Source organism: Dryobates pubescens, chromosome Z, assembly GCF_014839835.1.
Source record: "Dryobates pubescens isolate bDryPub1 chromosome Z, bDryPub1.pri, whole genome shotgun sequence".
Classification (NCBI taxonomy): domain Eukaryota; kingdom Metazoa; phylum Chordata; class Aves; order Piciformes; family Picidae; genus Dryobates; species Dryobates pubescens.
The window spans coordinates 11,033,237-11,177,415 of record NC_071657.1 but is presented as its reverse complement, the minus strand read 5'-3'; the positions used below and the strand labels follow the sequence as shown (position 1 = coordinate 11,177,415).

Sequence of the window (144,179 nt, the reverse complement as noted above, 5' to 3'; positions counted from 1 at the left end):
CCTTGCACCACTATCAATTTTGCGGTGGGGTCTGGCACTCCCTCTTTCCTTCCCCCTCCGAGACTTGGTAACTGGGGGAGAGATCTCCCGGCCATGGGCCTGATTGGGCCCAAGGCCACTGGGGCATGGGCAGTCTCAGATCTGGCCAGCTGAGACCAGCCTAATAGTAGGGGGGGAAGGAGGAGCCCTGGGGGTTTTGGATGCACCCTCAGGTGGGGTTTGGGGTCTTTCTGGGTTCACTTTGGTTTCTTTCTTGTCACTATGTTTCCTTTTGTGCACACTCACTGTTCTCTATTTAAACTCTCCACTACTTTTGCAATCAGTTTGTCTGAGTCGTTATTTCTGCGCGTGGTGGGGAGGGGGTTTGCCCCAACCCATTACATTTTGGCGCCCAACGTGGGGCCATTAATTGAGGCCTGCAAGGGACATGGTGATAGAGGATACAAAGAAGGTGAGGTTACTGAATGCCTTCTTTGCTTCTGTTTTTACTTGGAAGGCCAGCTCACAGATGGGGGATGGGGGTAAGAGAGAATGTCTGGAGAAAGGAGGACTTTCCTTTGGTTGAGATTGGTCAGTTTAGAGATGAATTACATAAGCTATTTATCTACAAGTCCATTCGTCCTGATGGGATGCACCTACAAGTGCTGAGGGAGCTGACAGAAGTTGTTGCTGGGCTGTACTCAATGCTCTTTGAAAGGTCCTGGAGAACAGAGGAGGTGCTTCAAGACTGGGGTAAGACATTGTCACTCCAGTCTTCAAAAAGGTCAAGAAGGAAGACCCAGGAAACTGCAGGCCATCCCTGGAAAGATGATGGAACATCTCTTCTGGGCATCATGTCAAAGCACAGAGAAAGTGAAGGTTATCAGAAGCAGTCAACATGGATTCAACAAGGAGAAGCCATGTCTGACTAATCTGATAGCATTCTACAAGGGCATGACTAGATAGATAGATGAGGGGAGGGCAGTGGACGTTGTGTACATTGACTTCAGTAAGGCTTTCCACCCTATCTCCCACAGCATCCTCACTGTCAAGGTTAGGAAGTGTGGGTTAGATGGACAGTGGGGTGGATTGGGAACTGGGCAAATGACAGAGCACAGAGAGAGGGATGTGGTCAGTGAGGCAGAGTCTAGTTGGAGGTCTCTAACTAGTGGTGTTCCCCAGGAGTCGGTACTGTGTGCAGTCCTGTTCAGTATCTTCAACAACCTGAATGAAGGGACAGAGTGTAGTCTCCACAAGGTTGCTGATGATACAAAACTCTGAGGGCTGGCTGACACCATAAGGCTCTGTTCCCATTCAGTGGGACCTGGACAGGCTGGAAACTTGGGCTGAGACTGTAGTGGTTTGAGCCTTAACTGGGAGTTAAGAGCTCAGATAGGGGCAAGGCTGAGAATCTCTCCCCTGTTCCTCCATCCTCCCTCCCAACAGAGAGGGGAAAAAAAAGGAAAGGGAAGGAGCAAATCCACCAAGCAATAATTTGGAGTCAGCTTGGAAGCAGAGAGATAAAGAGTTTTCTTTAAACAATATATATATATATAAAAAACAGTAACAGGTAAGGTTCACAAGGGCAAGGAACAGGGAGAAGGATCAGGCCCAACCACATGGCAGAAGAGCAGGAAGGCAGCTGCTGTAGCTCTTGTCCAGGAGAGGCAGGAGCCAAAAAGGAGACCTAATGACTGCAATGCCCTCCCTTTTATACCCTGGGTGGGCAGGGAGGGGGGAGTGGAACAGACTCAGTTTCCTGCAGGGGGCAAAGCACTCGCAAGCCCTCCCCCGTTTTTCAGAATGGGCCTTAACCCACCTCAGAGATGAATCTCATGAAATTCACCAAGGGCAAGTGTATAGAGTCCTGCACCTACAGAGGAATAACTTCCTGCACCAGTACAAGGTAGGTGCTGACGTGCTGGAGAGCAGTTCTGCAGAGATGGACCTGGTAGTGCTGGTAGACAAGTTCACCATAAGCCAGCAGTGTACCCTTGTTACCAAGGCAGCCAGTGGCATCTTGGGGTGCAACGATAAGAGCATGGCCAGCAGGTCAAGGGAGGTTCTTCTTCCTCTCTTCTCTGCCCTGGTGAGGCCTTATCTGGAGTACTGTGTCCAGTTCTAGGCTCCCCAGTTCAAGAACAGAGAACCTCTTGAGAGGGTACAGCAAAGGGCTGACCTTAGAACCTCTGATAAGGCAGCATGGCTTTACCTAAGGGCAAGTCCGGCCTTGCCCAACCTAGTGGCTTTCCATAACTGAGTGACTACCTCAGTGACCAAGGGAGGGGCAGTGGATGCCTTTTCTCTGGACTTCTCCAAGGCCTTTGACACAGCCCCTCATAACATCCTTCTCTCTGAGTTGGAGTTGGATGGGTGGATGGTTTGGTGGATAATCAATTGGCTGGAGGGTCACATCCAGAGGATAGTGATGTCATGTCCCAGTCAGTGGACAAGGAGCTGAGGTTGTTCAGCCTGAAGCGAAGACTGTGTCTTTGTTTCTCATCATCCTACTCAGTTTTTAACTGTCAATAAATTTATCTCAATATGCTTGATCTGTGACAGTAACTGTTAAGTGATCACCCTCTCCTCATCTTAACCCACAAGCTTTCCCACCTTACTTTCTCCTGCATCATATGGAAGAGGGGGACAGACCGGCTGGTGGGTATCTGGCAGGCAACCAGCCAAGGTCAAACAGAGGTAGAGGAGAGACAGAAGGCAACTTCCTGGTTCAGCCCCAAGAACAGTGCATAGAGAGGCCCCTAACCGTAAGAACAAGACTCTGTCTGAGCCCTGCATATTGCAAATACACGCAGGAGGACATCTAGGGTGAGCTAACCTGGGTGAATGTTGCCTAATGCAAGGAGGTCAGGAGAAGCGGCTCTGGGGCAGCTACAGACAAGACAGATGTCTTTTTAAGTATGTAGTGGTAGACCAAAATTGCTGCTGCTTTCAGTAAAGTCTGGGCCTGGAGGACCTGCAAAGATCCCTTCCAACCTGGAGTACTCCTAACAGCACCAATGTCAAGGGTAGGAATGAATAAACGATAGCTGAAAGGCCACAGATCTTACAAGTGAATGAGTAACTGCTGAAAGTCTGCAAGTCTAGAGGAACCAGGAGATATGAAAAGCCTCAGAAGAGGTCTATCCATCTTGCTACTCCAGCCGTATAAATGTGGCAAAGTGGTTACGGGCCAACGATAGACGAGCTTTGTGCAAACTATGCTCATTATAATGTGATTAACATCTAAATGACACATCTCCTCGCTTGAGACACCCACCTCCTTGAAAAGACTGCCCCTCCACAGCACGTGCCCCGATTTCTTTGAACGCTGTGTCCTTGAATCGAGGCAAGGAATGGACCGACCAATAAAAGAAATAGACTATTAATATGTATTAAATTATATGGATTTACTGACCCAACACATATGAGTGATGACAGATGTGTGTGATTTGGTGCTCGATCAGGTGAATATCCCCTTGCTTGCCCATATTTTGCAACACAAGGTAATAAAACCGCAGTACCTTGGCTCTGTGCGTACATTGGTGTTACGCACACTGGGCAAACCACCCCACCTGAGGGACAACACCAACATCCAGTAGTCTGTACTGGGAAGACACACAAAAACCTAAAGACAAAATGTTCTGTTAGCAAAGTCTACAGTCCACTCATTTAATCTAAAAAAAGCAAAAAGGCGACTTATTGCTTTATTCAGGTTATGGCAGAGCTCACTTTACGCTGCTGAAGTCCTGAATTTCTTACGAGCTGAGCAATTGTTTCTCTAAGAGCAATCCTCATAAAATGCATTCTCTGGCTTTTGCTCTGGGCTGGTTTTGCTGTTTGTTTTAAACAAAAGTTTAAAATACTCTGTTCACGTATTACAAGAATGGAGGATGGCTTTATGGAATTATAACTTGATAACAGTCTTCTGACAAAGTGACGTACTAGCAATAGTCTTTGACTGAACACTGCTGTACACATTCAAAGGTTTGACACATTTCCAGACATCTTTAACATACACGAATCACATCAGGTGGTTTTATTGTCAAGGGCAAAAACACTGTTAAATTCATAACTGTAAGGAGTTCTCCGTGGAACATGTGCTACATTTTTTCTTCTGGGAAATCAAACCAAGAAGATCCGTTGACAAGTCTTTTTGGCAGTCGCAGGATCAGTGGTTGTCTCTCTGGACATTCTACTAAAGGAGTCTTGGGGGAAGGCAGTGGACTGGAAGGCGTTGCTGGTGCTTCTTGCATACAGCTGGTCACAATTTCTGTGTGAGGGGTGCTACTGCTGGTATTGGCTGTGATGGGGCTTTGATCAGTCGCTGTTTCTTGAATTTTGACATCAGCACTTTTGTTGTCACCATCTGAATCCCCTGTTGTTGGAATGCTGTACTTTTTGGCTGCTCCTCCGGCTTCCTCACCAGCTTTGTGAAAATCTTCACTTTCTGTCCTTCCCTGACAAAAAGACAGAGAGTCATTTTCCTTCTCATTTATCTGAGTTGTGCCTGTCCAGGTAACACTGCTGTCGCATTCCATACTTTCTGGCTCCTTGCTACTATCGCTATCAATTGTAATCACCACTGGGGAAGAATGTGCCGAGTTACTCATGCGGTGTTTCCGGTGCTTCTTCTTATGCTTTTTCTTTTTCTTTTTCAGATGCCTTGTTGTGTCTGTGGCTTTTCCTTCATAGACTATCTCCACACTTGGGCTCCTCACTCTTTTCTTCTTTTTCTTTCGCTTTGTCTCGCTGCTCGCTCGATTGTCTGAAAGGCTGTCTTCGTTTTTGTAGCAGTCACTAGACTTTGAGAAACTTCTCTTGGGGTCATTTGGTCGTTCTAGACTTGTGGTCTCTGTTAATGTGTTCTCCAAGTGTCGAGTTTTGTACTTCCTTTTTCCACCAGGCTTTTCACTTTTTGTTCTGTCAGTTCCTCCAGAAGGGGTCCTTGACCTGTTGCTTGATCGACTCCTTGACCTGCATCTTTCATAACAGTAGTAATGTCTCTCATGGAGTCCCCTCTGGCTATGCGGATCTGTCCTTTCAATAAATGATCGTATCCTGTATTCTGGACTAGCAGATTGCCTTGAGTACAGAGCTTCAGAATGAGTCCTTCTCCTGCTGGAGGATTCATAACTCTCTCTGTACACCTTTCTACTGCAGAAAGCATATCCCCACTGGTATCTGCTTTGATAATGGTCTCTTACATAATAGCGATCGCTGTCTCTGCTTCTTGATCTCCTTTTGCCGTGGCCTTTGCTACGTGATCGCGATCTGCTTACTTCTCCGGATGGAGTGCTCTCATGACTTAGAGAGCCTCTCTGGCTTTTTAGGGAGGCTCTGGTGTCATGAGCTCTTGACTTCTTGCTGCTTCTTTTGCTTCTATGTTTGCTGCTATCTCTGCTTCTTGATCGTCTCCTTTTAGGTTGGCTTTTGCTACGATGCTCCCTCCTAGCCCGATGGCCATGACTGTCTCGACTGTTCCGTGAACAGGACTGTGGGCTCCTGGACTTCACTTTTCTAGATAACCTGTGAGTCCAAGGGGAGCATGCTGTGTCACTCCCTGGGGAGGGGCTCCAGCTCAAATCCTGTGGAGACAGGTCTTTTACCTTACATTTATTTTTTTCATCATCTTTTAGCTCTGCCTTCTCAACTGCAGGAGATAAGCAGCTCCTACAACTGCCTACATCCTCCTTATACATGGGGGAATGTGGTGAGAAGCTTCGGCTTCGTTCACTGTCACTCCAGCTGCGACACTGGATTGGCTCTTGTTTCTTCATGTCTTCTGTTTCCTCTTCTCTGGCGGACTCCTCAGAATCAGAGGACAGCTCAACCACTTCTGGTGTCCTTTCAGCTAAGGGCTTAACATACCCAACAATAACACAATTGTCAGAGGAAGACTCACTGTCATTTGAGTCAGCATTAGCCTGTAACTGAGTTTGCAGTTTGGCTCTTCCACTCTTTGTAGCAGAGTCTTCATCAGAACTTTCTGATGTCTCCAGAGGAGAAGCTATGGTTGTATGAACCTCTTCTGAAATGAAATAGGAAGGCCCTGGAGTTTCATCATCCCAGGGGGCCTGACCAAGACCAGTCACAGACAAACTGTTATCTGGCCCTTGAGAATATGCCGTATCTGGAGATATTGTAATAATTGATGAGTCTGAGTGGCTTCCTTCATCATACGATGGAGCAGGACAGTCGTAATTGGCGTGTTGATCATACGCTTCTAAGTTAAAAGGACAACGAGCAAAACTGATGAATTCGTGTAAGAAATGTTCAGTCCGGTTCAGCAGAAATGGCTTTAAATCGTCGGCAAAGGCCTGACTTTCCAGGTCATACCGAGTCACGTTACTCATGATTAGGTGCTGTACAATATTGACCAAAGATCCGTGGGCACCAAACAAGACCGTAAGTTCTCGCTTCAGCCATGGAACCAACCTGTGAAGGCAGGCAGGGTTGCGGCGGAAGAACTCTGCTGAGATGTCTCGATAGCGGCCGCCATCCTGAATGCTACGGATGCGCACACCGGTCCGGTACAGAGCTCTGCGGAAGTTGATCATGTCCTCCTCCTGGATCTGCCGCATGGCTCTGCCCTCTGCACTGGCCCTTCTCCTGGAGGCCAGCCTCCTGATCATCTTCTGAATCTCTCCCTCTCGCTGCCGCACTGGTTCGCTTGACAGCCCTTCAAACAGTATCCCATTATCTGGGGGGGACAGCGTCCTTCGGGATGGGGAACGGGCCATGCGGCGTTCCCTCGTGAGGGTGGTACGGTAGCGAAACCTCTGGCCGTCAGGGCTGGCAAAGGATCTGTTCTCTGAAGGGCTGAGTATGTATTCCTTAAAGTCATCTTCAGCACGAATTGTATGGAAAATGGAAAAAAAAGGTTGCTTGCAGAGAGGGCATTCTGCTTTGTTTTTGGACCACTCCTGGACACAGCGGAAACAGAAGCGATGCAGACAGCGATCCAGATACGCAACATTGTCAAATCTATCCAAGCAGATGGGGCATTTAGAGTCTGGCGATGCATCCGTTGGCAGCTTGCTGGTGCTGGCTTTTGGTGAGAAGTTGCTACTTTCTGAAAATTCCTTATCTGCCGAAGTCATGTTCTAGAGAAGAAAGAGAGAAAAGACCATTGCTGTCTCAGAAAGCCAAAAAGGTTGAAGTTGAGCCACAGAAACCTGTAGCAGTCACCTTTAAGGTTGTAAATCCCAGCACTAGCACCGAGACAACACCAAACCAAGAGGAAGCACAACCTAATGACTCTGCTTGGCCTCTTCACAGTGAGACCTGGCTCAGTGGTCCAAGTTTGTTTTAACAGTTTGTTTCCATCATGCTGGCCTGAATAAAAGTAACAGGCAGGACTCCCTCTTCTTCCCCACTCAGAAATATAACGGCTTTGATATGGTAAGTGCATGGTGTGACCGTTTGAGGCTGTGCCTTTAAGAGAGAGACAGTGTTGGGAGCACTCTGGCTGAATGTTTTTGTGTAAAAAGGAAAACATGATATTCTAAACAAATTTCATTGGTAGATGGGCAGAATGCAACTTTAAGTTGTAGGGCAGTTGGAATTTTTCTCAGTTTCAGTCTGTTCTGCTTCTCTGCCTGCCTGCTTCTCAGCAAACTAAGCGGAGCAGACCTTGAGATAAGCAAAACTAATGCCTGCATGTGCTTTTGAAGCCTAATAACATTTCTTTCCCTTAATAACTGCCTTTCTTTCTCTCTCTAACCCCTTTCTGGGAAAAAAGGGAGGTAGTGGGGGGAGAGAGGGGGTTACAGGGAGGGAAACCCTCCCCGAGGAGGGAATTTTGTTATGTTATTTTTCTTTGCTGTATATTTCTGTATATATTTTGTAAACACTGTATAAATTGTGTTATATATAACCTGCATTCCATATAGATGCTTGTAAATATAGCTTGCTTCTCTGACTGAGTTTAGCTGTGGTTTCTTTCTCTGTGGAGGAGGGAGAGCTAGGCCCTCTCTCAACCTACCACACATGGTTACCATGGTATCCTCTGCACACACACTCCAGAACAGACCAGCATTTACCTATGAAAAATAAGAGAACACTTATTTCTGTCCCTTTAGATAAAAAAGTCAGAACAAGTAATTGCACTCAAATTAAACTGCTAGTTTCCAAGTTCTGCTGGACCTGTCCTGCTTCTGCACCCTCTGCCCGTGTTTTGCTGGGCACTTCCTGCTAGACCACATACAGTTTGTTGGACTACACAACCTCCATGGAGGTTTTAATCTTTGTTTTTATAACTGAAGCAGAAATATCCAGGTGGCATGCCTACACCTGCCCTCAGGCACATGCTGCCTTTGTATCCAATAATGGCTTGCAGTAAGTCCACCTATATTGACGTTATTTTGGGTATCAGCATTCACCTAAGGCAGGAATGGTGGGAATAAGTTACTGTGCTGCTTCAAAACTCCCCAGCCACCCTTTGCAGGAAGCACAGGAGCTGGTTGCAAGGGCCTGCGTGCCACCGGGCAGGACGGGTACTCTGCAGACTACCGAGACACACAGAGGCGAGGACGCACGCCCCGAGAGGCCCCAGTGCAGTGCGGCCGCCGGGGGCACAAGCACGTACGCGGCGTCACAAATGCACACAGGGCGTGTCACAAGCGAGGAGGGGGGAGGGGGAGGGAAGCGGATCACGTCGTCCCCCCACCGATGCCACACCACCCGCTGAGAGACGCCTCCCGCCCACCTCGTTTCGGGACGCCGGCCAGGCAGCCGCCGCCATCCGCAAGAGAGGCCCGGCCCCGCTCTCGGCCTCAACGCCCTCACTTACCGCTGCCGGGCTCTCGCCTCCCGTGCGGGCTGAGGCCGCGGCCGCCTTCAGCCTATGGCGCGTCCAGCAGCGCCCAGAGCCGGCAGCCTCTCGCCGCTCCTCCCCCGGCGGGCGGCGGCGGCGGCGGCGGCCGGCGCCTTCCGCCAGGCGCCGTAACGGCTCTGCCATGGGCGGCGGCGGCAGCGGCGTTGCTACGGGAACGGACGCCCCCGACCTCCAGCGGCCAGCGCCGGGCCGCCGCGCTGCCTGTCGGGAGCGGAACGTGGGCACCGTTGGATCGTCACTTCCGCCCTGGGTGGCGACATCTTTCCGGCAGGCGGAAGCGCGGCTGAGGGGGCGAGGCCGGCATGGATCCGCCAAGGAGGCGGAACCCGCGCCCGCTCTGCGGCTTGGTGCGTGCCGAGGCCGGGTGCGCGGCCTGGGGCGGGGCTGGCGGAGCCGGGTTTGGGCGTGCTGCCGGGGGGAGGGCTGGTGAAGCCGCGGCGCGGGGCAGGCACGGAGCGGCGGAGTCGGGTCTGGGTATGCCGCTGAGGGTGGGGCTGGGTTCGGGGTCGCTTGGCCCGGAAGGCAGGTTTACCGCCCGGGTACGGTGGTGATCTGGGATTGGCATACCGTTTGGGGGAGGTAGTAGGCACCGAGACCCGGGGGGTAACGGGGGTCTGGGTGCCGCTGGTGCCAGTGCGCTATGTTTTGTCCCGCAGGTCGTAGCGGTCGTGGTGGTGCTTTCCTGGGGGTTCGTCCTCTACGGGGCACGGGTGACTGCCCAGAGGCAGCTCGAGAGCGGCCTCTTCGCTCAGGGGCTGCCCTAGGCAATGCAGAGTCTGTGCGCTACCACCTGGAGCTTGGCGTTGCCTCTGAGAGTGTGGAGGGGTCCAGGTGCTGGAACCCCTCTGATCAGCTGGGCAAATAAATCATAAATAACTCGTCATAGTGAGAAGGTAAATAAAGCAGAAACAGTTTTGAGGAATGAAAAAGGGGTCTTTCCTTCCTAGTTTGTACTAGTGCGAGAGGCACAATAGCCGTACATGCGGAAAGAAGAGGCCGACCCAGCCAGCTATGCAGCCTGCCACCGGCGTGGTGCTGCCTTCCACAGCGCCTGCATGTGGTACTGATAGGATTCACACAAAACAGGAGCACAGCCAGTCCTGTCCCTTTTCTGCTTCTACAGCCTGTGAGCGTCGTAGTTCACTACTGAAAGCACACATGGATTTACAGGTACCCTGAGTGGAGAAGAAGGGCACAGCTGCTCTCGCCCATCTCATAACCTTGCCCCATATTCTGAGCCCTCTTACTCCCTTCTATGCATCAGCTGGTCCAGGTTCCCACACTTGCAAATGCTCGTGCACATGCGCTGCCCCTCACCAGGCACTCTGCTCTGACAGATAACTGGATGAGCCAGTGTTGCAGTTTGAGCTGGGTGCCCCCCTGGTGTGTTCACTTCCTGTGTCCAGAAGTCCAGCCCAGAGGGATGGACACAGGAAATTGTGTGTATTTCCTACCATAATTCCTTGCACCACTATAAGATCCAGTGTGGGGTCTAGGACTTTCTCTTTTCTTCCTCCTCCGCCAGCCGGTAACTGGGGGAGATGTCTGCTGGCTTTGGGCCTGGCTAGGCCCAAGGCCACGGGGGGATGGGCAGTCTCAGGCCTGGCCAGCTGAGACTAGCCCAGCAGAGGGAGGGGGAAGAAGGAGCCCTGAGGGTCTCGGGTATACCCTCAGGTGGGGATGGGATGCCTCTGGGTTTGCTTCGGGATCTTTCTTTGTCACTGTGCTTTGGGTTCTCTGTAACATTCACTGCTTTCTATTTAAACTTTCATCACTTTTGCAATCCGTTTGTCTGAGTGTTTTATTCCTGCCTGTGGTGGGGAGAGGGGGCTGCCTCTACCCAGCACAGCCAGTGCCAGGCAGGCCCGGACTTAGGGTCTCCTACTTGCCAGCTAATCCATCTTGAAGTTTGTTAAGAGGTTACATCCTGTTCAGAAAATCATTATGTCAGGGGTCAGTGTTCACAAAGGAAACAGAGGAGTCCTATAAAGAAATCAGCTTCATTTGAATAAAGGGAGAGTTCACCAGGCATATTCCTGTGGAGTCTCTCAAAATGTTGCTGGAGGATGCAGCTTCCTTTTATCCTAATTTCCTGACCACATAACCCTCTTTTGCCTGTTGGCTGAGGTACTAGGAAGGCACAGACTTTCTCATCTGCTCTCCATTTCTCCAGGACCTGACTGGTTCTCTCGGGTTAGCTAGCCACATACTCTCTGTGCACAGACACACCTGCATTACTGCAAACTTGTAAAGACATGACTTCTGCATTTATATTGATTCTATATTGGTATTTTATAGATCAATCCCCACCCCCAGAACTTTTCCCTGGTGTTTGTGGGACGTGTAATCACAGTATCACAGTATCACAGTAACTAAGGTTGGAAGAGACCTCAAGGATCATCAAGTCCAACCTGTTCCAACAGACCTCACAACTAGATCATAGCACCAAGCGCCACGTCCAATCTCCCCTTGAACCCCTCCAGGGACGGCGACTCCACCACCTCCCTGGGCAGCCCATTCCAATGACAAATGACTCGCTCAGTGAAGAACTTTTTCCTCACCTCGAGTCTAAACCTCCCCTGGCACAGCTTGAGACTGTGTCCCCTTGTTCTGGTGCTGGTTGCCTGGGAGAAGAGACCAACCCCCTCCTGTCTACAACCACCTTTCAGGTAGTTGTAGAGGGCAATGAGGTCACCCCTGATCCTTCTCTTCTCCAGGCTAAACAATCCCAGCTCCCTCAGCCTCTCCTCATAGGGAGTGTGCTCAAGGCCTCTCCCCAGCCTTGTTGCCCTTCTCTGGACACGTTCAAGTGTCTCAATGTCCTTCCTAAACTGAGCGGCCCAGAACTGGACACAGGACTCAAGGTGTGGCCTAACCAATGCAGAGTACAGGGGCACAATGACCTCCCTGCTCCTGCTGGCCACACTATTCTTGATGCAGGCCAGGATGCCATTGGCCCTCTTGGCCACCTGGGCACGCTGCTGGCTCATGTTTAGGTGGGTGTCAATCAGCACCCCCAGGTCCCTCTCTGTTTGGCAGCTCTCCAGCCACTCTGACCCCAGCCTGTAGTTCTGCATGGGGTTGCCGTGGCCAAAGTGCAGCACCTGGCACTTGGACTTGTTAAATGCCATCCCATTGGACTCTGCCCATCTGTCCAGTCGGTCAGGGTCCCTCTGCAGAGCCTTTCTACCCTCTAACTGACTAACATCTGTTCCTAACTTGGTGTCATCTGCAAACTTGCTGATGACTGACTCAACCCCCTCATCCATATCATCAATGAAGATGTTAAAGAGGATGGGGCCCAGCACTGATCCCTGGGGGACGCCGCTGGTGACTGGCCGCCAGCTGGCTGTGGTACCATTCACCACCACTCTCTGGGCTCAGCCTCCAGCCAGTTCCTAACCCAGCACAGAGTGTTGCTGTCCAAGCCACGAGCTGACAGCTTAGCCAGCAGTTTGCTGTGGGGGATGGTGTCAAAGGCCTTGCTGAAGTCCAGGTAGACCACATCCACAGGCCTCCCCACATCCACCAGACGGGTCACCTGATCATAGGAGATCAGGTTGGAGAGGCAGGACCTGCCCTTCCTAAATCCATGTTGGCTGGACCTGAGCCCTTGGCCATCCTTCAGGTGCACAGTTATTGCCTCCAGGATAATCTGTTCCATCACTTTCCCTGGCACTGAGGTCAGGCTGACTGGCCTGGAGTTTCCAGGTTCCTCCTTCTCCCCTGCAGGCAGCACCAGGCATGGGGGCTGTCACTGGCAGTCCTGTTCCATGTGCTGGATCCAAGCGTTGTTTGATTCACTCGCCTTGGTTTCCCCAGAACCTGCACCTGGAGCACCTGATGCCAGTTCTGTCCCCACTGGCTGGAGCTGTCACCTCTGCCACCTCTGCCTTTTGCTGGCACTGGAAACCCTTACACACTCTGATTGCTGGCATGATGTGAAAGATCTGTGTTCAGAATTGTCCTACTCTGTTGACTTCCTAAATGCTATGTGCATGTCCGGTAAAGAGGGAGCCCCCATCACTGGAGCCCCCTGAGTCACCAAAATGGGAAGTGGAAGATGGAAGGTTCTTCACATAGGGAAAGAAGCAGTTCTGGAAGTGTGATGGAGACACCAATGAAACAGCAACAGCCACCTGAAGATGGGCTGTTGCAATTCCTTGGTGCGCCTTCCAACACAAATTCCGGGGTCGGATGTCAGTTGGGTGTGTGCTGCTGCACAACCAGTTAAGCTGTCTGGAGGGAGGAACCAAGCTCTGCACTCACTCACTCACTCACAAAGGGAAGATCTCCCTATGGGTACCCAAATACACCAAAGGTGGGGTGAAGACTCCTCAGATGAGGTTCTAGTCTAAGGGGAGAGAATCTGACTGCCAGACCACTTGCTGCATTGAGACAGCTTTTCTGTCTTCATAGCAGGACTCCATTTATACCATGTTGTGGCTGCACTGTGGTCATTTTCTTGATTAGTTGGAGGATTGAGTCCTCCAAACACACAAAGCAGAGTCATAGCTTCTAGGCCCAGAGGCCCAGTCAGTGTTTTCAAGGTGTCAAGCAGAAATCAGCTCCTAGCAAGCCTTTGCCTTTTGCGTGCTGTCTGTCAGGCTGTTGTGTTTTAGTCAGGGCAGTTGTACCTGCCACAGGAAGTTAAATTGATCTGTTTTGCAGTGCTGGTTTTCTACACAACTGGGAAGAGCAGAAGCTGCCTGTCTCCTTTCCCATAGCCTGCACAGACTGGCAGCACCTCAGCCCACCCTCGGGTCTCTAGAAGCCAAGTAAAAGCCTTGCCCTGGTGAGGCCTTAAGGGACCTCTGGGGTTACTTAATCAGCAGTGGGATTTTTTCCACCTGCATCTTTATGGGAATGAGAACATGGAGAGGCCTCAGACTCGTGTCCTGAACAGCAGCCACAGCACCAACAGTGCCCAAGCTGCTGACAGTGGGACCCACAGTCCCCCGAGGGGTACAACCCTTAGCCCTTTCTCTGGCTCACCCTGACACCAGGAATGATGTCTTCTTTTGCAGGGCATAAACAGTTCCTCTGAGGAAGGTCAGCAGGAAGCTCAGACTGTGCAATTCCTGGGTTTTATCAGCATCTCCCATGTTATCTGGGTCACCCCACAAATACATAAATACTGTCACAGACCCCAGCAGTGACCCTGCAGAAGTTTCTGTGTTGACAAGCTCTCTGCCTCTACACTGACTTTTTCTCTGAGCCAAAGCTGAGTGGCTGGCCACACAGTAAGAGCTCAGCTTCAGTGCACTGTTGTCCACACGGTGGTGTTCAAGCAGTCACCAGGCACCATGATGTTCTTCCCCTGGTCACCTTAGGCACATTCAGCAGCAGAGTAGCAAAAGCAGGAGTGATGGGCATGAGGCTGGCCAGCCATGTTAGAAGTTGCCTTTGACCACCATCCTCCCTCAGGCTGTAGCCTTGCACCATCAGATTCCCCACCCTCCTTTCAGGTGCCACCACTGGCATGCACCTATAGCCGCAGGTGGGTAGGGATCGGTCACTGCAGGGTTTTGAATTTCTCTGCTCCGCTGCAGACCTTCTAAGTGCCGTTTCGTAGCCGAGGCAACCGAAACCATCCACTCTGGCTTTGTTCCTTCTGGGGAGGCAGCGTTGGGCATCACACAGAGCTGGTTTAGCTGCGAGCTGCCACCAGATGGCAGCATACTCCCCAGCACCGCTCCCAAGCCTGCCTGCCCTCACCGCAGGCTGCAGTCCTGCAGGGGAGCTGCAGCAGCAGCCGCCCCAGGGCTCTTCCCTCGGGGTAGGTGCTGCGCGGCGTGCTCAGGAGTGGCCCTCCAGCAGCCCCTTGAAGTCCAAGGCAGAGCCCGTGTCTCGATTTTCAGACCAGCTCAGTTGGAAGCAAATGGAGCTATTATTTACAAGCAACCTAAAATCTAGAGATACGAAATGCAATGAATATGTACAAAATATACAATATTTGCATATATTTAGAATTTATAAACAACACAAGAGCCCCCCCTGGGCAAAACCAGGGGGTTACCAATAGGTTCCCTCTCTCTGCTCCCTTCCCCCCTATACAAGGGAGAAGAGAAAAGAGAAGAGAAAAGCAGAGCATAGCTTGTTAGTATTTAGCCATGACAAAGAAATGCTGCCATGGTCAGCAAGCCAGCAGAAGCAGCCAGCTAGTATCTGCTAGAGCACAGTGCTGAGAAGAAGTTAGCTTATACAATTTAGTTATCAGGCCAATGGGATTACTTAGACCTTATCATTAATTTTCCTTTGCAGCCAATGGTAATCTATTTACATTCTACCACTTCCTACTCAATCTGTGGAAAATTTCCTAGGCATCAGCCTAAAGCTGCCACAGTAGTTAAACTCTACACAGGACTGGATAGAATTGCAAAGTTTAAATGGAAATGCTTTTCATAAACTACATGCTGCAGTGCAAAGCATATAAAAGACACAAAATCCATAGGCCACAGTTATCTAAGAACATCCTTAGGCCAAAGTTACCCCAACTGCCACCAAACCAGGCCAAAATCCAGGCCTCAAATACCACACATCTCCCCCCTTCTTCACCTCCCCCTCCCTGCTACTGCCCTCCACGCCAGGCCCGAAATGAGACAGGTAGAAATTCAGCTTTGCCCAGGCCATTGGCAGGCTGCTCAAGGCTGAAACCCTCCCCGATACCAAACAGGAGATAAGGGCACCATGTTGGGAAGAGAGAAGGGAGAGGAGAAAGGGAAGAGGCAGCTTGTGCTGTCCCCTTATGGATGCTGGATGCAGGCATCCTGGGAATAAAATAACAAAAATTACACTTTCTGGTCCACCCCTGGACCTCTCCAGTCATCTTGCAAGATTTCTCTTAAAGGCACCCAGCCTCAAACCATGACAGCCTGCAACTGCTCACAACAGTGATGAAATGCACAAAAATGTCCCTGACTAGGACCATGCACAGTAACAGCAAGGAGGCAAAAGATAACTTAGTGTTGTTTTATGGCATGGTCCTTAGCTAACTGAGAAAACTATGTGATGTTAGTACATAAAGTAAGAGAAAGGAAAGTCTCAAAAAGTTTTTTTTGCTCTGCCTTGACTTGAGGGTTCTAATCAACAAGCAACTGAAAATCAGCACCAAAACAAGAGGACGCAGTCTCAAGCTGTGCCAGGGAAGGTTTAGACTGGATGTTAGGAAGAAATTCTTCATAGAGGGAGTGATTTCCCATTGGAATGGGCTGCCTGGGGAGGTGGTGGAGTCACCATCACTGGAGGTGTTTAGAAGACTTAATGGGGTGCTTGGTGCCAAGGTTTAGTTGATTAGATAGTGTTGGATGATAGGTTGGATGTGATGATCTCAAAGGTCTCTTCCAACCTGGTCTGGTCCTATTCTATTCTATTCTATTCTATTCTATTCTATTCTATTCTATTCTATTCTATTCTATTCTATTCTATTCTATTCTATTCTATTCTATTCTAAATATGAGCCAGCAGTTTGCCCAGGTGGCCAAGAAAGCTACTGGCACCCTGGCTTGTATTAGAAATGCTGTGTCCAGCAGGAGTAGTGAGGTGTGTCTGTCCCCTTGTACTCCCCGCTGGTGAGGTCACACCTCAAGTATTGTGTTCAGTTTTGGGCACCTCAATACAAGAGAGATGTGGAGGTGCTGGAGTAAGTGCAGAGGAGGGCAACAAAGCTGGTGAAGGGCCTGGAGAATAAATCTTATGAAGAGCAACTGAAGGAGCTGTTTAGTTTGAAAAAGAGGAAGGTGAGAGGAGAACTCATTGTTCTCTACAACTATCTGAAAGGATATTGTGGAGAGACTGGTGCTGGTCTCTGCTCACAGGTAATTAGTGATACAAGGGAGAATGGCCTCAAGCTGCAACTGGGTAGGTTTAGACTGGACATTAGGAAAACAAAATTCATAGGAAGAGTGGTCAGGCATTGGAATGTGCTGCTCAGGGAGGTGGTTGAGTCCCAACCCTGGATGTGTTTAAAGGTGGTTTGGATGTGGTGCTTGGGGATATGTTTTAGGGATGAACCTTGTAGAGCAGGGTTATTGGTGGGACTTGGTGATCCCAAGGTTCTTTGCCAACCTGAACATTTCTGTGACTCTGTGACTTTCTTCTCTCTTGTGCTGCTATCACAAGACCATGCCAGAGATGATGTCAAGGGTCTGTCCCTTCTGCTTTCCTCTACTACTTGCCCAGTAATACTAGCTCTTGTAGGAAAGCAAAAATTAAAATGAAATGCATGCCAAGGATTTGAAAATGCCACCTCTGCAAGAAAATAAAATCTCTGTTTTGTGCCACTAAAATCATGACAAAACTGGAGAGGTAACCAGGGATATTGCTGAGTATTGGATTCATCTCAATTTCCCACATTGGTGTAAATCTTTGCTCATAATTCATCTGCCTGGAAGTTAGGGATTGAGTTGAAGATGAGGCTATGGGGATCATTGTCCAGGATCAAGCTCCTAAGAAATGGATAGAAAGGAATTCAAGAGCTCTAGTAGATGCCTAGTCATTAGAAATAAGATAATGTAGATAATTAGAAATAAGATAATATATAAGCTCAATGAATTGACAATAGCAGTATTAAAAATGTACCTCACGTGCAGCTTTGATGCCAGTTGTCTCATTTCTTAAGGCACTGAGCTACCTCTCCCTGAAGAAGCCGTCTCTGAAGCTGCTTACTTACATTGTGGTCACCTATATGCCCCAACCCCTCTTCCCTCTCAAAATCTCTTCAGCTTGAGCTGATGCACTTGCTCACAGAAGCCGACACACACATGCAAGCCCACTCAGCTTGCTTCTGGGATGTCACAAGAAGGGCTTGGACCCAAGGCTCATTATCCTCTACTTGCCCATGAAGATGCAGTGCAGAGCAGAATACTTGTGTTCCCTGTCACAATCAAAATGGTGCAACAAATAACTATGTTTAGGCAGCACTAGCCACTGAGATGAGGTCACCAGAGATGGCTGTTTTGCCAATATTATCGTCCCTAAAGGGATATATTCATAACGCTGATGAAACCCCCCTCAGATCTTCTTTTTATTCCTTTTTAATAAAGCACAGCTTATGTATCACAGCAAGGCTGGTTTATTAGTTTTGAAGTGTTTTGTTTGCTTGTTTAGGTTTCAGGGGGTTGTTTGGAAAAAATTGTGATCAGCATGCGTCTGATTAGCATAGCTCAGAGGACTTTTGTTTAATGAAATGATTAATTGATTCAGCCAGGTATGCAGCCACATGAACAGCTGCTTCAACAGATACAAAAGATTTTCCTTCAAATAAGACCTTGCCTCACTAACATGAGGCAGTACCCATGGATACAGGTTAATAATAAGGTTGATAAGAATATGTTAGGGTAGCTGATGTTGTAGCTGAGTTGTTTAATGAAGGCTATTGAAAACAGTCAAGAACAGAAACAAAATAATTAGCCAGGCAACTGTGGGCTAAATTCAGCTTTAAATCACTTCAAAATACTGATAATAATCAATTTCTCCCAAATTACCCCAGTAAGAAAACTAGAACATAATTGCTGCATTCCTGCATTACACAGTGTTTGAAAAGGGAGGAATCACACAACTACAGAACAGAGATTAGTAGAGCCCTCTGCCTACTTAATAATAATTACATGGTTTCATTAGCTTCAGCATAATTTACACAATACCTCCTGTGACCTAAAGCTGTATAAATACAGATTTTGAAAAATGCACAGAAGTTCTTGGTAAATGGAAACCTTTTACACCCTTAAAATCCCACTGGTGACCAGATGTGAAATTCATATAAATCTAAAGACAGTACTGCAGACTACAAACAGCTCCCAGGTCACCACAGACCAAGAAGCAAAAGTTACAAATGTTGTGTTGAAAGAAGAAGAAGGATGAGACACAGAAGGGTAAGGTACGAGATGCAAGAAAACAAAGACAACACAGCCCAAAGGAGGGTGACATGTCAGAGGATCCCGTTCAAGGACATTTCCAGTGCTTTGTGATTAGAAACACACATCAGACCTTGGGCCAGTTTGTCTGAGATGTGGTGCTGCCAAAAGTCCTGTAAGAGTTTAGACAGATGGGTTTCAATACCCTATCTGCAAACACAGGCTGGGAGTTTTGTTGCTGCCTTGCCACTTCTGGTCTCCCCTGTTAATTACTGCAGCCATCTGCCATTACTCATCCTGTGCTGTGGCCAATTCAAACGTTTCTGTAGAAAGGAACACCTGTATCTGAACAAAAATCAATGCTACAGGACCTTGACACACCATTGGAGACTTAGCAAAGCTGTGCAACACATGAACGCGAGCAACTGAAGTGAAGCAAAAGCACACAAAGCCTTTGCAGAAGCTAGACGGCAGTGTTGGCACATGCTCTAAGGCACAAGCAGGCTACTAGCTTTTATTTTGCACAGTGGGCTCTAACTGTGGGTCCTCAGGAATCAGTTTTGGACCTCTTTATAATCACCCGAGGAAAAATAATGGTTTAGTACCTTTGAAACTTCAGCTTCAAGACCAACAATCACAAAAGAGGCACTCATTGCTCATGGGGGGGAAAGCAACAGACAGAAAGCCTCAAGCAGAGTTGCCAAAGCAGAAAGAACACAGCATTTTCTGTCACAGTAAAAAGGCATTTTTGGACCCACACTAACTCACATTTATGCATGTCAGAAGGTTGGTTGATTTAACAGTGACAGGGTACCAAATCAGCTTGCCACTTCAAGGAAGCCGGAGTTTTTGAAATGGCTGCTTACATTCAAATGAGATAAAAGGAGAGTTGGAGAACTCTGCCACAGATACTGGAAGGGACGAATGGTTAAAAAGATAAAGACCTTCAAAGACCATATGTTGCCCCAAGCAGCCTTTAATGAATTTTTTTGTGGTTCACTGAGTCTGGTGTGCTTTTAACGGTTCGTTTGGCAAGCTGTTGCTGCGGCGATTCTTCTAATAATAATGTCACAATCATCTTTGAACGGGGTGCAGCTTTATGACCAGACAGGATTGCTCTGAAAGTGATTTCTGGATTTGGTAAGATGGAAAGAATAAATGCAGTAAAGTTCCTTTAGTTCCTTCCTCTGTGGCATGCATCATGCTGAAGAACAGGAGGAAAAGCAAAGGAATGCTCTTCCCCTCAGATGAGGATTATTTTGAAGCTGAGAGCACAATATTGGCAGCAGACTGGGACAGCATTTGCATCCTTCACACTTTGGGTGTTACTGATTACAGTCAATATGACAATATATATTTTAGCCAACATACTATTTTTTGTTTGCTAATTTTCCTAGTCCTCTATTCCCAATGGCATTTTCACAGAATCACAAAATACATCCATTTGTAAGAAACCTCAAAGATCATTTGGTCCAACCCTCAACCCAGCACTGAAGGGACAACCCTAAACCATGTTCCCAAGCCAGGTCCACTCACTGCTTAAACACCTCCAGGGATGGTGACCCCACCTGGGCAGAGCATTCCAGTGTTTGAGAACCCTTTCAGTGAAGAAATATTTCCTAGCATCCAGCCTGGACCTCCCCCGGTGCAGTTTGAAACCGTTTCCTCTGGTCTAGTCACTTGACACCAAGAAGAAGAGGCTGCCCCCTCTTTGCACCAATCTCCCTTCAGGTAGCTGTAGAGAGTGATGAAGTCTCTCCTCAGCCTTTTCTTCTCCAGACTGAACAACCTCATCGCCCCCAGATGCTCCTTGTAAGCCATGTGCTCCAGGCCCTTCACCAGGTTCATTGCCCTTCTCTGGACATGCTCCGGAATCTCAATGTCCCTCTTGTAGTGAGGGCCCCAGAACTAACACAGTACTCAAGGTGTGACCTCACCAGTGCTGAGTACAGAGGGATGATCACTTCCCTGTTCCTGCTGTCCACAGCATTTCTAATACAAGCCAGGATGCCATTGGGTTTCTTGCCCACCTGGGCACTGCTGACTCATGTTCAGTTGATTGTCAACCAATACCCCAGGTCCCTCTCGGAGTCACAGCTTTCCGGCCACTCTATCCTTGTGTTGATCCAAGTAGCAAAGGAATCAAAATTACTAAAGTAATGAAATACTGAACTGCAATTAAGACCAAATACATATTGTTTTTCATTGCTAATCAAAAGCTCATTGCCAGCAATACAGCCTGAAAAGCAAAAAGATTTAAACTCAAACTATTGAAATAATTTGCTAGCTATGCTGCTAGATAACAATACCTTATCTTTTTTTCATCAGCTGCAGTCACCCTGCTGTCACTGCACATTTCTACAGAGGCTCTCAAGCAGAGGATAACATACTCTGTCTTCTTTATTGTGAATTTTCAGATGTAACTGTGGGTGGACAATACTTTTCACAGAGGGAGAAATGCCTAATGAAAGAAGGAGAAATTTGTAGTGCAGGAAAAGGGGCAGAATGAAAAATGGAGTCTTCCCTTAGGAGATCAAATCCCAGCTCCACACAAACACGACTTGGGGCAAATAATCCTACCAAAGTCAGTGAATTAAAAGTAATCATACTCTGTGTAACCATCTGCAGATCAGTGTCAGTCTATGACCTTGACAGTTGTTCCCAGTAATTTCAAGGGGACTATTTACATAGAAAAGTGCATACTGAGCTTACAGAACTGGGACAGAAAGCCAGTTAATTCAGTCCATCTACAAAAAAGCTCCAGACTGAAGTTCTTGCAGGGCTGCTATTTATTAATAGCTTATAGTACCTTCTGATCTGGATATCTTAAATGCACATACAATACTCTGCTTGTAGGACCAGACCACAGGGATGATTTTTACCCAAGTACTGTATCTCTCCAAGAAGGGCAAGTGCTCTACCACACAGCACTGCACATAGCAGTGGCCCTGAGGTCAGCCTGCAGAGTTCAGCTGGTCACTATTTGCAACAAACCTGCTTCAAACTGGATTTTTACAGTATTTGTATTTCAGAAGCTTGTGGGCCACATATTGTGTGAAATTTGCAGCTGAATGCATTCCTCCATTATCATCCCATCACTGTCTGAGAGAAGAAAGTCCATGACTTCAAATCAAAAGTCTCTGCCTTGGTAATACTGAGAAGAGAAGCTGTTTGGGTATCTCACCTTGACAGAACTACAATAAGCAATGCCATGTTTTAGTCCTTGTTTCCATTTCTGTGCTGACAAATGGCACCTGTCAGGAGTTTAGATAGCAATTCAAAAGGTGGTCAGTTACAGAATCACAGAATCAACCAGGGTGGAAGAAACCTCCAAGATCATCAAGACCAACTGATCACCCAACCCTGGCTAATCAGCTAGACCATAGCACAAAGAGCCTCATCCAGACTCTTCTTAAACACCGCCAGGGACATTGACCCCACCACCTCCCTGGACAGCCCATTCCAATGAGCAGTTTCTCTTTCTGTGAAGGATCTTTCTAAGATCCTTGAGCCTAAACTTCCCCCTGCCCAGCTTGAGACTGTGTCCTCTTGTTCTGTTGCTGGTTAGGCCTGTGGATGTGGTCTACCTGGACTTCAGCAAGGCCTTTGACACTGTCCCCCCACAGCAAACCACTGGCTGAGCTGTCAGCTCGTGGCTTGGACTGCAACACTCTGTGCTGGGTTAGGAACTGGCTGGAGGGCCGAGCCCAGAGAGTGGTGGTGAATGGTGCCACAGCCAGCTGGAGGCCAGACAGCAGTGGTGTCCCCCAGGGATCAGTGCTGGGCCCCATCCTCTTTAATATCTTCATTGATGATCTGGATGAGGGGGTTGGGTCAGTCATCAGCAAATTTGCAGATGACACCAAGTTGGGAGCAGATGTTGGTCAGTTAGAGGATGGAAGGGCTCTGCAGAGGGACCTCGACAGGCTGGGCAGATGGGCAGAGTCCAACGGCATGAGATTTAACACATCCAAGTGCCGGGTTCTGCACATTGGCCACAACAACCCCATGCAGTGCTACAGGCTGGGGTCAGAGTGGCTGGAGAGCGGCCAGGCAGGGAGGGACCTGGGGGTGCTGGTCGAGGGTAGGCTGAACATGAGCCTGCAGTGTGCCCAGGCAGCCAGGAGGGCCAATGGCATCCTGGCCTGCATCAGGAACAGTGTGGCCAGCAGGAGCAGGGAGGTCATTCTGCCCCTGTACACTGCACTGGTTAGGCCACACCTTGAGTACTGTGTCCAGTTCTGGGCCCCTCAGTTTAGGAAGGAGGTTGACTTGCTGGAATGGGTCCAGAGAAGGGCAACAAGGTTGGTGAGGGGTTTGGAACACAAGCCCTATGAGGAGAGGCTGAGGGAGCTGGGGTTGCTTAGCCTGGAGAAGAGGAGACTCAGGGGTGACCTTATTGCTCTCTACAACTACCTGAACGGAGGTTGTAGACAGGCGGAGGTTGGTCTCTTCTCCCAGGCAGCCAGTACCAGGACACAGTCTGAGGCTGCGCCAGGGGAGGTTTAGGTTGGATGTGTTGTAGTTTGAGCTGGGTGCCCCCCTGGTGCATTCACTTCCTGTGTCCAGACGTCCAGCCCAGAGGGATGGACACAGGAAATTGTGTATTTCCTACCATAATTCTTTGCACCACTATAAGATCCAGTGCGGAGTCTGGCACTTCCTCTTTCCTTCCCTCTCCGAGACTTGGTAACTGGGGGAGAGATCTCCCGGCCATGGGCCTGATTAGGCCCAAGGCCACAGGGGGATGGGCAGTCTCAGGCCTGGCCAGCTGAGACTAGCCCAGCAGAGGGAGGGGGAAGAAGGAGCCCTGGGGGTTTTGCATGCACCCTCAGGTGGGGATGGGATCTTTCTTTGTCACTGCGCTTTGGGTTCTCTGTAACATTCACTGCTTTCTATTTAAACTTTCATCACTTTTGCAATCCGTTTGCCTGAGTCGTTATTTCTGCCTGTGGTGGGGAGGGGATCTGCCCCAACCCATTACATTTTTGGCGCGCCAACGTGGGGCCAACTGCAGCTCGGATTGCAAAAGATGGAGAGTTTAAATTTAGTTCTTCTTAGGAATTTAGTTCTTCTTTAGTTCTTCTTAGGAAGAAGTTCTACACAGAGAGAGTTATTGCCCATTGGAATGGGCTGCCTGGGAGGTGGTGGAGTCACCATCACTGGAGGTGTTCAGGAGGAGACTTGATGGGGTGCTTGGTGCCATGGTTTAATTGATTAGGTGGTGTTGGATTGGTTGATGGGTTGGACGAAATGATCTTGAAGGTCTCTTTCAACATGGTCTATTCTATTCTATTCTATCCTGTGCTGTCTACAACTACCTGAAGGGTGGTTGTAGCCAGGAGGGAGTTGGTCTTTTCTCTCTAGCAAGCAGGACCAGAAAAAGAGGACACAGTCTCAAGCTGCGCCAGGGGATGTTTAGGCTGGAGGTGAGGACAAAGCTCTTCACTGAGACAGTCCTTTGTCATTGGAATGTGCTGCCCAGGGAGGTGGTGGAGTCACTGTCCCTGGAGGTGTTCGAGAGGAGATTGGACGTGGCACTTGGTGCCATGGTCTAGTCATGAGGTCTGTGGTGACAGGTTGGACTTGATGATCTTTGAGGTCTCTTCCAACCTTGGTGATACTGTGGTTGCCTGGGAGAAGAGACCAACCCGCACCTGTCTACAGCCTCCCTTCAGGTAGTTGTAGAGAGCAATAAGGTCTTCCCTTCGCCCCCTCTTCTCCAGGCTAAGGAACCCCAGCTCCCTCAGGCTCTCCTCATAGGGCTGAGCTCCAGACCCCTCCCCAGCTTTGTTGCTCTTCTCTGGACACATTTGAGCATCTCAACATCTTTCTTGAATTGAGGGGCCCAGAACTGGACACAGTACTTGAAGTGTGACCTAACCAGTGCTGGGTACAGGGGCACAATGACTTCCCTGTTCCTGCTGGTGACACTATTCCTGATACAGGCCAGGATGCCATTGGCCTTCTTGGCCACCTGGGCACACTGCTGGCTCATGTTCATTAAAGTTCTGTGCTTTGCTTCAGATATGTAGCATCCAGCCACATCATGCAGATTTTATTAACTGCAACCAGGAGGTTTTTACCTCAGTAAAGATTCAAGGTATTTGGTCTAGGGATAAAGGTGTCAGCTCAATAATAAATCCCTCCCCAAATAACTGCAGCTCATTAAAAAGCATGGTGCAAGGTATGATTTCAAGGTGATCTGTCAGCAGTGTTTTGATTGAGGCACATGTAATCATAACACTGAGACAGCCAATTTTTGTGGAAGTGTAAAAGATAGCATACATTGCATGGAGGTTACAGACTTAGGTAGAACTGCTGCAGAAAGAATGAGTGAATGGAAATGCAGTTGTTCTGTTTCCCTGAGTAGAAGCAGAGGAGAGAAGAGGTGGTAAGAAAGCTGGCTGTGCTCACAAGCAAACTGAGACCTGGCAACTGACTGCAGTCCTCCTGAAGGCCCCATGCCTGACCATCTTTCCAGGCCAGACAGGGTTTTAAGAAGCCTTTAAGAAATCCAGCTAACACTTACTTCATACGAATGCCTTCTGAAGCTTGTACTAAAATAGCCACAGCTGTGATGGGAATCATGAGCTACAAATGAGTGACAATGGAGGAACGTGGAGATTAACAGGAAAAAACATGCTGCAGTGCTACAGTGGACTGCCCTGGATTGAAAGGCGATGAGTCTGATGTTCAAAAACCTGAGGCAATTGCTATTTGATGGATGGCTACTACTGCAATAAACTGGAAGAGCACAGAAATAAATTTGTTCCCTTGAAATCTACTGTCATCTGCCTGTTTCTGCAGAAAAACCTCTTTGCATTGCGTGTGTCCAGGAGACAAATGCTCATGATTGTGTCATCCAGTTCTCACAGGAGTGGGTTCAACAGACGTGGAGTAGATTCAGCTTATGAAATCCTACAAAGGTTTTGCTCCTGCACCAGCAGCCTGTAGCAGGAGAGTCATCCCACTGTCCTAAGGCCAGTCTAACCATTTTCTCAACTCACTGACAAGTTTTTCCTCTTCCTCAGTAACTTTTGCAGATTCTTTTTTTTTCTTTTTTAAACTGGCACTTCACAGGGAAAAGAGCAATGTAACCTTTTGCAAATAATGGCTCTCTATTCCTTTTAAGTAGTCTGTGAATCCTAAGTGGTTATTACAGCCACTGATATTTCTGTCAGTCCTTGGTTTCTCCAGGTGCTCTCTCTATCCTTAGTGAGTCTTTTCTGCTTAACATTTGCTTTGCCTTTCATTAACCTGGAAACTCCAGGCCTGTCAGCCTGACCTCAGTGCCAGGGAAAATGATGGAGCAGATTATCCTGGCGGCAATAACTGTGCACCTGAAGGATGGCCAAGGGCTCAGGTCCAGCCAACATGGATTTAGGAAGGGCAGGTCCTGCCTCTCCAACCTGATCTCCTTCTATGATCAGGTGACTCACATGTGGGTGTGGGGAGGCCTGTGGATGTAGTCTATCTGGACTTCAGCAAGGCCTTTGACACTGTCCCCCACAGGAAACTGCTGGCCAAGCTGTCAGCTTGTGGCTTGGACAGCAACACTCTGTGCTGGGTTAGGAACTGGCTGGAGGGCCGAGCCCAGAGAGTGGTGGTGAATGGTGCCACAGCCAGCTGGCAGCCAGTCACCAGTGGCGTCCCCCAGGGATCAGTGCTGGGCCCCATCCTCTTTAACATCTTCATTGATGATACAGATGAGGGGATTGAGTCAGTCATCAGCAAATTTGCAGATGACACCAAGTTGGGAGCAGATGTTGGTGAGTTAGAGGATGGAAGGGCTCTGCAGAGGGACCTCGACTGACTGGACAGATGGGTGGAGTCCAACAGGATGGCATTCAAGAAGTCCAAGTGCCAGGTGCTGCACTTTGGCCACAGCAACCCTATGCAGAACTACAGGCTGGGGTCAGAGTGGCTGGAGAGCTGCCAAACAGAAAGGGACCTGGGGGTACTGATTGACAGCTGGCTGAACATGAGCCTGCAGTGTGCCCAATGGCATCCTGGCCTGCATTAGGAATAGTGTGGCCAGCAGGAGCAGGGAAGGCATTGTGCCCCTGTACTCAGCACTGGTTAGGCCACACCTTGAATCATATGTCCACTTCTGGGCCCCTCAGTTTAAGAAGGATATTGAGATGCTTGAGTGTGTCCAGAGAAGGGCAACGACGCTGGTGAGAGGTCTTGAGCACAAGCCCTATGAGGAGAGGCTGAGGGAGCTGGGGTTGCTTAGCCTGGAGAAGAGGAGGCTCAGGGGAGACCTCATTGCTCTCTACAACTACCTGAAGGGTGGTTGTAGCCAGGAAGGGGTTGGTCTCTTCTCCCAGGCAACCAGCACCAGAAGAAGAGGACACAGTCTCAAGCTGCGCCAGGGGAAGTTTAGGCTCGAGGTGAGGAGAAAGTTCTTCACTGAGAGAGTCATTCACCATTGGAATGTGCTGCCCAGGGAGGTGGTGGAGTCACCGTCCCTGGAGGTGCTCGAGAGGGGATTGGACGTGGCACTTGGTGCCATGGTTTAGTCATGAGGTCTTGGGTGACAGGTTGGACTTGATGATCTTTGAGGTCTCTTCCAACCTTGGTGATATTGTGATACTGTGATTCTGAGCTTGGAGTATTCTGGACAGCAAGACAGGCAGAGGGATAATCCTCGTCTCAGGGGTGAAGGGGAGACAACTTCACCTGGCAAGCAATGGCAAACTGCCTGAAGCAGGTAGGCTGAGAGGGACGTTCTTCCATCCACTGCAGGCAGCACAAGTGACTGCATGGGGACATCAGCCACTCACAGATGATTGATTTGCATCACTCTCTGCAGAGATTGTTTCTCTCTGAATGGTCCATTAATTCTTCCTTCCAGGGGAGAAGAAAAAAAAAAAGTAAAGTAAAAAAAGACAACAACTACAAAACTAAAACCACCACCAACAAAACAACAACAAACCTGCACAAGGAATTTCATTTCTGGATTAAAAACAAAGAGTTTTACAACAAATGTTACTACACAGCCAATAATTCAAACACAACTATTATGTTTCCTAGGTTATATCACATATTGGCATGAAGTTTACATACAGTAATTTAGTATGTTCTATAAAGTAGTTGCACCTTGGATAACTACCTCTTCACTTGAATGGATAGTAAGTACAATTTTCAAGTTTATCAAAATAGTAAAAGCAGAAATTCATAGATTCATAGGTTGTTTTGGGTTGGAAGGGACCTTAAAGATCATCCAGTTCCAACCCCACTGACATGGGCACAGACACCTTCCACTAGACCAGGTGGTTCAAGACGTCATCCAGCCTGGTCCTGAATGCTTCCAGGGAGGGGCTATGCATGTCCTCCCCGGGCAATTTGCTCTGGTGTCTCTCCACCACTACTGTAAAGAATTTCTTCCTAATGTCTAATTTTTCTATCAAATTACAAAGTGATGTGACTTTAGCAAAAAGCACAAGAAACAGAAATGAAACAAACATCCTGAAAACACACAAATTCTCCAGCGTCTCTCTTTCCTGTCAGCAGTGAGTCAATCTGTTTCCTGTAGGGAGCCACACTCTACTCATGTACTTTGAAATAACCCTATCTGAGAGTCAAGAATCCAGTAATCTTCTGGGCTCCCAGACTGTTAAAATCTGCTGCCTGGGCCTCATTCAGATAAGGTGTTCTTGGGGGGGTCTTTAACACAGATCTCAGAAGACTTTGGTATAGTTGTGTTTTCTGTCCAAGATTCACTCATATTTAGTGTGTGAATAAGTATTCTTATTGCTCTGTCAATTGTTTATTTTTTTTTAAATATAGATTCAGATTAGGAAGTCTTTATCCAACAGTAAGAGAGATACATAACCACATCTCTAAACTACATTGCACATACTGTATCATCTATCATCGGTGTCTCTCAGTCACGTTAATATAGGTAATAAATACTAACTGGCTCCTCCTGGGAAAAGAGTACTCAGTAATCATTTGAAGAATGATTTCTAGTTTAGAAATAGCTTAGTAGAGTCCTTCCTCTATTCCTCCTTAATAAGCAGATGTTCTTTTATTGCTTCTTTTCAGTTAAAAATATCTCACCTGTGTTGGCTTTTTTTTTCTGTTGAAACTGTAAGTGATGGTTTAGAAGCCTGTATAAAACTTCAGTGCTGAACTAAATGGGCGATTTTGAGTGCTAACTAAAAGCCAGTAACAATTAGTTTTAGAAGAGAGCAAGCTATGCCTGCAGCCTGCATTTTCACAATCACATTTTTCACTAAAAGGAATGCTTCCTGCTACTGCTGTGTAAAAGGCCCAAGAAAGATGTTTCACATGTGAATGTAGAGAATTGTCAGCATTAAATCAGGCACATGTCCTCCTCCCTGCCAGGGGACAAAGTGCACCAGTAAAGACTTCTGAAACCACTTGAGAAAAGGAGGTCACCTCCACCTTTCCTTACACGATCCACTCAGCACACACAAAGTTGTGCCTTTTGAAAGAATTAGAATAAACCCTGCTCCTTACTTTGCTGCCTTTATAGCAAGTTTAAATACCTCTTGCCACAAGTTTAAATTCAAAAACCCAAACTGAAGTAATTTTTCTGCTTCTGCTAAGTTCACAAAATGTTCCTTTTAAAATAGTGAAGTAAAAGTTTTGAAGTGCAAGTAAGAAGGACAGAGGCCACAGATTCTTACTCTACAGTGTAGCAGTCACCATATTTAGCCTCACTTAAAAGAGGTGATGATGTTTTCTGCTGCTGTTAAAAGCTTTGAATAAAGAATTGAAGCAGCAGACAGCGCTAACATGGCAATTAAAAGACACAAGATAGCACCTATTTTACACTCAACGTTTACAAATCTTTAACTGTTTAAAGACCTCATTGTCCTCTCAATACCTGCTCTGTTATGAGACTGATTGGACCAACATATGTGAAGCAAGACAGGCATCAAGTCTCACAGTATAACCCATTCAACAGTAAGGTATCTAGCTTAAATTAGCCACCTAGGTGTCCCACCACATCACAGGCTAATTTTTTTACTGGGTGATCTGCTGTCCTGGTTTTCAGCATGTGCAGGAAGTTCAATGAATTATTGTTTTCTCCTCTGATCTCTTGAGAGTGCCTTAGAAATGTGAATCAGAAACAAATCCTCAGTGAATTTATGCCTGCAAGAGAATACAGGCATTCAAGGGCAAAAGCTGCAACAGGATCTTGCTACAGCAGAGCAATGACAACTTCAAAATCTGTCAATGATTTCAGTTTAAACAGCAATGGGAAAATATGTGTTAAACACTCTCTGAGTTGGAGACATCAGCTGTAATTGTTCTCTCTGAACTGCCCAGCACTGCACATATAAATGCTGCAAGGCAAAAACTGTGCCAGGCAAAGATCATGGACTTCTCCTTGCACAGGCTTAAGTGCAGAGGTTTTATGACTTCTGAAATAAAGGCTTTTACCAAAATAGTGATCTGATGAATTTTGTAGAAGGAGCATAAAGCACAGAGATGCCACTAGGATGAGACAACCTCAAAGCCCTGCCCCATCTATCTGCTGCTCTTCTTCTTTCAAAGGGTTCCAAGATGCATGAAACCAAACTAATTCACATTAAACCAGGACCTGTATTAAATAGAATATGTGAAGAGGAAGAGACCAACACAGAATTTAGCTGCTGCATGGTAAGAGAGTACAGATGTTTCTCCTGTCCATGTCTGCCTTTTGTTTTTGGGAACACTTGCTCGACACATGAACAATCATCTGCAGTTGAGCTTACCAGTGTGGCTTCTTGACTTGCTTCTGCTGCCTCACCCTAGGAGTTATGCATCAGTCAAGGTATTTTATATCCTACTGACCTTGAGAAAAGGCAACTAGTAATAAAGCTGTCTAAATGCTATAAAATCACATAGCGAGCTCTGTTGTTGAATTAGTTTATAATGAGAACAAAGGTAGTCAAAGAATCAGGAAGGCATTTGTTTTAGCACTAACCAAGCCAAAAGTATTCCAACATGCTTAAAGGCCTGCACAGGAATATTTTACAAAATATCTTCTTCCATTTCCTAAACACAGTCTGAACTGACAGTGCAAAAATCAGCCCACTTGCTTTTAAAATCTTTGTATCAGGGGTCTGTTGATGCTGCGGTAGGACTGCAGGTTGAACAAAAAGGAGTCTTTCCAGTTTCTTGGTCTCATCTCACCTCTCCTTTCCAACACTGACCACAGAACCCTCCACTCCCAAATCCCCCTCAGCACACAGAAGGCACCATGTTTGGCTCTTCCTGTGTGAAGACAGAGCTAGCACAAGAAGGAAGTATCAGGAGCACTTATCTGGGGTGCATTGCATTTGCCACTAACCATTTGCAAGGGACAGCTGGCATGTGAATTGTGTATCTCTAAATAAAACTTGTGAGGACACAGGAGTGAGGAGATGGGCAAACTCCACATGAAGTGGTTTCTTCTGCTCTGGTTTTCCATCCAGAAGAGACCAACACTGATTTTGTTTGTTTCTGAGACTGGGCATCATCTCCATACACTCTCATGAATTAAAGAAAGAATGAATAGATTAACATTTAAGCAGCAGGCAGAACTACATCTCTGCCTAAGAAAAGGTGCTTTCCAATGGCTTAACCTTGCTTGCTGAGCTTCCAGGCTGTGTCTTCTGCCAAACCAAGCGATGTGACTTCTAACAATGAGATCCAGGCATGCAGTGAAGAGATTAATTCACATCAGTTATAATACTTTCTGTAGCAACTCATTAAATCAGCCAGGTTGTGCCATCCAGCACACCTGATGGGCTTAATCTAGTGTTTTACCCTGGCCCTGGGGTTATCAGTGGGCAGCTGTAACTATAAATGATTGAAAAGACATTTTCCCAGACAAGTTTCTGTTTCTTGGAACTCAAGGCATTGTTGATTTCCCCTGTGTTACCCATTCCAATCTTTCCTTTCTAATCTTCTTACCTCCTGGAGGTTCTATGCAGCTTTTTAGCAACTTGAAATTAAGGTATGAAGCCTGACTACAGGCAAGCTCTGAAGGCCACGTGTGCATTTATAATGGCACTGTGGTAGCACTGTAGTCTATACATCTGGTAGTTTCTCTGCAAATGGAGGAGCTGACTCGTCTAAGAGGTGAAACTTTGCTTTCTTATTCCTGCAAAGCCTTGAAGTGTGGTTACACTTGGAAGATGTAAGGAAGTTTCCAGAATGTCAAAGTAACTGCATATATTTTTGCTGAAATTAGAGACTTACCTTTTCAAAGAAAACTGAGCCACCAGGTACAGATCTCTTAGCCAACATAAAGCACCTGAGGCAATTTAAGATTACCATTTGGCTAGTTGGGTCATCCCTACTGAGATGCACCTTGGAAGGTGAGTCACTGAGACAAAGAGGCTTTGCAGGCAGAGAGCACCACAGGTGCATCTCCCATCTCTGTTCTTAGCACTCAGCCAAGGTGCCCAAGGAGTTCCAACCTGCAGGAGAAATTAGAGGGGCTTATTTTTTTTGCCTTTCCTTTCCTTTGATTTTCCTTCAGCCTCAAGGACTGGACTTGAACCACAATCTCATTTTGATGTAAGCTTCAGGCAGATGTCAACATTGCTCACTAATATGTGAATGCCAATTGAGTCCAGCTTCTTGGAAAGTAAAGGTTTTGCTTCCACAACTGCTCCTTAAAGCTGCCCAGTCCATAGAATCTGGTGAGCTATTTTACATTTGAAAAGAGTTATATTCTGGAGGGGAGAAGGATCAAAATAAATAGAATTGAATTATTCTTTAATTATAGAATAAATAGATAATTAATAAATAAATAAATAGAATTGAATTATTCTTTAACTTAAAAAATTATTAGTCACTAAGCAAAACCACACAGATTCAGTCTCCTGGACACGAAAGGACATATACAGTCTAAACCACCATCGCAATCAAAAAGACAAGATCTGTATAGCATCCAGTTACTTGAAGAAGAAAGGGATTGGATGTTTGCAAAATTGCATGCTGGCCTGCTGGCCTTGAGGAGTTCTCTGGGTAAGAACTGGGAGGAAGATACAGACAGATACCTTTCAGCACAATAGCATCTGCAGAGTTTTATTTCTGGACTTGGAGTAGTATTTAATATTTCCTGGCACAGGCTCTCCTGTGAAAAGCCTTCAGGCTCTCTGAGATCAGCCACCTTCTACCAGCAAGCTGTACATCCCCTTGTCCCTTATGCTGCTGCAGGGATGCACATGCACTGGCTGAATGCTGCCTGCATTAGCAACCTGCTGCCTTTAACACATTCGGCACCTGCTCTTGACTGGAAAGGTCAAGTGGAAATCATGGAACAGAGCGAGCCATATAGCAGACAGCAAGTAAAGGCAGCAGTGAGTTCTCAAGCCTTGGCAAAACTGGGTCAAAAGGGTCTAAACCAGAAGCTGTTAAGCAAAGTGAGGAACCAAAGTTGTTATTTCCAAACTGTTTCATGAGGCAATGTTGCTCTGTGGTCCATGATGTGCTTTGCTTGGGGCTGTGCTCTGCTCAAGACTGAGGGCTGTTTTGAATTACAAGACAACAGGAGTTTTATAAAGTAGACACAAGCTGCATTTGGAGCAACAGCTATACACAAAAGCAGGAAGGAGAGGAGGAAAAAATGAGAGCAACTATCCTGATTAGGGAAAGATTGAATCACATGCTTTCAGAGATAGGCAAGGACAGCGCTGGAAACTTCCCACATTCACTAATAGGTAAACCCACGCATACAGAACTTTTCACCTTCCAAGACTTTCATGCAGACTGTCTTTTTTAGGTCACAACATCTCATCTTCCAGCCTACCCACACAATGACTGTGCCTAATGCCTCAAAAGGAGAGGAATAAAATCAGTGATTCCATCCTGCTCACAGAGGAATGCTAGCAGGATGGTACTTAGAAGGCTCCTTGCAACATCCTTTGGGAGGGCTTTTCAGAACTTACAAGGCATCATTTTGTTTGATCCTGGGTGGTGTCACGTGCTTGAGTGCAACATGTTCAGAGTGCACAGCCCCAAGCTCTTGGAAGAGGAGCTGCATGGCAGGCATGAACACTGCTGAGACACCCATGCTTTCCCTGGTGGGGTGAAGTCAGAAAAAGCATCCCATCCCAGCAAGATCCTGAGGCAAGAGTAGAACACTGCATTGAAGAATTTACCTGGAAATTGTGTACAGAAATACACAGGGCACACTGGTTTTACCAGAAGCCTTAGCCAGAGTCATTCTAAAGCTATCTGTTCTTATGTCTTGATTATCTCATGGAGAAAAAAACCCAGGCAACAACTGTGAATTAACAGCCTGTGAACAGAGATTGAAGTGACATCCTTCTGTAATAGCAGTTCCTTTTAAAAGAAGAGCTGCCAGGTCCAGCAGAGACCACATGAATAACAAAGGTCGGTGGTCACTCACACTCTGCTTTGCTTCTACAACAGCTGAGCCTGCTGTACATCAAGGCTTTTGGGGCTCCCTCCCTGCCCCTTGTATGCCCTGGAAATACAGGTTTTGATGCATGCCACCTCATTGTGTTGCAGCTGGAAATGGGCTTCTTTTTCTTACCCATCTGTCAACAGTTAGGCCATGACAGAAATAAATCACAGTAAATTATGAGGTCCCACTCCAAAAGGAGCTATCAGCACAGAGTATTTCCTGGTAAGCAGCAGAGATCTACCACCTGTCCAATTAATTACTGGGTTTTTTTCGGGGGGATGTGTGTCTGTGTCTTGTGTTGTTGCCTTTTTTTCCCTTTTCCCCCCCTTTTCTTTTTTTTAGAAGGAAATATACTTCAGACATCTAAACAGCCAACTTGGAACAGCCCAGTTTTAAGAGCCAGCTGTAGCCATGGTGAGCTCTCAGAGTTGAGCTGATGCTGCAAGGCATGAACTGTGTGGATTATATACACTTAAGTTATGTAAGTGTTTTTTCACCAGAGAATATATTAAATGCCCAAATCTGGTTCTATGCCTTATGTTCCTCTGCTTCAGAGTTTGAACACTCAAATGAAAAACTGCTGTCAAGTGTGTTTTTCAGTCAGACCAGTACAATCCACACACTTAAAGCTTTAGACATTGCAGAAGTTAAGAAGGGCCTTCCAAGGTGAAACTTGGGAACTTATGAGTGGTTCAAAGGATTTGTTGTTGGTTATTTTTTGTTGTTTTTGTGTGTGTGTTTGTTTTGTTTTGTTTTAATTTCATTTCAATTTTAGAAACTTTTGTAGTTTGGAAAGCCAGGTGGAACCCACATTGTTAGAATTTCCCTTTTGATGATCAGGCAAGATAGCTTCTTTTGATATTTGCAAACAATGAAGCCTAGAAATTACTTTGAAGCCCCATGTGCTTCCTGCTGGAGGTGCTGGACTGTCAGTGCCTATGAAGGATTAAACTGGCTGCCAGCAGAATGCCTGGTAAATGCTGTGAACACTTGCCTGTAAGGTAATACAAACTACACACTCCTCCCCGGTTTATATACCAAGCTACTATATGCATGGGTACCACTGAGCAGAAGAGAAACCACGTGAAATAACTGCAGTAAATACTTGCTTGCCCAGCCATTAAATAAGGAAGATATGACTTGTGTAGAGTGAGGCAAAAATGGAGAGCTCTTCTTTTTTCATTTTCTTATGACACAAACTATTGTCACACTCTGGGTTAAGAAAACCCACGTGAAGACAAAACTTACAAGGCACTGGGAGGGGAGCACGAACATGCTCATGTTGTGGCATGTCAGATCCATAGTGTCATAAGGCAAGTGATCTCAATTCTTGCAGCACTTGTGAAAGCAGAAGGAGAAAAAAATAGATGAAGGTGCAAGGAGAGTTTGAAACTCAAAACCAGAACAAAAATCCATACTCTTCTTTGAACTCCCCAGCATCCTCACTTGCATACACATATCTGAAAAAGAAAGTTTCTCCTCCTCCCCTCTTTAGATGTGGCATTGTTACAAATTGGTAATATGGCCACAGTCTGAACCTAGAGTGCAAATCATCTCTGCAACACGAGCTGGATAAAACTTGTGCAGGGCGCCAGCAGTCAAGATGGTCACATCAGACCTGCAGGTCAGACATCCTCAGCTTTGGTAGAGAGGGTAAAAATAGACAGTGGCATGTTTTTAAGAAAGCATCAGCCTTCTGGAGTGCTGCAGGTTAATGATACTCTGTTTAAGCTATAGGGACCTCTGTCAGGCAGATGCTAGGGAGAAAGGAGAAGAAGACAGAGGGATGAAAAGGACTGAATCAACGCAATAGGAAATCTGTGGAAGAGGATGACATGAGCTGCATCTTCTGACTATTGCACTGAGGCAGAAGGTCATCCTGAAAATGTCAGTCTACTAATCCCCATTCCCTTGGCCTAGGAAAAAAGACTGGTTTCAATGCCTGCTCCCCACAGGGATTCCCTATCTGGCACAAGGTAAAGAGAAAATTAAGCTCTGGCTGAGCAGCCTGTAACCCAGACCTAAGCTCTCAGCAGCTTCTCTGGGCACCAGCCACCTTCTGAGGCCTGAGAGCTGCCATCCTCTGGCATCAATCCCAAGCACTGGGGTACTGCAGCATCAGCTCCTTATGCTCCTTCTCTTTTGCAGAGGAAGACCTTGTCTGCTGTGCCTGCTGGGGTGGGTGCTGGTGTGGGGAGGACTGCAGAGCTTTGCAGCCCTCCTTTAGCAAGATGCACACCCATATGGAGATATTAGATAAGACCAGCACCTTGACTCAGGTGAGGTACCCTCTCTAAAAAGGTTTGAATTTATGTGCAAAACTTTGTCATCATTTATGCAGTCATCTAACAGCTACGTGGAGAAGACAGCCTGTGTGCTGGTTCTGCCTGAGACAGAGTTAATTTTCTTCATAGTAGTTAATATGGTGCTATTAGTACTGAAAACAGTGTTGATAATTCAGGGATCTTTTAGTTCTTGCTGAGCAGAGCTTACACTGAGTCAAGGCCTTTTCTGCTCCTCACAGCAAGTATGCTGTGGATGCACAAGAAGTTGGGAGGTAACCAGCTGGGACAGCTGACTCCAGCTGACCAAAGGGATATCCCATACCATATGACATCAAGTTCAGCACATAAAGCTGTGGAAGAAGAAAGAAGGGGGGATGTTCAGACTTATGGTGTTTGTCTTCCTAAGTAATCATTTGTGTGAAGAAGCCCTGCTTTCCTGGAGATGGCTGAACAGGTGCTCCCTGGTGATGGGAAGTGCTGAATGAATTCTTTTGCTTCGCTTGCCTGTACAGCTTTTGCTTTAACTATTAAACTGTCTGTATCTCAACTCACAAGTTTTCTTACTTTTACTCTTCTGATTCTCTTCCTCATCCTCCCAGAGATGTGTGATTGAGCAGCTAATGTGTGGCTTGGTTGCTGCCTGGGGTTAAACCAAGATGGCCTGATACAGAAGGAGACTGGTAGAAGTCCCAGGATGCTGAAGGATCACCACATTTCTCCCATGAGGACAGACTTCCATGAGGTTCTGAGTCTCCATGGAGAAAAACCATGGTGAGAAGCAGTAAGGCCCATACTCTCTACAAAGTGAATGAGCAGGGGGTGGTGGCAGGGCAGGTGCAAGCAGGGGTCTTGCTAGCAGGTCTTGGGATGCAGAGCAGCAAGTGTGGGTCAGGGCAGAGGCTGGGGTCCGAACTGGGATCAAGGAGGCATGAGACTGGGCACAGATATATCTGCCTATAGCTGTGATACAGTGTGGTGGGGGGACTGCAATAGAGCTGAGCTTCAACCCGTCTCCCCAGGGCAAGGAGGGGGAGATCCTTGCTTCCATCTTCCTTCAAAACCACTGTTATCAGCAAAAGAGCTGACCAGGACCTGACCATGGGTGCACCCAGCCAAACTTCAATTTGGCTAACTTGCCTCCTGGCAAGGAATGCACCCCTGGCTTTCAGAAGTGCTCTTCTCACACCACATGGGTGCTGAGCCAAAGCTCTCTAAGAGCAAAGAAATCACATCTCTACCACTAAAAAATCAGAAAAAGGTGGACTTTGAAACATCATGCTATCCAAACACCATGCAGGTGTGTTTTTATGAAGACAAGTGGATGAAGAAAGAGATGGTATGATTCTACTTTTATGCATAAGGAACTCTGGAGTCACTTTGCCTAATTTCACATGTAAAAATGAAACCTGCTTTCCTGATGGCTTTAACTAGCTCCCTATTCTTGGGTCAGCTGCTGAACACAATCATGCCTTGAAATTCAATGGGCTTGAAGGAAGCAGAGTGTCAGGGCTGACAGGCTTTTGCAGGAAGAAGGTGTGCTGAATGTGTCCACCTCCAGATCGAGCTCAGCTGAAACGTGAGCTGGCTGCTGCCAGCAGCACACAGGGCAGCACATGCAGGGAAGGCAGGCTCTCACGTGGCTGGACACATGCCACCTCTGGGGCTGCTGCACAGGATGTTGGTGTCAGTCTCAGAAGAGGTGTCTGGTAGGATGACACCTGCTCCTGCCAGCTGTGCAGGAAGGAAGCTGTAAATGGGCACTGAGTGGGACCCTGATGGACATCAGAAACAGACTGATGCAGGGTGCCCTGCACTGAACCATCTCCCTTCCAGAGCTGCTCCACCTGCTGAAGTCAGCCTGACCTAGAAGCTGCCTGTTCAAACTCCACCCTTCACGCAATGTGAGGTGAAATGAGCCCCTTGTAGGCTGAAAGATAAATGCATCCACAGGTGCAGAGGGGACAGAAGTATGGATTATCCTGGCCTCATGCAGCTCCAGTACAAATTGTTCTTGCTGTCATCTTGCAGATCTGGATGTAGATGCCGGGGGCTGACACACTCCACCGGAAATCCTACAGCATGTTGAACAGAATCCCCACCTTGAAGGTCAAATAGCAAAGCACATGGTAGAGAAACTTTCCTGCTCTTATCCTTCTCATAACCACCTTTATTTTCCTGAGACCCTGTCTCACCTCAGCTCTTCTGCCATGAGGATGGGGTACTGCCCCAGCAGTGCACAGGTCCTACCATGCAGCTGAAGTAGCTTGGGGCTTGCTTTTTGGGCAACACACTGTTTTTCAGCTGTGCAGACTACAAAGGCAAGAAGGTCAGCCTTTCATCCCTGATGTGGGAACAGCCCTGCTATCATAGTGGTTATGATGGAGACAAACTTTTCAAAGCTGGGCAAACCCTCCCTTCACAGCCTCTGAGCTGAGGGACTGTTTGCCAGCGATGTTCAAGCGTGAGCACTGCAGCCTGTTTTATAACCACGGGAGTCACACCAAATCATCAGAGTTGGGAACTGGTGGGGATCAAAGCAGTGTGCTCCTGCTGCAATGACTGCACCAAGATCTGGGTGGGAAAAAAAAGAAAAACAAGAAGAAACCCAAAGAAAAACAGCAACAAAACTAACCCAGAGGTAAAAAGACTTTCCAAAGAAGAAAGCAGAACAGGCAGTACTGCAGCTGTAGGCTTCTCATCTCCACTAACTCTCTGGGTTTTTAAAACCCTCTTTCACTACAGATGGACAACAGATGACATGTTGGTGTCACAGGTCTGTTGAGCAACCTGCATCTAACTAATTACTTCAGTAGCAGGTAGCCTCTCAGCTATACAGAGCAACATGTGCCGTGTGAGTAAAGCCTCCCACTGCACCCAGCAACCCTGGCAACTCTTTAGAATAGAATAGAATAGAATAGACCAGGTTGGAAAAGACCTTCAAGATCATCGTGTCCAACCTATCATCCAACACCACCTAATCAACTAAACCATGCAGCCAAGCACCCTATCAAGTCTCCTCCCAAATACCCCCAGCGACAGTGACTCCACCACCTCCCAGGCAGCCCATTCCAATGGGCAATCACTCTCTCTGTGTAAAACTTCCTCCTAACCTCAAGCCTAAACCTCCCCTGGTGCAGCCTGAGACTGTGTCCTCTTGTTCTGGTACTGGTTGCCTGGGAGAAGAGACCAACATCCGCCTGTCTACAACCTCCCTTCAGGTAGTTGTAGAGAGCAATAAGGTCACCCCTGAGTCTCCTCTTCTCCAGGCTAAGCAACCCCAGCTCCCTCAGCCTCTCCTCATAGGGCTTGTGTTCCAAATCCCTCACCAACTTCATTGCCCTTCTCTGGACATGCTCCAGCAAGTCAACATCCTTCCTAAACTGAGGAGCCCAGAACTGGACACAGGACTCAAGATGTGGCCTAACCAGTGCAGTGTACAGGGGCAGAATGACCTCCCTGCTCCTGCTGGCCACACTGTTCCTGATGCAGGCCAGGATGCCATTGGCCCTCCTGGCTGCCTGGGCACACTGCAGGCTCATGTTCAGCCTACCATCAACCAGCACCCCCAGGTCCCTCTCTGCCTGGCTGCTCTCCAGCCACTCTGACCCCAGCCTGTAGCTCTGCATGGGGTTGCTGTGGCCAATGTGCAGAACCCAGCACTTGGATGTGTTCAGTCTCATGCCGTTGGATTCTGCCCATCTGCCCAGCCTGTCGAGGTCCCTCTGCAGAGCCTCTCTACCCTCCAGCAGATCAACTCCTGCCCCCAGCTTGGTGTCGTCAGCAAATCTACTGATGATGGACTCAATGCCCTCGTCCAGATCATCAATAAAGATGTTAAAGAGCATGGGGCCCAACACTGATCCCTGGGGGATGCCACTGGTGACTGGCTGCCAGCTGGATGTGGCACCATTCACCACCACTCTCTGGGCTCGGCCCTCCAGCCAGTTCCTAACCCAGCACAGAGCGCTGCTGTCCAAGCCATGGGCTGACAGCTTGGCCAGGAGTTTGCTATGGGGGATGGTGTCAAAGGCCTTGCTGAGGTCCAGGTAGACTACATCCACAGGCCTCCTCACATCCACCAGGCAGGTCACCTGATCATAGAAGGAGATCAGGTTGGTCAGGCAGGACCTGCCCTTCCTAAACCCATGCTGGCTGGGCCTGATCCCTTGGCCATCCTGTAGGTGCTGTATGATTGCTCTGAGACCTTCCCCATCTATGGTGGTTCCAGATCCTGAAGCAAGTTTAACCACCCTCTTCCCATCTTCTCTTCTGAGTAAGAAAGCTAGTGAAAAAGGAACAGGAAGACTAGTAGAAGTAGGAAGATCATGATTAAAATAAGCCTAACCAGTGTGCTCCTTTCTTAGAGGACTGGGAGCAATGAACTCATTCGGGCACAGCACAGCAGAGGCAATCAGTTCACACACCACTGAGATGTATTCGTTGTTGGGGGGAAAGTACAACAGCTGTTTAGCTATGTAGAGTAGCAGCATCTAACAATTTCATGCTAAGCATGCCTGAATTAATTGCACCTTTGGGGGAACTGAGGAAGACAAAGTGTAATTACTTCAGCTGGAATTCATCCAGCATTAAAAAAAAAAAGCTTATTCCTGAAAAAAAAAATTATTTCCATAATTAAATCCATTGTCCAAAAGCACCCAGAATGCTGGCTTAGCATTTCCTGTTAGAAGCAGTCCAGTGCTGCAAAGAAAAAAGGTCAAATTCACTTCTCAGGGGCAGTTTCAAGGGGTTGATCTCATGCAGGCAGGTCTGATCAAATGCAAATCATCTGACTTTATCAGAAGAGCAAAGATGCTTATACTGCTTGACTGGCTAAGGTATGTTTATTAGTTTGCTTACAACATGGGATGGTTATTTGAATAGTAAGTATGATTTTTTTTGTTTTCATTCCTCTGGCTACCCTGAAGCCCTGAAGGCAGCTGTCATCTTGTGGATGCTCACAAGCCTACTGAGATGTGACCTAAAGCTAATGTCAGACCACTGAACAGGCCCACATCACTCAGCAAACTTTGCACTGGATGTGGTGGTTGGTTTCTTATGTGAACTGAGTCAGATAAAGGTATTACTAAGGTAATGGGTGGACTTACACCACTGTTAGGATGGAAGAATACTCCTCCAGTGAAGCAAGCTGAACTGATCATGCTTTTTTTGTTCAGACAAAGTGAAATATGCCCAAACCCACACAATCACAGAATCACAGAATCAACCAGCTTGGAAGAGACCTCCAAGATCATCAAGTTCAACCAATCACCCAACCCTACCTAATCAACTAGACCATGGCACTAAGTGCCTCATCCAGTCTCTTCTTAAACACCTCCAGGGATGCTGACCTCACCACCAGCTGTGAGTCTGCCTTTTAAATACCAGGGTCTCTGCAGAAGGCTCATCTGAAGCACGGAGTGTGTCACTTATCTAGCTGTCCATGCAAACCTATGAAAATCATGAGCTGTCTGAGCGCCACATACTGGTCAGCAGCCCATCAGCCACCTTGCATGTTCAGACAGGACAGGCTGATGCTGATCCTTCCAGCAGAAGCCACCTGAGATGTGATGCATCCTGTGTGATGCTGACCTACCAACCCTGGGGTTTTGTCTTGTTTGGAAATGAATTCAATTGCGAGCAACAATTTAGGCCATGCCCTCACTGGAGGAGGCTCTGCTGATAGGGAACAAGAGGCCATCTTCCAGGACACAGTGTCCCACATCCAAGATGAGCAAGACATTTTTAGTATTAGAAAGCTACGATCTATCTTGGCAAGCTTCCACCAGGCCTTCTTACACTTGCTGTGTCAAACTAAAATGCTGGTATTTTTCATACTGGCCTTTTGGTGATGTGCTCTTCACAATCACAAGCTGGACAATTGCAAGCTCTATTTAAAAAAAAAAAGGGCAAATTTTGCAAAAAACAATACTAAAATTTTTCTTTCTCATTCTGACACATTAATTTTAAGGGCCAAAAGGAGGACCCAGGGAACTACAGGCCTGCCAGTCTGACCTTGGTGCCAGGGAAGGTGATGGAGCAGATCACCTTGAGTGTCATTATGCAGGACAACCAGGTGATCACACCCAGCCAGCATGGGTGGGTCCTGCTTGATGAACACGATCTCCTTCTATGACAAGGTGGTTGACCCACTTAGTGGATGAAGGAAAGGCTGTGGATGTTGTTTACCTGGACTTTAGCAAGGCATTTGACACTGTCTCTCACAGCATCCTCCTGGAGAAACTGCTTGCATGTTGCTTTGATAGGTGGACACTTCTCTGGGTTAAAAACTGACTGGCTAGGCCCAAAGATTAGTGGTGAATGGAGTTAAATCCAGTGGGTGGCTGGTCACAAGTGGTGTTCCCCAGGTACTGGGGCCAGGTGTCTTTTAATGTCTATTAATGATCTGGAAGAGGACATTTAGTGCACCCTCACTATGCTTACAGATGACAGCAAATTGGATGGGAGTGATGATCTGCTCAAAGGTAGGAAGGTTCTGCAAAGGAGTCTGGACAAGCTGGATCAATGGGCCAAGGTCAGCTGTATGAGGTTTAACAATGTGAAGTGCAGGATCCTGCATTTGGGTCACAACAACCGCATGCAGGCTTGGGGCAGAGTGGCTGGAAAGCTTCCCAGAAGAGAAAGGACCTGGGGATGCTGGCTGAGAGCCAGCTAAACATAAGCCAGCAGTGTGCTCAGGTGGCCAAGAAGGCCAATAGCATCCTGGCCTGCATAAGAAGTATTGTGGCCAGTAGGAGTAGGGAAGTGATAGTGGCCCCTCAGCACTGGTATGGCTGCACTTTCAATACTGTGTACAGTTTTGGAGCCTTCATTACAAGAAGGACATTGAGGTGCTGAAGCATGTCCAGAGAAGGGCAATGAAGCTGGTGAAGGGCTTGCAGAAGAAATCTAAAGAGGAGTGTCCAAGGGAACTGGGATTGTTTAGTCTGGAGAAGAGGTGGCCAAGGAAAGACCTTTTTGCTCACTACAGCTACCTGAAAGGAGGTTGTACTGAGGTGGGTGTTGGTCTCTTGTCCTTAGTATCAAGTGATAGAACAAGAGAAAATGGCCCTAAGTTGTGCCAGGTGAGGTTTAGATTGGATATCAGGAAAAATCTATTCACTGAAAGAGTGGCCAGGCATTGGAACAGGCTGCCCAGGGAGGTGATGGAGTCACTGTCCCTGGAGGTGATCAAAACCCATGTAGGCATGGCACTTCGTTTAATGCCATGGTGGTGTTAGGGTGATGGCTGGACTAGATAATCTTAGAAGTCTTTTCCACTCAAAGCAATTCTATAGTTCTATAAATAGACTGAGGGGAGCATGGGACAATCTTTCAGAGAGCATGTGCCTATGAATAGCTGAAATTCATGGGAACTTTCAGCTTACATCAATGAATGCAGTTTTATTTGGTTAATGAAAGTTGAGAGTCCCATTTGTCACTTCAAATCTCAGATATATATTTAAGAATTTGATCCAGTAAATTCTCCCTGGAACATATGGATTGACAAAGCTGATGACACTCTCCCAAAATTGGCTCTGTAGTGACAGTGGGCAGCTGTTACACAACTCAACACTGAAAGCTGATCTCATTTCATCTGCAAGCAGCCAGGGAATTGCCTGCCCTCCAAACATTTCGGCAGAAAGAGTGAGAGCTCCCAGCCAAAGGAAATGAGAAGGTGATAGGCATAGAAAGAGGAATCATCTCAAATGCCACAGAGGGTGATGGAATGTCTCTAAACAGGCACAGCTTTACTCTCATAAGAGGATTAGTGCTTTCTTCCCAAAGCTAACTTTCACACAAGGCACCATCTTGGCTCACTATAAAGAAGAAATGAAGTGTTTAAAGGCATTTCAGGAATACCAGAACAAATTCAGTGCTGACATGAAGGGGAAAAGAGCTACCGCCAGCAAAACATTTGCTCTGCTAGCACAGTCAGACTGCTGAATATCATTCCTTTTCCTAAGTATATTTGAGACATATTGCAGACAGACAAATCTCAGAGAAGACAGAAATCATCTCAACATCCTTTTCTCTACCAAGTCTGCTAGAAAAGAACAAAAGGAATGGAAGTTCAAAGCCCTGTTCTTCACCACCAGTGGCTGCATGAACTACAAACGCATGACATACAAATCACAGGGGCAACCTTAGCTCAGCTCTGTCTAGCTGGAGCCATCTTCCAGACTCAGGGCTAAATACATGATGATGAGGGAAAGTGCCACAGCATACTCCTCTGCCACATGCTACTCTAGTCAGTCATGTGTCATCTGCCACAAAGTAAGCGTGACACTTGCCTTCTGTCCCCACCCAAAGAGTAAAGGAAACGATAGGAAGGGATTTAATTTCTCCCAAAGCTACAACAGACTCCTCAAATCAGGGAGAATCAGATCCTGGTTTTGTGAGGTCATGAGCAAGACATCCATTAAATTCAATGGGATCAGGACAGGGCCTTTGATCACAGTGGATGAACCTGTCAAATAGATACTGCTGACAACTTTTTCCATCCACTCTTTGTCCTGCTGCCTGAATAAATGTGTTGCAGCTACTGCCTGGGCAGGAACTCTGGAGAAGGCCCTGCCAGGGACACAGGGCCTGAAGGAATGCTAAAATACCATTAGAAACTTGCCTTGCAACAAGTCATGGGATAACATGGCAGCTGGTGGCTTCCCTTACGCAGAATAGGGTGGGATTTAGGACAAGCAATTTACAATAACAACCTGTGCCCTTACTAGAGAAACAGGATCATACTTTCCAGTTCAAGCCCAAGGGCTACACACCTCATGTCCCCAAGTTTAGCAGCAGACTACTCTCCCTGAAACAGCATTGCCCCTGAAAGGAGCCAGGAGTATGGAACAAACTGACTGCAACTGTCTGGGAGCTGGAGTTGAGATAATACCTAGCAATCAAAGATAAACACATAGGGAGAGTCTGAAAAGGACAAGATTAGGTGTAATGCACTGTTTAATGTTTCTGCTGGAGCTGAGCGTGCCTGCACAGAGATATACGTAGCACACTGGGTTGTGATCATAACCTTTCCTGTACTCATGGTCTAATGAAAAGTTTCTGCTCTGGAAAATCAGCAGGTCAGCTTGAGAGGGCTCACAGACCCTCAGGCACCACAACCTGCCTAAGTACTCCTTCCTTAACACACTAAAGCACAAAGGACATGTGAGTTTGCAACCCAGAGGCATCCTAAGCCTACAGCAACCTCAGAAACCATCCAGTATTTTTTGAAACAGTTACTTAAAGTTGAAAAAAGAAAACCAAGTAGCAGATGATTTTGAAAGTAGTGAAGACTGCAGCTCTGCTAGCTGCACCTAGCAGGTGACATACTTTGCATTCTAAAAGGCTGAGCTCAGCTCAGGGAGCAGAGCACCAGCTAGGAGTTGGCAGAGCAGTGCCAGTGACCTCAGAGGCCACGATGGAATGCCCAAAGGATATGCTAGAAAAGGACAATGGTACAAATTGCATAAATGCTGCAAGGCAGCTTATATAAAGCTACCTCTCAGAAAAAAATGTCTAGACACCCCCTGCTTAATAGTGTCCTCTGAGGCTTTTGGCAGAGAGCGCAGGGACAGCTCCTTGGCTGGAAGAAATCAAAGCTGGCAGCACTGAACCAGTTTACACCTGAAAGGAGTCTGGCCTTGTGAGTCGAGAGCACATTTTGTCACACAGCTATGGCAGAAGCATCTGCTGGGGAGAAGTGCTCAGTGTGCATTTCAGAAGCGATTGTGTTCAACCCTTGCTGCCTCCTGGCTGTCAGCACTCAGCTTTGACAGAGCTGCTGGGTGCTGCAGCTACCCTGTGCTCCACAATGCCTTTTAGACTCGGGAAGTGGGTCACCAGCATCTCAGCGGCCAGCCACACAGGAAATCAGCCTTAAGGAGCAGGAGGGGGAGGGCAGATAGCTACGGCAATCAGAGTCACGTTTGATGTTTGCTGTAGCTGCTCACAATCCAAAAAGAGTCTGAGAGGACTGGGAAGGGAAAACTTACACACTGCCAGTAAGCAACAGGAGATAAACATCATAAAGCATGTGGCTTTGTGGAGCTACTACAGTGTAGCTCTGTTGCCATGAGACAGGAAACCTTCCTGGTCCTCCTCACGCATCATTGGTGGGGCAGTGAGACAAAATTTACATGCCATTAGGTGCTGAGAAATACAAACTGATAATCACACTAATGTCTTGAGTATTAACTTTGTATGAGTTATCCCAGGCAAGAATCTAGGGATACTAGTTTGGGACACTGTTTTAGGAAGAAAAGGATGAAAAAGCAATCAAGGATGCTCTGTGGCCCTCTCAAGAAGGGGCTCTAAGCAGATGACTGAGTGAGGCATCCCTAACATTACCCATGAAATTGTTCTGTATGCTGAATTTCAACCAGACATGGAAGAAAAATTAATCTCTGAAGCTTTAACCTAAGTTTCTGCCAGAGTCTGAAAACAAGAAACTGGCTAGTATCCCCATGGAGGAAATCCTAAAGATACTAAGATGCTCAAACACTCATTTCAAAGAGACCTTCCCAAGTAATCCTAGTGCTGATGGAAATACCTGATCTCAGTTGCCTGAAGAACTGTGCCTCGCTGAATACCAGACAGAGGATTTAGTTGCTGCAGTGCTGCCTTATTCCCACAGCAAGACTTTGTAGCTCATGTGTCCAGTTCTGGGCCCCTCAATTTAAGAAGGACATTGAGACTCTTGAACGTGTCCAGAGAAGGGCAATGAGGCTGGGGAGAGGCCTCGAGCACAAGCCCTATGAGGAGAGGCTGAGGGAGCTGGGGTGGTTTAGCCTGGAGAAGAGGAGGCTCAGGGGAGACCTTATTGCTCTCTACAACTACCTGAAAGGAGGTTGTAGCTGGAGGGAATTGGTCTCTTGTCCCAGGCAACCAGCACCAGAACAAGAGGACACAGTCTCAAGCTGCGCCAGGGGAAGTTTAGGCTCGAGGTAAAGAGAAAGTTCTTCACAGAGAGAGTTGTTAGCCATGGGAATGGGCTGCCTGCGAGGTGGTGGAGTCACTGTCCCTGGAGGTGCTCAAGAGAGGATTGGATGTGGCATTTGGTGCCATGGTTTAGTAGTCATGAGGTCTTGGGTGACAGGTTGGACTTGGTGATCTTTGAGGTCTCTTCCAACCTTACTGATTCTATGATTCTATGTTCTTCATTTTCCTCTCCTGCCTGAAGCCCCAGTTCTCTTCCCGAGCTGAATGATCTCTTGCGACATCAGGTCCAGTCTGCTGTCTTTGCTGTCATCCACTCATTCTTGATTTTGAGTCAGACTTAAGTATTTCACTCTCACAGATATACTTTGTAAATGTGAGGCAGAGTAGAGACAGTAAGATAAGGCAAAACGCTCCTACATGTGTTCTTCTGTGTGGACAGGTCCTGGACTAGAGATCACAGCATTACAGAACATTAGAGGTTGGAAAGGACCTCCAGAGATCATCAGGTCCAACCCTCATGCCAAAGCAGGACCACCTAGGGCAGTCCACACAGGAATGCATCCATGTGGGATTTGAAAGTCTCCTGAGAAGCAGACTCTCAGCCTCTCTGGTCAGCCTGTTCCAGTGCGCCATCACCCTCACCGTAAAGAAGTTTCTCTTCATGCTGAGGTGAAATCTTCTGTGTTGAAGCTTGTACCTGTTGTTTCTTGTGTTATTATTGCACACCACTGAAAAGAGATTGGCCCCCTCCACTTGACACCCACCCCTCAGATTGATGAGGTTCACAGTGAGGAGATCCCCTCTCAGCCTTCTCTTCTCATGACTAAACAGCCCCAGGTCTCTCAGTCTCTCTTCCTAGGGGAGGTGCTCAAGCCCCCTAACCATCCTCATGGCTCTCTGTTGGACTCTCTCCATCAGGTCTCTGTCTCTTGAACTGGGGAGCCCAAAACTGGACACAGTATTCCAAGTGTGGTCTCACCAGGGAGCAGTAGAACCTCCCTAGACCTGCTGGACACATGTTTCTTGATGCACCCCAGGATACCATTGGCTCTCTTGGCCACAAGGGCACATTGCTGTCCCCTGGAGAACTTGCTGTCCACGAGGACTCCAAGGTCTTTCTTCATGGAGCTGCTTTCCAGCAGAGCAGCCCCTAACCTGTACTGGTGCCTGCTGTTACTCCTTCCCAGATAGCTATGTTGTTTCTGGGTTCACTGTCAACCCATGCACCTACTCGGATCCTAATTACACCTGAGACTTCTGCAGCATCCTACAGAAAAAAAGTGCTTGTGCAGCTGTTAGGCAAGGTCAAGCTTAACATTTGAAAGCTAATGGGGAAAGGAAGGAGACTGCTGCCTGCCATTGAGGGACATAGGACTCTTTTATGGCCTGCCGTTGAGGGACATAGGACTCTTTTATGGCCTGCCATTGAGGGACATAGGACTCTTTTATGATTCTCATGGGTGATCCTGAAAACCTCTTGGATCTGAGTATGGTCACAGTTGCAGGGATCACAGGGGTAGCATGATGTTTGGCTCCTCAACCTGCTGATAATCTGAAACAGATGACACTGGTAACAGGGTGTACTCAGCACTCACTGTGCTCGGTCTGCAAGCACCTCAAAGGACTCTGATGGCCAGCTCATGGACAAGGGTGTGGGGACATGAATATTTTCCTAAGAATCATCATTTACAAGGTCACCTTCAAAGATTCTGGACTCGGCTTAAGGTAGTGTCTGAGAACAAAAGACATGACACAAAAAAGTCAGAAGGAAGCAAGTGTTTTGCCTTGATAAATTTAGAGCACTCTTCAGCAAAACTGTTTGGGCTTTTGGTGGCTGGGAATTCAAAATGTCTATTCAAGTTCCTGCTATTTGCCCCATAAATTACTCTAATGAGTTGCCTGTGAAATAAATCATTAGAAAAGCCTTTGTTAATTTGTACCAAAGTAAATGGTTATTTAAAAGAGACACCACAGGGAGGTTCTTAATTAGTCTGTTGTCAGCTGGGACTGGAAATGCTTGTGGCAGCAGGAGGCTAATTAATTACTCATCTTGCCACATTGTAGCTTCCTGTCAAAGCACAAGGTACTTCTCAGCATACATCAATGGCTGGCTGCTCCTTTTAGTGACCATGAGAGCAGCAGATGAGGGTCCTTGACCGACCTGCACTCACTCTCCTTAAGGTAGTGAACTGAGGGGGCGTCCAAGCCAAGTGCCTGTGCCTGGGATGAGCCACCTGTCTAAACAAAGAGTCTTTGCTACCCACATCCCACAGCTTCAACTGAAGGTTGCTTTCTGAACGGAAAGTGAAAATTAATCTTGGGAAGTAGACATTTGGGATCAGCTGGAAGCCCAAGGATGTGATTACCTAAAGGTCCTTACCCAGGGTCAGAGTGACACTGCATGAGCTGTGCCTGTCTGCCTGTCTGCTTGTGAAAGTCAGGAAAGCAGAAAGCACATCGGCTTCTCCTTCAGCAGCATCTTCACTTGCAGGTCTTGCAGCTGGACCTCTGATAGCTGTCCTGCTGTAACAGGCCTTTTAGGAATGGAGATGTGAAAACCCAGATCAAGAGACAGTGCCCACAGATGCAGCATGCTGGGGACCTAAAATGCTGCCAGGGTCTGCAGAAAAGCCTGTTCAGGAAGAAGGAAAAAAGCCTGTTATAAAGCTTCAGTTACTGTCCTCTCCCTGCCACTCTGCCAGTGAAAGCTGTATTCTTTTGCAGAAGTGATTTAATACATTTTACACACGTGCATAGCACAATACCTGTAAAAGTGACCCTGTCACGTGGCCTAAGCATCTCCTTTGTAGGCTGGAGATCCCTTGATGGAGGACATAGGGCACCTCACACCTGATGCTGGATGTAGAGATGGGGCCTCAGCAGTGAGTGAATGACTTGTGATGAGCTGGGAAAGAACAACAATAGTAAACAGACTGAGTAACTATCCAATGGTGCCCTCTAAACCCAGCAGGAAGGTTAAGCCTATCTGTGGGAGAGAGTATACAACACCCTTGTCTGTAGGGTGCTGCCCTGGGTGGTCTGGGCTGCCTCCAGGCAGAGAGCAGGAGAGGTGAGGGTGGACAGGGGGTCAGGTTCAGCTGTTTTCAGCCGGTGCTCAAAGGCTTGGTTTGCACTAACCCCTCACTCCTGAAGGGCTGGTTGGAGACCTTCCTGTGCTCTGCTCCTCCTCCACAACATATGTAGATGTTTTTACAGCATCCTTCCCTGTTTCTTCAGAGACACAGGTCTGTTCTACAGAAAGGCAGTGAATTAGCAGTGTATTTACACCCACGCCTGCAATCAGGAGCCATTTAATATCCCCTGATATTACCATCCAAGGTTTTTACCAGCTCTAAGTGCTGCAAACAGTTAAAGGGCAAAGAAATAAAAACTTTAGCCCCACTCCCCCAACTCCTCCAACCTTGCACTGAATGCCTTTGAAATGCAAGAAAAGCCTACTTCATTGAAAGGTGTGTAGCACTGGCACCACCCTCCCCTGTCACCATCATTCACCTTTTGTGGTTACACATCACTTCATCTAGTAAACACTATAATATACTGTATGCCTCCAGCATTCATGCAGCTGCACTTCCAGCACAACGAACACATAACCCTGTGTTTAAATACTGCTCTCTGACACAGGGCAGTGCTGTGACTGGCTCACAGTCATCATCATCTCACCGTTTCTGACAGCTTAGTTAGTTAATGGATACTGTGGGTGTAGCTTTAAGAGAAGCAGTGAGGCCACAGAAACAAAATATTACAATGTGTGAAGCTGCTCCCATAATTGCCCAATTACTCAGTAGGGTACTAAGGTCAATCAGGTCTACACTTAAACACTCTGGAGGCAGACAGGAACTCTTAGGAGCGGTGCCTGCACAAGCCAGCTCTCGCTATTTAGACAGTCAGTGGCATACAAGAGCCATGGTGATGAACAGGCATTTTCCTTTGGACAACCAAACATCTTCTGATTTTACCCCACTCCATCACAGGGAACTTACAGCTACTATCCCTTCCCACCCCACTGATGCAGTATCCATGGAGGAAAATGGCAACATCCCCCTAACAACTATTTCCTTCCCTCCTCCCCCCCAGACTCCTCATGGTTGGTACCTGTGGGTACAAACACAGTGCCTCCTCTGCAGTCAGTCTTCAGCAGCTCACAGTGTAGGAGTGAAGCCTTAAAAGACTTCTGTCACTGCCTGATCTTGGTCTCTGGTGCACCTGAAGGCCAAATACAAGGAGAATTGCACCACATATACACACAATGCTGGTTTGAATCTTGGGTGTCCTGACAGCTCAAGGTATCACTCACTGTGACAGTGCAGCTGATGGATATCTATCGTGATGGATACTGGTGTTCTGGCACATCTCCCCCTAGTCTCCCCTAGAACTTCAGAGAAGGCCTGAAAGCTCTTCACAGTGGCCACCACCAGCAGCTAGCTAAGCTGAGGTGAGTTGTGCCTTTTAACTAACCTCTGCCTTGCAGCTGCTGGAGGGCATTGCTGGGGGAAATCCTTGTGAGATATCAGTGGTGCTGGGGTGGGTGAAGCAGCAGGCATCCACCAAAGGCAAAGGGAACAGGAGCTGCTGTGGAAGCATCTGAGAACTGGGGAGCCACCATGAGACTGCCTCAAGCAACTCCAGTGCTTCCAGTCACCTGAAAACAGACAGCCCTGATGGAGCTGTCAGTATTTGGTAGGGATCAGACAGGCTGCCTCCTGAAAACAACAGACTTCTTGCTATTCAGAGTCAGGTTTGCCCCGTGCCTTGTGTCATATTGCACTCCTCCCCCCAGGAAACTCCTGGTGCACTGAGCAGGTTTCAATCCTTCAAAGAGCGCTGTTTGCATCCCTTTCTCCAGTAAAACATGCCAAGCCCTTCTCCTCCATCCAGTGTCCAGCCATGAGGGGCCACTCATTCCAAGCATGTACACAGCTTCATATTTCATCTTCCCTACCATTACAGAATGACTGTGGTGCATGTTGGAAAGGAGCTCTGGAAGTTGTCTGGTCCAACTCCCTTGATCAAGAAAGGTCACCTACTGCAGGTTGCTCAGGACCATGTGTAGAGACTCCACAACCTCTCTTGGCAACCTGTGTCAGTACTTGATCACCCTCATAGTAAAAAAACGTATGCTTAAGTTTAGAGGGAACCTCCTGTGTCTCAGGTTGTCCTCACCACCTCTGATCCTGTCTCTGGGAACCAGTGGAAAGAGCTTTGCTCTGTCCTCCTTGCACACTGTGAGTAGTTGTGTATACATTGATGAGACCCCCTGATCCTTCTCTTCTGCCACCTGCAGTCCCAGCTCTCTCAGCCTTTTCTCATAGGCAGAGGTGCTCCTCAGCAGTCCTCTCAAAGGACTCTCTCCAGCATGCCTATGTCTCTACTATGCTAAGCAGCCCAGACCTGGACTCAATACTCCAAGAGTGGCCTCCCCAGCTCTAAGCAGAGGGGAAGGATCATCTTCTTCATCTGGCTGGCAACACTGCTCCTAATGCAGCCCAGGATACCATTCAGCTTCTTTTCCACAAGGGCACACTGCTGGTTCATGTTCAACTTGGTGTGCACCAGAACCCCCAGATCCTTCTTCACCAAGCTAATTTCCAGCTGGGTAGTCTCCAGCATATATAATATATCGGTGTCCAAGGTTGTTCCTTCTCAGATGCAAGAATTTAATCAGGTTTCTGTCAGCCTATTTCTCTACCCTGTCAAGGTCCCTCTGAATGGCACCATGACCCTCTGTGAGCAGTTGTTCCTCCCAGTTTCGTGTCATCTGCAAAATTCCTGAAGGTGTGCTCTGCCACATCATCCAGAGCATTAATGAATACAATGAAGGACTCTGCATTGACCCCTGGGGTACACTGCTAGTCACTGGCATCCAATTAGATGTTGTGCCACTGACCACCACCCTCGGTGTCTGCCCATTCAGATAGTTTCCAGTCCACCTCACTGTGCATCCAACCCATATATCAAGACCTTGTCTATGAGCATCTTATGGGAGACAGTCAAAGGCCTTACTGAAGTCCAGGTAGACAGCATCCAGTCCTCTACCCTCATCTGCCTACCCTGTCATTTCATTGTAGAAGTTTACCAGACTGCTCAAGCACAGCTTCTCCTTTGTGAATCCATACTGACTCCTCCTGGCTATCTTCTTGTCATTCACATGGCTGGACATGTTTCCCAGGATTAGCTACACCTTGGCAAAGATGCAGATGTGGGACAAAGTAATTAGAGGGCAGGCAATCAGGAGTGTTATGAGAAAGTTTTCACTCTTTCTTTCAAATCCACAGCAGGGGATGATTTTGGAATAAGATGTATTTTCATTGTTTAAATGAGCTAAAGACTAAGGATTTGATTATATCCATCCTCATTTTCACTTGCTTCCAATTTAGGTGGCTTAGGAAATTCCAGTCTTCCAGAGCCTGCAAATAACATGGATCACTAAGTGCCCTTTTGGTCAGTTAGTTTTTTTATTAACTTTTCCTAATCAGACAGGAAGGGTGTCACCATGCTTCCCAGAGAAAATGACTCATTTTAAGTGCACTAATATGTGGTCATTTCTACATGATTATGCTTAAAACTGTTTTTAAAGGTGTTTCAGCACATCCAAAATCATTAGCTTCCTACTGTAGAGTTAGGTCAAGGCAACCTGACATGGGTTATTTTCCCTCCCTCTCTCTCCACAGAGAAGAGACTCCAATTAGAGACCCCTTTTAAGATGTGTGGGCTTCAGTTTGCTGTGCTTTTTGGGAAAAGGCAAGATGCCTATTATTGACCATTATGCATAACACACAGTACTTGTGGGTAACTCCCTTGATATTACTGCATCTTTTGTCTGAGTACTTCAAGACTGAAGAGTTAAGGTATATTTAATCAGAAGTAACCTAAAGGGAACCAGCACACCAGGCAGAGTGATGCAGATAGACAAAGATCCCATTGAATTATATGGGCAGGGTTTTGCTCCTATGGTGCAAATTTACTGTCTGATACTATGACTCATACCACAGCTTGTACTTCTTCCACAGCAACCCTGCTGAAGTCCCTGAGGTCACCTTAAGACTGATGCATGACTCATTACCAGGGTTTCTGAATCCCACTGATGGCTCAGTGGCAAAGCACAACCCCTTCAGGCATCTGCTACTACCCTTTTGCCACTTGTTTCTTGATCAGACTCTCTTATCAGCAGAGTCCTTCCACATCTGACCTGCAGCAAATCGGCCAGCAAGCAGCAGTCAAGCACACATGATGGTTTTCAAAGATCGAGACCTGGAGGCATTAGTGAACAGCCAGAGACCAACAATCCTCCCTCAGATGAATTTTGTGTGCTTGAGGATTTGAAGACACTGGGAACTGCCTGGGGCTTTGAGACTGGTTAGAAAGGATGTAAGAGCCATAGGGTGTCCTTAGACAGACCCTCTAAGAAATCTAAATATGGCAGTGCTGGTATGTGAAGCTGTGTGAGCAACAAGGTTCTTCAAATGGGAAAAATACTCTGCAAATTGAGGCACATGAGAAACAGAGCACACATGTGCACAGCACAAAGAAAATAGCAAATATTTCCTTTTGTGGATGTGGCCAAGAAAACACAGCACTAAAGGCTTGGAGATGGATGTAGCATTCAGCACCCACCTTCAGCAAGAAGTACTTGCTACAGATAGCGAACTACAGGAAGGGCTATGTGAAGCAGCTCTTGAGCAGGTTTGAAGTGCCAGTGACCTTTGCAGAATGACTTCACCTGCTCAAGCTCCATTGCTCAAATGTGTGCACAAGACCATTGCTGCAAAATGGGGAAGGCTGTGGATGTAATCTACCTGGACTTCAGCAAGGCCTTTGACACCATCCCCCATAGCAAACTGCTGGCCAAGCTGTCAGCCCATGGCTTGGACAGCAGCACTCTGTGATGGGTTAGGAACTAGCTGGAGGGCTGAGCCCAGAGAGTGGTAGTGAATGGTGCCACATCCGGCTGGCAGCCAGTCACTAGTGGTGTGCCCCAGGGATCAGTGCTGGGCCCCATGCTCTTTAACATCTTTATTGATGATCTGGATGTGGGCATCGAGTCCATCATCAGTAAATTTGCTGACGACACCAAGCTGGGGGCAGGAGTTGATCTGCTGGAGGGTAGAGAGGCTCTGCAGAGGGACCTGGACAGGCTGGGCAGATGGGCAGAGTCCAACGGCATGAGATTGAACACATCCAAGTGCCGGGTTCTGCACATTGGCCACAGCAACCCCATGCAGAGCTACAGGCTGGGGTCAGAGTGGCTGGAGAGCAGTCAGGCTGAGAGGGACCTGGGGGTGCTGGTTGATGGTAGGCTGAACATGAGCCTGCAGTGTGCCCAGGTGGCCAAGAGGGCCAATGGCATCCTGGCCTGCATCAGGAACAGTGTGGCCATCAGGAGCAGGGAGGTCATTCTGCCCCTGTACACTGCACTGGTTAGGCCACACCTTGAGTACTGTGTCCAGTTCTGGGCTCCTCAGTTTAGGAAGGATGTTGACTTGCCGGAATGAGTCCAGAGAAGGGCAACAAAGTTGGTGAGGGGTTTGGAACATAAGCCCTACGAGGAGAGGCTGAGGGAGCTGGGGTTGCTTAGCCTGGAGAAGAGGAGACTCAGGGGTGACCTTATTGCTGTCCACAACTACCTGAAGGGAGGTTGTAGACAGGCAGAGGTTGGTCTCTTCTCCCAGGCAACGAGCACTAGAACAAGAGGACACAGTCTGAAGCTGTGCCAGGGGAGGTTTAGGATGGATGTTAGGAAGAAATTCTACACAGAGAGAGTAATTGCCCATTGGAATGGGCTGCCTGGGAGGGTGGTGGAGTCACCATCATTGGAGGTGTTTAGGAGGAGACTCGATAGGGTGCTTGGTTGCATGGTTTAGTTGATTAGGTGGTGTTGGATGATAGGTTGGATGCGATGATCTTGAAGGTCTCTTCCAACCTGGTCTATTCTGTTCTATTCTATTCTATATTTGTTCTAAAAGCTTGAAACTTGAGCATCCCAATCCACAGAAAACTTGCCAGCACAACAAGTCTTGTGTTTCATATCCAAACTATAGGTAGGACTTACACTTGAAAGCGGTATCCACTTGTGTTTAAGTTTTAGCACTGCTATAGAGCTTGGAAGGTGGAAAGTAGAGTCTAATTACATCTGTGATGTTACTATGGACTTGTGGAGTCTTTGTGTGGTATAGCTGGGGTGTTACAAAGAGGCCAGGTATCAGTTGTAGTATTTTAGCCTGGAGAAGAGAAGGCTCAGGGGTGACCTCATTGCCCTCTACAACTACCTGAAAGGTGGTTGTAGCCAGGAAGGGGTTGGTCTCTTCTCCAGGCAACCAGCACCAGAACAAGGGGACACAGTCTCAAGCTGCGCCAGGGGAGGTTTAGACTCGAGGTGAGGAGAAAGTTCTTCACCGAGCGAGTCATTCGTCATTGGAATGTGCTGCCCAGGGAGGTGGTGGAGTCACCGTCCCTGGAGGTGTTCAAGAGGGGATTGGACGTGGCACTTGGTGCCATGGTCTAGTCATGAGGTCTGTGGAGACAGGTTGGACTCGATGATCCTTGGAGTCTCTTCCAACCTTAGTTATACTGTGATACTGTGATTTTAATTTGAAACTCCATCTCCCAAATCTATTTCCCCTTAGGATCCTAACAAACACATTTCACTCAGTTTTCTGTGAGTTCTACAGTACTGCAGGGTCAGAGAAAAGTTCTCCTTTTACACAAAGCCATTGACTCAAGTGGACAGTCAGGTCTGCAAAACAAAAGTTTCAGAGGAGGACAGTAGTGGTGTGATGCTTTAGCCCACATGCACCAACAACAAAAGCACAGCTAACCCACTTGGAGAATGAATGCTGTATTTTACAAGCAATAATGAAATGCTGTGTGAATATATACAAAACACACAGCATTTACAACATCATACAAGAATTTACAGGAAATAACACAAACACCGATCCTCCCGAGGAGAATCCCCCCTTGGGTTCCCCCTAAACCTCTCTCCCCCTCCTCCCCTTTCCCCTAGTAGTTAATTAGGTGAAAAAGGAGAAAGAGAGAAAAAGGGATATTAAGGTAAATTCGTTAGCTCAAAGCAGTTAGTTATTCTTATCTTATCAGTTTGCAGTGCAGGGTCAACATGCATGCAGTCTGGCCAAGAAGGAAAGTCAGAACAGACTGAAGCTGAAGTGAGTGAAAGAAAGAATGCTAGTGATATTTGCTATGGTACATCTCACATCTGACCAATGAAATTAATTTAGAATTAATCTATGTTTTCCTTTTTACACCTAAACATTCAGCTAGAGAATTCTACAGCTGCCTTTTCATAAAGGCACAGCCTAAACTGTCACAAGGACTTAAGAAAGAAATGCCAGAAGAATGTATCTAAGTGTCATTCAGCTGGTGCCCTTTTCACCACATCTATCTTGGTCCATCCCTTTTTGATCTGTACCAGCAAACCCACATAAACCCAGCAATGATGTAGCATGTCTAAGGTTGTTTATCTGGACAGCTATTTTGGTTACTCCATGGTAATCAAGAAAGACCCTTCTTTGATGAACGTGACTGGCAAACTGGCAACAACAAACAAGAAGGACAAGGTACTCAACTTTTTTTCCTCAGTCTTCACTGGCAGCTTCTCTTTTCACACCTTTGCAGTGGATGGACCACAAGACAGGGACTGGAGGAGCAAAGTCCTTCCCACTGTAAGAGAAGTTTGGAACCACCTGAGGAACCTGAACATACATAAGTCTATAGGGGCGTGATCAGATGACTCTGAGAGTCCTGAGGGAACTGGCTGATGTAGTTGCCAGGCCACTCTTCATGATATGTGAAAACTTGTGGCAGTCAGTTGAAACCCACTTGTGGCAGTCAGTTGAAATCCCTGGAGACTGCAAAAAGGGAAAAACTGCCCCCATTTAAAAGAAGGGTAGAAAGGATGGGCCTGGGAACTACTGACCTCACCCCTGTGTGTGGGATGATTATGGAACACATCCTCTTAGAAGCTATGCCTTACATTGAAGACAGCAAAATGGTTTGAGACAGCCAGCATGGCTTTGTCAAGCACTCTCGGCAAGTTTGCCAGTGACACCAAGATCAGGTGTTTTCAGATGACACACTGGAGGGAACAGATGCCATCCAGAGGGTTCTGGACAAGCTTGAGAAGTGGGCCTGTGTGATCCTCTTGAGGTTCAACAAGACCAGGCACAAGGTCCTGCACCTGGATCAGGGTGAGCCCTCGTATCTATAGAGGCTGAGGTGTGAGGGATTGAGAGCAGCCTTGTAGAGAAAGACTTGGGGGTACTGGTGGATGAGACATGGGACACCAGCCTGCAGGTCAATTGTACCCTGAGTTGCATCAGAAGAAGCATGGCCAGCTGGTCAAGGGAGGTGATTCTCTCCCTCTGCTTTGGTGAGACCCAAGATGGAGTACTGCATTCAGCTCTGGAGTCTTCAGCACAAGAAGGATATGAACCTCTTGTAACAGGTCCAGAAGAGGGCCACAAAAATGATCAAAGGGCTGAAGCACCTCATCTTTGAAGAAGGCTGAGACTGTTGGGGTTGTTCAGCCTGGAGAAGGGGAAAGCTTATTGGAGTTTTCAATACTTAAAGGGGGCTTATAAGACTTTCCTACAAGGAGACTGACTTTTTAGGAGAGTCCCTTGCAACAGGACAAGGGGTGATACTTTCAAACTAAAAGAAGGTAGAGTGAGACTAGATATAGGGAAGAAATTTTTCATGATTACTATGGCAGAGTTGCCCAGAGGGCAACAGGTCCAAGTACCGGGTGCTGCACTTTGGCCACAGCAACCCCATGCAGAGCAACAGGCTGGGGTCAGAGTGGCTGGAGAGCTGCCAGAGAGGGACCTGGGGTGCTGATTGACAGCTGCCTAAACAGGAGCCAGCAGTGTGCCCAAGTGGCCAAGACGGCCAATGGCATCCTGGCCTGCATTAGGAATAGTGTGGCCAGCAGGAGCAGGGAGGTCATTGTACCACTGTACTCTGCATTGGTTAGGCCACACCTTGAGTACTGTGTCCAGTTCTGGGCCCCTCAATTTAAGAAGGACATCGAGACACTTGAACGTGTCCAGAGAAGGGCAACAAGGCTGGGGAGAGGCCTTGAGCACAAGCCCTGTGAGGAGAGGCTGAGGGAGCTGGGATTGTCTAGCCTGGAGAAGAGGAGGCTCAGGGGTGACCTCATTGCCCTCTACGACTACCTGAAGGGAGGTTGTAGCCAGGAGGGGGTTGGTCTCTTCTCCCAGGCAACCAGCACCAGAACAAGGGGACACAGTCTCAAGCTGCGCCAGGGGAGGTTTAGACTCGAGGTGAGGAGAAAGTTCTTCACTGAGAGAGTCATTTGCCATTGGAATGAGCTGCCCAGGGAGGTGGTGGAGTCACCATCCCTGGAGGTGTCCAAGAGGGGATTGGACGTGGCACTTGGTGCCATGATCTAGTCATGAGGTCTGTGGTGACAGGCTGGACTCGATGATCCTCAAGGTCTCTTCCAACCTTGGTGATACTGTGTGATGCTGTGTGATAGATGCCCCATCCCTGGAAACATTCAAAGTCAGGTTGGACAGGGCTCTGAACACTTTTTGCAGTTGGTGTTGGACCAGAAGACCACTACAAGTCCCTTTCCAACTCAAACTATTCTATCATTCTAGAGTTCTATGAAATCGCCTGCCGTGGAGTCAACACATTACTTGAAGTTCAAACAGTAACAACCTGACAGGCTGATTTTTCATATTTTAACACCAGTACAACTGGTAAGCAAACAGAGGCCACGTGACAGTTGCATGTTGAGGTGGCAAGTGATAAAAGTAGTGGAGATAAAAAGTAATATGGGGTCATCACTATTTAAGAAGGCATCTAATCTATTTGGAAGGACAAATTATTCCTATATAGATACGCTGAGCTCAGGCCAGTGCACAAGACCAGGTCTGCTGAAGGCTCTAAGATCTTTGACAAACTAAAGTTCTCACCTTCCCAGCTAATGCTCAACAGTGTTTGTGTTCATTTGGGGCCACTGAAGCTTACATATATTACACTAAATGGATCAAGATGACAATAAAGAGGGTTGAGCACTTCTGGGCACCCACAATACTTAATATGATTACCACTACAATAGTCACTGTACTCTGCATTAGCTCTTTATTTTAATCTTTATTTTTAACATGAAGTCAGCTCTAATTTGCAGTTTTCCATCTTCCACACCACAGCCATAAGGAGCTGGGGTAGGTGACATCTCTGTAGCCCTTTCAACCGGAGTGATGCTCTCCTGGTTTGAGGCCAGGCAAATCTTCTCTTGCCCCAGGGAAGGGGCAAAAGAATGGCACTCACACAAATGGACTGCAGAAGTGATGGAAAGTTTAAATGGAAAACCAGCAAGTGTTTTACAGAAGCTACAAGAACAGTGACAAAAGAATCCCAAAGCATACAGGGTCCCCTATAGCACACCCAGAAGCCTCCCAACACTTTCCATCTCCCCACCTGAGGGTATACCCAAAACCCCCAGAGCTCCTTCTTCCCCCCACACTGCTAGGCTAGTCTCAGGCTGGCCAGGTCTGAGACTGCCTTCTCCCTTCTCCTGGCATTAAGCCTAGCCAGGCCTAAGAGGCCTTAAGATAACTCCCCCACCATTACCCGATAGGGAGCATCTCCCACAGGAGCAGAGAGGGAAGAAAGAGGAAGAGAATGACTTTGCAGATGGATTTACAGGGCACAAGATATTATGGGTATGAAATACACTATTTCCTGTGTCCACCTACTGGGTTGGACACTCAGGACACTGGAGGTGTAGCTTGTATGGCAGTAACAGGAGGCACCCAGCCTAAACTGCCACAGATGCTTATACAGTTTGCCAACAGTGGCCACTACTTTCAGTTAGGAATTTCAAACACTGAGAGGATGATAGCCATTACCTGATTATCAGTTACACTAAGCTATTATGTGGGACAGGAAGAGGATTTTGGATCAAACTGAGTATATAGGGAGCAACCTGAAATCAGTGTCCCGGTCCAGAACATGCCAGCTTACCATTTACACAGATACATGACCCATATCCAGTATCAGCATTCTGCCTGCCCTGGTAAGGGAGGTCAGTTCACAGCCTTCTCTTAATGATCTTCCCAAAAGTCTCGTCCAGAGATTAATCCAATTAAGACTAGCCCTAAAAGAGCTGACACAATCACAGTGTAGAACGAGAATACCATTTCCCTCCCCACCCCCTAAATTCAGCTCCTCTTTTGCTTTGAGTGAACAATCTAAGTTATGGGTAACAGCAATAAAAGATCATTATTCACCATCATCATCTGTTCAATTAATACTTTGGATTTTCAGTCATTGCTCTAGCTAATCCAAACCCTTGTGTAAGGCACCACCAGAGAGACATTCCTGATCCCAAAGGAGCAATTTCCCCCCACCCCTCACCTGCTAGTTATGAAAAGGACAAAAAATTCAGCCACTTTCACTGTTGCTCAGTTGTGCTGATCTCTTGATTTCTAGCTTGGAAAGACAATTCTAACCATCTAGGAAGCATGCTTTCTTGGATCAGGGTGGTTGCTTTCCCTTTTACAGCTTCCCTAGGAAGCATACAATGCTCATACTGCTAGTTTTGGAAACCACTTGCAAAGGGACAAATCAGAGGCATTTAGTTCCACCTTTGAATCCCAACATTTCGTGTAAGAATTTCTCTGCCTGCTAACAGCTTTCTGTTCCGAAGTAGACGCTTCCTCTTCCACCTCAGTAACCCTGTCATTTCAGTAACGCTGTCATTTAGATTTGAAGGGCCATTTTTATTTCTTTTGGATCCTCTGACACGTACTGCAGTTCTCACAGTACTTTTCCCCCCTTCATTGATGCAACTAAAGATACTGAAATTTGTGTGTCATCTACTGGTGCAGCCTTCCTTTCTCTGAAGGGCTGTTGATGAATATAGCTACAGCTAATTGCTATTCTTGAGCAATATAGTGTGCTTTTCAGCAACAGACTGATTTCCAACACAAAAGGAAATCTTAAAGACCATTCTTATGTATGAGAGGAGGTGAAGAAAGGTCAAGGAGTCAGAAAGGTGAGCTTCACAGCACTAGTTGCCAATGTAACCCTGCTCATGACATAACCTTTACAACATTTTAGCAATGTGGGACAGACTGGCTGGAGGTTAATCACTCCCCTTCAACTAGAATTTAGCAGACGGGTAAAAAAGGCATTATTCATTCTAATGTGAGGACACAAAAGCTGCATATCTGAATAACAGCAGATGGAAATAAGCAGCAAATTCTGACTCCAGAAAAGATGAGCCAAGATGCCAAAGTGGTTTCTCACCCTGCTAAATCCTGCAGAGTGACAAAAAGCAGAAGTTAACTTGTGCTGAGAGCTACCTGGAAGGTTTTTGAGCCTTTCAGTCAAGGTGGAGGGTATTCCTAACAAAGCCCAAATTATTCTTATTTTAGCCCACTCAGCAACAGGTGAGAGGCTCAGTGTAGACTTTACTGGACAACTTTCTGGAGGACAAGTTCAGGCATTGGTCATTGTCCACTACAGACTTTTAATTTTACTGGACAATTTTCTGGAGGGCAAGTTCAGACAATGATCATTATCCGTTACAGACTTTTAATTTCACTGGACAACTTTCTGGAGGGCAAGTTCATTGTCCATTACAGGCTTTGAATCTCAAAACCAGGTCATTGCCACTACTTAAACACTTCTCCCCAGAATGTACACTCCTGCTCCCACACGTTTCCTTCACAAGACGACAAATGCTGTCACCTGACACCTTGTTTATGAAAAAAGCATCCTTTAAAGCCTGAGTTGTGACCATTAACAAGATATTCTTGGGCTTGCACTTTGCAAGGCAGCTTGGAAATCCTCAACATAGACTTGCTTTGTTCGTGATGTATTGTAGGGAAGATAAATGAAAGCCAGGTCTTTTCACATCTGAAAGCTGAGGTGTGTTTGGGTGTTTTCTAAAATGGCTTCTCTGAGCTTTCCAAATTTCTAGTGTGAGGGAAGGAATCATGTTAAATGGGCAAAACTATGGAAACTACAATTTCACTGGTTAGCTCACAGTGCACTTTCTTATTCTTTTAATTCCCTTGGACACTTTCTGGCATCACTCCTTTTTTACCTCCCACAATCTTTGCCCCAGGTGAAAGCATTTACTCCTTTATGTCACTGGCACATTAGATGCTGAAGCAACTTGACTGAAAATGTTCATGAGGTTCCTCCTGACAGTCCCACACATTACAGATTCTTTTCTATAGTCCTCCATATGGTGGGGCTTGCTTTGAATTCCCATCAACCATGTGCACCAAACACAGAGATTGAAAAATCACCATCACAACCAATCCATGGCAGGCCTTGGACACAAACAGAAACCCTATGAGGTGCATCCAAACAGCTCAGGTTTATTCTTGGGGTCTTGGAGAGAGAACCCCAGAGGCGGCTTTATCTTGAAGGGCCTCCTCCAGGATGAAATTCAGCATCAGCACAGCATCTCTGAATGAGTTGTCCTCTGACTGAACATAACTCCCTAACTCGGGAGAGTTTAAGGCACAATTGCTGACCGCTCTCTCTCCAGAGGAGATTTTAGTCCACAAATCCCAGACCCACAAAGGCAGGGGCTTCGAGGGCAAGGGCTTTGAGAGCAGGGGCTCTTGAGGTCAGGGTGACTTGTGGGTACGGGCTTTAAGGGCAGGTTTGAGGGCAGTGACTTTGAGGGTATCACAGTATCACAGTAACTAAGGTTGGAAGAGACCCCAAGGATCATCAAGTCCAACCTGTTCCAACAGACCTCACAACTAGACCATGGCACCAAGCGCCACGTCCAATCTCCCCTTGAACACCTCCAGGGACGGCGACTCCACCACCTCCCTGGGCAGCCCATTCCAATGACGAATGACTCGCTCAGTGAAGAACTTCTTCCTCACCTCGAGTCTAAACCTCCCCTGGCACAGCTTGAGACTGTGTCCCCTTGTTCTGGTGCTGGTTGCCTGGGAGAAGAGACCAACCCCCTCCTGTCTACAACCACCTTTCAGGTAGTTGTAGAGGGCAATGAGGTCACCTCTGATCCTTCTCTTCTCCAGGCTAAACAATCCCAGCTCCCTCAGCCTCTCCTCGTAGGGCTTGTGCTCAAGGCCTCTCCCCAGCCTTGTTGCCCTTCTCTGGACACGTTCAAGTGTCTCGATGTCCTTCCTAAACTGAGGGGCCCGGAACTGAACACAGTACTCAAGGTGTGGCCTAACCAATGCAGAGTACAGGGATGGGAGGCTTGTGGGTGAGGACTTTGTGAACAGGGGCTCTGAGGGCGGGAGGTTTGAGGGTAAGTGCTTTGAATGCAGAGGCTTCGAGGGGGGAGGCCCTGCAGACACGGCACAGTCCCGGCCTGCCTAAGAGGTGGGTGGTGACGCCGGCCGAGCGCCTCCCAGACCCAGTTTCCTCGCCGGGGAGGTAAAAGGGGCCACCGTGGCGGCTGCTATCAGCGAAACCCCAGCGGTCATCACATGAGGGCAACCCCCTCGAACCTTGCCGGGCTGCCCTCCTAAAAGCCCACCTTCCCTCTCCTCGACCCTGCAGCCCCCTGCTCTGCGGCACCCGTGGGCGGTGCACGTACTCACGACTGCTGCAGGGCTTCGGCGGGGGTGGGCGAGAAGGAGGAGAAGAAGGAGGAGGCGGAGGAAGGGCAGGTGTCCCTTGCGGCCGCTCGCTCCCTTCTCGCCGGTTGCTCGAACTGCCTGTCTCTCTCTTCCCCGTCTCCCCTCACAGCTCTTTATCAGGGTTTGAGCCCCGAGCCCGCGGCTGCACGCCGTGCCCACACGTCCCCATCGTCACGCCTGAGAGGGCGCGGCGGGGCTGCCGGCGGGGGTGGGCGCTCCCACTTCAGCGGAGCGTTCGGCGGAGCGCGGCTTAGAGCGGCTGCGGGCAGGGAGGAGGCAGGACGCCTCCCGTCCGCCCGCTGGCCCGTCCCGGCTCCGGCTCCGGCTCCGTTCCGCCCTCCGGCTGCTGTTCTGCCGAGGGGAAGGCGAGCGGTGCTGGCCGTCGGGGGCCGCCGCTCTTCGCTCCCCGGGAAACTTCAGTCAGTTGCCGGGGAGCGTCCACTAGCCGCCCCGAGGGGTCGCTTCGGTGTAGGATAGCGGTCACTTGTACGCCAGCGAGATGGGGAGGACCCTGAGACCCGATGACATCAACCCCCGGACGGGGCTGGTGGTGGCTTTGGTCAGCGTCTTCCTGGTGTTCGGCTTCATGTTCACTGTGTCCGGCATCAAGGGAGAGACACTGGGGGACATCCCTCTGTTGGCCATAGGCCCGGCCATCTGCCTGCCGGGCATCGCCGCCATCGCCCTCACCAGGAAGACCGACGGCTGCACCAAATGGCCTAAGAACTTCAAGTGTCCATGCTGCAAGGAAGTCAAGGACCGAGATGTCATGGAGCTGCTGAGGACCCCCTCAGACCTGGAGTCTGGCAAAGGGAGTTGTGATGAGCTGGCCAAGAAAGCTTACCAGAAGGACAGGAGAGTGCTGCGGGGAGAGGACTCTGTGTCTGTCTGCACTACCACCACCACCACCACCATGGGAGAGTGCAAGAGCCTCATCAGAAAGGTGGAGCAGGAGGAGATGCTGAAATACCTGGAGACCTGTTATCCAGAGATGCCGGGGAATGTGTTCGTGGGAGATGGCTCCACATACAGTGCCTTGGAGAAGAAGAGCTCTTCTCCAACCACGAACAGTGCTACTTGCCCTGACATTGAAGACAACATTTTTGTTGCTCCTAAAGACAGTATTATTGTCTGCTCTTACAAGGACAACAGCCCTTATGACAGATACTGTTGTTACATAAACCCTACTGGAGTCAACTCAGACCAGGAGACCATAGTGTGAAAGATGCAAACTTTATGTATGTGTATGTGTACAAAAACTACAACTTCGACTTCTTGATAGGGGATAATATAGCTGACTGCACTGCATGGGACAATCCTGATACTATTACAGTTTAACCTGGTATGTGACTGATACTCAAACCTTTTGTGCCTGAAATACTCTTTCTGTAAGTAAACAAGCATGTTCAAAGGTTAAAGAATTCAATTCTTCATTTTGGGGAAAAAGAAATGACATTTTAATTCTATTTTCTCCCTTTCCTTCTCTCTTGTTTTCCTGCTGCCTATTGTAACCAAGCCCATAGACACACTGGCAGGAAGGCAGCAGTGGCTATCAGCTGAAATCAGGAGTTGAATCAAAACTCTGGAGCTGTCTGCAGGACAGAATGTGTTGCTCTGTGGCTGAGTGGGTCTCAGCAATAGTGTCGCTTTGCTTTAGGAGGGACTGAGAGAAGTCAGCATGCACTCCAATAGCTGGTAGATGTTAGGGAGTGTAGAAGTGGTTTGCCTCTCTCCCTTCATTTTTGTGGCATGATTTTATTTTCCTCTGCTTCAAGGAAATGATGTGCTGACCCTGTGGGCTCTTCTGAAAGTCTCCTAGGAGCCAAATAGGCTCAGGGGGGATTTAAAAGACTAATCCATCAATAGCATGCAAGGTACAGGTTTTATAGCCTCATTCCGTGCTGATACTGAGTTCACTGGAATGTTTCAAACGCTGAGGTTTTACAGGCAGACCTGACAAGTAGATTACATGATCATGACAGTTCTTGCAGAGACTAGGAGCAGATGTCAGTGGACTCAGGGTCTTAAAGGTACAGTTAAGTACTTCTAAAGTTGCTTAGGGAATAGACTTCCATGGGTTTTATTGGGAGCTGGATCTGACTCTTCTGAAAATGCCATTTTCATGTGCCTTTGATAAAATACCAGATGTTTCTCTGTGAGTGATGAATGGTTACAGTCCACTCAGGGGTCTCAAAGGCATGCTTTACTGTGGGACAGAACAGAGGACCTGGCTAGCAGATGTTTTTGTTCACATTTTATGGTGAAACAGTTGGAGAAGTATCAACTGAGTAATGAGTAACCATTCAAATTCTGAGCCTACAGCTTATGTACAGGGACACAAATCCTGACTGTTCTGTCAAACAGTAAATTGCACGTTCCATGCTGTGTGTGAACAACTTATGTGGCCTCTACTGTGTAGGTTACAGACATGTGGTATAATGTGGTGTACATGCTAGGCAGCTACTTCAAGGGTAAAGGTCTTAGTGAAATGTTTGCTAAATCATGGAGTAATTTGCTACCATTTCACAAAGTCCCAGTTCCTAAAACTAACTCTTACAAATCCAAAAAATCCCCTGTGATGGGAGTCTTAGTGACTGCTATTACTTACTGGTTTATGTAGACCATACGTTGTACCAGACAAATGTATTCAATTACCAGGGTAGGAAAGAAGAAAAATAGCCTTTCTTTTGTAGCAGCCTGAGATGCTGTGTAGAAAGTAGCAAGAAATGCTCCACTGAAATAAGGCATTCTTCACTCCCCATGGAATTCTTTGGAAAGTGAATGGAAACTTTATGAATCTGCTAGTTTGCTTGTTTGGAAACTTCTGTCAAATCCTTACAGACAGTCAGTCTCTGAAGAGGCTTCCAGAAGGAGGAAATACATTTTTTTTCACATAAGATAGGTTGGTTCCTTTCAGAACAAACAAGATGTTAACATTTTGGCCAGGCTTTGGTTGGTGTGGTGGGTTGAAAATTTCCCCCCAACATTAAATTTGCCAGAACAGCTCAGCTGGAAGCAAATGAAAGCTGCATTTACAAGGAAAACTGCAATCTACAACGAATATGTACGAAATGTACAGAATTTGCAGGTATTTACAGTATTTACAGGTATTTGCAATTAGTAAACAGCACAAGGGCCCCCCTGGTCAAAGACTAGGGGAACTGCAACGGCTTCTTCCTTCCCTCTGCTCCTGCTCCCTTGCACACAAAAGGGGCAAGAGAAAGAAGCAAGAGAGCTGTTTTGTTAAGACTTAGCCAAAACAATGCAGCCAAGGTCAAGCAGAGGCCAGCAGAAGCACAAAGTTAGTATCTCCCAGAGTGAAGAAGCCAGAAGAGAGATAGATTGTTTTGCACAACTAGTTTAAGTTCTTTATCTCTTCCAATGGGGTTGTTTAGAACTGTCATTATTTTACTTCTTACACCCAGTAATGATTTCTTTACATTTTACCACTTTCTGTTCAAGATCTGTGAAAAAATTTTAAAGGCATAGCCTAAAACTACCACAGTTGGGCATCAAAATGTTATTAGGATAAAATAGTTAGATAAAACCCCCAAACACCCCTCCCCTCCCCCCAAACACTCCAAAACCAAACCAAAGAAAGCCCAGCAAGTCTGAGTCAGGTAAAATCTCTCAATAGGTAGTTACAGGCAGCTTTGCTGTTCTGGTGTGCCACAGTAGTACTCCGGGAATAAAAACCCATTTATGCTCTGTACACCCTGTGTTTTGTCCCCAGAGTAATGGAATTCCACAGAAACAGACCCTCTCCCTGACATATTCAGCTCCCAATTCCACATAAAAGCACTCTTGTTGTCAGGCAGATTGTCTCCTGCAGGCTTAGTCACTGCAGGACCTTATTCTGTAATGCACAGAGCAGGTTTTTGATGGCACTGGGAAGACTTGTTTCATGACCTCTGAAAGCAACAGTTAAAATACTGCTGATGAACATAATGAGGAATAGAATCTTTCATCGCTTCTGTTCCTAAGGGAAGCAGGTGAGGGGCTCAGCATGTGCCCGTGGGTGGTCAGTATCCTTGAAGACCAGACCCCCAACTAGAAAACAGGCTACCAGGTAGCTGCATGCTGTCTTTTCCAGGGTTGTGAACAATCACTTGCCTTGCATAAGCGAGCAGAGCGTCAGCCCGCTGGGAACCTAGATTTGTATAGTTCTGCAAATATATATAGGAAGAGGTCAAGTTTTTCCATTTTGTCAGGATTAGATGTTCTCTGTCAAAAGTTATACGGGGTTTTACAAGGCAAGACAGCAAACTCTAGTGACAAATGGAATGGTAGATATATATAACTTGAGATACAGCCATGCAGATCCAAGTCATGTGCTTTATTCCCTTCTTAGTGTGAAAACAAGAAAATGTTTGTGTTAAAGCAAGGCTTAATGGGACTGAAATTTTCCCATAATGTAGAAAGAAATATAAACAAATGTTAATTTAACATGTGATATTTACTGGCAATGTCCTTCCACCATGCATTTAGCTGAGGTAAGATTTCATAACAAAATACAAGTTTAAGCAGTATTTCTAGGCTAATCCATCATAATCCACCGAAGCCTTTTATTGAGCACGTGGAAATTTGAAGTTAAAGAAATACATTAGTACTGCCTCTGAAATCTCTATTTTTTTCTGTTCTTTTCTGCTAGTTAAGCAGAGAATTAATTGGAAATGGATTAATTTGGCCATTATAGAACAAGATCTTGTCTGCTTAAAGAGGAATTTTTTTAAATGATTTTTTTCTTTGCATGCAGCATAGTTTTGCCACTAGAAATCTACTGCTTTTTTGATCAAAGATGGCATGACAGCAGCTTCAAGGTTTTTATGCAGATACCATGCCAAGGCCAGAGACATACTTAGGGCTTTATTTTCATTCAGCTTGCATGGTTTCTTCTCATGGTGACTAGAACTCATAGTACCAATGCTGATCTTGGAACAAGCAGGAGTAATTGCGTTGCATTTCAGAAGGACCATCTAGTCCAGGGTCTGAATGTGGCTTCAGGATACCACAGCTGTGGATGTGATTCTAAGCTGTGACCCAGAGGTGAGAGCTTCTTTCTGGCCTTGCCACCTTTAAAACATCTCTTGGTCCAAATCCCACTCCTCATTGCTATTCTCCAGTCAACACACAGAGTTGTAGTGGAGCTCTGTTTCTGGGTTTGATGCCTGGTCTCATTGAAGTCAGTTCCCACATATTTCTTGGCTGTACACTACAAGTGGCAGAGAATATCTTGGTGTTTGAAGAAAACCAGTGAGTTTGGCATTCAGAGCAGGCTTCTAAGATACATATAAAAATATTTTTAGGATAGCATTTGTCATAGTGCTACGGTGGCTTTAACTTAAGAAACAATATGATACAGAGATAGCTGCAGTTTTGTGTTGCCTTGTTTAAATTTCTCCTGTCCTGAATAGCATTTTTACAGTTATACAAGCAAAGCCTAGGAGGTTTAATCAATGTGCAGTTTGTCCTCTTGGAGCACTAAACAATAGCTGGTCCTTTCTGCTTGGAACTGAATGAGTAGGAGGTGAATGTGCTCAGGCTGTGTGTCCCTCCAGACAGATACTGTGCTCTTGATCTGTGTTCTGCAGAAATGTGGTTCCACTGGCAGTTCCTCCCCATTTGAGCTGCAGTCTCTCCACAGTCCTGGCTCAAGTAACTATTTATTATGTTGTATTTAGCTGAGTAACAGCCCCTCTCAGCACTTCTGGTATGTATAAGAATGTTCACAGAGTATGATTCTGCTCTTGACTAGAGTGGTAGAATCTGACCTTACCTATTCATCCTACACAAACTGTTACATTGAGACATCCAACTAAATTTTCCGTCCTTGCTGCACAGGCCTGGGATTTTCCATCTCCATGTAATACCTTTCACACTAAAGGTGCTGAAGAGATGGGCTAGAAATGTGTTGCTGTCAGGCCTCAAAGGCACTTCCAGCCTGATTTTCATGAGGGACCAATCTGTTTCTATGCAGAGCACAGTCTGCACTCAGAACCTTAAATTTCAACAGTGAAGCCATATTGCTAGGTAATGCAGTCCTGACATGGGAGATTTTCTGAGTCTTGAAAAGTTTTGGTGTAAGTTTCTAGTACCAATCATATTAGAACCCATAGAAGAGTTTCTTAATATGTAAACTATAGGATTTTTCTTGACACAGTAACACACAGCACGGAGCTTGCTCTGAGCCCCTTTGTGCTCTGCAGCTTGTCTGAACATGCAGTTCCTACTGGGATGACAACTGGCAGGTTTGTTGTTTCTTTGGGACTATGGGCCCTTTTATGTCTGGCATGTTGAAACAACAGAGTGGATCTAGAATTCACTTCTAATGCTCTCTGGCAAACTTTCATCAGTAAGCATAAAGGTGTCAGTCCTCTCAGTGGAGGAATTCCAAACCTGTATGTCTTTACCAAGCACGGAGGTCCAGCTACAACTGGGTTTTAATCACTCTTTTTCTGTTCAGATGGTCAGTTGCATGGATTAGCCCTGACCATCCAATTGCCAGATGCACACAGAAGTGTTTTAGTATTTTCATTTAAAAAACCCTGCATAATGCCTAGGTGTGTCACACACACAGAGTATCACACAGTATCACCAAGGCTGGAAGAGACCTCAAAGATCATGGAGTCCAGCCTGTCACCACAGACCTCATGACTAGACCATGGCCCCAAGTATACATATTACATACTTGTTTTCAAGAGCAGGTTGTGGAAATCACAAAACCAGAAGCATATTAATTTCAGATCTGCTCAGAGGACCCCTTTGTCTTTCTGACATCTCAGTCAAATTTTTGGCTTCAAGCTTTTTGTTCAAATTTAAAACTCTTTCTGACCTTTAGGAGAAGAGAATTTTTCTAGGAAGAACTCCACTGTGACGCTTTAAGGACACAGGGTTGTTCCAACAGGATAGATACACAGAGTTTAAAAGTCTCAGAACTGTGTTTTATTATATTCCCATATAAAATCCTGGCTCTGTTACTGATCTCAAACTGAAATTTTTCAGTGCTTTGCTTTCAGCATTTCCCCAAATCATTGATAAAAGCCTCGAACCCTTGACCAGTTCTGACAGAGAAAGTACTAGCATTTCTTCTACTATGGTTTCACTATTTCTGGAGTAGAAAAGGGTTAAATGTGGCTCTGGGTTTTGTTCTAGTGAGGCAAGAACAAAAACTAAACCAAACCAAACCAACCAACCAATGAAAAAGTATTAATTATGAAAGCAAAGGAGACCAAAAAGACTTGATAGACCTTTATTTCATTACTTTATTGGATTAACTGTGTTATATCGTGACCACTTAGCAAGCACATTTAGTGCATTCTTCCATATGTGTACCTCCTCCTCCTTACCCTGAACAGGCAGGCAGGCGCCTTAGGTAGAGACAGAGAGTGGTTTTATGTCTGGAGGCAGAATGTAAGAGACACAGGAAAAAACACCTGGTATGTAGTAAGGGTCTGATTAGTTTTCAGATCTCATCAAACCACCATTGTATTTTACTATGAAACGCAGTAGTAACCATTAGCAATTATGTGTACTCATGGACATAAGGATGCTACTACAGTAGCTTCATATTTGAGATTTACTGGATAAGGCAGTACCTATTTGACTGCCATTGAAATCCAAGGCAAAATTCACACAGGTGTAACAGTAAAAACTTAATGTGGAACTTCAAAGCCAAACTTAGTGCTGTATGAAAACCGTTCAGCACTAGAAGTTTGTTCCAAGCAGCCCTTGTGCAGTGGAAAGGAGAGGCACAAGTGCAGAAGGTGGGGCAGTAAGCTCCTGGTCTGAAGTAGGCTGTGGCCAGTATAGTATGGGACACTAAACAACAGAGTGCAGACTCCTGCATGCTCATTGGAAGGTTTCAGTCTTTGGGGTTTCCACACAAACATTCTACTGTCTCAGATCGCAGACTGGTTTGTTTTACATCTCTGCATCAGAAATGCGTTTGAGGAAAATATACATGAAGAGAACGTTGGATGCCAAATGATTATGTCTTTGAATTCCTGATTAGAATGTAGTAATATACAATCCAATGTCTTTATGCTAACTGCTGTGAAGTAGGGGAAAATTCAGGCAGGCTCTAGGAGGACAGAGTACTCATTAGCTGAAAACCAGATGGTAGCCAGCTAGTGAATAATCAGAACACTCTCACATAGCCTTGTCTTTTTCTTGGTCTGAAAGGACAGCCCCAGAAAGACACTTAAAAAACCAAAGACTTACTTTTGAGGTTAATTTAGATGGAAGGGCTACTACTAACTTTTTGGGGTATAAGTGGTATGGGAAAGAGAGATGCTCTACAAGATGGGGAACCTCATGCCAATCTCTTCTTTAGACATCTTCAGGAGACCATGCATGCTCTGGCTGCACAGTCAGGCTCAACATTTACAGTATGCCCTTGAACTGTTTGTAAACAACACCTGATTTCATTCCATTTTTCTTTTCTTTAAATGAATTAATTTTCCTGGTTTGACTAATTAGCTGTAGGAAGAAGCAGACTTTTGTGTTTACACAGAAAGAACCATGGAACTGGAGACCCTCTGCACATATTGATAACAAGCTAAATAAAAGATGTTTACTACCTTATCTAGGGGATAAAGACTAACTTTTTGGTGGCAAAACACAGTCTTTTCCAAGCCAAAAGTTTGAATAAAATCTAGGAAGTTTTACAGCTGGAAATGGATTAACTGTTTTTTGGGTTTGGGTTTTTTTTTTTTGTTTTTTTACTTGTTGGGATTTTTTAAAGTATTGTGGTTATTCAGTCTGCTCCTCAACACTCAAACTGAAACAATACAGTGAAGGTTTATTGATGTCATTAAAGACTTTAATCAGTCAGTTTTTGTGTCGTGTGATTTCTTTAACGTACCTGCCTGAACACTCACCTGTATGTAGATGAAGCTCCAATAAAGAATAATCAAACTGCACAGTCTTTCCATAAAACTCCCACACCAGGAATACAGTATCAGCATCCCTGGTGTTCTTTGCACAACCATGGATAATGAATGACCACTGAGTGAGGAACTGAACATCTGTAAAGTACGTATCTGTGAAGTTCAGTTCCTCAGCTTTGTTGGTGCATGACATGGACAGTGGGATGCACTGTCCATGACTACTAGGTGATATAGACAGTGGGATTGAGTGCACCCTCAGCAAGTTTGCCTGTGACACCAAGCTGCAAGTTTGCTGATGACATCCAGCTGAGTTTTGCAGCTGACTGGAGGGACAGGATGCCATCCAGAGGGATCTGCAAATGCTTGAGAAAAGGGGCCCATGTGATCCTGTTGAGGTTCAACAGGCCAAGTACAAGGTCCTGCACCTGAGTAGGAGCAGTCTGCAGTATTCATACAGGCTTGGGGATGAGTGGATTAAGGGAAACCATTTGGAGAAGGGCTGTGGGGTGTTAGTTAATGAGAAGCTCAACACAACACCACAATGTGGTTTTGCAGCTCAGAAAGCAAATCATATCCTGGGCTGTATCAAAAGAAACATGGCCAGCAGGTCAAGAGAGGTGGTTCTGTCCCTCTCCTCTGCTCTTCTAAGTGCCTACCAGGAGTTCTGCATCAAGCTGTAGGACCCCCGAAACAAGAAGGACATGGACCTGTGCATGAGGTCCAGACAGGTCCAGAAGAGGGCCACAAATATAAGAGGTCTGAAGCAGCTCTCCTGTGAAGACAGGCTGAGATAATTTGGCTTGTTCACTCTGGGGAAGAGAAGGCTCTGGAGAAACCTTATAGAAGCCTTCCAGTATCCACAGGGAGACTTTAAAAAGGCTTTTTACAAGGGCATGTTGTGATACAAGAAGGAGTAATGGCTTGAAAGAGGATAGGTTTAGATTAGCTGTAAGGAAGAAGTTCTTCATTGTGAGGGTTGTGAGGCACTGGAACAAGCTGCCCAGAGTGCCTATGAATGCCCCATTCCGGGAAGTGTTCAAGGTCAGGCTGGATGGGGCTTTGAGGAACCTGGTCTAGCAGAATATGTCTGTACCCGTGGCAGGGGGTTTGGATCAAGATGATCTTCAAGACCATTCTATGATTTTGTGATTATTACAATTGCTTTCCTTTTCTCTGCTAGGAAAGGAGGAACACATTATATATTTATCTGTATAGAGTGCCATTTCAGAAAAGAATACTTGCTAGATTAGCTGACTAACCACATCTGGGATGTGAATCTCTGTGAATTGAAAGCATCTCACAGATGAGTACCATGCTGGTTATCATACTTCCTCCTTACCATCTGATAAATGCTTTCCTGAATCACCAAGGTCTTCAGGATTTAGTCCGCCGCTACAGTACTAGCCGCAAAAAGACTCCTCGCTGCATTTTTGGGGCAGTGAATGACATTAGGAACTGTAAGAGGACTTCTGGAGATCTGAACTTGCAGTAATGTAAGTCACAAGTGCCACCCCACAAAAGGATATGTATTTAGGATGATGAAATGGGTCAGTGTTTTGGTTTGCAGGTGCTGTGAAGACGACCTGCCCTTGTATATGAAGTTTGGTGTGGAGTACCACTCTGTACTCCCTTGGTGTGTTCCAAAGATGATGCATGTGGAATTCAGATGTGGGGCAAATATTGCCAACAGTTTTGTATCCTCAGACCAGGCACTGATTTACACTAAACTCTACCCATAGTGCTGTATTTCTAGCCAGATGTCTTACATATATAAGAATATATAACTGTCTCTCTCTTATATATATTCTACTGATAAATTATTATATATATGTACACTTCTTTGGCCACAACAATACAGAAAAAAAATACCTTTGCTGCTATGCCATCCTCAGGAGGTAAAGCAAAATACATCTCTATAGGCTTTATGCTGTAGCTGCATTTGCTGAAATAGCTGTGTCATAGAAGCTTGAATGACTTCTGCATTGTAGCTAACTTCTAGTTAGCAACCAAGTACAGCTCATGCTCCTGAAACTGGCCTACAGCTTTGGTAGTTCATAATGAAATATAACTGTGGCCATGGACTACGTCTGTCAAAATGCCTGTGATAAATCATAAATGCTTGCTGGTTGGGTGAAGACTTTTCCATTTGCACCTATGATGTTCTTTACCCTGTAATTCTATCTTCTGGAGGAAGAATAGTCCTATCACCACAACCACCAGACAAACTGACATTAACAAGGACTAATGCTTGAAGCCTTGGGAGAGATATCACAGGTTCAATGATACTTAGAAAATAAATCCAGTTCTCCTTCTGGAGATGCTTTGTTCAAGGAGAGGATCAAGAGATAAAAACAAACAGAAAGGCAGGCTGACACTAGTGTTCTTCAAGCTGCAGATAATCACCAGACTCTAATCCTCTTGAAGTCAGCAGGTGTCTATCTACTGTCTTCAGCAGAATTTGAATACTACCTAGGGACATGTTAGTGGTGAAGGCTGTCAACCAAACAAGCTTGCTAGTGGTCACTCATTCCTATTTGGAAGACCTGTACATGAGGTCCAGACAGGTCCAGAAGAGTGCCACAAATATAAGAGGTCTGGAACAGCTCTCGTGTGAAGACGGCTGAGATAAATTGGCTTATTCACTCTGGGGAAGAGAAGGCTCTGGAGAGACTGATGTCAGAAGACGTTAATTTTAAAGCTTTTAATTCTAAAGCCAACACTAATACAAAACAGAAGAGTTACAGCTGAAGTACTGCTACAGATGAACATACAACAAAGCACACGCTTTTACAAATGCATTTGATGAAAGACCCTATGATACTCACCTTTCTAACAAAAGTGTGAAAAATGCTAACTCGTTAAAAAGAACAAAGGAAACCATATTACACACCATGCAGCACTACAATAGAGCAGAGAGTTTCACAATATGTTGTTAGTACCTAGGTAAAGGAAATTGTCGTGCTAAAGGACGTCTCTGAGCTCTCAATAATGGAAAGGTTTATTTTCTAAGAATACAAATAAGGCAACTTACTGTACCATGTCCTAATAGGAAAACCAAAAGTGGAGAAAGTAATCTTTAAACTTTAGAAAAAAATGTGAAACCAATTTAAAAAAATTGACTGGACTCTACACCCTGATACCACATGACACAAGGTCAGCTATGTGTATGCCACTTGCTGAGATTCTGGTCCCACTTAAGTGGCAGTATGTCCACAGAATTTCACTCAGAGTGTTCTGTATTTTCCAGTGAACTTCAAAAAAGTCTTCCATAATTTGGAAGGATTTAGTTTCCTACCTCTGAAAAATCTAATGTTATTACCACTGCATTTACTACCCACAGAAGTTGAAGAAGGACTCTCCTATTACTATCACACAACACATCTTGAGCATTAAAAGGATGCTAGCTACATGGGAACATGGGCAATCAGTCAGCTGCTTGTAACCCACACACATCTAATACCAGGAAAAATTGCACCCTCATGTGTGTTTTTGTATTTGTACCTAGGACTGGGGACATGCAGAGTAAGGGAGCAAAACAAGGAGGGGTAAATGGTGCCAGGTCACTCCTAGTCTTTCCTTTTCATCCCTTTCCAATTGGTATTGGTCAGTCCTTTTCACATTATGGTGGAATTCCTGTGACACTTACTATCTTTACTTCCTCTTTTTCACATATCTTACTGTTAGACTGTTTGTTAACAATTTCAACTGGAACTGCCTAAATTCTTCAAAGCAGGTTAGCCCTGAAAGGTAATTTATTACCATAAGTAAAACTCTTAAATGTATAAACAGGGCCCAGTGTACATATGCTTTGTCTTTAAAGAAAGTCAACACCAGCAATGCTTATAGGACCTTGCACTTGAAAAGATCACTCCCCTTGTAGCAACAGGTCTCTCTTTACAGGAAATTCTTGCTCAGGAATGACCTTTTCTAAACTGTGTCCTGAATTACACAGTGACTCAGAGGGCTAGTTGATGTCACAGTCAGATTAAGTAGGTTCACGGCCACTTTAGTCAAAGGCATCTTGTAACATAAGCTAATATTAAAAGCAGTTTTTGAGAGAAATCCCCAAGCAGCCAAATACAAGAAGAGATGTAATGGACTGTACTCTGTTTAACAACACTATGCAATGTCTTTCACTTATCTGTATCAAGATTTTCAGGTCTTTGTACCAAGATGGCAGGTATCATTAAATGTTGAGTCTGTGGAAATACCCTGGGCTTTCTTAATTTTGCTTCTTAATGCAATGGAGGCCAAATGGAAGCAGAAGCACAAGTTCTCATTTTGGTTTGTATTAACTATGGTTGCTCTGCTTCACTGTACTGTTTCAACAAGCCTCTAACACAACACACATCTCATTTTTCACTTTCATGGTACAAAACCAATCGCACCCACAATGTTTGTCATACCACTAAATAGCAACATTATACTCTCTTCTTCTTTCCTGTGGGAGCAGGTCACAGGCTGGAATGTCCAGCCAGCTGGTTGTGAAGTGACATGGGCTGCTGGCAGGGGATTATCCAGGAAAAACAAATCAACAAGCAACACTGGCAGATACCTTCTGCCCTAGTATCTGGTGTTCCAGTCTTATATATCATTCCTCGAGATGAATTTTTGCTCTCTTGTATTTTTACTGCCACTGGTGGAAGAGGGATGCATGTGAATAAAGTCTGAGCTAACAAATCCACAGAGCCAAAGGGGCATACTATCTCTTTTCTTACTTTCTAGTGCAGTGGGATGATCTAGCAGACTGAAAGCAGTACAGATGCTGGAGTTAGTGAGTGGCTAGTAAGCAGGATTTGAGAGAGGATCACTAGGCAAGACACCTGGTATCAAACTAAATGAAGCCCTGTTAGGGTCCTGAAGAGTCAAAGAGGTGTTGGTGCCGGTCTTCTGGGTAGCAGAGGTTTTCTTCCCTTCAAGCCAGTATGTTATCATATCTCCTTTCCCCTATGGAAGAAAAAGACTCATGGGGTTATAATGCTACCCACCACTTGTGTAATAATCATCCTATCACAAATCAAAGCAAGTCTCAAAAGGATGCTAACGTGCCAGCCAGCCATTTTACATAGAGGAAAACTGAGGCACAAACCTTTTCCTTAATGGCAGCACTGTTCACTAAAACACTTCATTGAAGCCCTTTTACGGAAATCATGATCATTTACAATGTCTGTCAATGACCTTCCTTGATTTCTAATGACAAAGTGATGTGCTATGCAGTACAACCAAGTTTGGCTAAATTCTTAATCTGTGGTTTATCGGGGTTGGCCCATTAACAGTTCCATAGAATCAGTCCTAGTTTAAAACTTAAGCCTGCTTTCTTCAGGGACAAGAACTAGTCTAACCCACGAGACTTAGAGGACTGCATGGGTTAAAATTCAGGGGCTCCAGAGTGCTTTCACACTCTCCTCTCTGAAAACCTGATGATAAATGTTGCATACACACCTTGACTTGTAAATTCCCACGGCATACTAATACATACTCTCCAATCTGCTCCAACAGCTGGTATGCACTTGAACTGCACTGTATTTTAAGAGCTGGAAAGAGAGACAACTTATATTATTATAACCATTTAAACATCAAAGACCCATCCCACTCTCTGTGACAAAGACTTCAAGACTCATTAATGAACTTCTCCTTGCCTTTTTTCATGTCCTTGCTGTTATTTCTCTGTTATTTGAAACATTCACACACAAGCTCCAGTACCCCAGCCTCTTTGTGAGAGCATCTCAGGACAAATATGTGCCTGTCAACAAACACTACTCTTCACATCCTGTGTCTAATATTTGCCTACTCTTAATAGCTGCCTGGCTAGTATTACTGAGAAGTGCCTTTTTCATCTTTCAAAGAAAACCATGCATAGTTCTACTTCCTGGTCAAGTCAGTGTTTCTTTGCACATACAGTTTTCAGTAAAATCTAACCATTAAAGAAACTGCCATCCTTGTTGTGCCTCCAAACAAGGAAGAAGAGACAATATTACCATAATGGCACTATTTTTTAATATCAATGTGATTTTTTAATTTTTTTTTAAGTTGAGAATTTACCTTTACATAAATCCTGGCCATGCTGCCTTTTGCAAATGATGGAGGAAGGACCAAGGAGGAAGACAGATAGAAAAAATTCTGAACACCACTATTTTTGCCAGAAAGCAAAATGTTGCAAAGGTTTGGAAAACTGCCAAAGAAACACATTTGTTTTGTTTGTTTGTTTTCCTTTAATGTAGACCAGGAAATACCTGTTTCAACACAGCTAAATATATATATATATATAAAAGATATGTATATATATATGTGTGTGTGTGTGTATGTGGTAGTGAGAAAGTTCCATCCTCCCACCACACAAACCACAGCTAACTCAGTTGGAGAAGCAGATGAAAAAGGCTGTATTTTACAAGCAGAATGACATCCAATGGATATATACAACATATACACTATTTACAGTGTATACAAAAATGTACAGGAAAGAATGTAACACAGAAACTACCCCTCCGGGTTCCCCCCAAAACCCCTTTCCCCCCTTCCTTCTCTTTTCCCAAAAAGAATTAAAGAGAGAAAATGGATATTAAAGGAAATTTTGTTAGCTCAAAGCAGTTGTTAAGGAAAAAAAAAAAAAGTTAGTTTTCTTATCTGAGAAGTCCAAGGTCATCACTGGCCAAGAAGAGAAAAAGCAGCTGAACAGACTGAACTCAGACTAAATCCTGAAAGTTACATTCCTACTGATCTAGCAAAGAAATTTGTTTAGAATTATCTTTGTTTTCCTTTTTACACCAAAACATAAAGCTAGAGTATTCTGTAGCTGTCCTTTCCTTAAAGGCACAGCCTAAAACTGTCACAGTGTGTGTGTATATGTATGTGTGTGTGTGTGTGTGTGTGTGTGTGTGTGTTGCAGATGACACCAAGTTGGGAGCAGATGTTGATCTGTTAGAGGGCAGAAGGGCTCTGCAGAGGGACCTCAACCAACTGGACAGATGGGCAGAGTCCAACAGGATGGCATTCAACAAATCCAAGTACCAGGTGCTGTACTTTGGCCACGGCAACCCCATGCAGAGCAACAGGCTGGGATCAGAGTGGCTGGAGAGCTGCCAAACAGAGAGGGACCTGGGGGTGATGATTGACAGCTACCTAAACAGGAGCCAGCAGTGTGCCCAGGTGGCCAAGAAGGCCAACGGCATCCTGGCCTGCATCAAGAATAGTGTGGCCAGCAGGAGCAGGGAAGTCATTGTACCTCTGTACTCAGCACTGGTTAGGCCACACTTTGAGTCCTGTGTCGAGTTCTGGGCCCCTCAGTTTAAGAAGGACATCAAGACACTTGAATGTGTCCAGAGAAGGGCAACGAGGCTGGTGAGAGGCCTCGAGCACAAGCCCTATGAGGAGAGGCTGAGGGAGCTGGGATTGTTTAGCCTGGAGAAGAGGAGGCTCAGGGGAGACCTCATTGCTGTCTACAACTATCTGAAGGGAGGTTGTAGCCAGGAGGGAGTTGGTCTCTTCTCCCAGGCAACCAGCACCAGAAGAAGAGGACACAGTCTCAAGCTGCACCAGGGTAAGTTTAGGCTCAAGGTGAGGAGAAAGTTCTTCACTGAGAGAGTCATTCGCCATTGGAATGGGTTGCCCAGGGAGGTGGTGGAGTCACCGTCCCTGGGGGTGTTCAAGAGGAGATTGGACATGGCACTTGGTGCCATGGTTTAGTCATGAGGTCTTGGGTGACAGGTTGGACTTGATGATCTTTGAGGTCTCTTCCAACTTTGGTGATACTGTGATCCTGTGATCCTGCTTGGTAACAAGGCACTACACTATCACTTAGATTCCAGCTTATAGAAATTTTAATTATATTGCTAGTAATTAATTATTTTGTTTTAAAGTCCTTACCTCAGTGTTCAAACATGTGAATACAGTATGAGATCCTTGCATGTAAAGCCAGAGAAAGAGAGAGATAAAAGTAAGGCTTAAAAGATAAGAAGCTCTTACTTTTTACTTAAGTTTATAGTGTTAATGTGCCACATAAGAAATAGACTGACATCTGGAATAAAAGATGAAATATGTAGAATTATGGAAGAAGATCTTGAAGGCATTAGTTTTAAAGTCCTTCAGATGAGATGATACAAGGAGTCTGAAAGGAGAAGGAAAATGAAGTTATATGTATTCCACTCAGGCTAGATTTTGCTTTGGTAAAATGGAGGATTGGATCCTGGTTCATTCTGAAATCCCCATGATAAACCTTCAAAGACGTCATGTAGAACTACTCCTCTTCCTTCCTGTCTTGTTTCTAGTGGACTGTGGTGGATTAAAGAATCACCTGAAATTAACCTTGAAAACTCCTTGTATGTTGCATAATTCATATCCATTTACAAAACATTGCAATGGAAGCCATAAACCTATCCAGCTCCATTTCAGAAATGAATGCCCCAAACAAGCCATGCAAGTGGTTTGACCTCGAATTGTTCTCTGATTCTTGTATTTTTTTCCTGTTCTGTTAGACCAGGCTGAAGTATTTCCGAAGATGAGTTTCAGATGCTTGTACTGGCTCAAGATGAAGCTGGCTAACTAAACATGGAGCTCTGTTACCTCCTGGAAAGAAGTGAAATTGAGATTGACTTAATGTTTAGAGATTTCTGTTTCTTGTCCTTGCTGGAGGATGCACAGACATAATCTTCTGTAGTGGTTAAAGGCAGGCACAACTTTCATGTGTTCTCTGTTAGAGGAGTTTATCAGTCAAAAAGAGGAGTGTAATGGGTTGGGGCAGGTCCCCTCCCCACCACAGGCAGAAATAACGACTCAGACAAACGGATTGCAAAAGTGATGAAAGTTTAAATAGAAAGCAGTGAATGTTACAGAAAACCCAAAGCGCAGTGACAAAGAAAGATCCCATCCCCACCTGAGGGTGCATGCAAAACCCCCAGGGCTCCTTCTTCCCCCTCCCTCTGCTGGGCTAGTCTCAGCTGGCCAGGCCTGAGACTGCCCATCCCCCTGTGGCCTTGGGCCCAATCAGGCCCATGGCCGGGAGATCTCTCCCCCAGTTACCAAGTCTCGGAGAGGGAAGGAAAGAGGAAGTGCCAGACTCCGCACTGGATCTTATAGTGGTGCAAAGAATTATGGTAGGAAATACACAATTTCCTGTGTCCATCCCTCTGGGCTGGACTTCTGGACACAGGAAGTGAATGCACCAGGGGGGCACCCAACTCAAGGAGTCAAGAAAACATTTTTACTATTAATTCAGCTGGGTGCCAGGAAGGAATAGAAACAGTGAATATATCCACTTCTCATTTTATTTGATTCTTAAACATTTTTATTGAAAAGAACTTCTGAGGCTTGGGGAATAAGGGGATCTTGTTACAAAGATAGAAGAGAATATTACTGGCATAATTTGCCCATAGGCAGATTAGAGATGAAAATCAACACCTTCCTTACAGGTTTTGCAGTCATTTAAACAGGACAGGACTCAGAACTCAGCATAACATTTCCCCAGAACTTGTTAAGGGAGGTCAAACCCATGTCTGCAGTTTGTTGTTAGTTACCTTCACTGGTAGATTCCATCCTGGAAGCTGTGTTCACAGTATCTCCAAATAAACAATACCGTGGCATTTTGGTCCCTACAACTCCAGCTACAACTGCCCCTGTGAAAGAGAAAAAACAACCCCAAGATATTTTGTGGTTTTAAACTACACAATCAGTCATACAGCCTCAGGATTGTACCCTTCCTCACCTTATGCTTCATTCATTAACATGAGAAAGACTGAGTGCCAGTACTGTCTTATATGGGTTATACATCTGAACTTACAGATAGCTTCCAGAGCCATGGCACAAATTGCAAAAGGGCTTCAAAGAGAATTGTGGGAGAACTGATGATGGGAGTAGAGTGTATGAATCAAGGCAGCTGCAGAATCATGGTTCAACATGATAAGAGAAGATTTTGAGAGGCAGAGAAATAACTGCTAACAGGAGTTGTGCACACAGCACCCACCAGTTGGATGGAAATGCAGGAACAGGAAGTAATGTGCTCCTTTATGCTGAAGGCATAAAATGAGTGGTTTGAGTCCTTCATGTCAGCCCCAGTGGATTTAAAATACAGAGGATACAATCTCTTGCTGAGACAGTGTAAGCCACTTACTTTGCAGATGCTGGGCTGCATAGCACATGCCCAATTATGGCTGTCTATCAAGAAGGAGTTGCAATTACACACTAGCTTAGATCAGGGAACTAGAAGACTGAGACTGAAAGCCAGATCAAAGAGTCAATAAAAAAACCCCACTGTTTTCAGAAGACAACAGCTGAAAATGACAAGTAACAGACAGAGAATGGCAGTCCCCACTCGCATGGTGTCGTGGTATTTCCGATGCTGGGTTCCCCATTATGTTCCAAATATTCCAGGTATCCAACAATTTATTCTGCTGAGATGACCGTTATGGGGCTTTCGATCCCATGCCAAGGAATTAACTTAATTTTTAATGAAGGGGCAGTGCCACTACGGAAACTGTTGTTAAAACAGAGGATGACTCTTTTGCAGCCCTCTCAACATACCTGAATGGATTCCTGCTCTTATCTTTAGGAGAGTGCTGGGCTTGTGTGGGATCTTAAAAGTCTTGCAGACATCCAGAAGATCTAAAGCCATGCTTGCGATCTCACCAGCATGATGGATCCCATTCTCCCTGGGTACTCCTGACACCACCATATCTTAATACAACAATGCAACTGTATTAGCCTTTGGCATTACACACAGATTTACCTAAATAAAAAAAATATACTTTCATATCCTGTAGCATACTCGTGCCAGCTGAGCAGAAAAAGCTATAAACAATGAAGTTTAGGGCAACAGCTCATTTTGTGTAATTACCCTAGCTCTGAAAAACGTTGGATTTCCTCTTTACTTTTCCATAAGATTTGTTCCACCCTAGAATCATAGAATCATAGGATCATAGAATGGTCTGGGTTGGAAGGGACCTCTGAAGATCATCTAGTCCAACCACTGCAGTAAGCAGGGGCATCCTCAATTAGATCAGGTCGCCCAGAGCCCTGTCGAGCATCACCTTGAATATCTCCAGGGATGGGGCCCCAGTCACCTCCCTGGGCAACCTGTTCTAGTGTTCCACCACTCTCATAGTAAACAACTTGTTCCTAACATCCAATCTAAATCTACTCTTCACTAGTTTGAAGCTATTGTCCCTCATCCTATCACTGTGGGCATTTGTAAACAGTCTCTCTCCATCCTTCTTGTAGGCCCCCTTAAGGTACTGGAAGGCTGCTGTTAGGTCTCCCTTCTCTTCTCCAGGCTGAACAACCCCAGCTCCTCCAGCCTGTCCTCATAGCAGAGGTGTTCCCTGATTCATTTTCCTGGCCCTTCTCTGGACCTGCTCCATCAGGTCCATGTCCTTCCTGTATTGAGGGCTCCAGAAACAGACACAGTACTCCAGGTGAAGTCTCACCAGAGCAAAGTGGCAGAATCACCTCTCTTGGCCTGCTGGCCACAAGTCTTTTGATGCACACTGCCTGCTCATGTCCCACCCTTTCTTTCTTCCTCTGCCTCCATTGTGGATACACAGTGGTGGGAAAGTGGCTTTCAATACCTTTTGCCTTTGGGCAGGCACTATAAAGAGAAAATATTTTGACTAGGCATTGTCCTATACTTCCTGCACTGACTGCTACTGTGTGGAACAAAAACCAGGTCTCTTCAGGCTCCCTTTAGTGCATTTGTTCAGGAATTTTATGCAGGAATTTTATGCCCCAAAATGTGTTCAACTATACACAGGGGAGAAAAAAAAAATAAAGAGTATTTTTTTTTCATAGACTCATAGAATTGTTAGGGTTGGAAGACACCTCAAGGATCATCTAGTTTCAACACCCCTGCCATGGCCAGGGACACCTCACACTAGATCAGGTTGCCCAGAGCCACATCCAGCCTGGCCTTAAAAACCTCCAGGGATGGGGCTTCAACCACCTCCCTGGGGAACCTGTTCCAGTGTCTCACTATCCTCACTGTGAAAAACTTCTTCCTAACATCCAATCTGAATCTACCCATTTATATTTTTTTCTCCATTCCCCCTAGTCCTGTCATTACCTGACACCCTAAAAAGTCCCTCACCAGCTTTCTTGTAGCCCCCTTCAGATACTGGAAGGGCACAATAAGGTCTCCTGGGAGCCTTCTCTTCTCCAGACTGAACAGCCACTACTCTTTCAGTCTGTCCTCATAGGAGAGGAACTCTGATCATCCTCATGTCCCTTCTCTGGACATGATCCAGCACGTCCATATCCTTCTTGTAATAGGGGCTCCAGAACTGGACACAGTACTCCAGGTGGGGTCTCACCAGAGCTGAGTAGAGTGGGAGAATCGCCTCTCACAACCTGATGGCTATGCTTCTCTTGATGCAGCCCAGGATGTGATTTGCTTTCTGGGCTGCAATTGCACACTGCTGCCTCATGCTGAGCTTTTCATCCACTAGCACCCCCAAGTCCTTTTCTTCAGGGCTGCGCTCAAGCCAGTCGCTGCCCAGCCTATATTGGTGCTTGGGATTGCCCTGACCCAGATGCAGGATCTGGCATTTGGTCTTGTTGAACCTCATGAGGCTGTCATGGGTCCAGCTCTCCAGCCTGTCAAGATCCCTCTGGATGGCATCCCTTCCCTCCATCGTGTCTGCTGCACCTTACTGCACCAGCTTGGAGACCAGGATGTTGTGTGGTCACATCTCTTACAGCATTTCATGTGCACCTCATCCAAAAACCCTGCTAGGCTTTTGATGGACCTCAGTTTTAATGGTAGTCAGTCCCTAGCAGATTCCATTGATAGCAAATACAAAGCCCTTTCCCTACAAATCTAAAAATATACACAGCCAAGCCCCTACAGAGTATTAAGAAAGGGAGTATTGTCATGATCTTTGCAAAAAAGACCGAGATAATAAAGCTTATAGCATGGCATCTATGCTCCCCTGCAGAAGGTAATTTTTTCAGTTGTGTTCTTGTGAAACAGAAATTATCAAGTGAGATTAATCTGTTGCCCTGGTTTAAAGCCAGACCTTACTGCTCATAGGACCCAAATAAACAGCAGTGCTAGTTTACTCAACTCATTTTTCCCATCTTTTGTAGAAAGGATGAAAGGTATGCAGGAAAATGTTCCTAGTGTGCTAGGTCTGTGCTAGGACTTCTCTGATTGCTTTTGTGGTGTTTCCAGTGGTAATGAGCTTTCAAAAATCTCATTTGTCTTTTCTTCCTTGTCATCAAATGATCTCTGTCCTCATTAAATGAATACCCACCCACAGTGCAAGGAACTTACAGGCATCTCCTATTGTCTCCACCTTATAGACATCATAGTTATCTATGATTTCATCAAAGGTGGTATAAAGCTTGTTCAAGAGATCTACCACTTGGTAAGGCGTGCTGCTGCTGGACAGCTGAGTGAAGCCAACGATGTCACTGTTGAAACACCACAGAAAGAGCTTACTTGGTCACTGTTTTAACTATTGCAGACTAGTAATCCTAAACACAAACTAATAATTTCATAGTGGAATTACCTCAACCTTCCCTTTTCCCATTGTTTCTTTTACTAAGGATCTTACATCATAGTTTTGTCTTCAAACATTTACTTAAACTGAAAACAGTTCTTCAGTTACAAGTCCTGATCTATGTCTGTTTGCTTACCTATGCAGTAAACCGGCTCAGCTTTAATCTGTGACAGGCTAAGCAGTCTTCAGTTTTTGGGTTATGTACCCAAAAGATAACTAAATATTTGGCCATTTATGACAGAACATGCAATTTATATTTCACTTCGTGCACACATAACAGGACACTGACTGTAAATCCATGTGGACTGGAGGGGCAATTTTCCTTTACACAGACAAATGCTTGACACTTTGCTTAGGACTATCTTATGGAACATATATGCATGTGTTTGTAACACACATGAAGTGATGTGTTGCTGTGTGCTAGAGCTCACCACATTTTTTATTATGAGAGGTGGAGAGATGTGAGAATTTTGAAAGACACTAATTTGCAGAGTGAAATGTTGACCCCTGTTTCAATAAATGTCAGCTTAGATAGAAATTCTATACTCATTTAGGAACTTCATCTCCACTAGGCTTCTACAAGTTTCTTCAGTAGGAGTCAGTTCTAGTCCTACCTTTCATTTTTGTTTACCTGAAAAAAATGGTGGCACTTGAGTAACTTTGAGCTTGTGCATGCTTTCCCTGCCTGAGATCATCTGCTACTTGCTTTGGCAACATACCTGTTGTAGAAAGCAGAGCATGGTCACTCTTTTGACATGGATAAAACCACAAAATAAACAGAACATATTTGTTTAAAGCAAAGCAATATTTGTAAATCACAGAGTCACAGACTGTTAGGGGCTGGAAGGGACCTCCACAGATCATTGAGTCCAACCCCACTGCCAAAGCAGGATCACCTAGGGCAGGCCACACAGGAATGCATTCAGCTGGGTTTTGAAAGTCTCCAGAGAAGGAGACTCCACGGCCTATCTGGGTAGCCTGTTCCAGTGCTCCAACACCCTCACCGTAAAGAAGTTTCTCCTTGTGTTAAGGTGGATCCTTAGCTTGTTCTAGCTTGTTCTTTGTTCTCCCGTGTGCTAACTTGTTCCTTGTTCTATCACTGGGCACCACAGAAAAGAACCTGGCACCTTCATCTTGACACCCACTCTTCAGATATCTATAGACATTGGTAAGATCTCCTCTCAGCCTTCTAAAGACTAAACAGGCCCAGTCTTTCTCAGTCTTTCTTCATAGGAGAGATGTTCAAGTCCCTTAATCATCCTCATAGCTCTGTTAGACTCTCTCTAGCAGATGCTTGCCGCTCTTTAGTTGGGAAGCCCAAAACTGGACATGGTATTCCAGGTGTGGCTTCCCCAGGGCATAGTAGAGAGGGAGGAGAACCTCCCTACACCTGCTGGACACACTTTTCTTAATACACCTCAGGATAATTGTGAGCTATTCTGAAAATGAAAGTTCTCTTTAGCATCAAAATCTGCTCTGTTGTAATGTGAGAATTCACAGTAAATTGCACAGATAACAAGTTCAGATTTTTCAGATGACCTGTTAATTCTACTTGAAACAAATGCATTTTGAGTCAGAACAAGGTTAGATTCTCACAGTGTGATCTGGTATGCTGCTAAGTCCTCCTTTGACAACTCTGCTAGGGCTTTCTTTCTCTGTTATATTTGTTTACTATCTCGTCTCTGATTTTTTTAATCTTAATTTCTCCCATCTAGCACTTTCACAGCCTTTTTTCACTCTTCATTCCGATGTGCTGTCCTGTTCCTTTGCCCTTTTTTCCTTGCAGAATTTCAGCTCTCAGATAAGTGCACAGACTTTAGGGGAAAAATATAAACCCTAGCTAAATATTTTTCCAGCTTCTCATGGAACAAGTATATTAATTTATTTTCAACCCAGTGTTACCTATTAAATAATAACATATCAAGGGACTTCTGCTTGAAATTAGATAGTTAAAATCAAATTATTATTGAGAAGGCTATCTATTGTTTTTGCTATATAACTTACTGTATAACAGACGATCAGTCTTCTGTTTTTCATGCATTAAATCCTGTGTTCTCTCAGAAACCAGTATCTCCAGATGTTTGCTGTATTTCTCCATCTAAATAACATAGAAAATGGCATAAAATAATCATTTTACTGAAACAATTTGTAGCTGAATAGGATGCAGGCATGTGAATGATTCTATTTTGAAAACACTCAGCTAAGCTAAGGCTGAAATAGCTCATCTTTTCTTATGAAATCCAGAGATCAGATGTCTCTGTAGCTAAAATTATGATTCTGGATTAGAGATTTTTGATTACAGGTGAGAGACCAGAAGCCAATTCCAGACTTTTTGAAGCCCATATAAATAGTGGGGTCCAAATCCAATGAGACCCAATCTGTAGACATGGATTAAAATGCTACCAAACCTGGGGGTTTCTAAGCCTCAATTGTATCAAAAACTGACAATGCTGTTTCATAAACTGTCCTATGCTATACTATGCTTTCTGCATCCTTGCTCTGTGTGACAGGCTGTGGAGGCAGGAATCCCCTTTTCTCCTTTAATGGTCTTAAAATACTCTACTCAAGATGCATCTGTAAATAGGCTGTTTGTGGCATAAAGGGATTCTGTACTCCTGGCTCTCAAGGGCACCCCCGAGCCACTGGAAAAGGGAATATGGTTTCCTGTAAGTGCATTAAACAGCAAGCTGCATTTGACTGAGTAAACAAAAGTGTTCAGGTCCAAGGAAATTGAGAGAGTTGAGAAAAGCTGATAGAAATGGAATGAGGAGGAGACCTGATAGGGTGGTTGGTTTAGTTGATTAGGTGAGTTGGATGATAGGTTGGACGCGATGATCTTTAAGGTCTCTTCCAACCAGGTCTATTCTATTCTATTCTATTCTATTCTATTCTATTCTATTCTATTCTATTCTATTCTATTCTATTCTATTCTATTCTATTCTATTCTATTCTATTCTATTCTATTCTACAGCTGCACCTGAAACAGAACTGCAGTTACAATCAGCCTGCCAGAGGTAAATGCATGGCATTGGATTTTTCTCATCAACAAGGGGTATGAGATCCAAAAGTAAACCTGAAGGAGAGGTCGAAAGTTATTGCAAGTAGGCAGATTGAATTTACCAGAGTCATCATCATGTCAACAGGGCTAACTTTATTAGGATTCATCTTATACAACATTTTCTTGACTTGTTCAAATGTAGGCCTTTGAGCTGGATTGTTTTTTCTGCACCTTCTGATTAACTGCAACAGGGAAAGAAATCAAGAAAAGCAGGGCCATTTGTCATTCCAAGCACAGGTAGTGTTTTAATTAATACTAGTATCTCCTCAGTGCAAAGTGTGTGTGTGAATGCCCTCTCTGCAGCTAGTAAAAAGTGGCTGAGCTATAAGGTGCTATACAGATTTATGCAGAATGAGGGATGTTAGTTCATTAAAGTGTTGCTATGGGGTGTCATGAATTAGATGCTCACAATCCTTCTGCCAAACACTGCTTAAGCTCTTTAAGACATTGTTGTGTTCTTGGAGTCACATACTGTTTTCAAAGGACTTGTCTGCACACAAAGTAAAAGATTAACAACTTAACTACTTCTGAAGAATATTAACTCCTGACTAAAATGTAGTGTTACTTCTGAGAAATCTGTACATTTAGGTTTCTGCAAAACACCAAAGTTGAATTATATAGCTCTTAAACTGAAACAAGTATGACACAGCCTTGTTCTGAGTTAATTGAACTGGGAGGGGCTGTACTTTATTAGGCAGCTTGAGGCTAATGAACACACAGATCTTTTGCATGAAAATAAAACCAAATTCATGCTTTGCCTGAGACATATCTCACTATCTGAAAGTCCTTTGCCATTGAGATAAATATGTGTAGAACTCAACACTTTATAATAGAATGCACAAAAATCAATGACTGAATATTAATACCATCATTTATCACACTGACAATTCGAGGAGATAGCTGAGTTTGTCAGAGTGAAGGTTTTTTTAGTATCTTCTTTGAGATGTACTTCTTGGTTTCTGGGTTGTTTACAACCAACCCAGGTAATGCTGTCACAGCACTTCGGTGATAAGTCTTAACTTCAATAAGGAATTTTTGTATGTAACATTTTAACTTACCTCTATGTAATCTGTGGGACATGGGCAAGAATTCTCAGCCTTTCCTGAAATTAATTCTGCCAAAGGTAGGCACCAAGAATATTCAGCTGAATGCATGTCATCTTTCTAGAAAAAAAAAAAAGGATTAAATAATGTTGAAATAAGTGGTGTATTTTTCATACCACCCATTGAGAATATATTACTATGATGATTGTTACTTACATGACATCTTCCCTATTGCTTCCAGATCAGCTCTTTCTACATGATAGTGCACCATAATAAAGAAAAAAAAAAACACCACTGCACTCTAAATTGTGTGGCCTTGAATAGAAGCTTTTTCATGCTTGGAGACTTTAATCTCAGTGTTTACATGAGAAAAACAACTTTTGAAACAAATTAACATCTGCTAAGATAATGGGAAGCTTTTGCATAAACCACAAGACCTACATTGATCTATTATCACAAATTGAGAAATGTGAGTATGGCAGTTTCAGGTCTTTGCTGTTAGAATTCTTGTTATGCAAATTATTTAATACAGAATATGGTTACATATCCAGAATATCTGGCTTCATTTTCAAGTTGCAATTTTTGTGTTTGCCATTTAGCAATGACCACAAGACACACACAAAACCAACAATTTCCTTGTGGAGAACAGCTCATTTCCTCTTCTGGAATATTCTAACCACTGCAAGATTCCACTGAAAAGGTCTTTGCATGGCAGGAAAGGGAAAGAGCAACAAGAGAAAAAGGAAGCAGTTGTGGCATACTTTACCCCTTAATCTCCCAGCTATTAAGTCTCAGAGAGCTAAGCAAAAGGCTGTTTTGGAAATCCTGAAGGGAAGACTGCACAAGGAAGCCCTGATTGCATGCTCCATTGGAAGCAAACTTGCATCCACTATATCAAAAGAAAAATGCAAGCTCAAAAAGTAAATTAAATGTGCAGTGTTGAGTTTGTATACTCAACAGAAACAGAATCAAAGTTGTCATGGAAACTTCAAAGTGCATCTTTACTTACTGGCATAGGGTCACTTCTTGTGGCAATTTCTAGTAAAATGATGGCATAGCTGCAGAATAAAAGCAAATCAAATCTTAATGAAATAGCATTTAATGGAGTCAGTGATTTCTCTTTATCTGTGGTTTTTCATTCTCCCCCATTTTATGACTGAAAGCCCCATATCCCCCAAGAGGGAGGATGGCAGCAGTGGTGCTATCTATTACTACTCTGTTTCCAGAGTTCTGTCACTGATCATTTCAGAGGAGTCTCCTCTCACAGTTATCAGTCCAGAGATGAAGCACTTGAGTTTGATGAACAGTAAAGCAATTTTCTCAGAAAGAATTAATGTAATCCAGAGGGGATCTGTGCAGGGACTTACATGATATATACCAATTAAGTATACAGGACAGGTTTGTATTGTAACCAAGGGGTAGGAGGTTCATTAGGCTCATCAGCTGGCTTCTTTTCAGCACATGAAGTCAATGATTAAACACTGTATCCAAAATAGATCTTTTACAGCAAGCATTTTTGCTCTTTTTTTCTGAATTGTATTTTCACCATCATCTCCCTCAGATGAACCAACATCAAACACATTCATCAAGGGTGAAGAATGGAGAAAGTGGGGTAACAACTAAGTGCTCAGTCTCTTTAATGAACTCCCTAGAGATCTTTTAGAGCATCTCCTCCAGACAGCAATCCTGATGCTCTTGCCTCTGCATGTATGGAAACTGTGTAATAATTAACACCCTGCATGCATCTCTACTTGATAGCATTTATTTTTAGGGAGAATATTGGTTTGCTAATGGTTGCTCTGTTCTGTAAGGCATTTTATCTGTATAATGGGATATGTCTACCTATTTTTCAGTTCACTCATGGGAAATAGAATGATGCATATAAACCACACTAGAATTATGTAGACATTAAACTGATGGAGAATTTTTTTTGTTAATTTTGGGGTGATTTGGTAGTAGAAAGGAATACCAATCCTGGTATTCAAGCTAAAATAGATTTTTGAGGAGAGTAATTAGAGAATGGTAACTTCAATAAAGCCGTATTGATTTCACATGGCTTCAGCAGCACTGCTCAAAAAGGTCTTAACATAGTGGAAAGTCACATGAAAATTACAAATCAAGATGATCCAACTGCTAAGAAACTGTCTGGAAACAGCCTCTTAAGTCTGAACAGGAGCTGTTTTCATGCTCCTGTTCTCGTTTCCATTTTAGTTTTCCCATCTGACCAACACATTCCCTGGAGAACTTTAAAAGCAAGTGATTCATCTGTAAGAGCACACAAAATTCCAAGTCCCACTCTTGCAGTTTCTACTATTTATTTATTTAGGTATTTATTTATTTAATTTTGCACAACTGAAAATTGAGGATTTCAAGACTGGGACACTGCTCCTTGGCCAGTAAGCCACATCAGGAAAGCTTAGCACCTGCTCATATAATCAAACAAAAACTGTGTCGAATGCAGGTTTTGAAGAATAGCTCAGTTATAAAGACCTACCAAGCCCTAATATTCTATGAGTCTAAAATCCTGGAAAACTGAGGCTCTTAACTCTAAAGTTTTAACATATATTTCCATTATTGAAAATAATCTACCTTTTTAATTCTTTTTTCCCCATAAGAGACAGCAACAAAAATGTATTACTAGACAATAGCAGAACTTTACTTTTTTGTCTACCAGACTAACATTGCACCAACTCTACATTTACATGTCAGTGAATTCTATATTTGGTTATCTACCTTGAAAGAGAAGATTCTTTGATATCTGTGCTGCTCTATATTCCAGAACAATCCTCTTCTAAAATATGATAATGTGTCTGGAGTAATTACAGAATTACTTGGAGACTAATTGTGATTAAAAGATACTTCATTTGGGATGAGTTCTGTAAGAGTGAGAAACAGGAAAGGTGAACTACCTGTAGACGTCTGTCATAGAATTGGGTTCAAAGTCTGAAAGGGAATGGATTTCAGGAGCTGTGTAAATCTGTATCAACTGCTGCTGGTATGAGCCTGATCCCTCAGGAGAATCTTCTTTTCTGTATGACTGCAAACCATAATCTAACAGGGAAGAAAATAGGAAGCAAATAGTGCAGTGGGTACTTCTCTGAAATGTGCATTAGTAGGCAGTAACACAACTAGTGTAAAGAAATTAATTTTCCCTATTTGAAATACCTGCCTTAGTCTATAAATAGCATGGCTCTGCCTGTGTGCTAGTCTTCCTCTAAACCAACTGCATATATAGGATATGGAAACTAGATATTTGGGTGAGGCCGTATGACCGTGGGGAAGTAGAACTACATGGCCCCTTCCAATCAGAATTATTTAATGATTCTGTAAAACTGCATTCAAAGCACAGGCTTACTGCAGTGTAAAAACCTAGCATGTCAGTGCATGTTTTTGTTCTACTCATCACCTGATCCTTATCTGTAGTAGCAGATTGCTAGAGTAATTACAAGCAGACGCACTGGAACTACTGAAAATCAGATGGTGGGCTTCACTGGCACACCACTGGCTTCAGAGCAAGGGCAGCAAAGATGTGGAACATCTCTGCAGCTATATTTTAGCTTAACATAGAAGAGATTCTCAGCATGTGACTCAGCACTGAAGAGGAGAAAAAACCCAACTGACTTCAGTTTTCTTTCTGATATAAACAGCACTCTGCTGGCTGTATGGGAAGGCAGGATGCAGTTGTCTGGATTTGCCTGGAGTTACCTCTAATTAAGATGTCCCTAGAGCTTTATTCTTTATGTTAGAAGTCATTAGAGGTTTTTCAATAGCTCTCACATTGGTCATTTGTGAGGTTTGTTTAACATTATTGCATCTAGATAAACCAAGAATATTTGAAGTCTCTACAGTGATACCAGTTAACTTCTGAACAATTTTGCAGAGGTCCCATGTAATTCAGATGAGCTGTGCTAAGGTGAGGCAGCTGATGTAATCCATCTATCTCCAAAATAGGTTCTAAGCAAAGCAGGCACTTTGAAGACACCAGGATATCAAACAAGTTGGAGAAGCTGGCAAGGCCCTGTGCAGGAGTCTTAGTCATAGGATGACCCATTGAAAACTGTTGCAGGTTATAGGGTGTGATAACTACTTCAGGAAGGAAACAGAAGAGATGATCTTGCTTCCATTCCCTTTGGTAGCTGCAAACTAAACTAAACCCTCCACTGGTTTTCCTCCCCACCATAGGCTGTCTTCCAGGAGCAGACCAGACCTGTAGCTCTGTCTCTAGTACAATACAAATCAGTTCTGTGTACAGGACTGAAGAGCTCTGAGTCAAGTCTGCTTTTCTCCATGAAAGTACTGTGTGTTTTCCAACAAGTCAGCTTTATTACATGTCTTTACAGCACTGTCCACGGCTCAGGTTTTCCCTCTGCATCAAAACTGAGAATGAGACAGGGTTTCAAGCCAGAGTGATATTGATGGAATCTATAATTTGTGGGATCTGAAGTGTGCATCAGTAACACGTGTTATATGACTTGACATCATAATGTAGTGTGCAATTTATGCCAGCACAGAGCTCTTTTAGTGAAGGTTGCTTAGTCAGCATTTCCACAAGAAATGTGAATACGGAGGTGCTTGGGAGCAGTGCTGAGTGTGAAAGCTATATGCATGATCAGGTTAGCTTGGCATTTTGGAAATTTTCTTATCTTCCCTTTACCTGCAATTTTACAAACCCATCGGTCATCTATTACGCAGTTACTTGACCTCAATCGACCATGATACATTTTGTGGTGGTGAAGATAGGCCATTCCTTGTGCAATATCAGTGGCAAAAGAAAACCTGAAAGATAAAAATCAATGAGCTAATATTTCCACTAAACTTTCATTTAGGAGCGGCTCCAAAGCCTACTGAAGTTGACAGAAAGCCTCCCTAGGATTGTAATAGCTTTCAATTTGTGTCCCCGTGCTCATTTGTTTCCAAAACAGTTAAGGTGGGTTGCTGAAAGTCCTTAATTCCCACTCAGTTGTCTGAGACCATAAGGCTTTAGCTTCTTTTAAGAAAGTTGAGTTTCTTCTGGAAATTCCCAGTACCTTTGTTATCTCTGAGAGTGCTTTCAAATGTTTACAAGAGAAACAATTTTTTATTAAATCTCTCACTGTATTTGGAGGGCTTCCTTCCTTGCAATCTGTTTCTTTGCTGAAGGCAAACATCAGGCAGAAGTATTAAGACTGTGCCAAGAATATTATTCTCAAAAAACAATGTCATTGCCGTTGTGGAAGTCTCACTGACAGTGTGAGCTCATTTTCCATATTGGAAAATACAATTAAAGTGTTTGTAGGTATGCTAATCATTTCAGCTATGTGTCTTCACAAACAGAGATTCAGTGATTTTTAATTAAATAGGGATGCCCAAGACATTCGAGAATAAAATGAAATTGCATGGGTAAAAGGGTTTAAAACTGAGTTTTGCAGTATAACTAGAGGTGGGTTGAAAAGTGATCGGCTTAGCATGAGCAGCACTATTATGACTACTCAAAAAGAGCTGGGCTGGATATTTGAATTAATTTTCTTTCTTCTTCATTCTCTCCATATCACAGTGCAGACCTGACTATCCAAGGACTTTATGTAAACTTAATGCCTTGTCCTAAACAGCACATAGCACAAATTGTTTCATTAGCTTTTCAAACCCTTTGTTACTACCTGAAACCCCAGTTCAGAGGAATGTCTTCATTGAGCAGAACATCACTCAGGCTGCCTTTGGGGCAGTACTCTGTCACAATGGCAACATTTGGCACTTCTATACAGCCTCCAATAAATTTGCAGAGATTGGGATGATCAAGTTCCCTGTGAAAATCAACAGAAATCTCAGCATACTAGCAATTTTTAGGACTATCCCACCTGCTTTTTTTAGGGTAAATGGAAACCCAAGTGCCTTGGTAGAAAGAAAAGTAAAACAGGCATTTTGATTTGGTATCTAAGTAAAGTTTCAAAGAAAGAAGAATATGAATTTGCAGTCACAGCTGAACAAATTGTAGCTTCTAAAGGCCCTGTGTAAAAATGAAAGATGCCCCTCACATTTCTCTTCTTACCTCACTTGCTTTACTTCTTTACGTATGGTTTTGGACAGTGTAAATGCCTTCTTCATTATTTTCTTTATGGCCACTGTTCTGCCATCACTGAAACAGAATGAAATGCTCTTCACAGAATTTTAGGCCTACTATGTAAGCTAGCCAGACTACTAAAATTGTACTGTATTTTTTTGTTTACAGTGGACAGCTTCCTGTCTCTAAAGAGGAAGCACAGAATTCAAGCATGTCTGTATATGGGTGTAAATAAAAATCTGAGTACATGACAAGGCAACAGAGCTCTGTTTCTGTGATAAAGGAATAACAGAATCACAGAATACCAGTCTGGAAGGGACACCAGGGATCAGAAGCCAACCTTTCTAGGTGATAATGAAGTTTAACTAAGATAGCCCAGCTCCTTGCCAAGCTGAGTCTTAAGACTGAACAGTGTAGAGGACCCCACTACTTGTCTTGGGAGATTATACTAACTGGGAGAAATGAGCACCCAAACAAACACCTGTCATATAAAATATGGCACAGCCAATATGTGGTACAGAAGTCAGATAATGTTAACGTACTGGGTTTGGCCTAACAAGAGAAATGCAAGCTTTTGCACTACCTATCAACTGTAAAGCAGCAAGAAACACAATGTGAAGGAACTGCAGAATAGTGGGCACTGCAACAAATTAACAGCATATTGACTCACTATCTCCCAGTCTGGGTGAAGTACTGTTTCCTGGATGTGTTAGCAGCTGCTGTGCAAGAGCTCAGAGCACTGATGCAACTGGCATTGGAGTCACTGGGTAATGGAGGCGCACTCATGCTTCCTGTAGCAGTCCAAACTCTGTGATCTAAATGGAATGTGGGATGAGAAAAGGCACTTGAAGATGCATATTATTGCTGAGGTAGAGACTGAAAATGCAGACAAGTACAAATCTTTGTATCTCAGCTGGTCTTATTAACACTTAAAATGGAAAGCCATTGTATGGAATATATCTGCTGCATAAAGAGTAACACGGTTACAGAGGTGATTCATTGCCAGAGATCTTAACCACTAATCCTCAGGATATGATATGAATTCAGTTTCACTGCTCTTGGGATGATGAGCTCTTGCTGTTACTTAGATGATGAGGACAGAACCCAGGGAAGGAGAGCAAGCCCTGTGCCATACTTTAACAAGTCTATTTGGAGCTCCTCGAAGACTGTAAAGTACAGGGATGTGGGAAGTGATTCTGACACCAGAGGGAAGCCAGAGAAGAGCAACAAAACAGTCACATGAAAAAATAAATAAAATCAGTGATCTTGAAGTTTGTCTTTTTAATCTCTGATGACCAGCTCAAAATTTAAAAATAAATTTAATGAATTTCATGTCATTTGAATTGAAAATGAGATTTAGCCAATTAGTCTCAACACTGCTGAAACCGCAAATCATCCTTGTACCAGAATCCAATAAAGTGTTGATGAGGAAGTTCTGCATCTCACCTTGCAGGACTGCCATGTTCTCACACCATAGTATTATTCATATGCAGTTTAAAATTGTGTTGACATTTGGAGCATTTCTACAGGATTCCACCCAGAAATATATTAAGAGGTCCTTGAGATAGCTTTGCAAATAAGTGTGTGTGTGTGTATATACTTACATATAGTGCAAAACACCCAAATAGTAGTTATCTTAAGAAATTAAAGCTAATTTTTCACAGTACAGGCTACATACCCTGTGTACAGCACTGCTGGTGTGTTTCCATTTAGGTAATTGTACATTTCAGGCTACTATGGGTATCTGTGGACAGTTCTGTCCATAGAAGACTGTCTGGTGTCCAAACCTCATCATATTATCATTTCTCATTTTACTTAGAATCATAGAATTGTTAGGGTTGGAAGGCACCTCAAATATCCTCTAGTTCCAACCCCCCTGCCATGGGCAGGGACACCTCACACTACATCAGGTTGCCCAGAGCCACATCCAGCCTGGCCTTAAAAACATCCAGGGATGGGGCTTCCACCATGTTCCCTGTTCTAGTGTCTCACCATCCTCATGGTGAAAAGCTTCTCCATAACATTCAATCTGAATCTACTCATTTATTTATTTTTTTCCATTCCCCCTAGTCCTGTCACTACCTGACAGCCTAAAAAGTTCCTCACCAGCTTTCTTGAAGGCCCCCTTAAGATACTGGAAGGCCACAATAAGGTCTCCTGGGAGCCTTCTCGTCTCCAGACTGAACAGCCCCAACTTCTTCAGTCTGTCCTCATAGGAGAGGTGCTCCAGCCCTGATCATCCTTGTGGCCCTTCTCTGGATATGTTCCAGCACGTCCATATCTTTCTTGTAATAGGGGCTCCAGAACTGGATGCAGTACTCCAGGTGGGGTCTCACCAGAGCAGAGTAGAGGGGGAGAATCACCTCCCTTGACTTGCTGGCTATGCTTCTCTTGATGCATCCCAGGATGTTGAGCTTCTCATCCACTAGCACACCCAAGTCCTTTTCTTCAGGGCTGCTCTCAAGCCAGTTGCTCCCCAGCCTATATTGGTGCTTGGGATTGCCCCAACCCAAATGGAGGACCCTGCCCTTGGTCTTCTTGAACCTCATCAGATTGTCAGCCCCAGCTCTCCAGCCTGTCAAGGTCACTCTGGATGGATTCCTTCCCTCCAGCATGTCTGCAGCACCACACAGCTTGGTGTCATCAGCAAACTGGCTGAGGGTGCACTCAATGCCACTGTCCATGTTGCCAACAAAAATGTTAACCAAGACTGGTCCCAGTACTGATCCCTGATGGACTCCATTTGCCACTGGCCACCACTTTGACATAGCCCCATTGACAGCCACCCTTTGGGTGTGGCCATCAAGCTAGTTCTTTATCCACTGAATGGTCCATCCATCAAACCCATACTGCACCAGCTTGGAGACCAGGATGTGGTGTGGGACAGTGTAGAAGGCTTTGCTCAGGTCCAGGTAAATGATGTCAGTTACTCAAACTTCTTCTATTGATGTTGTGACCTTGTCATAGAAGGCCACCAGGTTTGTCAGGCAGGATTTGCCCTTGGTGAAGCCCTGCTGATTGTATCCAATCACCTCTTCATTATTCTTCTCCCTCAGCAGTGCCTCCAGGAGGATCTGCTCCATGATCTTACCAGACACAGAGGTGAGACTGACTGGCCTACAGTTCCCTGGGTCATTCCTCTTTCCCTTCTTGAAAATGGGAGTTATGTTTCCCCTTTTCCAGTCAGTAGGGACTTCCCCAGACTGCCAGGACTTTTGGATAGAATAGAGAGCAGTTTAGCAACCTCATCTGCCAGTTCCCTCAGTGCCTGTGGGTGTATCCCTTTGGGTCCTATGGACTTGAACACTTCCAGGTTCTTCAGATGGTCACGAACCTGACCTTCACTCACCATGGGCAGTTCCTTCTTGCAGCCCCTGCCATTATCTGCCATTATTCTGGGAGTGTGGCTGGAGCCCTTGCCAGTGCAGACTGAGGTAAAGAAGTAATTGAGAGCCTCAGTTTTCTCCATGTCACTTGTCACCAGTTCACCTGTTTCCTTTCTGAAGGGGCCACCACCTTCCTTAGTCTTCTTTTTACCATTAATATACCTATAGAAATTTTTACTCTCCTCCTTGATCTGCTTGGCTAGATTTAATTCTAACTGAGCTTTAGCTTTTCTAAGCAGGTCTCTTGCTGTTTGGACAGCTTCCTTATATGCCCCCATTCCAGCTGTCCTTTCTTCTACTCCTTGTAGAGTTGCTTTTTGTGTGCCAGGAGCTCCTTGCTCATCCAGACAGGTCTCCTAGCATTCTTTCCTGCTTTCCACTTTGCTTCTGGGCATGAAGAAGGTGATCCTTGAACACTGACCAGCTGTCCTGGACCACTCTTCCTGCTAGGGCTTTGTCCCCTGATACTTTGGCCAGCAGATCTCTGAAGCCATCAAAGTCTACATGTCTAAAATCCAGGGTTGTAAGGTTGGGATATGTCCTCTTAGTTGCCCTGAAGATCTTAAATTTTATTGCTCCATGGTTACTGCAGCCAAGGTTATCCCTGAGCCTCACATTGGTCACCAGCCCTTCCCTATTGGTGAGAGCAAGGTCCAGCATTGCACCTTTTCTTATTGGTTCCTCTACCATTTGGAGGAGGAAGTTGTCATCTATGCATTCCAGCAACATCCTGGAATGCTGGTACCTAGCTGTGTTGTCCATCCATCAGATGTCAGGGTGGTTGAAATCCCCCATGAGGACCAGGGCCTGTGAATGTGTAGCTACTTCTAGTTGCCTGTGGAGGGCCTGATCTGCTTGGTTCTGCTGGTCAGGTGGCCAGTACATCACCTTCCCCTGTCTTCCCCTTAATCTTCACCCATGAGCTCTCAATCAGCTCATCATCCTTGCCCAAGTGCAGCTCCACTGGTTCCAGCTGGTCACTGATACAGAGAGCAGCACCTCCTCTCCTCCTACCCTGCCTGTCCTTCCTAAAAATCTTGTACCCATCTATCTCTACATTGCAGTAGAGTTTCAGTTTCAGTACTAGCCACCAAGTTTCAGTACTAGCCACTATGTCATAGCATCCTAGCAGTGCAGTGCCCCTTCATTCATCCTGTTTGTTGCCCAAGCTGTATGCATTTGCATAGAGGCACTTCAGCTGGGCTGGCTGTGCCACCCTCTTTGGTGAATCCTCCTTGATTCCCTTGGGGTGTCCCAGTGTTTTGTCCTTGGCTTGCCTCAGGGCAACAAGTTGAGAGCCCTTGCTAGCACTCCATCTCTCTGTCTCTGGTGAGTTGCCCCCCTGTTTGTCAAAGGCAAGCATGAGATGAACAACCCCTCCCCCCTTCAAATCTAGTTTAAAGCCCTAACAATGAGCCCTGCCAACTCCTGCCCTAGAATCCTTGTACCCCTTCAGTTGCTAGTTATCACATCTAGATCTTCAACAGTATTTTTCCCTCACAGGAAGGATAAGCTTGGATTTTTCAAATTAATCTCTATGTGTTATTTTTTTTTAATCATTCTTCTAATTTCCCTCAGTCTCTTTCCATTGTTTTTCCTGTTTATGTCCTGTTCTAATACACTTATCAGCTGAAGATTTGCTTCTATTCCTTTTTGCCATATTTAAAGACACTTTTCCTTGGGTCTTCTGTTGCTGTTTTCATAAATCTGTATTGAAATTCAGTTTGGCTTACATGCTCAAATTAATCTCTAAGTCAGTATCTATTCTTTACAGCAATAATAATATTGTGTCAATACCACACAGACAGTAATCTTCAAGTCCAAGAATGAAAGTATCTCTACTATATGTTAAAAGAAGAATGTCTTAATGCTTCTTAATACTTCTACTAGCACACAATGACATAACACCACAAAGCAGACATCTGTCTAGCAAGTTCTCACAGAGACAGAAAGTGAGTGTTCATCAGCACAGACCTATCAACTTCAGCAGATTTCTAGAGATTTACCCTTTCTGAGGGGACAGACATTGTTTCATTTCTGAATGCCAAAACAATGAACAGCAAAGTAAATAATCTGTATCTGTTTTGCATGCAGCATAATAAAGCATGTAATAACATCTGATTTTATTCTTAGCATGTTTAAGTAGAACAAATTAAATAATATTTTAGTTTGTCACATATAGTATATGCACCAAGAGAAATGAAGGTCTCACTGTATTTGTACAAATCCAGGGAAACTTTGTGAGATTAATTCACAGAATCACAGAATCACCAAGGTTGGAAGAGACCTCAAAGATCAGCAAAGTCCAACCTGTCACCACAGACCCCATGACTAAACCATGCACTAAGTGCCACGTCCAATCCCCTCTTGAACACCTCCAGGGATGGTGACTCCACCACCTCCCTGGGCAGCACATTCCAATGGCAAACGACTCTCTCAGTGAAGAACTTTCTCCTCACCTCGAACCTAAACTTCCCCTGGTGCAGCTTGAGACTGTGTCCCCTTGTTCTGGTGCTGGTTGCCTGGGAGAAGAGACCAACCTCTTCCTGGCTACAACCACCCTTCAGGTAGTTGTAGACAGCAATTGAGGTCTCCCCTGAGCCTCTTCTCCAGGCTAAACAATCCCAGCTCCCTCAGCCTCTCCTCATAGGGCTTGTGCTCAAGGCCTCTCCCCAGCCTTGTGGCCCTTCTCTGGACACGTTCAAGTGTCTCAATGTCCTTCTTAAACTGAGGGGCCCAGAACTGGACACAGGACTCAAGGTGTACAATTATACAGGATGATACATCCACTGATGTAATTGTAATTTATTTTGTCCCAGTCCAGACATTGTCTATTTATTTGGGCATAGGCCTGTCTTTTTCTAAGTAAGAACAAAAATAATCACCATTGGGAAAAAAAAACCAAGGAAAAAAAACCCCAAAACCCCAAAACTACTTAAAATAACTTTTGACATCTGAAATTTCCATAAAAATATCAGTGATCAGTTCACAGACATTACAGAGATGGAAATTCAAATGAATCTTTCACAAGTTGGTTCAGCTTTTATAAGACCCCTAAAACAAAGACACATTTATGATTATTTCTCAATGTGATTAAGGAAACTGATTATACCATCAAAATGGCAAGTTACTAACCTTGTTTGATGCATGCAAAGTCTATAATCCAGCTTTCATCCCAAAACATTTTCTGTTTCTGATATTGAAACCACTGCAAATACAAAAGAAGTTAATTCCTGATGTAGTCCTACTAACTTTGCAGGAATGAAACCAGAGAATAGGCATTCTTAAATACAAAACTTTGTAAGTATCCAAACAAAATCTATTGTTTATGCATCCATCGTATATCCTATAAATAACATTAGAACCATGAGTATTAATAACAGGCTGAGAATCTCAAAACTGGTGCATTCTTTCTACAATTCAATTACATATATTTTGCATTGGCCCAAGCCACTCCATTATCATCAATACTTCTTATGTACTACATTTACATCTCAGCCTGGGCATCAGATGAGTGCTTTGCATCATTTCATGTCATGAAAATGTCCTCTGCTATGTAAGTGCATATGAGGAGCACACTACATCACAACCCCAAGATAAGGAGCAGAACATCTTATATCTTGTAATAGAATTAGCCCCTGAAACACAAAGGAGGTCATGTTATGTCAAATAGCCTAGCATACAGAATGTTAGGTAGGGATTCTGTGGTTGAATTGTGTAGAAGGTATTGATCTAATAGCTGATTTTCTGTATGGATGACAGACAAAAATAACATAGAAAGTGTAAACACAGACCTTCAAAAGAGAAGCATCAGATTAAATTATACAGTTGTTACAGCTACAGTCAATGCCAGAATATCAAAACAAAGTAGCACTTTACCATCATTATACTATTTTCTTTAGTGTAGAATTTAATATTACCAGCCATGCATTCATCAAAACAGGTAATAAGCAAAGAACATGGTGTGAAGACTGTGTTGATAGAAATTCATGACAAATATAGACCTTCCTGAATCAAAATCTAAGCTTTCCATTGCATTCCAAAGGTTTCTGTGAAAAAATATCTACATTTATCTTGCAAAGGTATGACTGAACAAGAATGTATTATCTAGAAGTGACCACCAGGCTTGCTACAGACCCCACTAACAAAGAAATCCTCTTCTCTAATTAAGTGGTTAAAGAAGACATTAATTTTCCAGATTATTCTTTTTACATGACATCAATTACTGAATAGTTTAAAGTATCCTCACTATCTTGTTTACTTATTACCTAAATAAAATTTCTAAAAGAGGGAAGATGTTACTACAGAAATTAGCAGGAACAGGCACACAGAAATGCAAGAAGATAAAAGCAAAACTCAAAACCTAGCAGAAACACTAGGTAAACTATGCTACAAGACCTATAGATAAACCTCTGAAAGGCTGAGAAACTCCACTGCTTTTTCTAAAATACCAACTGTTTAAAATACTCTGAATTTCTCATCTGTCCAATTACACATTTCTATCAGATTATTTGTTTTCACTGGACAGTTACTACAAACTCATTGTGACAGCTGCCCTGGGTATTTTAAATGCTCAGTGGGTCCAGATGGGATTCATCCTAGGGTGCTTAGGGAGCTGGCACAAGATCTGGCTAGGCTGCTCATCATTTATCCTGGACTCAGATGACTGGAGGTTGGCCAATGTGATGCCCATCCACAAGAAGGGTAGAAAGGAGGATCCAGGGAACTATAGGCTTGTCACCCTAAACTCAGCACCTGGCAAGGTTGTGGAGCCGCTCATCCTGAGTGCCATCAAGAAGCATGGACAAGAAAACCAGGGATCAGGCCCAGACACTGTGGGGTTAGGAAAGGAAGGTCCTGCCTAACCAGTCAGATCTCATTCTATGACTGGGTGACCTGTCTGATAGATGAGGGGAGGGCTGTGGATGTGGTCTACTTAGACTTCAGCAAAGGCTCTGACACAGTCTCCCATAGCATCCTCCTGGAAAAGCTGGCAGCCCATGGCTTGGACAGGTACACCCTTTGCTTTACTGGCCACACACAGAGAGTGGTAGTGAATGGTCTGCATCCAGTTGGTGTCCAGTGACCAGTGGTGTCCCCCAGGGATCAGTACTGGGCCCAGTTCTATTCAACATCCCTTATTGATGACCTGGATGAGGGGATTGAGTCTACTGTCAGTAAATTCATGGATTACACCAAGTTGGGGAGTGGTGTCGATCCACTGGAAGGTAGGAAGACCCTTCAGAGAGACCTGGACAGGCTGGGTTGATGGGCTGAGGCCAATGGTATGAGGTTTAACAAGGCCAAGTGCAGGGTCTTACACTTTGGCCATAATAACCCCATGCAGTGCTACACACTGGGGGATGAGTGGCTGGAGAGTGGCCAGGCAGAGAGGGACCTAGGAGTACTGGCTGGCAACTGGCTGAACATGAGCTAAGAGTGTGCCCAGGTGGCATGGAAGACCAATGGCATTTTGGTTTGCATCAGGAATAGTGTAGCCAGCAGGACTAGAGATGTAATTCTGCCCCTTTACTCAGCACTGGTGAGGCCTCACCTCAAGTATTGTGTGCTGTTCAGGGACCCTCACTTCAAGAAAGATACTGAGGTGCTGGAGCAGGTCCAGAGGAGAGTGAAGAGGCTCTTCAAGGGGCTGGAGGGAAACTCCTATGAGGAGAGGCTGAGGCAGCTGGGGTTGTTTAGCCTGAAGAAGAGGAGCCTCAGGGGGCCCCTTATCACACTCTACAACTACCTGAAGAGAAGCTGTAGTAAGGTGGGGGTTGGGCTCTTCAGCCAGACAACTTGTGATGAGAGGGCATGGCCTGAAGACACTGCAATGGACTGCCCAGGGAGGTGGTGGAGTCACTGTCCCTGGAGGTGTTTAAGGAAAGACTGGATGTGGCACTTGGTGACATGGTCTAGTTGATGTGGCAGTGTCAGGCTGGACTTGATGATCTCAGAGGTCTATTCCAGCTTCAATAATTCTGGGATTCTGTGAAATAGTTTTCAAAAGTGCTTCTGCTCTTAACTCACAAAGCCACACAGAGAGGCAAAGCAAGAGAAAAAACCCTAACTGTGATTCAGGCCTCATGTAGTACCTTACCCTGTGGGCCATCAGCTTTCTCCTGGTCATTCCCTTTCAGCATACTTCCTACCTCAGATGCTCACTGCAACTGCAGTGCAGGATGGAAAGAAGGAATTCCCAAAGAGAAGCCTATTGATTTATGGGCCAAAGCCCTAACAAATCATCTGTTAATTACATAGTCAAGGTGCTGACTTTACAGCTGTCATGTGATCTTCTAAATCATAGAATTGTTTTAGATGGAAAAGACCACTAAAATGACTGAATCCAACCATCAGCCTAAGACCACTGTGGCCATTAAGCCATGCCCCAGAGTGCCCTGTCTGCAAGTTTTCTTAACACCCCCAGGGATGGTGACTCCACCAGCAATCTGGGCAGCCTGTTCCGATGCCTGACCACCCCTTCAGTAACTATTTTTTTCTTAATATCCAACCTAAACCTTCTCTTGTGCAACCTGAGGCCACTTCCTCTTGTTCTATCACTTGATCCTCTTCTGCAGACTAAACAATCCCAGTTCCCTCAGTCATTCCTCATGAGGCTTGTTTTCCAGGCTCTTCACCAGCTTTTCTGCCCTTCTCTGGACACACTCCAGCAACTCAATGCCTTTCTTGTGATTCTGGTGATTAGTAATGAGCACAGTACTCAGGGTGCAGACTCACCAGTGCTGAGAATAGGGGCACAATCACTTCCCTATTGCTGCTGGGCATATTATTCCTGATGCAGGCCAGGATGCTGTTGGCCTTCTTGGCCACCTGAGCATGCTGGTGCCTAATGTTCAGCCATCTGGCAAACAGAAGCTCCATGTCCTATTCTGCTAGGCAGCTTTCCAGACATTCTGCCCCATGCCTGTAGCATTGCATGGGGTTGTTGTGACACAAGTTTCCACACCAGGCTGAAGTCTGCCCTCTGGAAGTCCCAGCTGGCAGTTCTGCTGAACCCCTCTTCAACAACTGAGAACTCTGTCATCTTGTGATCACTGTGCTCATTACATCACCTACAAGTCCTTCTCACAAACAGCAGGTCCAGCAGGGTGCCTTGCCTAGTTGGCTCCCACAGCAGCAGTGTCAGGAAGCTCTCCTCCATACACTCTAGAAACCTCTGGGACTGCTACCTCTCTGCTGTGTTGCATTTCCAAGAGATGTCAGAAAAGTCAAGGTCACCCATAAGAACAAGAGTTGTGATTTTCTCACATGCTTAAAGAATATTTTACCTGTCTCTTCATTCCAGTTGGGTGGTCTATAACAGAATCTCACCAGGATATCTGCCTTGTTGGCCTTCTCACCGAATCCTACCCATAAAAAATTCTGTCATCACCATCACTAACCTCAGTACAATCAAAACACTCCCTTACATACAGGACCACCCTACTACCTCTTCTTCCTTGCCTGACCCTTCTGAAGAGTTTGTAGCCATTGCTTGTGTCACTCCTGTCATGCAAGACATCCTACCACATTTCTGTGATGGCCACCATATCATAGTTCTCCTGATGCACAATGGCTTCCAGCTCCTCCTGTTTGTTTCCCATGCTGTGTCCATTAGTGTAGATACACTTTGGTTGGTCTTGCCACCTTTTTGCAGGGACAAGTCCTAATTATTACCTGGCTGTTCTCAGGTGTTCCTGTGGTTGCAAATTTATCAGTTACCATAGTGTCTTTACTGTCACATGGATCACCATTCCCTACCTCCACTGATATGGACAGACTGACAGACCTCACTAGAACACCACCTCTTAAATATTGCTGTGCTGCCCTCGGGTTTATTTCTACCAGCCCTTGGGTTTGTTTCTACCAACCCTGGTTTTGTACCCTACACCCTTCCAATCTAGTTTAAAACTCTTTCAATGAGCCCTGACAGCTTCTGGGCTAGGATCCTTTTCCCATTTTGAGACAGGTATACCACATCTGCTGCCAGCAGACTTGGTGTCCTGTAAATCAATCCATGATTAAAGAACCCAAAGTTCTGCTGGAGATACCAGACTTGGAGCCAGGCATTCATCTGGGTCTTCTTGTTTATGCCCCATCACTTTCATAACTAGGGGGATAGAAGAGAACACTACTTGTGCTTCCTACCCTTACCCAGTCGTTCTAAAGCCCTGAAGTCTCTCTTCATTGCCCTTGGACTTGTCATTACTTCATCACTGTCTACCTGAAAGATCAGCAGTGGATAGTAGTCTGAGGGCTATACTAACGAAGGAAGCTTTCTTCTCACATCACTAACCTGGGCCCCTGGCAGGCAGCAGACTTCCAGAAGACATGGGTCTGGCCTGCATATTGAGCCTTCCACTCCCTTCAGTGGTGAGTCACCTATGACAGTGTCAAATCCTTGTTATGAAATTCATAAATGTAGGGTTGGGTTTTTTTTACAATACAGACACAGAAGGAATGTAAATTCTCTTTCATAGAACCACTGTGAAGTAAAGATCCATAATAATCTGCAGCCTCTTCTTTATACAGACAGTTTCATTCAAAGGTATCCAAAACTACTTCTCTCATATTCATACACTCCTCTCTCCCCTTTTGTTCTTCCTTTGTGAGTCTGTCATAATAATTTAAAACTATTATGCAAAACTAATCAATTTGATCCATTCTGGTTCAGTTACACTTCTAAAATGAGCCACCAAAATCCAACCCAACCCAAACTCCAAAAAACCTCAAACCCCAAACCAAACCAAACAACAAACAAACAAACAAACAAGCAAAACTAAAAAGAAAAGAAGAAGAAAACCCTCTTTCTCCTTATTTCTTCTGATGAATATCCCAAGTTGAATGTTTTCCATCACAAATTCTATTTGGACTCTGAGATTTGATGGCCTTTGGCGGGGGAGGTAATTCCTTCATGAATTTACTTAATTTGTTTCTGAATTCATTTATACTTCTGGTCTCCATAGGGTTTTGAAGCAGTTAATTTCAGAACAGAGTTTTATTCTGCATGAAAAATATTCTTACTTTACTGGGAACTCCTAGCTCCCATGCTGTGAATAAAATCTTCTTCCTTTACCATGGTATGTTCATCCCTCTGTTATATTCCTCTTCAGTCTTCACTCTTACAGGATGAAAACTGCTAGCCTAGTGAGTCTCCCCTCATAAAGAAGCCAAAAAGGTTATTTCATTTCTTCTTTCTTCTATAGACCACAGGTTCTGCATGCAGAAGAAAATCTATCCCTCCACTCTAACCCAATCATAGAAGTGAAATGAAGTAGGAGAGAAAGAATACTTACTGTGACTGTCAAAATGAAGCCAGCACACACCAAACATACTGGTAAGGCAATCACTACCCAAGCATCAGTTGACAATGGACATTCCCCACAGTCTGCTGGACAGGTGGAGCAGCCTTCTTCTTCCTCACAAACGCCATCTCCACAGACTAATTAGAAAAGAAAATATACATCAGAATATTTTAAGGTAGTTCAATCTATCCACAAAGTTGTAACAAAATTTAAATGCATAGTTCCTGAGATGGGACATCTCAAGAGTACCAGAAAGAATATATTTTGAAGAATCCAGAAATAGCACTCCAGCAGCTGAAAGAATAATCTGAAATGTAAAGGTGATACAGAATATCTCTGATCAACTTGTTAATGACACTGCGGTTGGACTAGATGAGCTTTCGAGGTCCCTTCCAATCCAGACTATTCTATGACTCTATAATTCTATGATTCTGTGATGAGAGCCTTTGTTACATTTTGTGTATGTATCACTTAAATCACTACTTTTCTTTTCATGGTCCATCTATCTTTCTGTGACTTAAAGTTCTTCAAGGTACACATTGTCTTTTGTATTATTTGTACTTAATCCAGCTCTTGAGATACCCAGAAGCTGATGACCCTTCCAAAGCAGCAGCAGAAGATGCTAGTTACTGCAGAATGAAACCTTGCAATCTGTACTTCAAGAATTTATTTTTCTCCATGGTCTTATGAAAACTATCATCAATATCAAACAAAACCCCTGAAGGCCAAAACCCTTCTTCCATGTCTTCGATGGTGTTTCAATTTTACCTCTATGACTAAACTAATATCACACTGTACTACACTCTGAAATCAGCTGAAGGTATTATTCTGTCACTATGTAATGTGGTTTTTTAAAGCCTCAGCAAAATAAAATCCTTTGCTTAATATTAAGTCTTCCCCAGTCCATTTAATTCCAGTATACTGCCAGGAAAGTCTGCCTCAGTGGTGGAGCTGGACTATTTATTAATGTATTTATTGATGAATACTAAGTTTCCTGGAAAACTCTGCTGCAGCTGTCTTGAAATTATTAGCAAAATCGATAGCTAAATACTTCCATCCACACTGTTTTCACCAGAACATTGGGAAATGTATTCTCATCTTTGAGAAGACAAGAGTACTGTGATGATATTTGTGATTTACCCAGTATTTTACTTCAGGTTGTGTGTTTAATTTATTAAATAAAACCCACTGCTATTTATTTACTGTTATTTCTGCTTCCTTGCATGCAGCTCTACTAGAGTGAACAAAAGACTAATGTCTTTGTGAGCAACTGAATTTTAGTGTGAACAAGGGAACCAAGATGGATTCCTACCTTTCCAATATGCCAAGGCTAGTCTGCTCCCCTTCAGATGAAGTGTTCAGACCCACAAAACATACTAATAGGAAGATGATTTTCACGTACCTCTCAACTGCAGAAAAGCCTGAAGCTGTTGGCACAGGTATCTGATTTCATTTATTTGACAAGAGCCACTTCCTACTGTTCTAGATTCATACACAGGTTAGAAACTCAAATAGTTTTTCAGATATTCACTGTTATGTGAAGAAGAATTTTAGGAAGACTTCTTGTTTCTTCAGTGGCAAGGATGAGTAGGAGTCCCTTTTGCACTTAACCGTGCAGGAAAGATAGAAGCACTGAGATTCACAGTCAATAAGCATTTTCCACACATCTTCATTTTATATCATACCTACTGCAGGAAGAACTGTAGTTTTTGCTTCCAGAGCAACTTGCATTCTTCCAACCCTGATGTGTGCGATGAGAGAAGTCACACCCACATGAACTAAAACAACCTGCCAAACAAGTGAACAAAGCACTAGCATCAAAACTTTACTCACATGCATTAAGCTATGATAACAACAATTGTCTAATTAAACTGTCTTGCAAAAAAAAAAAAAAGTGCATTTTTTGCAAATGAGGAAGCACAGGTGTCCTTGACTGAGGCAACAAACAGAAGCAGAAGAGATAACCCCTGTGGGAAAGGCAGGATTGATTCTCCCTGACCCCAACGATGTGTATTCTTTTCACCAGGTGGGGCTATCAGTCTGTGCATTCTGCCATGTTTGCCTCCCTCTTACTTCTGCTCTGTAGAAACCCCCTAATGACCATATTGACCTGCCACACACACCAGTCAATAGTGAAATATATTGTTACTTTAGGTCAAAAAGGACAGACTAGGATGTTCTGTTTCTTTTCACCCCCATTACTTCTACTAACTATCTGAGGAGTAGTGGTGTGAAAAGCCATAGTTTATGCAATAAATATACTGTACCTTGGCAGTCCAGTTTCTTTGACTTATTTTGCCCGCTGTAGACAAAGTGTGAGTAAATATCTGGCCATCGTCTGGGATCCATGGACCACATATTCCTCCTCTGCCCTTTATGAGACATAGAGGTGATGTCAGTAATCATGACACAATCAAAATCCTAGCTCCTCCTCTTTTACTTTCTTAAAATGACATGTAGTCTATAACAATAAATTAAGTGTTATTATATAAAAAAAATCTACTAAATTGTCAAAGCACAAGAAACAACATGATTCTGAGATAAAATAAAAGATAAAATAAGAGAGAAGTAATTATTCCTATGCTGAGTTAAAATGTCACAAATGTTGTTTTTTTAGAGTACAAGAGACAACGTGTGATGCTGAATTTAAACTGAAGTAATTCTGTGAGGCTAATACACTTTTTAAGGATCTGCTGTCTTAGAACCAGAATAATATCCCACTTACGATTTCTAAAGGAGTTTTACTGCAGTTTCACATTTTACATGGCTTTACATACACACACATATATATACGCACATATGTAAAGCTGTATAAAAAGTGTGTGTGTGTGTGTGTGTGTGTGTATACATATATACTCAAAAATGTGAGGAAGGAAGACATCTCTTCTGTGCCTGTTTGCAGATCACTCCTTAGTAAAGCTGTAAACCTCCTAGTAATTGCAACCATAGAGGATTTTGGCTGCCTGAAGATCTTGCATTTTTTGGTTTGTTTGAAAGGAAGGGCTCTGCAGAGGGATTTTGACCAGCTGGACAGATGGGCAGAGTCCAACAGGATGGCATTCAACAAGTCCAAGTGCTGGGTGCTGCACTTTGGCCGCAACAACCCCATGCAGAGCTACAGGCTGGGATCAGAGTGGCTGGAGAGCTGCCAAACAGAAAGGGACCTGGGGGTGCTGATTGACAGCTGCCTAAACATGAGCCAGCAGTGTGTCCAGGTGGCCAAGAAGGCCAATGGCATCCTGGCCTGCATCAAGAATAGTGTGGCCAGCAGGAGCAGGGAAGTCATTGTGCCCCTGTACTCTGCATTGGTTAGGCCACACCTTGAATACTGTGTCCAGTTCTGGGCCCCTCAGTTTAAGAAGGACATCGAGACACTTGAATGTGTCCAGAGAAGGGCAACAAGGCTGCTGAGAGGCCTTGAGCATGAGCCCTGCAAGGAGAGGCTGAGGGAGGTGGGATTGTTTAGCCTGGAGAAGAGGAGGCTCAGGGGAGACCTTCTTGCTGTCTACAACTACCTGAAGGGTGGTTATAGCCAGGTGGAGGTTGGTCTCTTCTCCCAGGCAACCAGCACCAGAACAAGAGGACACAGTCTCAAGCTGCACCAGGGGAAGTTTAGGCTGAAGGTGAGGAGAAAGATCTTTACAGAGAGAGTTGTTAGCCATTGGAATGTGCTGCCCAGAGAGGTGGTAGAGTTGCCGTCCCTGGAAGTGTTCAAGAGGGGATTGATGTGACTACTTGGTGCCATGGTCTAGTAGTCATGAGGTCTGTGGTGACAGGTTGGACTTGATGATCTTTGAGGTCTTTTCCAATCTTGTTGATTCTATGATTCTATGATTAACTCCCTATCCTAGCTCCAGATAACTTCTTCAGGCACATCTTTCAATGCACTCTAAGACACAGACCAAATCAAAAGCAACAGAGTTCACGTTGACCCAGATAAAATGTTTTAAAAGTCATGACACTGAAAAACAAGCCCCCAAACCAATCCCCAACCCAAACTGACCAGAACACACAACAAAACCTCCTCTCAAATAATGGAAAAAGCTTGCTTTGAAGTGGATGTTCAGTTTTATGCAATGATTCTCATGGCCTTCTTGCTGTCTGACAGTCAATCTGCTTAGATTTCTTCAAAGCACAAATAGAAATATTTATACTATTACATGGAAGGCAGACAATGCATATTGCCTACATACTTTCACCTTTTCCACACCTGAGTTCCAGGCAGAACTAACTGTAAAAGAAAGAAACAATGGAGAGGTCACCATCGAGTGTGATCTTGAAGTTTTCTGATATGGTTCTAAGTGAAATTTTTGATGGGATGGGATCCCTCTTTTAAAACAAATTTCTGGCATCAGGTAACCCCCTGGGGATTCAGTAATAAAATAGCTCCTCAAATAGGGACTGCCAAAAAGTAAGCTAGAGATCCAGTGGAGACATTAAACCTCCACTCAGAAGGGTACATAAAATAGCTGCAAGATTTGCAGACTAGGTTTCCTATTACATTACCTTTGATCATGAAGAGTGTGTCAAACTGCCAGGAGGGAGATAACTGCATGGAGGTTGTTATACAGGATAAGGCTTACCTCACAGATTAAAAAAAACCCAAACAAATTAACCAACAGCAGTGTGCCCAGGTGGCCAAGAAGGCCAATGGCATCCTGGCCTGCATTAGGAATAGTGTGGCGAGCAGGAGCAGGGAAGTCATTGTGCCCCTGTACTCTGCATTGGTTAGGCCACACCTTGAGTACTGTGTCCAGTTCTGGGCCCCTCAGTTTAAGAAGGACATCGAGACACTTGAACATGTCCAGAGAAGGGCAACGAGGCTGGGGAGAGGCCTTGAGCACAAGCCCTATGAGGCTGAGGGAGGTGGGATTGTTTAGCCTGGAGAAGAGGAGGCTCAGGGGAGACCTCATTGCTCTCTACAACTACCTGAAGCGGGGTTGTAGACAGGAGGGAGTTGGTCTCTTGTCTCAAGCAACCAGCACCAGAACTAGAGGACACACTCTCAAGCTGCACCAGGGGAAGTTTAGGCTCGAGGTGAGGAGAAAGTTCTTCATGGAGAGAGTTGTTTGCCATTGGAATGTGCTGCCCAGGGAGGTGTTGGAGTCACCATCCCTGGAGGTGTTCAAGAGGGGTTTGGATGTGGCACTTGGTGCCATGGTCTATTCATGAGGTCTGTGGTGACAGGTTGGACTTGATGATCTTTGAGGTCTCTTCCAACCTTGTTGATACTGTGACACTGTGAAACCTGTGCCAAACTGTACTGTTAGAGTAGGAACTTCAAACATTCATTCAGAGGGCCAGGCTCATACAATGAACCAAGAAAACAGGTTAAGAATGGATCCTGCTAACACTGCATGAATAAATTTTGGTTTCCTGTATTGTGTTTCTCTTTCTTTTTTTTTTTTTTTTAACCCCCTGTGATCTAATACAGAAAAAAAATCATTCCATCTCAGGATGTTTGTATACAGGCTTCAGTTTTTGAACTCACAGCCTGTGACACCTCATTCAACTTCAGTAATTCAAGTAAGTCATTCAAGGTCCTTCTGCAGAGACAGTAACACCTCCAACTGACAAGTCAATGTGCTTGCTTTAGAGCTAAATTAACTGTCTGTTTTTCTCTATTGAATGTATAGAGATCTGAGTCAATAATCTCAAAGAGGTGAACCAGGTCACAATAAACATTAGAGCTTCTGAATACTGCCTTGTCAAAAAAACCCCACTGTTTACTTTGCAACCTCAGCATCAATGCAAAAACATTCTGCAGTTGACAAAGCTCTTCACAGAGGTTATAGCAAACTACAGATTTAGTTTACTTGTAATCATAGAAGAACTTAATGCATTAACTTGAATCTGGTCATTATGATGAAGTCTTGCCCAGCAGTAAGAACAGAACACATACTGTACCATTTTACTAACCATGAAGGCCAAAGGACAGGAGTGAATGTTGGCATGGTGGACACAGCAGTTCTCCCCATCTGCATCTTTCCAGCTGGCAGGGCATTCATGCTCCTCACAGAATTCCTTTGCAGCAGTAGCATTGCTAGCCAAGCAGCAAAGACAGAGAGAAACTTTCATGGTCTTTAGCAAAGCCTTTGATGCTGTCTCCCACAGCATTCTCCTTCAGAAACTCAGAGCATAAGGCTTGGATAAGTGCATTGGATTAAAAACTGGCTGAATGGCTCCAAAGAGTGGTAGTGAATGGAGTTAAGTCTGGTTCATGCCCAGTCAATAGTGGTGTCCCCCAGGGTTCAGTACTGGGGCCTGTTGTCTTTAATATCTTTACAGTAATCTGGATGAGGGGATTGAGTGCACCCTCAGTAAATCTGCAGATGACACCAAGATGAGTGGCTGTGCTAATCTGCTAGAAGTTAGAGAGGCTTTGCAGTGGGACCTGGACAGGTTAGACTGATGGGCCAAGGCTAACTGTATGAACAAGGCCAAGTGTCAGGTCCTGCACCTGGGTCACAAGAGCCCCATGGGAAGCTCCAGACTTTGAGACATGTGGTTGGATAGCTGTGACTTGGAGTGGACCTGGGGGTATTATTTGACAGTCAGTTAAATAAGAGTCAGCAGTGCCCAGATGGCCAAGAAAGCCAGTGGCATCCAGGATTGTATTAGAAACACTGTGGGCATCAGGAACAGGGAAGTGATCATCCCTCTGTAATCAGCACTGGTGAGGCCACACCTCAAGGATTATGTTCAGTTCTGGGCCCCTCACTATAGGAATGACATTGAGGTTCTGGAGGGGCAATGAGGCTGGTGAAAGGCCTGGAGCACATGGCCTAGGAGGAGCAGATGGGGTTATTCAATGCAGAGAAGAGGAGGTTGAGGGGAGACCTCATAAAACTACTTGAAAGGAGGTTGAAGCAAGGAGGGGGTCAGCCTCTTCTCCTTAATGTCAAGTGACAGGACTAGAGGAAATAGTTTCAAGATGCACCATGAGGGGTTCAGGCTGGATGCTAGGAAATATTTCTTCACAGAGACAGTTGTCAAACACTGAAATGGTCTGCTCAAGGCAGTGGTGGAGTCGCCATCCCTGGAGGTGTTTAAGTGATGTGTGGATCTGATGCTTAGGGACATGGTTCAGGATTGACCCTAAACTGGGTCAAAGGTTAGACTGGATGATCTTTGAGGTCTTTTCCAACAGGGTGTTTTCTGTGATTCTGTGATATTCATTCCTCATTCCCTGATATTACAGCAAGCACATGAGAACCTGTCCTTTATCCTCCTATAATTAGCAGCAAAACATATGCAGTGAAATACAGTTACACCATTTCTTTCTCTTCTGTGTCTGGTTGAAGTGTTCCTAGAGCAATGGAGATTGCTATCAATTGAACAACAGTCTGCTGCTATGAAGCAGGGACTTTTAGCAGATACTGTGCTGCAAGCAGGTAGCAGTCTCCACTTCTCTCCCCAGACTGATTTCATGACCAGATGGGATTACCTGGTACAGAAGAAGATACCATTACTTTACTTCTGCAATAAGAGCTTTTGTTCTCAGTGAAGAGCAATTGTCAGGATGACTGAGCCAGGCTCTTCTTGATGATGCCCAATGATAGGACAAGGTGCAAAGGGTGCAAGCTGGAGCATAGGAGGTTCCACATAAAGAAAAACATTTTCACTGTGAGGGTGTCAAAACACTGGAATGGGCTGCCCAGAGAGAGTGTGGAGTCTCCTCTGGAGACATTCAGAACACTCCTGGATGTGTTCCTGTGTGACCTAGGTGATCTTGCTCTGGCAGGTCCCTTTCAACCCCTAATGTTCTGTGATTCTGTGAACCATATGAGATACAATTCCTCAAAACAAAATATGAATAGACTGTTCTGCCAACCAAGGTGGGCCTTTCAAAAGTTCATCCCTGAAAGACAAATGTAGCTTTTGGAACTATCACTATGCATGAATTTCAGATAATATAATAAAAATACTTTTCAAAACTGTGCACAAATGATCATAAGCCAACATAAACTTTTATCCATTACAAATGGGTTCCAGGTGATCTTTCAATATGAAAAAAAAATATCTCTGGATAACAGGTTTTACAATCTGAACTTTACAATGTAAACATTCAGACTGGCAGAGAAAAATGTGAGGTTTTCCATGAACATCTGTTACACTAACCAAGGACAGAACAATAAGAAGGGGATTGCAGCTGCAGCCTCTGTCTCAGACATTGCTAAAAAGGGAGGTACAGACGAAAGTGTGAAATCAGGGTGTAATAGCCTTTTACTTGCACGTACAAACATTCGGTATTTAACTTCTGTTCTCTACAGTTACTAGCACAGTCTCTGAACTGATATGTAACCTTTTGTCTGATTTAATTCCCACAGAAATCAAAAGAAGTTCAGCAGTGAGTTCAGTGGATTTAAGGTTGGGCCAGCCTATTTTTCATATGCCTATTGCACATTTGAGACAGGATTAAAACGAGGATAAGGCACAGTTAGTCTGCGACATTTGCATAAATTTCAGTTGTAAATTCCTGCTGTAAAGAAGACAAGAAGTAATCAGATTAACACTGAGACAGCAATGCAGTTAACACGATGACATACGCTATTCTTGATCATGTGTGCAAGCATGCCAGGATGACTACTTGGAGAGCAAAGTCATTGGAGAAAATACCAGGGCAAACAGAGCTATAATAGATCAGATCTCAAGCGATACCAGGAAGTGAGAAGCCCTGGAGTCTGTGTTCCAGGTATCTTACCAAAATTGCACACACATAATTTCTGGATATTCATGACCATGAAGGCATTTTTCTAGGAGCTCATACCTGTGAGAAAGGATTCCATTTTGCACTGCATATTGATAAAAGCTGTCTGAAGCAAAGACCTCATAGGTCACATTGAAGAATTCCCCACTCACAACCTTTTCTGGAGGCCTTTGTACCCATACCATCTCGAGGCCTAGAAAGAACACAATCATATTTGCTATACATTTCTACTTCAGAGACACATACAAATGTAAAACTTTCTCTGCAGTAATTTTAATCTGTTGTTCTGATTGATTTATATGAGCCCAAACTGAGCCCATCCATTTTAGTTGTCGTATAAGTAAACACAAATGCACATTAGTTCAACAGTTTTGAAAGAATCATGCAATTGGAGAAATGTGACCAAAAAATCTGGTCATCTTGTCTAAAGTAATTTTGCTCCCAATATAATGAAGCGCTGCTTGTCCTGATATATTTGCTTTCCTCTTTGATCATTCTTGGTTGCACTCATTGAGATACATCTCATTACAGAAGAAGAATGGACAGCTCTGTCACACATAAAATTCAGTGAAAACCCTTAACCTCTTGAGAAATAATTACATATTTAAGAAATTCTCTTTTGTTTAAAACCATACCGTATCTGTAACAGAGGGCACTGGAAGGAGTACGACTCAGACATCTGATCCATTACAATGCTCTTAATGGGAAAGATAAGGATTTATCCCAGAAACTTCTTGTCTCTTTGGACACCACATTACATTCCCTGAGTCTCTGATAAGAGGTGGGCAAAGTTTTTAATCCATATTCTTAAGCAATATCTTATTGACATCTATAAATATCTGAGTGGTGGGTGTCAAGATGAAGGTGCCAGTCTCTTTCTGGTTGTGCTCAGTTACAGGTCAAAGAACAATGGGTACAAGCTAGAACACAGGAGGTTCCACCTCAACACAGAGACACTTCTGTACAGTGAGGGTGGTGGAGCACTGGAGCAGGCTGCCCAGAGAGGTTGTGGAGTCTCCTTTTCTGGAGGTTTTCAAAACCTGCCTGGATGCGTTCCTGTGTGACCTGCCCTAGTTGATCCTGCTTTGGCAGGGAGGTTGGACTCAATGATCTCTAGAAGTCCCTTCCAACCCCTAACATTCTGTAATTTAGTGATTCTGTGATCATGGGGTTTGTAGTTCAGATTGTGACGTGAGAGGCTTCCTGTTCCAGTTGCTGCTTCTGGTTTCCAGTTTTTGGGTGTTTGTCTCTTCTGCTGGGTGGGCTGCAGGCTTGGGGATGGGTAGAGTTGTTTTATGCCTAGTTTCTGCTGATGCTTCTGCTTTTGCTGTTCTTTTCTATGAAATAGGCTACAGTAATTGTACATAGTATTATTTCCATTAAACTCCTTATCTCAACCCAAAGCTTCCTCTGTTACTTTCCATCCTGATCTTTGAGTGTGGTATTTGCTTGTGAAAGCAGACTGTGTTAAACCAAAACAGCCTATTTCAGTGCCCCAACATGTGGCTTGAATGGGCTGAGATAATGAGAAACAAGGTAAATTGAAGGTGCAGTTAGGGCTTGTTAAAATAATTTCATATACTTGGTGTTTATTCTTTTTTAGTATGTTCAGCATGTTGATGCATTTGCTTTCTGGGGATGTCTGGGGGCCAGCCCTGGTTATGTTACATACAAAAACTTTATCTGTTTGTATTGTATGTGCTCTCTCTGGTGGTGCTTATCACCTCAGGATTAGAGCTATCATGTGGTTGTAATGGTTGCAGAGCTGCAGGCTGGGGTCAGAGTGGCTGGAGAGCTGCCAAACAGAGAGGGACCTGGGGTACTGATTGACAGCTGCCTAAACATGAGCCAGCAGTGTGCCCAGGTGGCCAAGAGGGCCAATGGCATCCTGGCCTGCATCAGGAATAGTGTGGCCAGCAGGAGCAAGGAAATCATTGTGCTCCTGTACTCTGTACTGGTTAGGCCGCACCTTGAGTACTGTGTCCAGTTCTGGGCCCCTCAGTTTAAGAAGGACATCGAGACACTTGAATGTGTCCAGAGAAGGGCAACAAGGCTGGGGAGAGGCCTTGAGCACAAGCCCTATGAGGAGAGGCTGAGGGAGGTGGGATTGTTTACCCTGGAGAAGAGGAGGTTCAGGGGAGACCTTATTGCTGTCTACAACTACCTGAAGTGTGGTTGCAGCCAGGAGGGAGTTGGTCTCTTGTCTCAAGCAACCAGCACCAGAACTAGAGGACACACTCTCAAGCTGCACCAGGGGAAGTTTAGGCTCGAGGTGAGGAGAAAGTTCTTCATGGAGAGAGTTGTTTGCCATTGGAATGGGCTGCCCAGGGAGGTGTTGGAGTCACCATCCCTGGAGGTGTTCAAGAGGGGTTTGGACGTGGCACTTGGTGCCATGGTCTAGTCATGAGGTCTGTGGTGACAGGTTGGACTTGGTGATCTTTGAGGTCTCTTCCAACCTTGGTGATACTGTGATACTGTGATACTGTTATTGTCACCTGGTTACTTCACTAGCCACTTGGTTTAGATGTTATTTCACCCAAATGATGGGCCAGGTCTTGTCCAGTGTTATGCAGGTCTTCCCAAGAATACCATCTGGGGATCTGCCTTGAGACTGGATAATGATGAGTGGCAGGATGCATGGGAAAGTATGGGTAAGGCCCTAGGACAGTGGTCACCTCTAATTTCTTGGAATGTCACCTGTGAAAAAGTGAAAAATCCTGAACAAACTGGTAAAATATTTAGGAAAAGTCTAGAGTCAGCCTGGAAGTTCCCAAGAGACAGAAATCACTGTGATATGTTGGGGCCTGGCCCACGCCTCTCCAGCCCTTCTCATCAAAGCACTCAGGGGCAAAAGAAAGTCTCTGGATGTACAGGCAGGCCAACAAGCACTCAGCCCCCAACATAAGGCATGGCAGCTGCACCAGAAAACCATCCTGTACCAGTATCAGTCACCCCTGTACAGAAAAAGAAATATACAAGGAAAGCAGCTCCTCTGACAAAAGGATGAAGATGAATCAGGGTCATTATAGGAACAAGAGGAAGAACCAGAAGTAGCTGCTTGGTCTTTAACTCTGGTCTTGAAAGATGGCCAAGTACAAATAGTGGAAGAAATGAGTATCAGGCCCCAGCAATGTGAGGCAAGTCTCTCTTCCTCAGTCCATGCCTATGTTTCAGCTGTGAAGAAACTGTTCTGAGAGGTCCATAAATCAAAAAAGAACCCATTCTATTCCCCATCAATTTGGTCCTTTTTTTCAGGCACGAGGAGCAGGTGCTTCCCTGCCCGAGAGAATCTGGGAGGTACACATCATGGCATACTCTGTGGCTTTACTTACATGACCATGGGGAGGACATGAGGAAGTGGGATGGAATATCCTCTTCAGTCCTAGCTGTACAAATCTGTGAATTACAAGGAAATTCTCCCTGGAAGAATGCTGCCTGAGTTTCAAGTGGAAAATTGCCCCGTAGAGCAGAAGGACTGATACTGCTTCTGATCCTCCTGAAGGGACTCCCAAAGCATCTTCACAAGAAACAAATGATTCCAGATAGAATTAGAAGGGCCCTGACTCCAACCAGATGGAGGAGAGAGACAGTTTTGTTTATTAGACTCTATGGATTTCATGGCTTGGCAAGTTGAACGCATAAGCGTATCAAGCGTTAGTAGATACAGGTTCACAGTGCACTCTGATGCCATCAAACTAGGGGGGGGTGTGAAACCCATCTGTGTTTCTGATGTGACAGCAGTATCCCAACAGAAGAAAGAGGAAGCAGAGCAGCAGATTGCAAGCTACAGTTTGCTTTTCTCTTGGAGGGGTGAAGGAGTCACTGGAATCAATTGCCCCAGAGGTGGAAACACAGCCCCACCACTGGTCAGGGACTGACCCAGACTGTACTGGAATAGGGTAGAGCCACAAAGCATCTACAATAACAAGTCTGTTGTGTACCACAAGGTGATATCAGTTTGAGTGAGAATGGACAGTGAATGATATGTGATATATGTTGCATGATGTTAATTGCTGCTGGGCATGACATAGATAGTATACAATACAGGATGGAGAATGTCATGGGTTTAGCCAGTTGAATCTGCTGACCATGACAGCTTTACTATGACGTGTTGGCTGGAGCAAAGTATTATGGGGCTTGTAGTTTGAATTGTAACATGACATGCTTCCTGTTTTCAATTTCTGCTTCTGATTTCTGGTTTTGGGCTTTTGGCCTCTTCTGCTGGGCAGGCTGTGAGCTACTGAGGTTGAGGGGGTCATTTTATTGCTGGCTTCTGCTGTTGCTCCTGCTTTTGTTGTACTTCTCTGTGAAATAATCTAATACATTGGATAATTTCCATTAAACTTCTTATCTCAACCCAGAGCTTCTTGTGTTACTTTCCCTCCCAATCTTTGTGTGGGTCACTTGCTTGTGAAAGCAGGCTGGGCGAAACCAGAACCTCCAGAAAATTTAAATCCCTTCTGCAGGGGATGGGTAAACCTCCCCTTGAAGAAGCCCTCACTTTTGTTGTTGTAATTCTTCAATTATAAAATCTATTTATTACTCCAGCGTTGTTTATGCAACTGTTTTCTTCATTTGTATGGTTAGTGGAGCTGTGAATTTTTACTCTAAATATAATTAATTTGCATATATATACATAAGCAAACTTTAAAACAACCTCTTGATTTCCCATTTACCTTGAAAAGTAAACACTCTATATAAATGCTAACACTATGAGCAAAACTACAAGACAAAGTGTTGGTTTTTTTAATAAAAACAAAGGCTAGTGTGATTTGCACTAAAAGGTAAGAGAGAGCTGAGTTTCAGAGAATGTGTAAGAATGAAGGCAAAAGGTCAGCATAAATTTCAGTTAAATTACTTTCTACTTTCCTTTAAAGGTCTCACAAAATAAACAGAACTCCTCTTTCAGTGACAGATTCTCCTACATCTAAATGCTTTGTAGATATTTTGTCAAATTCACTGCAATGAGACCGAAAGATATGCCTCTTGCTTTGCTTTTAGCAATGCCCAGAAGATGACAAGGGAAAAAATACAAAGGTAGAGTAGAGGTTGGAGTTAATTCTAAAATTGGTTGTGAAGGGTATAATACTAAGCAATGTTTCCCTTACACTCAGTTCACAATTTGATTATTAGTAAGAACAACTTTAAACAAGTCATCTCTTTTGATGAGTAGTTGTTTCAACACTAAAGCAATAGTGAATTCATACAGGCTTACTTGGCAATCACCTGCATAGTCTTTGAATCTCACTGTTCCAATGGAGCTCTCAAAAACATCTAACTGTAATATTGAGCTCAGAGCATGACACAGCAGTATATTTCCTGGAGTGTTTTCTCAGTATTAAGTTTTCCAGGTGTTCTTGTTTTGTTTCTGAAAAGCCTATTGAAACACACTGTCTCTGGTCTAGTCTTCTAAAGCATAAACAAAAGTGTTCCTTTTTGACAGTTATTTATCAGTTACAGAGCCACAAAATCACAGAACTGTTGAAATTAAAGGCACCTCTGGAAATCATTTCATCCAACCCTGCGTTACTCAAGGTAGGGTCATCTAAAGCGGGTTGCTCCTGATTTTGTTTAGGTGAGTTTTGAAAATCTCCAAGGATAGAGAAACCAGGAACCTGTTCTACTGTTTGATCACTCTTTCAGTATAAAAGATTTTTCTTGTATTTAAATTGAATTTCCCATATTTTGGTTGCTCTTTACTTATTTTTTAATCTCAACCAATCACTTCCAACACACACACACACAAAATTCTATTTTATATTAACTCATCATGTAAATTAATTTCTGAAGCTGACAGGAATAAATGGTTAAAGATATCAGTTTTTCTTAAATGCTCATGGAAAACAGTTCTGAGCAGAGTGGAAAGGCATGACATGAAGAATAGGTGATTACTTGCTTACTTGCTGGAGGGTTTGTTCTTTTCAAAATAATAACTATTGGACAAATAATTGCTTTGCAGTACCTTTTGGATATTTTATCTTACTTATTCTCTACTAAGAGATGTTACTACTGATTCAGATACTTTCCACCTTGCATAATAGTTGTCATGAGCTAGACACTATTCTGAGTACTTTGGTTTTGGGTTTTCAACTAATGGTCTTTCTTGAACAGCTTTAGGAATCACTCACTCACCTCCACAATCCAGCATGTTGTACTCATCTGGTTTTTCCAGGGGCCAACAGTCATAGTCTTTGTTATCTAAATCATGCCACCCCTCCACTAATATGACCTGAAGCAAAAAATGACATCTTCTTAGGGGTATGCAAATTTGATCACTGTATTATTTTGATCTATCTAGAAATTACCCATAGAATAATAGAAGTACTTAAGTAAATTTTCTCTTGCAGGAAGTTTTAGTTACAAAAAGCAGGTGGTTCTAGGGTCATAAGTAGAGAGACATTTGATTTAAATTTTTTTGTTGTTGTTTGCTTTTACAGTAGCTTTCCCCCTGCTCTACACAGTCTATTTCCTTTTAATCTTTTACACTGGAAGTGTTTGAATGAGTCATTTTGGTTATACCTTTACTAACACAACTGGTAATCATATAGACACTAAATTACATATTTATAGATAATATTAAGATTGCATAAGCCTATTACAGGTAGAATACAGCATCATAATAGCATACAGAGTGAAATTCAGCAATAGCAGAATATACATTAGACCTGTACATACTTTATACATTGCAATAGCTATATTATGTATTAAAATACATGCTATAGGGTATATCTGAATGGAACAGAATATGTTATAATAATGCATCCTGACCTTACTCCACTCCTGGTAAAAGATAATTCTTTCTGCTAGTATAATTTGCTATTATTTTTTCCCTATATATTATTGGAGGATAATTGATAATTGTCTGCTGGGTCATACAATTATGTATCACAGTATTAATGGAATAAAATAGAATTATTCTGCTGCTTTTTATAATATATTCTTCTGTTACCCCTTGTTTTCTCCATTGCTAAATAACATCCAACAATTTCCTGGTATAAATTGCAGTCTTACTGCAATAAGCCATACATGGTTCTTTCCACATGCCCAGACTGCAAGAACACACTCTAGTAAGCAGATCTTTGTAGTTTACCTACCAATAAACTCAGGAGGCTTCGGAGCCCTAAGGCTGGTATTTTGATAGCTCTCATGCTCCCTAACGTGCACCCAGTTCACCAACTGTCGGGGCTGCTTCTGATGTTGCTGTTGCTACTGAATTAGATGCCCTTGCCTAAGAAGGGTGGTTGCTAGGCAAGCTGATCCTGGCAACTCCAGCTGCTGCAGCTATTCTGCCTCCTCCTTCCCTCTTCTTCCCTACCCCATTTCTCAGTGCAGGGTGGAAGCACCCCTCTGCACCTCTGTTGAACCTCTCTGAAAAAACATGACTTGTCTTGGGGTCAGCCTGACTCTCTGACCATTGATGTCTCTACCTCTGCCAGCTTAAAGTTGGAAAAGCAACAGGAGACATTAATTTCATTGCCTTGTTAAACTTGAGCAGCATCTGACCCTCTTGCAGATGAATCAACATTGTGGAAATAAACACAGAGGTATAGCTGGACCTGAGGAGGAAAGATGTGCAAACTCCAGGGCAAGAAAAGGTCACCTGTGTAAGATAAACTTAAAACTAGAAGTTGGACCAGGTGATCTCCTGAGGTTCCTTCTAACCTGAATTTTATTAGACCCTAAGACTTCAATTTCTTAGTCTTTGGAGGTATCGGATAGCTTCTATATGAGAAGAGTCCTGCTACACACACAAGTGAAACAGATGCCTGCCTAGCCACTCTGATATGATGAAGACAGTAAAAGTTGACTATTTGCTGCAATTACTGCCAATGTGGAACTTTAACTCTCCTGAATTTTCTCTGTGTTTTCTCTGGAATTCTCCTTCAGCTCAAGATGAGATTAAGAATCTTAGTCCAAATGCTTGGACTTCAGTATTTATTGCATTAGAATTGCATGGAAAAAAAAAAGCAATGAGTGAGTAGTTCATCTTGAAGGGGGTTGTAGTTCAGTCAAGAAAAAAAAAAAAAGGGTTTAGATTCACTCCCTAAAAGAGATTTACATCACCTAATGAAAACATCTTTGGCTGGCATTGTATGTTTTTAGTGAAATCCTAAACCTCATAGTAGAGAAAAAAAAGACTGCATTTTCTTTGGCTAAAATTATCAGCTTAAAAGAACTCCACATATATTAACACCTTGGAGAAGTTTTACTGGTGATTTGGTTTAGGTTATCTTGTGCTTAATGAAGAATTTGCTGGCAGGAAAGATGAGGATTATGAGTTGTTAGACCCTACAGCAGGCAAAAGATTAACAGATGGATTCTGTTGTCTTCAGTAGGACTGCCAAACATTCACAACATTAATATCATGATTCAAGGACTGTAAATATCCCACATTACCTTGATAGGTAGTTGTCCATCTCCAAGTTTAGAATTCCTGGAGAATGGCCAGGTACAAGAAGCTGGTCTGGGAATACTGAGTTAAAGATGGATGGGTGATTTAACAATCCATTCCAGCTATTTGAGAAGCACATTACCACCTCTGCATTCAAACACTGGAAATTTTTAAAAAGAAAACCACTGAGGACTATTTTGCAACATAAATACATGAAGCTTGGTAAAAAGAAAGGATTGACAGCTTAGTGAGTAATGCATTCTTCAGGTCTATCTAAACTTCTTCTAAATAAAGGAAATCAGAAACAGACTTGAATAAAGTGAGACGGTAATTTCAAACCTAATAATCTTTGGTTTATATTTGCTCCTTTGTCTATCTGAAAGTTACATGCAGTTACATAACTTGCATTAACATCTTAACATTGCATCATACCATGAGTGAGTTTATTAACACAGTCAGACTCAGACTAGCATAAATTAACTGCGCACTGCTAGTTGACTGGCTTAGTACAATGAAATAATTTGACTGATTGGAATGAACTTCATCAAATAAAGTTTACATTTACAGATTAATTTCTGGTCTCTTAAGCCACAGTGTTTTAATTTAATTTGTTAACTCAATAATTACTTCTGCAACCAAACAGAGGGAAAATAAAAATGTTTCAAAGTTAAAACATGCCTTTATATTGCTGTCTTGATAATAATCTCAGAACTAAGTATTTTAGGAAAGCAATTTCCAGCAATATAAAGAAACAAAAATTACTGTGATGAAATCTTCAAATATAATTGAAAATAAAGATATCCTCAAATATCCATATATATATATATATATACACTTATATATATATATAAAAATCACTACCAGGCTATAGTTGAACTTTCAAAATTATGGAACTCCAGAGATAGCACTTATCAGACTGTGCTGTTTTCAAAATCAGTAGTTAATACTTGAAACAGAAAACTCCCCTACACAGAGAATTCTCATCCTGCACATGGCTTGGCATCGTGCTACAGCTCTTCGGGTTCCTAGCATCTAAAGAGATGAAAGTTTCTCTATGCTACACCCATTTTATAGTGTTAGCTTTAACGAAAAGCATTGTAAAGGACCGAGTCCGAGTGTCTTTCTTACTGACGATAACGGATCAGCAAAGCTTCGAATTGTCACTGCATTTGAAGGGGATGTGAACACGGTCAGAGCGGTGGCCACTTCCCTCTAGTGGTTTGATTGCAGAACAGCGGCCTGAAGATTCTTTTGTTTCAGACAGTCTCCCTTTGATGCGCAGGCTGCCACGAATGGAGTATTTAGGAACAAGGTAACAGAGATACTGCCTCACCTCAAGTTCTCACCTAAGAGTTTGGTGGCAGCAGCCGGTGACCTTCCGCTCAGCTCCCTCCCCTGTGATCCAGGAGGAAGTAGTTAGAGACCTGATCAGCCACTTGGATCCCCACAAGTCCATGGGACTGGATGGGATCCATCCTAGGGTGCTGCGAGAGCTGGCAGATGAGCTGGCCAAGCTGGTCTCCATCATTTTCCAACAGTCCTGCCTCACTGGAGAGGTCCCAGATGACTGGAAGCTGGCCAATGTGATCCCCATCCACAAGAAGGGCCAGATTGAGGAACCAAGGAATTACAGGCCTGTCAGCCTGACCTCAGTGCCAGGGAAAATTATCGAACAGGTCATCTTGGATGCAACCACACAGCACTTACAGGATGGCCAGAGGATCAGGCCCAGCCAACATGGATTTAGGAAGGGCAGATCTTGCCTGACCAACCTGATCTCCTTCTATGATCAGGTGACTGCCTGGTAGATGTGGGGCAAGCTGTGGATGTAGTCTACCTGGACTTCAGCAAGGCCTTTGATACCATCCCCCACAGCAAACTCCTGGCCAAGCTGTCAGCTCATGGCTTGGACAGGAGCACACTGTGCTGGGTTAGGAACTGGCTGGAGGGCTGAGCCCAGAGAGTGGTGGTGAATGGTGCCACATCCAGCTGGCGGCCAGTCACTAGTGGTTGCCCCAGGGATCAGTGCTGGGCCCCATCCTATTCAATATCTTTATCGATGATCTGGATGAGGGGATTGAGTCCATCATCAGTAAGTTTGCAGATGACAGCAAGCTGGGGGCAGGAGTTGATCTGTTAGAATGTAGGAGAGCTCTGTAGAGGGAACCTGACAGGCTGGACAGATGGGCAGAGTCCAACAGCATGAGATAGAACAAATCTAAGTGCTGGGTTCTACACATTGGCCACAGCAACCCCATGCAGTGCTACAGGCTGGGGTCAGAGTGGCTGGAGAGGAGCCAGGCAGAAAGTGCACTGTGGGTACTGGTTGATAGTAGGAGGAACATGAGCCAGCAGTGTGCCCAGGTGGCCAAGAAGTCCAATGGCATCCTGGCCTGTATCAGGAACAGTGTGGCCAGCAGGAGCAGGGAAGTCATTCTGCCCCTGTACACTGCACTGGTTAGGCTGCACCTTGGGTCCTGTGTCCAATTCTGGGCCCCTCAGTTTAGGAAAGTATTCAGTATTCAGTATCACTAAGGTTGGAAGAGACCTCAAAGATCATCGAGTCCAACCTGTCACCACAGACCTCATGACTAGAGTAGGGAGGACACTAGTGCCCACTGCAGGCTTGAACTCACGACCTTCCCCATTAAAGGTCTTATGTGCTACCAACTGAGCCACACCACTCCCCCAAAAAAAGATGTTGACTTGTTGGAATGAGTCCAGAGAAAAGCAATAAAGCCGTTGAGGGGCTTGGAGCACAAGCCCTATGAGGAGAGGCTGAGGGAGCTGGGGTTGCTTAGCCTAGAGAAGAGGAGGCTCAGATGAGACCTTCTTGCTGTCTACAACTACCTGAAGGGAGGTTGTAGCCAGGTGGGGGTTGGTCTCTTCTCCCAGGCAACCAGCACCAGAACAAGAGGACACAGTCTCAAGCTGCACCAGGGGAGTTTTAGGCTGGATGTTAGGAAGAAATTCTTCACAGAGAGAGTGATTGCCCATTGGAATGGGCTGCCTGGGGAGGTGGTTGAGTCACCACAACTGGAGGTGTCTAGGAAGAGACTGAATGAGGCACTTGGTGCCATGGTTTAGTTGATTAGATGGTGTTGGGTGATGGGTTGGACTTGATGATCTCAAAGGTCTTTTCCAACCTGGTTGATTCTATTCTATTCTATTCTATTCTAGTCTAGTCTAGTCTAGTCTAGTCTAGTCTAGTCTAGTCTAGTCTAGTCTATTCTATACCAAACAGTGGAATGATGCTCTGGACAGCACCCAAAAACTCCCAGGAACATGGCCAAGACATTGCAGCACAGCAAATGATCACACCTCCACTGGTCATCATAACTAATTGGTTACACATTTTTAGCCCACAGAAAGTGCTCTGCTGTGATGCAGCCCTACAGCCAAACAATGTTGAGCTTGTCTTGTAACTCCACATGGAAACAAACAAGCATATGTGGCCTTACAACTGAACTTCTACTCTGCTCTCCCTCTGGTGCTGGTCCTCCAAACCTTCTGCTGCACAGGAGTTGAACCTGACAATTAGATCAAAAGTCTGATTAGTTTCAACTGACTCAGTGTTTTTTCTTCCCACTCTTGGTCTTTTTTATCTGTTCCAGGTGCAAACTCTTACTCAAGTAACAAACATCCTTGTGGTTCAATGTTCAGGTTCAGACATCAGCTGAGTCTGCATTAGCAAGACAGACCTCCAGAATTCTTAGCCTTTTAATTAAAAGACAAAACATTGACATAATTTTTGTGGTAGGTCAGTAGCTTCAGAGGTAGTGAGTGCCCTTGATTTGCTGAGAGTGCTGGACAAGGAACAGGTGTGGGTCTAGCAAAGTGCTGGAGAGCTGTAGCAAGCTCTTGAGCATTGCACACACATCATACCTTCACTTTGTAGTATCTATTTCTCTCACACACTCTTCCAAATATGGAAACTTTGAGAGAATTCCAGAGAAAGAGGCCTTAGGTTAAAAGAATGACAATCATAAAATAAAAAAGAAGTAGTGACATATTTGTTACTAAAGATCTGAAAGGTTAATGTTAGATGATTAATCTTTGATGACAGTTTAACTCAATTGCAGCAGAAGGAGCAAACAGAGGAACAGTGCTGGGAGGCAGAATGAAAGCATGACAGATCAGAGAAAGATTTTGTAAAAGGTTAATTAGGGACATTGAAAACTAGGGCTAAAACCTGTTTGTTTTGTTTGGTTTGGTTTTTTTTCAACTACCACCTATGATGTTACATGTACCTCACAAATGCACAGAAACCTAAAAAATGCAAATAGTATTCAATGGTATGGTGGCAGGCAGTCTTGACTGGACTATCAAGATACTGGGAATGCTGGATAAATTTATGCTCCCAAAGATGCATTCCTAAGATCCACTCTAATTCATGGGATATCACAGGAAGGCTTGTTCTTTGCTGCACTTTGAGCTTGATCCACAGCACTAAAGAAGGTTACTTTTTTAATGACTTTCAAAAACATTTGAGAAAACATCAACATTTGAAACATGACACATCATATATAGTCCCTGCAGGCTGTATGGAGATTATCATTTGGGAAACATTCCAGACTTGGAGAAGAAATATTTCTCTTTAAGAATATGCACTATTATCTGTTTAGAGGATTTATCAGCACACAAGCTGTTGTAGAAAGAAAACAACATTCCAGAATTTTCATCATGTAAAGCAATCTGTATTTTTTTGGTCTTCTAAAGAGAAGGTGGAAAGAAAGAAGAATCTGCAGTTTTACAAGGAGAATACTAACAACTAGAAAACTATCAGGTAATAGAGATGATTTCTCTGTCTGAAAATGCTGTTGGTCAAATGTATGACTGAAAGCCTCTAAGGAAAACCAAACTCATAGTTCTCAGAGAAGCCAACAGGAGCTTCAGTTGCAATGTGATCCAGGCTAACCTTTTAAAAAATCCTAGTACACAACTTAAAAGAGATTTCATCAAGGTATTTGATTGAACAAATCTCGGGGCTTCCACCCTGGAGAAGAGGAGGCTCAGGGGAGACCTTAGTGCTGTCTACAACTACCTGAAGGGTGGTTGTAGCCAGGAGGGAGTTGGTCACTTCTCTCAAACAACCAGCACCAGAACAAGAGGACACAGTCTCAAGCTGCACCAGGGGAAGTTCAGGCTCGAGGTGAGGAGAAAGTTTTTCACTGAGAGAGTCATTCGCCATTGGAATGTGCTGCCCAGGGAGGTGGTGGAGTCACCATCCCTGGAGATGTTAAAGAGGGGATTGGACGTGGCACTTGGTGCCATGGTTTAGTCATGGGGTCTGTGGTGACAGGTTGCAATTGATGATCTTTGAGGTCTCTTCCAACCTTGGTGATTCTGTGTGATTCTGTAATTACTATAACGCAGCATGTCAATACTGTAGTTGTTCAAAGAGTATTCAGCATTCAGTGGGACTGAATTTCAGTTTGATAGGATAACTGTCTGAGAGGCTTAAGAAGAGTTAGTCTTACAGCACAGAATAATTTGAGTTTTTTCTTTTGGAAAAAAAAAAAAAGAGCAGAACATCACTGATGTTCTGAAATGTCTCTCATCTTTCTGTCTACCCACACAGGCAGAAATGTTACAGATATTTGAAATGCTTAAGAACAGCAAACTTGGCTGCTCTTAAGATCTGCTGTGGAGGATCTGAGTGTCAGTGACAAATGGCAGCTGAGGGACATTTCTGTTCTTTCCTGCATTATACTCCTAGGATCCACTGGTCACTCCACGACTTGTAGTGCCATCAATGAAAACCTTGAAGTGTTTTTCTTCTCCTCCTCACTTCTCACTGCATGACTCATTTTCAGAATTATTGAATTACTTTCTGCCCATACTTTTAAGCACATTAACACTACACATTTATTGACAGGGCACACACCTCTTCTCTCCCTGAAAAAGACACTCTCTTGAGCCACAATTGCTTTGACATTGCTAGGATCTCATGTGATCAGGAACTCTTAATAGACACTGAGACAGAGGGTATTTGTAATTGAAGGATCATTTAATCCTTTTGGATCATCACTTTGGAAGAGCCTAAAAACGAAGCAGAGGTCCAAAATATTTCCTTTCCTCAAGTCATGACTATTGTGACTATATGTTGTGACTATATATTGTGTCCAGTTCTGGGCCCCTCAGTTTAGGAAGGATGTTGTCTTGCTGGAACGAGTCCAGAGAAGAGCAACAAAGTTGGTGAGGGGTTTGGAACACAAGCCCTACGAGGAGAGGCTGAGGGAGCTGGGGTTGCTTAGCCTGGAGAAGAGGAGACTCAGGGGTGACCTTATTACTCTCTACAACTACCTGAAGGGAGGTTGTAGACAGACGGATGTTGGTCTCTTCTCCCAGGCAGCCAGTACCAGAACAAGAGGACACAGTCTCAGGCTGCACCAGGGGAGGTTCAGGCTAGATGTTAGGAAAAAGTTCTATACAGAAAGAGTGATTGCCCATTGGAATGGGCTGCCTGGGGAGGTGGTGGAGTCGCCATCACTGGAGGTTTTCAGGAGGAGACTTGATGGGGTGCTTGGTGCCGTGGGTTAGTTGTTTGGATGGTGTTTGATTGGTTGATGGGTTGGACGCGGTGATCTTGAAGGTCTCTTCCAACCTGGTTTATTCTGTGTATTCTATGTATTCTATGTATTTCTGCATATGTCAGGCTAGAGAGATCTTTGTCTAACCTGTTTTCAATGGTCTTCAGTAGCAGGCTCTCTATCCCTTCCTTGCTGATGTGGTCTAATGCTTCATTACCCTTCCTTGTTAGAAAGTTTTCTTTATGTCTCCACCTGCTTTTTTTTCTTCCTATAATTTCATCACAGCACTTATCCTAACTACACAGAACTTATTCTGTATGCTCTTTATGTGCTTGAAATCAATTCTGGCTTCTGCCAGTTAACTACATATCAAAATACCTAATACAAATGGGTTCTCATATTTCTTCACAGGAAAAAAAGGGATTATCTGATTTTCAGCAGTATAATACAGGAATAAAGAATGATTAAGGAAAATTACTAAGTCTGTGCAGAACAGATATTTCAGCAGTAGGAATGAATGCTTTCTCCTTGTATCTTTTGATGCAAACCAATGATCCTAAATAAAGCCCAGGATCATAATTATGAGACTACTCTCATATTGCAATTAAAATAAATGTCACATTTCCAGAAAGAACTGAAAACTAGTCTTTGTTTAACATCCCAGCCTTTCTGCTGATAGAGTCTTTGTCTCAAGCAGCTTTTAAAATCTGTGCCTCAAGTGAAGCAAACTTGGTAAATGTCCAGTTGGCAAAATGCCACTTTGTAGACAGTTTTGTGACTGACTAGTTGTCAGAACTAGTCGAGTGGGAGAAGCTGAGGATTTTCACATGCTACTGAACCTGAAAATATTTCACTGCCATTCAGGATTCTCCGGTCCTTTGAGTACATTACTTTCTCTGCTGAAGTCAGACATGCTTTCATTCTGTCAGAAAACACTGGGGAGCCAACAGCTTTTTTTGTTGTCAGGTTTAGCACTCAGAGATCACTCTACCATTTGCACTGTAGATTTGACACAAGGAACAGAGTTTCAGCTAGGGACAGAAAGTTGGAGATAGAAAACTGGTTTGAAACTCACATACCTGCTGTGGCCTGATGTAATAAGGTATCCTTCTGTAGCTACATGCAACTACCATCTGGTTTAGGGCTCAGGCTCACTTAAACTGAAATCCCAGGCACATGTCTTCACTTTTTCCAGTGATATGCTTGTCCCGGAATGAAGAACTTGAGAATGAGCTGCAAGAAGAAAAATAGACATACTAAGTCAGTACTTATAAAGATGATTTTTATTTTCTGTTGTTTCACTCTTGTATTGCCTAGGGCTACTAGCTGATTAGCTTTTTCTCTTGTCTTTTAATATCTATCTCCTTTCATAGAGCACATTCCAGTGTGCTATCCTTAATGGTTTCTAGAGTAGTCTGGTTAACAAGCATGGGGTTTCAGTATGATTCTGCTACAAAGCATTTAATTTCTCTGCTCTGACACATATTAATTAGGAATCAAGCTGTGGCTTCTCATCTCATACTTCCCCCAGACCCTTATAATTTGATTCCTAGAGTTTTAAACTTTAAACAAAAGCAGAAGAAAAGTGCAACCAGAGGCCTAATGAACACTGAATTTAAACCCTGATGGTTTACTGCCACTTCTTGGAAAAATGTCCTCTATTCTTTATGTAAACTAAGTGTACAGTGAGTCATAAAAGGAAACACAGGCTATCAGCGCCCTGACCATACCCTTCTCTCCTGGAATTTATGATGCCTCATCTCACAGCAGAGGCTCTATGTCTTTCTCTTAGGAGCTACATTTAGGCTGGGCTTTCACACTTACTTTGTTGCCAGAGCTACGTTGCACCTATGCCCATACCCAGTCAGGCACCCTGTTGATTTCAGTTCTTACCACAACACATGGGTTTGACTTCCTGCCTTGACCTCAGACTTGCCTTATCAACATGGACAAATCCATAACCCTCCACTTTTGTCTGATCCAGTTTGCTGTCTCCAGACCTGCCACGCTTGTCCTCTTCAGGCACTGAAGACCTGGGGTCTGTTTGAGGTGATACCATTCGGCCAGCCTTGTTGTCACCCTGGATCTTCCTTCGTTGTGGACTACTTTGCCCTTGCTGCTTGCTGACAAGGACACCTCACTGGTAATGCTGCAGTTAAAAAAAAAAAAAAAAAAGAATTAAAAAAAGCTGTAAATATGCAATAAACCAAAATTCTACCCATAAGTGAAAATGTAAATGCTTTGCACAAACTCCCATACAGATACCTCTCTACAGCACCTTTTGCTAAACCGTTTCCAAGTACAAGTCTGGATTATTTTAAAGGACTTACCCTACAAACAGAAAAATATTTTTCCTATTAAGCAGGTAATTATCAGGACAGAATTCTATGCATAACTAACTTCAAACACAGACACTATCACTATCTCGGGATTTTATTGCTGTTTTTAAATGAACAGTGATTTGCTTTGATTTCCAGACACAGTCCTCCTTCAAAATACCTGCCTCAGAATGGCTGTAGTTTTAGAAATTTTTGTACAGTTCCTGCAGGGACTTTAGTTTCTTAAGAATGGTAGCTTTTTGTTAAGGCTTGACCACTACCAATTGTTGCATTGGTTCATAATATCACTCTTCCTGCAGTCATAAAAAGACTAGGCATGTCCTCTCTTCATGCCCCAAGCACTTATTCCATTAATAGGACCTATATTTTAATTTGTATGTATTTTGTTATTTGTACTTCAGTGGCAGGAAAAAAATCATGGTATTTGTTATATCCCGTGAGCCTTTGTTATATCCCATGTAAACTCCATAAGCAGCTTCATAGACGATGTGAAAGTTTAGAGATACAAGCTATTCACTTGGGAGAATAACACACAAAATCCTTATCCCTCCAAGCATGAAATAGGTCAAATTTCCTACCGCCATCAGATAACAGGAGATGAAAGAGCCAGGCTACATGCAGAAAGGGTAGGGAAAATAGATTTGTTTGCTGTACAGGCAAAATCAGGAAAGAAATTGCTCTTGGAAACTTCTGTGGAAAGTGCTGCTTCACTGGGATCGTGAGGCTTATTCACTTTACTTCCTGTGAATAAAGAACTGGGCTGTGAGGATGGATTCCTGTGAACCCCAAAATGAGACTGATGTTAGTATATTCCCTGTTTAAAGAAGGAAGGGGTGAATGAGAACCTTAATGTCCAGGGAACTGGTGTGCTTCTGGGCTGGAGAGGAAGGGATGCCATTTTAAATGGTGGGCTGTGATGAACTCATTAGCACATTGGACTGACTCATGAGTACTATTATAGAATATCTTCAGGTTTTTTGTCTTCTCTCCCCCCACTACCCCTCCCCCTTTTACATTTGAGCAGAAGGATGCTTTTCATCTCTGGCTTGGCTATTTCTGATAGTAGCTAGGGCATGTTTCAAGGCATGCTCTGTGCTTCATGCAGGGTTTATGAAAAGACTATTTTTACCATATGACTATTAGCAAGTCTCTCCAGTCCTCCTGCCTCCCTCAGGGTCAAATTCTCCCCTGAATGTGTGCTCTGATTATGTAAGAGATATAAATTGGGGAGCTGTGGCTAGCATAAAGCTGAAGAGAAGATGACTCCTGTGGCTTTGGTTAAACATAATTGGATCATTCCCTTAAATAACTCAGTGGTTATTTTTGTTCCCTCTGAGGTATCAGTGGTTCGATAAATACCCAGCACTTAAGTTTGGTTCTTAAACTAACTTATACATTGTTCTAATTCAGAAAACTGAGTTAGGCAGCTTTTATGAGCTACGTCTCTGTGTATCAGGACTCTCAGATTCTCTTAAAAGCATTCTGAGATCACTTTCACTTCCAACCATAGAATGAACACAACATATCATTAGCAGCTCCATTTCACAGCATGTAGCCAGTGGGCCAGATTGACTTTCCCTATTCTTGTATGCTTGAGAGGCATTTTTGTTTAAAAAGAAGTCATGATATGGAAGAGAATCATATACCCACACAATGCATGGAATATTGTAATGTGTATTCTATAGCTGTGCACAGAAAGTTAGGTTAACTTGCTTTGGTAAGAATGGCCTAATAAAAGGTTCAAGTATAAATTGTCTAAAACCTGGGAAGAAGAAAGAAGGAAAGAACATTTATTTCATAGTTGCCTGGACTTACATGACCAATAGGACTGTGTGGAGTCCCACAGGCTATGTGCATTCTAAAAGAACTGAAATAGCCAAAACCGTCTGTGATTAAAGAAGCAAGGAGCAGAGCAATGAGTATCCAGAACAGCAAAGTGAAGAGTAGAAGGCTGGATCAAAGACCAGAGCTATGAGGACAAAAGTTTGCATATGCCTGGTATCACACAGTGAGGAAGTTCTTGTACCTCTGTGTTGAATAAATGTGTTTCATTTGATTTCTGGGATGAAAGTGACCTTGATGGGATAAAGACATACTCCAACTGCTCTATTATGCTGTCCTCATTTTCCTTACTGATATCTCTGATTACTAGACGAAACTAACTGAAAGGCAACAGATTATACAGAATGCTGCCCACTGTCAGAACAGAGACAGCAAGATGGCCCTGTTATTTCAAAAGCATTGACAATGAGAATTAATGAAGAATATTGCCAGACAGGCAGTCAAGGACCAGGTAGAAGTACAGGGTTTATGGATCCTCTCCAGCACAGGAGTTTAAGAACTAGCTTGGTTTGATTTAGTTGAGAGAGACAAAATGACCTTAAAGAAAGAGTCTCAGTTGCTAGGGAGGAATAGGTAAGTGCCATTCAGAATGGTATTTACTCTTCACTAGATATACAAAACGAATAGAGACAAACATGTCTGGACTTATCTTAAGGTGCCATTGAATGTTTCTTCTCAGTTTCACATGAGAACTGTCATCGCTATTTGTTATTGCTGCCTTCCGTAATGAATGCAAAGCCTTCATTTTTCTTCAGAGTGTACTGAAACAATTGGCTTGCCTAAGAACTACAAGAAATAATGAAAAAGACACTTGATAAAACAGAAGTCTCAGCTGTTAGGGCAAACTGCCACATTCCAAGCAAGAAGTGCATATTAGTTAAATGTGTTTTAAGCAATGCCATGCAAATGATGTTTTCTTATGGGTAAAAGAAATTCTAGTCACATATGTAACACAGGTATTTTTCACCTGTGTTTGCAAATCTCTGCCTTTGCCTATGACTTGTATTGCTGATGATGGATTTGGTTTTAGAATGGAAGACAAAAGATTCAGATTCGTGCCAGGGATGTTTAGACACAACAGCAAAAAATTAATGCAAATTTCTACCTGATCTTTACAGAAGAATCAGAACTGTAAATGAAGATGATTAGAATAGAATAGAATAGAATAGACCAGGTTGGAAGAGACCTTCAAGATCATCGCGTCCAACCTGTTGTCCAACCCACCCTATCAACTAAACCATGGCGCCAAGCACCCTATCCAGTCTCTTCCTAGACACCTCCAGTGGTGGTGACTCCACCACCTCCCTGGGCAGCCCATTGCAATGGGCAATCACTCCCTCTGTGTAGAACTTCTTCCTAGCCTACAGCCTAAACCTCCCCTGGTGCAGCTTGAGGCTGTGTCCTCTTGTTCTGGTGCTCATTGCCTGGGAGAAGAGACCAACATCCATCTGTCTACAACCTCCCTTCAGGTAGTTGTAGAAAGCAATAAGGTCACCCCTGAGTCTCCTCCTCTCCAGGATAAGCAACCCCAGCTCCCTCAGTCTCTCTTCACAAGGCTTGTGTTCCAAACCCCTCACCAGCTTCATTGCCCTTCTCTGGACACGCTCCAGCAAGTCAACATCTTTCTTAAACTGAGAAGCCCAGAACTGGACACAGCACTCAAGGTGTGGCCTAACCAGTGCAGTGCACAGGGGCAGAATGACCCATAGTGATCATGCATGATTGTCACAGTGGGGAACTCTTGTAATACAACATTTTTACAGATAGACTTTCATCAGTTTTCTGTAATAATTTTTTGAAAGCCCACCAGTTTTGATTTAGCCAGGGTAAATGTTATGATTCTTAACATATTCCTTCTTTATGTGGTGTTTTCATTAGCCAAGTTGCTGGTCTTCTATTAATACTTTGTCCAGGAATACCCTCGTTTAACTCCTTTATTCCTAGGACACCACAAACATAATTTTGTACCACATGACATCAATTTACTGTTTCTGGAAAATTTCAGTTCTGCCTCAGTGGTGAAACGTGTCTCACCTGTTAGAGGCAACAATACTGATGGATAGAGCCATATAAATAAACAACACCAAGAAGATGAATTCTTTAGAAACAAAATATTTATCTTGGCTTTGTCACTGTACTGAATAAAAGGAAATAGGTATTAGGAACAAATTTGTATTAAGTACTACCTATGTAAGATGCAGATAAATCAGAATGGAAAAACTTCAAAGTTCTCATATGCTTCTGCTGGGTTCACAATCTGTGGCTGTAGAACTGTAACCTGATTTTCTCCCTCCATAAGAGTGCATTAGGCAATCAGCAGAACAAAAAAATATTTCAAGCAATTTCCTTTAGAATTTTTTCCTACTTCATGAGCTAATAAGTTTTGTCAAAGCTGTCCCAGAATGCATTACTGTGTCACTACAATTATTTCAGGACTTTCTAATGTCTTTCTTTTTTTGCAGTCGGATTTTATTACTCTACTGAATTATGGAGAAAATATAATAGACTATCCTAGTTGCCAGGATTAACTCAATTTTCTTCCCAGTAATTTTTTTTCATTTACTACAATCTAACACTTGTAAAATATTTTTTCCAGATTTTTTTCTCTCTAGCTAAAGTGCCTTTTCTTTGGAGGAAATGTTTAAAAAACATGTTTTCAGCTTCAATATTAAGAATTGGGTTTTTTCCTCCCTCATTTGTTTAATGTAAAGGTGAGACAGAAAGAGAGAAAGATTTTAAACCTGTTTAAAGAGACGTATCTGCCTGACTTTCTCATTAATGGAAAGTGCATTTACAGAGAACTTTGGAAGTTCTTGGGTAACTAGAAGAGGTAGGAAGGTACTGTGAAGCTCCCAGGGCATCAAAGTGAAAAGCCTCCCAGAGGGGAAAAAAACAACCAACCAACCAACAACACAAACCCCAATCAAACAAAAAAGCCCACAGAAACAAAAACCCCAAACCCACATTCATCACATTTAACTACAGAAAACAGCATTACTGGGAAGGGTTAATAATTTGGCTGCTATTGAAACTGTGTGATGGCATGTTCCACATCTCTGTAAGAACAGTTGAGTGATAGCACTAGTTTTAGTCAGTATCTTCTGAGACAATGCCAAGGAGGCAGTTTGCAGCACTCAAGCAGACATTTAACATAAACTTTTTCTTTCTAACCGAATGGTCCAGGCATTTCAATCCCTAGAGATACTGTTTCAAAATATGGAGTCTTAAAAAAATTCCTATCCTAGTCTCAGCTGAGGGCTCTGTCAGAGTTTATAACATGGGGAAACCTTTAATAGTGAACAGACCAAAACTCCCTGAAGGAAAGAAACAGAGGTGGGGGAATGGCATGATAGTCCACAGGCTGTTACCACTAAAACAGGCAACTGAAAATAAAATGCTTCAAGGATGCCATTGATACCAACATAGATACCAACTGTTTGTTCTCATCTGTTTTTAATACTTCTTAGATGCCAATTTTCAGTGCCTAGGAAACAACCCCTTTTTTCTCCACAAGGAGTCAAGATGCAGCCCTAGACGTATCCCAAGGTCTCCATTCAAAAACACTACTTGCCTTAGGATGTTGTATTACCTTAGTAATTTCCTATCAGTTCTGGGTTTTGCTTTTTAAGAAGACAGTGCTGAATTAGGAACAAACTCTCTTCCCTGCATTTTTTAGGGCTTTACCTGTAGCAGATTTTGCCCTTCAAATAATGGCTCTAGTGTCATTGTCTCCTTTAAAGACACAAGCCAGCAAGGTTCCAATTATCTATTTGGGTAGAAAGAAGAAGTTCCTTCATAAACAATTGACAGTATCAGTTAAGGGGAACTGATCCAGCCTTTCAGATTCTTGGCTGGTGTGACTGCTTGGATAATCCTTTCTATTTTAAATTGTAGCTCCAGATCATAACTCTCCAGAGCATGCAGTTGACTTAGCAGTGCACAGAACAAGCTATTGTCTTTCAAACAGGATACTTATTATGAAGCACTTTGTAAGGCAATAGAATGACATTAAGCTATATCTGCTAAACATTGCTCAGCTACTGTAGTACCTGGATGATGCGTGTGTCCACTCTGAGGCGTTTATTAATGTTTGGCATGTCTATACATGAGGCAAAATGTTGACAATGTCTTCGTGAAAACTGGCTCTGTGATGGGATTCAAACTAGTCAGACATTATTAAAGGACAATGCTTAATAAAATCAATCCTTCTTTAGGATTTGTGCTAAAAGACAGGGGAATTTTAGGCTCAAGGTGAGGAGAACGTTCTTCACGGAGAGACTTGTTAGCTGTTGGAATGGGCTGCCCAGGGAGGGGATGGAGTCACCGTCAGGAGGTGTTCAAGAGAGGACTGGAGTGGCACTTGGTGCCATGGTTTAGTAGTCATGAGGTGCTGGGTGACAGGTTGGACTTAATGATCTTTGAGGTATTTTCCAACCTTATTGATTCTGTGATTTTGTGTGATTCTGTGAAATTAAGACCCTATTCAATATATTCATTAATGATTTGGACAAAGGGATAGAGCGTACCATCAGCAAATTTGCTGACCCAAACTGGGAGGAGTGGATGACACACCAGAAGGCTGTGGTGCCATCCAGTGTGACCTGGATGGAGAGCTGGGTAGGGAGAAATCTAATGAAATTCAGTGAGGACAAGTGCAAAGTACTGCATCTGGGGAAGAACAACCCTATGTGTCAGTACAGGCTGGGGGCTGACCTGCTGGAAAGCAGCTCTGAGGAAAAGGACCTGGGAGTTTTGTAGACAATATGATAACAGAACCAGCACTGTGACTTCACTACCAAGAAAGCAAATGGCATCCTGGGAGTGTGGCCCGTAGGCTGAAGGAGGTTCTCCTCCCTAGAACAGCTATTGTATGAGGAAAAGCTGAGAGAACTCAGTCTATTGAGCTTAGAGAAGAGGAGGCTGAGAGGTGATCTTACAAATACCTAAGGGGTGGTTGTCAAGAAGATGGCACCAGACCCTCTGTCAGTGGTCTCCAGTGACAGGCCAAGAGGTAATGTGCATATATGTCATGGTTTGAGAGAGCAGACAGAAGCTCTTTTACCCCTCCCCAGAGGAGCAGAAGTAAACCTTATTACTCTCTACAACTACCTGAAGGGAGGTTGTAGACAGACGGATGTTGGTCTCTTCTCCCAGGCAAGCAGTACCAGAACAAGAGGACACAGTCTCAGGCTGCGCCAGGGGAGATACAGGCTGGATGTTAGAAAAAAGTTCTATACAGAAAGAGTGATTGAACATTGGAATGGGCTGCCTGGGGAGGTGGTGGAGTCACCATCACTGGAGGTTTTTAGGAGAAGACTTGATGGGGTGCTTGGTGCTGTGGGTTAGTTGCTTGGGCGGAGTTGGATTGGTTGATGGGTTGGACGCGATGATCTTGAAGGTCTCTTCCAACCTGGTTTATTCTATGTATTCTATGTATTCTAAACCACTCCACACAGTATTAGAAAGAAGTGGAAATTTAAATGGAAGTACTATTCACAACTATATACAACAGTACAAAACCATACTAAATACACAAATCCATAGCCAACATTGGCCCAGTTCTCCAGTCTGGGCTTACCACAGAACCTCATTAGGCCAAAGCTTTCCACAACCCCCTCAAAACTAGACCAACCTCCTGGACTTCAATGTTCCCTACTCCCCATCCCCTATTGCCCCCAGGCCATGTTACGCAGACAATCAGCTTGCCCACACCCAGCCCCACTTCTCCACAAACCACAGAGCTAAGGGCCCGTGCACACTGGGAGAAGAGAGGGAGGAAAAAGGGGAAAGAAACTGACTATGCAGCCAGTTTATACAGGAAAGGGGGATGCAGGCTGATGGGAATGAAGTAACAAAGATTACTTGTTCTGGTGTCCACCTTCCTGCCCCTCTCTGGTACTTGGAGGACTTTCAGGACTCCCAGTTCTTAAACCCGTAACAATAAACTTGAACATGAGAAGGAACTTAGAGAGTGGCAGAGCACTGGAAGAAGCTCCCCAGAGGTGGTCCTGCTCTCTGTCAGAGGGGTTGGACATGGTGATCTTGAGAGGTCCTTTCCAACCCCTACCATTCTGAGATTCTGTGAAGGCCTAGAAACATTCAGTGACTTTCTAGAGCTGCCAGTGCAGGATAAGGATACATAGTGAGTGACAGTTCAGTCCTTGGTGAGCAAGTCATAGGCTGGCGTTGAAACAGAATGGAATTTTGCATAATTTGAGCACTTGGAAAACAGAATACTTG

General features: G+C 44.4%; 3 protein-coding genes across 3 annotated transcripts; 1 reads left to right on the top strand and 2 right to left on the bottom strand.

The window, feature by feature from the left end:
- Window positions 1-3,852: 3,852 nt before the first annotated feature.
- Window positions 3,853-8,938, bottom strand: TOPORS (TOP1 binding arginine/serine rich protein, E3 ubiquitin ligase). The gene is made up of 2 exons (XM_054178669.1): window positions 8,771-8,938; window positions 3,853-7,082 (listed from the first exon to the last, which is right to left on the bottom strand). Exons 1-2 carry the CDS (start codon window positions 8,936-8,938, stop codon window positions 4,080-4,082), a joined length of 3,171 nt encoding a protein of 1,056 aa, XP_054034644.1. The 3' UTR covers window positions 3,853-4,079.
- Window positions 8,939-65,244: 56,306 nt separating this feature from the next.
- On the top strand, window positions 65,245-67,336 carry TMEM215 (transmembrane protein 215). Its single transcript, XM_009902133.2, has one exon. It carries the CDS (start codon window positions 65,422-65,424, stop codon window positions 66,142-66,144), a length of 723 nt encoding a protein of 240 aa, XP_009900435.1. The 5' UTR covers window positions 65,245-65,421; the 3' UTR covers window positions 66,145-67,336.
- An 11,256-nt stretch (window positions 67,337-78,592) lies between these two features.
- Window positions 78,593-135,817, bottom strand: LOC104301730 (atrial natriuretic peptide receptor 2). The gene is given in 23 exon segments (XM_054178976.1): window positions 78,593-78,757; window positions 79,253-79,344; window positions 83,320-83,418; window positions 84,323-84,475; window positions 87,066-87,205; window positions 87,926-88,013; window positions 89,299-89,392; window positions 90,415-90,534; window positions 91,411-91,496; window positions 92,383-92,453; window positions 94,305-94,446; window positions 96,050-96,171; window positions 97,032-97,175; window positions 97,421-97,507; window positions 98,103-98,247; window positions 103,954-104,026; window positions 110,115-110,260; window positions 111,809-111,911; window positions 112,391-112,495; window positions 116,043-116,166; window positions 118,894-119,026; window positions 124,966-125,062; window positions 135,695-135,817. Coding segments are annotated over 23 exon segments (2,652 nt in total).
- Window positions 135,818-144,179: the final 8,362 nt, after the last annotated feature.

Excerpts from the sequence above, each read along its gene's own strand:
- TMEM215 (XM_009902133.2), top strand. The coding sequence starts at position 65,422 with ATGGGGAGGACCCTGAGACCCGATGACATCAACCCCCGGACGGGGCTG.
- TOPORS (XM_054178669.1), bottom strand. The coding sequence starts at position 8,938 with ATGGCAGAGCCGTTACGGCGCCTGGCGGAAGGCGCCGGCCGCCGCCGC. Across the intron at positions 7,083-8,770 it reads GAGGCGAGAGCCCGGCAGCG|AACATGACTTCGGCAGATAA; the intron begins GTAAGTGAGGGC and ends TTTCTTCTCTAG.